Genomic DNA, 123,996 nt, shown 5'->3' on the forward strand with positions numbered 1-123,996 from the left:
ATGAAATAAGAAAAAAAGAAAAAATTGTGCCATCATATGTTATACATTTATTAATTCATTTCTTCAATTTTGATTGATCACTTTGTATGTGCTTTGAAATGATGGACACCATGGAGGCCCCAAAATCAGTAAGACATGGGGTATTCCATCAAGAATGTGACAATCCAGTGGAAGAGAAGAATATGAAAGCAACTAACATAATGAAAATAGAAGTGAAGCAGCCATATTAAGCATGTTTTGGGGGAAGTATGCAATATTTAAACTCTTTTCCTGAATTCACCACTGCAGTTGATAAAACTGGCATTAGAATTAGAGTTTCCTGATCCTCCATATTCTGGCCATAATATCACATTCCACCCTAAGCCATCATTCCATGTTTCCTAATAACATCTTGAAAAACAAAATCTCACTTATCTAAAAGTTTCTTTCTTAAAAAAAAGAAAACAAGGACTGTGAAAGAAGGAGGAATTGATTTGTTTATTCATTTGCTGGTCATTGTCAGGCCAAGAGGTAGATGTTGGGATAATATTGAAACAAATGATTGATGGGGTCTTGTCCTCATAGATATTAAAAAAATTAATCTCCCATGAAAACATCAAATGCTAACTGTGATGAAAACACTTCCGAGGGGGATACAGGGTACCCAGAGAGAATATAATGGGAGCATTGGTCCTTGTTGGGAAAAGCATGGCAGGGGCTGCGCTGGGGAGTGGAAAGGAGGTGAGGGTGGAGCCTAGCAAAGGCAAGGTGGTGTAAGAGAAGATGGGAGAGGTAAGCGGGCGCCAGACGACAGAGGCTCTTATAGACCACATTACAACTTTGGCTTATTTTAAGATCAATAGGAGGCAAGTGAAGTGGTTTGATTTCAAATAGATCCATCTGGCTGCCAAGCAAAGAGTGAAATACAAGGGTGAGGAAAGAGTAGGAAGCGGGGAGACCAGTTTGGTGGCCACAGCAGGGATGCAGCTTGGATGAGGGTGTGTTGTGGGTAGAAGGAGACTGACAGGAGAAGTCTTCAGGAGGACTTAACAGTGGTTTGGGGCTGGGACGGGAGGGAAGAGATAGCACGTTGGTTGATGATATTATTCAGTGAGATGGGAAGAAGACAAACCAGACTTGGGGATGAGAGTAACATGAAATGGGTCTTTCTTGAGTGTGGTTTTGAACATGCTGATCTTATGAAGCGTTGGAAGCACCCAATAGATGTCATCTAGATTCACTTAGAAGCAGGAACTGGGTGGGAGAGAGAGGTGAGCTACCTGTGGGTTGGTTCAAACTGAAGCCAAAGGCCGGAATGAGACCACCTGGTGGGTGGGGGGGGGGCGGGAGTGAGCGTGAGAACCACCAGGGCTGAGTGACCAGGTAGGGCAGCAGGAGCCCGCATAGGCGGGGGCTAAACTGGCTAAAGAAGGAGGAAAAGCAGGAGATGGTGGAGACTTGCAGGCCAATCAGGAAAGCATTTCTTCCTTTCTTTCTTTCTTTCTTTCTTTCTTTCTTTCTTTCTTTCTTTCTTCCTTCCTTTCTTTCTTTCTTTTTCTTTTTTTAAAGATTTTATTTATTTATTTGACAGACAGAGATCACAAGTAGGCAGAGAGGCAGGCAGAGAGAGAGGAAGGCAAGCAGGCTCCCCGCTGAGCAGAGAGCCCGACGCGGGGCTCAATCCCAGGACCCCGGGATCACAACCCAATCCGAAGGCAGAGGCCCAACCCACTGAGCCACCCAGGCGCCCCAGGAGAGCATTTCTTTTCTTTACTTTTTAATTAATATATAACATATTATTTGTTTCAGGGGTACAGGTCTGTGAATCATCAGTCTTACACAATTCACAGCACTCACCAGAGCACATACCCTCCTCAATATCCATCATCCTGCCACCCCATCCCTTCCACCCCCCTCCACTCCAGCAACCCTCAGTTTGTTTCCTGAGACCTAAGGAGAGCATTTCAAGGAGGGTTTGACAATGTCAAAAGCTGATGAGACCTGAAATCTGCCAATGGAATCCAGGGCCATGGTGATGAGTCAAGCTCAAAATGTTTTGATGGGATGACAAGGGTAAAAACCGGACTGAAGGGAATTGAGGAGTGAATGGAGGTAAGGAAATGGAGGCAGAGTATAGACAACCCCTTTGGAAAAGTTTGTGAAGGGGAGGAGAGAACTAAGACAAAAGTTAGAGAAAGATGTAGGAATGAGGGTTTTTTTTCTCTTTATGATAGATTCATTAATACAGCAAGTAGAAAATCCATAAGTTGACTTAAGTACAGAAATTTGGAACATAATAAGGTGGCATCTCAAATCAGCGGGGCTAAGACTTTACTAAATGGTGCTGGGAAGCCTAAATAGCCATTTGGTAATTCTAAAATTGGATCCATACCTTACATTATATACAAGGGTAAATTCCAAATGGATTGGATATAAATATAAAAGATGAACATATATATAATTCTAGAAGAAAACATGCATAAATTCCTTGATATCTTGAGGGTGGGGCAAGGTTTTGGCTTTGGTGGCTTTTTTTGAAATCTCTACACCCAACGCGGGTGTAGAGCTCAAACCCACAACCCTGAGATCAAGAATCCCATGCTCTTCTACTGAGCCAGCCAGGTGCCCCTTTTATGTATGTATGTATGTATGTATGTATGTATTTATGTAGTTATTAAGGAAAAGTATTTTTAACTCACAATCCAGATGCAATAAAAGAGAAGACTGATAAATGTTAATATTTAGAAATTTTGCATGCCAAAAAAACATAATAAGGAAGCAACCAAAAAACATCAGAAACAAAGTTAAAACACAAACGACAACCTTGGAGGAAATATTTGCAGCATGCATTGTATATATTATGTGTGTCACAGGTAAAGGAATGGTTATATATAGATATAAAGAACCAGTAGAGAGGGAGCAACTGGCTAGAGAAGGGAGGGGGAGGGAAGCTGAGGGAGGAGGAGAGGGAGAGAAGGGAAGGAGCGGAGAAGATCCCTAGTGTGAGTATTGTGGGAACAGGCCAGGACAGAGGATAAGGGCATGGAAAGACAAAAAGGGGCCATCAGCAACTTCTGTGTTAAATGGACAGAAAGAGGGTCTGGACGGGGCTGGATGTTTGATAACATTAAGAAGCAAGTTAGCAGCTGAGAGGGAAAGGAAAGTAATTTAAAATAATCTTGGTGGCGGGAAGGAAACTATACTGACCAGAGAAATGTCCAGAAAGACCAAAGCCTGCTTAAGAAGTGCAGCTGGGGGGCGCCTGGGTGGCTCAGTGGGTTAAAGCCTCTGCCTCTGGCTCAGGCCCTGATCGCAGGGTCCTGGGATCGAGCCCCGCATCGGGCTCTCTGCTCAGCGGGAAGCCTGCTTCTACCTCTCTCTCTGCCTGCCTCTCTGCCTACTTGTGATCTCTATCTGTCAAATGAATAAATAAAATCTTTAAAAAAAAAAAGAAGAAGTGCGGCTGGTGCAGGTGAACTTACAAAGGAGCCCTTGTGCCCCAAAAGGGACTTTTCCCTGGCAGTGCCTGGGAGACTCTTAGACCATTTTCTTCATGGGAAAAAGAGTTCTTCCTAATTCGACTCTGTCATCCTGGGAACTTCTTTCCTACAGATCCAGGAGCAGGGAGGAAGTGAAGACATGGTCAGCAAGAAGCTGTTGACTTTATATGAAAAATATCATGAACCACCTCATTCAGTTTGTCAGGTAACACAGGCGAGCAATGTCAGACATGGAGAGAGGCAGAGAAATTTCCGAGTGTCCTGAGAGAACCATGAGGGACAGCTGCTAGGAAAGCACTGCTGGGTAAGTTTATCTTAATCACCTTCGTTCAGAGCTTGCTCTCCCGGTATTTTGGTTGAGTGAATTCACCCTTGCTCAGAACTCAAAGTCCTAACGCTTCCTAATGGGGTTAATCTTTGCGATGGTTCTCTGAAAGGGTTGGTACAGGAGGCGTGTCTGTCTCTGGACTGTAGGGGCAGCAGACGTGTCAACATTTGCAATTTGCTAGTTCCTTCTTCCTTGCCTGCTACTTTCCCCTCCCCCCAGTTCCATTCAGTCTTCAGATTAAATATACAATAATAGCTTTCTGTTCTGAAAACCTCTTCGCAGCCCGGGGTTGGTGGGAATGACCGCCAAGTTTAGGCTTGCTGGTGCTCAGGGGATGGTTGGTTCTAGGCTAAGAGAAAGAACATGAAGGGAGTAAGTTCCTTTTGCAGAGGGGGCAAGGCTTTTCTGTCTAGGACCTGAAGAGCCTTAATTAGAGCAGAATATGGACTCATATTCTGCTGAGAAGGGATGCATTCTCCATGGAAAGGATTAGAAAATCTGTGATGACACTATCATTTAAAAGCAAAACCAAAAAAAGCCAATCTTCTGGGGTTCAGGGATCCAACTTGGAACGATACGTCTGCATCTAGGCCCTGCCAGAGTCCAGCTCCGTGTCTATGGGGCCTCAAAGCAGAAGAGAGAAATAACGCCTGTGAGTCACCAAGTCTGGCTGTTTGTTGGAAAAACTGCTGTTGCCAGGTAGGGAGGGAGATGGCTTTCCAGGAAACCCAGCCAAAGTTTGAGGTGCAGCTGGAAAATAGATGACCAGGCTGGCCTTGTTCATGTGACATACTGACGTAGGAAAGACGAGAGCTCTTGGGGTCCTAGAGCTGGTTCAAAGCTGGGAATAGTAACTCTGATTCCTTTTAGAATAATCAAATTCTTTGCAGTTTATTTATTTTAACATCTCTTTGTGTCCTTCTCCTGGGCAGGCCCTTCCCACCTCCTGACTTGAGGACCGATGGACCTTCTAGACATTACTTCCAATGACCCAACTTTGAACTAACTGCCCAAGTGGAAAACGATGTAAAGTTATTTTCGTTCCGAAGGAGGATGCTAACAATTCAAAGGAATGAATTTCTAATGGTGGAACTGCAAGTCCCTAGGGTGACCAAAGATGTTTTGGGACAGGATGTTCTACCCTGTTCTGTTCAAATGATTGACTAGGTAGCCTCCTACTTTGCCCTCTTGAGAGGCTGGCTCTGCTCTTTGGAACTTCAGAAACATCCGACTTGTTGTCTTTCTCAAAGGTGAGTGGATTTCAGTCCACTCCAAGGATATACTGATAGTGAGCATTTATAACTTGATATTTTCAGTAAAAACAGTAGGTAAGTGCTTTTCTCATCACTTGGATAGCCAAAGGAGAGTATGTTTCACACATTGCCTTCAGGTGCTGAGGGGTGGATTTTATTACCTTCTCTTTATAGAACAAGAAGAACCCCAGAAGTTGAAACTGCTGACTCTAGGAGTGTCACCAGACATAAAGTGAGCTCTCTGCCTCTCTCACGAGTCTGTCTGGCTATCCACAACAAAGGAGGTAGCCAATTTAAGATAATAAGCCCAAAGAAGGGGGAATGTCTTCACATTTTTATTTTCTACATCAATCAGTTTGCAGCATCTGAGCTTTGTTAATTACACATTCTCCTTGTTTATGCTGATTTGCTAGTGATTTTTCCCTCTCTTGGCCTTTAAACAAGACAGTTTAGCAACAAGGCGCCCTGACGTGGGATTTTCTATAGCACAGACCAGGGATATTTCTTTCTTTCTTTTTTTTTAGTTAAGATTTTATTTATTTGACAGAGAGAGATCACAAGTGGGCAGAGAAGCAAAGCAGAGAGCCCGATGTGGGACTTGATCCCAGGACACCGAGATCATGACCTGAGCCGAAGACAGAGGCTCAACCCACTGAGCCACCCAGGCACCCCGACCAGAGATATTTCTAAAGAACGCAAAGGATTTAGGTCACAGATATCCAGCATAAGGCTGTGTCTGCTCTATTTTAATACTGCTTTTAAAAAATAATTTATGAGTTCAATGGGCTCCAGTTCATTTTTTTAAATTAAACTTTAAGTCATTTTCGAAATTATAAATTATTTTTCAGTTATTTTCCAAAGCTAGGAATAGGAACTGATTCCTTTAAGGATAATCCTATTCTTTGCAGTTTATATATTTGAATAATATTTCATCTTAGCCAGCCGTTTACGAGTTCTGGCACAGGTTACCTGCATTCTCTGTGTCTCTGTTTCCTCATCTGTGAAACAGACACAAAAATAGTACGTGACGACATCCATGTCATTAATGCCCTTAGACAATCTAGAACGCTCTATCAGACTTAGCTATCATTAGCATATTATAGCTGTTTTGAATTACCAAAGTAATATGCACGTTCATGCAAGCCCTTAGAAATTTGCTGGCCCCTTCTAACAACTGATCACAGACATCCTCCCTGAGCAGGTCCCCTGGAGCCCTCTCTTTACAGAAGATGGGCATTAGCTCCTTGTCTGATTTGTCTGTGGCTCCAGTATTGTTTAGGGTAGCTTTTCACAGTTCTGTACGGTCAAATCCTTGCTCTTTTCCTTACACCTCCTGGGTTATGTATAAGGCATAGGAAGTCCATCTCAGGGGCCAGCACTTAGAAATACACTTCCCGGGGCTGACAACAAAGACTTGCACAATACAAGAGAACTTTCCGAACATACATTAAACTTTATGATTCATTAGTGTGAGTGTATTTTACTTTTTACTGGAGAAGTTCAAAGACTAAAATGCTTTTAGGTGTCGAGGGGATCGCTCCCTTCAGATAAAGACAAGAAACGCAGGACTGAAGACACCCCACAATCTGCACAGGCCTCTTCAGGGCACCCACAGGCTTTTTATAGGTCATGATATGGAATGAGTGGGGAGTAGAAGTTAATAATTCAGTGTTCGATGAAGTTGAACCTGCAGTTTAACCAGCATGAAGTGTAAGAAGGTAGCTCATTTCAGAAACTCATTGTCAAAGATCATGACAGCAAAATCATGGGGAGACTCAAAGTTATCAGCAAAGCCAGCTGAAGCCGGTAGTTCTTGGCATGTTCCATCAAGTCCTCTCTGCATACTTTCTGACATGTGGGCATTGAGACTATCTTTGAGAACGTCACTCAAAAGCATTTGCCAAAAAGACAAGTGGATAATTAAAAAGAAAAAATTTGAGTGAGTGTTGTATCTTTGACAGTGAGGTGTTTCTTTTTAAAAAATTTTATTTATTTTTATTAACATATAATATATTATTTGTTTCAAGGGTACGGGTCTGTGATTCATCGGTCTTATACAATTCACAGTGCTCACCACAGCACATACACTCCCCAGTGTCCATCACCCAGCCACTCCATCCCTCTGCCCTCACCCCCCAACAACCCTCAGTTTGTTTCCGGACATTAAGAGTCTTTTATGGCTTGTCTCCCTCTCTGGTTTCATCTTGTTTCATTTTTTTCCTCTCTTCCCCTATGATCCTCTGCCTTGTTTCTCAAATCCCACATGTCAGTGAAACCATATGATAGTTGTCTTTCTCTGATTAACTTATTTTGCTTAGCATAATACCCTCTAGTTCCATCCACGTCATTGCAAAAGGCAAGATTTCCTTTCTTTGGATGGCTGCATAGTATTCCATTCTGTATATGTGTGTGTGTATATATATATATATATATATACACAGCATTTTCTTTATCCATTCATCTGTTGATGGACATCTAGGTTCTTTCCATAGTTCTGCTATTGTGGACATTGCTGCTATAAACATTGGGGTGCACGTGCCCCTTCGGATCACTACATTCATACCTTTGGGGTAATTACCCAATAGTACAATTGTTAGGTCATAGTGTAGCTCTGTTTTCAACTTTTTTTTTTTTTATGGTATTATAGCTATGCTTTTTATTTTTTTCCTATTTTTTAAAATTTTTTATTTTTTATAAACATATATTTTTATCCCCAGGGGTACAGGTCTGTGAATTGCCAGGTTTACACACTTCACAGCACTCACCATAGCACATACCCTCCCCAATGTCCATAACCCCACCCCCCTTCTCTCAACCCCCCTCCCCCCAGCAACCCTCAGTTTGTTTTGTGAGATTAAGAGTCTCTTATGGTTTGTCTCCCTCCCAATCCCATCTTGTTTCATTGATTCTTCTCCTACCCACTTAAGCCCCCACGTTTTCAACTTTTTGAGGAACCTCCATACTGTGTCCCAGAGGACAATGAGGTATTTCTATAAACATCTGACTACTCATGCTTTTTCCTACTCTTCTTTTTTCCCAGTAAATGCATACTATGTCTATACAAAGTGAGCACAAGTGGCTGAAAAATAGATAATTAAATAATCTTTTATTTTTGACTTAAAGACTGACAAATAAAGGCATCAATTAAGAAAAGAAAGCCTATTCTGAGGTCTTGTAGATTTTATATTCAACAAACATCATTTATTTAATGCCCACTATGTCAAAATAATTTTGTTAAGAGTTGTGAGATTTTTGAAGATAAAAAAGATGGTCTCTACTCACAATCTAGTTATGTTCTTTAATATTTTCTAGACCTTTCAGGGAATAGCTTAGAAGAACACCAAGCAATTGGAGCAGAATACTTTATATTTTATGGTAAGGACAATTCTCTGTGTGGTCTATCATGTTAATCAATCACTATACTCTTCAGATATATTATTTTTAAAGGCATTGGGTAGCTGTCAGCTACCAGGATGGCCTTGCCTCTGGCACAGTCTTTAAACCCTTGTGTAGTCCTCTCCTGAAATGAATCAAGCCCTAAATGATCCAAACAATACGATGGAGGGGATAGCATGTGACATGGCAGGCTAGATCTTTAAAGGTATGGAGGCTAGCATCATGGTCTCATGGATTGCTTACTCTAGGGGAAGGACTGGAATTCAGGCTAATGGGAAAAACCTGGCAGGCAGATTGTTTTGTATGCCTATGAGCTAAGATTTTAATAATTAATAATTCTTGGAGGTGGGCAGAACATAAACACATAAAAATCTTCACCACTGTATTGTAGCTGATGATTTCTAAGCTTTGCAGTAACTACTAAGACCTCAGACATCGCATCCCAATAAATGTGTAAGAATCAAATTATTTGGGAGCACCTGGGTGGCTCAGTTGACTGAGTGTCTATGTCTTCATTTCAGCTCAGGTCGTGATCTCTAGGTTGTGGGATCAAGCCCCACATCAGACTCTGCCCTCAGTGGGGAGTCTGCTTGAGGATTCTCTCTCTTCCTCTGTCCTCCTCCCTCCCACCATGGCTCTCTCTCTCTCAAATAAATAAATAAATCTTTTAAGAAATGAAACAAACTATTTCTGCAGTATTCATAGCGTCATCAGTTTTTAAATGTACAGCCTCTACAAGCTGCATTTGTTTTCTGCTGACAATTCTCTCATCATTCCTGGCAGTCTTCAAATCATTAACTTGGGAGGAAAGTGAATTTAGAATTTCTGGCCATCAGTCTGTCAACGACTCCATCAAGCAGTTTTTTTTGTTTTGTTTTTTAAGTAGTCCTTGAAGGTAATTATGGTTCCCATTGTATAGATAAGAAAATTATGGCTCACAGAGTGTAAAGGACCACAACCACATAACTGGTTAATGAGAGAGCTAAGAGTGAAGCCCAGCCTCCCAACTCCAAGCGAAGGGCTCTTGTTTCTTCACCTCTGAATGTAGACAGTCCAGAGTCCCTCTGGATTATAGACCAGATGTGCCTGTCCCTATCATGAAATGGCACGTCATTTGTTAAGCCCTCACTGGTGTGGTGTGCCAGGAAATGGATGTTTTGCCCTTGCGTCATGGAATGTTCATCAGACAATATCTATAAAGTCTTACCGTTGCGCTAGTACTGACCTTAGAAACTAAGGTCCGAGCTTATGTTCATTATTATAAATATACCCTGTATCCATTGGCAAATAAAACCCACACCTTCATTTCATGGATCTTCCAGTCTAGTCTGGAAGATTATAGTCTGTGGGATTTTTTTTTTCCCTTGGTTATCTACTTATTGTTTAATTATGGTTTTATAATATTATATGAATGAAAAACAGTAAGATGTTTTGACACTCATCAGATACTCAACCCTTGAACTTTTGTAAGGTTTGTTTTTCTTTTTTTCTTTCTTTCTCCCCCCCCCTTAAGGTTTTCTTTCTTTTTTCTTAAAGCTACAGCCCCAGATGGCTGAGTAATTGGATCAAGGTTCAGAATGACAAAGACAGATAATGTAACTGCAAACAACATCAACCTCCTTTGAAAGAGCTATTTTGGTCTTTCACCCAAAGTGACTTCTTTCTGCTGAAAGAGATTTTGGCAGCAGCTAGCTCAGCTGATGGCAGAAAAATCAACCATGAAATATAAAGGTTTTATAAGATTGTGACATGACCCCATTTTCACAGCCGTTATATAATCAATGGCAAAACAGCAGGGGAACAGAAGTAATTTATACCTTACTTTTGGAATGCAATAAAATCTCTACTTTGCTGTCTCTAGATTTACAGTCCCTATTTTGTTTTGATGATGACTTCAATTAGTTTTCATCTCTTATGCACTAACCAACTGAAAGTGGTAAGAAAAGATGGTCAGAGGCATGCTATGTGGCAAAGAAAAGTCACTCGAAGCTTCAGAAATTTGCTCCAGGAAGTCCACCAGGAAGATAAAACCTCTCAGGGAAAGGCCACAGGAGAGTAGATAAGAATTAGTTTATAAGCAAACAAACTTGTTTTTCAAAGAAAGAGTGACAGTGGCAAAAGTTTTCAGTGTTTATCTCACTGATTAACAGGTCAGGAAGAAGTTACTTTTTAAAAAAATTTTATTTATATATTTATATATTAATATATATTTATTTATATATTTATTTGAGAGAGAGAATGCGTGTGAGCTTAAGCAGGAAGGAGGCAGAGGGAGAGGGAGAGAGAATCTCAAGCAGACCTCGCTCCATCCCCTTCCCCCAACTCCCGGAGCACAGAGGCCTATACCCGGCTTGATCCCATGTCCCTGAGATCATGACCTGAGCCAAAACCAAGAGCCAGCTGCTTAGCAGACTGAACCACACAGGGGCCTCAAGAAGTTATGTTTTTGAGACATTTTGGATGGATTGAGTTGGATGATAGTGGGGAATGGGGGACACCTGGGAAGCGACTTATCCATTATGCATATAAAATTGCTAGTCAGTCAGAAAAGCACACAACTCCTGATCTCAGGGTTGTGAATACAAGTCCCCACATTGAGGTTAGATTGCTTAATTAAATACAACTTTTTATAAAAATTTTTTTAAATTTGAAAATGCTTTCTGAGCACTTACACTTACTGGGTACTTACTTATGTCACTGGGCTGGGATCTGGACTACAAGTAAGTATGAGATAGACATGGTCCTTGTCCTCAAAGTCATTCCAGTTAGTGGGAAAAACCGAAAGGGCAAAGGAATTTATTAAATGGAGGAACACGGGGATTCCTGGAAGGGACTATGAACTCACATTTGGAAAGTCAGAGGTTTTCTGGAAGAATTCCTTAAAGCTGAGATCTGAAGTATGAGAAAGACCAAAGAAGAATGTCCCTAAGGAAGGGAATTGTGTAAGTAAAAAGCTCAGAGGCAAAAGAGAGCAAGTATGGCATATTTAAGGAAATGAAAATAATGTAGAGGTGGAAGGTTGGGGGACAGTGATAAGAGATAAGGCCTAGGGGTCCTCTAAGTCTACTTAAGAAATTTGAGATTTAGCCTGAGAGTCAAGGAGGGGTGTACTCAATCTTCATTAAAAAAAAAAAAAAAAAACAAGGGGTGCCTGGGTGGCATCCTGGTTGGTTGGTTGACCAACTGCCTTCAGCTCAGGTCATGATCCTCGAGTCCCAGGATGGAGCCCCACACCATACCAGGCTCCTGGCTCAGTGGAGGGTCTGCTTCTCCCTCTGACCTTCCCCCTCTGATGTTGCTCTCTCTCATTTTCTCTCTCTCTAATATAAATAAAACCTTAAAAACAAAACAAAACAAAAGAACAACTGGCTGCCAGAGAGTTGGAAAACTGTTGTCATTGGGGTGGCAGATAATGGTGAGCTGTATTCAGAAAGTTGCTGTCAGGATGGAGAGAATGAAGAGATAGTCAATAGATCTTTAAGAGAAAGAATCAGCAGGGGAGGATTTGATTATGGATGGATACAGGACAAGCTGACAAAGGAGGAGAAAAAGTTTCTGACTGAAGAGTCCAACTTAACTGAGACAGGAGACACTGGGATAGGAGTAGGTTGATTGAAAGGTGGGGGAACGTTGAGTTAAAGTGGCTGGAGGATGCGTTGATTTGACCCCCAGGAGACTAGGCTTAGTGGTTTGGGAATAAATAGCATTAATGGGAGAAGAGAAGATTCAAGACTGTATCTTGAGAAAGACCCAAAATGAAGAGAAAGAAGAGCTTGTAAAAGAGATTTAGATGGATTTTTTTGAGAGGGAAGAGAAAAACCAGAAGGAGGTAGTATCAAGGAAACCCAGAGACAAGAGTTTTCCAGAGGGATTGATCAAGTGTTCAATGCCATTGAAAACCAGGCAGAAATATCAGACTCCAATTGAGGGACATTCTACAAAATAATTGACATTTTAAAATGTCAACACCAAGATATAAAAAGAAAGATTGAGAAATGGAGTTTAAAGGAGACCAAAAAATCCATGAAAACTGAGAATGCAATGCATGATCTGAGATTTCCTTTTGCTATATTTTTTATCATTTTTAATGGTTATATAATAATCCATATAATTAAGCTCATTCCATTATATTTGAGTTAGTCATTTTATGAAACAAACAGGAAAGTAATTTAGTATTATTCCAGACTTTCTCTGGTCACAATCTATGTTACTTTATTTTTTAAAAAAATTTTTCAAAATTTATTTGACAGAGGGAGAGAGAGAGAGAGAGAGAGCACACAAGCAGGAGGAGCAATAGAGGGAGAGAGAGAGAGCAGACTCCCTGCTGAGCAGGGAGCCCAATTCAGGGCTGGATTCCAGGACCCTGGGATCACAGCGTCAGCTGAAGGCAGACAGTTAAACATCTGAGCCACCCATGCGCCCCTCTATGTTACTTTAGAAGGATGTTTTTGTGAGATTCATTACACCAAAAAAGTGAAAAGTTAATTTATACACTTTGATTACCAATGCTGGAAGAGAAAATGAAATTTACAGCTGTTGTGTTAGGTTTGTCTGAATATGTTTTTACTTCTGATTTTATCTTTACATTTGCCTTAAAATTTGGCCTATGGTTGACCAAACCTCAGGCAGCATTATTTAAAATATTCATCTCAAGTGAAGTACTCCCTAATTTATGGGCTTCTATCCTAAGACAGGCAGCTGTAGGAGGATGTGAATGTAAAGGACTGGTTCAAGAAGGTGGTGAAATGGAACAATAACCTCAGTCTCCTTTCTGTGGTTCTGCAATTCTGGCAGTTGAGTAGGGCTAAGCTGCATGCAACATACTAAAATATTTTCATTGTCTTTGATTAGTTTCTCTCTACACTTTATGTTGTTGGGTTTTTTTTAAGATTTTATTTATTTATTTGACAGAGTGAGATCATAAGTAGGCAGAGAGGCAGGCAGAGAGAGAGGGTAAGCAGGCTCCCCGCCAAGCAGGGGCTGAATCTCAGGACCCCGAGATCATGACCTGAGCCAAAGGCAGAGGCTTAACCTACTGGGCCACCTAGGCGCTCCGACACTTTGTTTTTTTAAAACGTAAACATTTAAATTTTTCCAAATTTAAATTTAAATTTTTTTTTCTTGTTCCCTTTCGTGTCCACCAAAAGCATTTATCTGTAAGCTTTTAGAAATTGCCCAGACTGTCAAATGCGCAAAACTTCCCCGGCTGGGCGAGTGCCCTCAGTCAACATGGCTGCGGTACGTTCCATCGCCCTTGCTTGCCCTCAGCAAACGTGGCTACAGCGACTTCCTTTCAAACCGGCTTTTCCCACAACAAATATGGCGCCTCCGCTTCCGGATTTCGGTGCGCTGTTCTTGCGGGATGGTGAGTGTAATGGGGACTTTGCAATTTTTCTCAATCCGTTGTCTCCGTGGACTGTGGCCTGGAATTGGGAGTAGGCAGGGGGTCTGGGCAACGCATCAGATCGTTCTCTCATAATTGGGAAGTTACGGAGGCTTCTGCTGGCACGCTTCCAATTTCCCGGTCCCCCTCCTTCTCCCCACCAACACACGGCCTCTGTAGCCACATCTTTGGGGAAATCCCCCAAATTTTGCAGGCAGTGTGACAGGATGCCCTTCCGTACCTCTTCTTCTTTTTAAAAAACCAGCTTTTTATTTTTATATAATTGTTTATTTAGGAAAACATCTTTTTAAAGATATAATTCACATTCCATAAAATTCACCAGTTTAAAATATCAGATTCCGTGGCTTTTCATATATTCCAGGATTGTACAGCCATCACCACAATCTAATTCTAGAACATTTTTATCACCCTAAAGAAATACCCCTTACCCATTAGCGGTCTCCATTCACCATGACCTTTCAGTCTTAGTACTAGTCTACTGTCTGTAGATTTGTCAGTTTGGAATTTGATATAAATAGAATCGTTCAACGTGTGATTAAAAGATAAATTGAGGCATGTTTAAAATTCTAAGTTAATTTGTGCAAGAAGCGATTGGAATTGGGCAGTATCCAATCCAGCAGGTAGAAAGGGCGTTCTCAGGAGCTGAACAAAATGAAAGACTTAGAGGCAGAAGCCAGCAGGAAGAAGGAAGTAATATTAGGCCAAAAAAAGCAGGTTATTGCAAGGTTACATCTCTGTAGGGAATGGCAAGGACCTTTCTGGCAGATTACCTAACTAGGTGGCTCCTGATTGGTTGTGGAGTTTAGCACAAGTGACACCATTTTGGATCGGTAGTCTTGTTTTTTAACACTAGCTCCTCATCACTAAGTATAGTATTGTCAAAGTGTGTCCTTGCGGCATGTGTTAGAACTTAATTTTTTTTCTATAAAGCTGAAAAATACTCCATGTGTGCCTAGAACACATTTTATTCATTCATCAGCTGATGGACATTTGGATTGTTTCCACTTACGGTTTATTATGGATAAAGCTGCTGTGAACATCGGTGTAAAGTTTATGTGAACATGTATTTTTATTTCTGAGTGGAAATGTCAGGTTAGAGTGTAACCCTGTTTAATCTTTTGAAGCACTACTGAACTGTTTTCCAAAGAGCCAGTGACTTTGTATGTGGATATCCAGTTGTCTCAGTGTTGAAAAGACTGTCCTTTCCTTTTCCTGTGAAATTGTTTTTGGTACTCTGTGGAAAATCAATGGACCATAACTGTCAGGTTTTACTTCTGGACTCAGAGTTCGATTTCATTGATCTATATGTCCATTCTTATGCCAGTACTACACAGTCTTGATTATTGTGGCTTTTTAGTAAGTTTTGAAACAAAAAAGTATGAATCCAACAACTTTGTTCTTTTTCAAGATTGTTTTAGCTCTTCTGGGTCCCTTGCATTTCTGCATGAATTTTTAAATACTTTTGTCAGTGTCTGCAAAAAAAAAAAAAAAAAAAAAAAAAAAAAGAGTCAACTGAGATGCAGCTAAGAAGAATTAGATTGATCTGTAGATCGATTTGAGCCATATTGCTATCTTAAAAGATTTTCTTCTAATCTGTGGAAAGACATCTGTTCGTTTAGATTTTTAATTTCTTTCAACTTTTTAAAAAAGGTGGGACTTGAATTTATAAGCCCCAGATCAAGTGTCAAATGCTCCACCCGCTGAACCAGGCAGACATCCCTTTTTCAACATTTTTTTGTTTTGTTTTGTTTTCACTGTACATGCCTTGCACATTTTTATTAATTATATTCCTAAGTATTTTATTGTGGTTGATGCTATTGTAAATGGAATTATGTTCTTAATTTTAGAATTGTTTATTGCTAGTGTAAAATCATTTGCGTGTACTTTTATTATATTGATCTTGTATCCAGCAATCTTGTTTAACTTCTTTAATGGTTCTACTAATTTTTAAAGAGGATTCCTTGGGATTTTCGGTCCGCAAGATCACATCTTCTGCTAATAGAAGTAATTTTACTTCTCTCTTTTATGAACATCTTTATTTCCTTCTCTTGCCTCATTGTGCTAGCAATAACCTACAATGTAAAGTTGAATAGAAGTGATCAGAGCAGGCATAATTACCTTGTTCCTATATCAGTTCCCTAGAGTGAAAACATTTAGTCTTTTACCACAAAGTTTGATGCTAGCTGTGCATTGTTTGAAAAAAATTTATCAGATTGAAGAAGTTCCTTACTATTTCTAGTTTTTTTAGTATTTTGATCATGAAAGAGTATTTGACTTTATCAAATGCTCTCTGTGTCTGTGTGTGTTGTGGTTTTTGTCCTTTATTCTAACTAGTGTATTACATTGATTTTCAGGTGTTAAAACAACTTTGAATTCCTAGAATAAGTTCCACTTGTCATGGAGTATAATCCTTTTTATATTTTGCTGGGTTTGGTTTGCTTCTTTTCTGCCAAGGATTTTTGTTTCTCTATTCATAATATTGGTCTGTAGTTTTGGGTGATACTTTGTCTTGTTTTGGTGTCAGGCTAATACTGGACTTAGAGTAAATTGGAATGTGTTCTCTCCTCTTCCAATTTTTAGAAGAGTTATCTATGTGAAAGAAGTGTTAAGTGTAGTGGGAGGAAGTGGGGCCTATTGGAGAACCTGAAGGAAAGCCATTATGCTTGAAGCCTGGAAGGCAGTGGAGGCTGGAGGATTTGGCTAGATAGAAATTTTAGGTGGTGATTAATGTCTCAAAGGAGGAAAGAAGAGAGAGCCTTGGGCTAAACACAGAGGAAGTCCAGTTGGGGATGGAAGGTGAGCCACAGAGCAGGCAGGAAGGAACAAAGGCAAAGAGGTAGGAGGGCAGTCAGGAGAATGGCTCCCTGAACAGTGAACAAAGGATAGCAGAGTTTCTAGAAGTCATATGCTGGAGGGGAGGGCAGGTGTCAAAGATTTCCTTTTCACTTTCCTTTCTTTCTTGACAACTTTTAACGTTGATATGATTTTTTAAAAAATAGTGTGTATATTTATTTTATTTAAATTCAATTAATATATAGTATATTATTAGTTTCAGAGGTAGAGTTCAGTGATTCATCAGTCTCATATAATAACCAGTGTTCATTACATCACATGCCCTCCTTAATGTTCATCACCCAGTTACCCTATTCCCCACTCCCTTCCCCTCTAGCAACCCTCAGTTTGTTTCCTATGATTAAGAGTCCTATGATTAATATTACGGTTTGTCTCCCTCACTGATTTCTTCTTGTTTTATTTTTCCTTCCCCTCCCCTATGATCCTGTTCATTTCTTAAGTTCCACATTTGAATGAGATCATATGATAATTGTCTCTCTCTGATTGACTTATTTCACAGAGCATCCTACCCTCTAGTTCCATCCGTGTCATTGCAAATGGTAAGATTTCATTCCTTTTGATGATTTAGTAGTATTCCAGTGTGTGTGCGTGCGCATAATACATACATACATACACACACACACATACACCACATTTTCTTTATCCATTTATCTGTTGATGGACATCTGGACTCTTCCCATAGTTTGGCTGTTGTGGACATTGCTTCTGTGAACATTGGGATACAGGTGTCCCTTTGGATCACTACACTTGTATCTTTGGGGTAAATACCCAGTAGTGCAATTGCTAGGTTGTAGGGTAGCTCTATTTTCAACCTTTTGAGGAACTTCCATACTGTTTTCCAGAGTGGCTGTACCAGCTTGCATTCCCATCATGATGTTGATATGATTTTATACCTTCAAAAACTTGCAAGACTAGTACAAAGAACTCCCAAAGAACCTTTTCCTGATTCACCTATTGTCTACATTTGCCCCATCCATTTAATTTATCATTCTCTATCATACACACACACACACACACACACACACACACACACACACAGAACTATTTGAGAGTATTTTGCTCACATTAGTTCCCCCTGCCAATGAATATTTGGGTGGCATTTCCAAAGAACAAGGACATTGTCTTAAATACTGGGTTTTGTTGAAAACGGGAGTGATTTGGGCATGTTGAAATATCCAAGGGAGGGTCCAGTGGAAGAGAAGTGAGAGAGGGAGTTGTGATCACTGAAGGCTTGTTGAAGGGTCCAGAGAGTGGGATTTAAGGTACAGGTGGAGGTGTCGGACTGCCACGGGAGGGATGGCTCTCTGTTGTGAAGAAAGGTGAAGCAGTAGGCAGATGTGGGATCTTTGTTCTGTTTGATAGGGGAGTGGAAGAAGTTCCTCTCTGCTGGATTCTGTTTCCTTTGTCAATGAGGAAGTGAGCAGATCTACTGAAAAGAGCAGGGAGGTGTGTGAGAGGTGGGAAAGGTCTGAGTTGAAGAGGGTTGGAGAAAACATGAGACTCAAGGAGAGGGGAAAAGGGAGTTATGGGATGAGGATCTCGAGATTCATGTGGCCAGACAGCCCATTTCAGGCTGATGCTCATTCATTTTGGGTGAGCCTGCTTGTCCTAGCACTGGAAAGTGGGTAGATAAGTTGAGTGGGTAGACAGGCTGGAGTTTTGCCAAAGGAATGTGATTAAAGGATAGAATGGTTAGGGGAAGGGAAGTTTAGGGTACTAAGAAGATAATGGACCATAGAAGATACTGGACAAGGATGAAAGAAGCAAGATGGCTACTGAATGGGAAATAGAAGGGTAAATGGATGGGAGGTAGGCTGGGAAGATAGGAGCCTGTAAATTGTTTTTTAATTTTTACAGTTTCACTTATTGGAGCTAGACATTATTGAACAGGCATTCTTTATGAGGTATTTTATGTGCATCCATTTCATGTAACTATGACAACCACATGAGGTAATGAGCTTAGTCATCAAGTCATTTTTTAAAATTTAATTTAAATTTTTTACAGATTTTATTCATTTATTTGACAGAAAGAGACACAGTGAGAGAGGGAACACAAGCAGAGGGAGTGGGAGAGGGAGAAGCAGGCTTCCTGTCAAGCAGAGAGCCTGATGTGGGGCTCAGTCCCAGGACCCCGGAATCATGACCTGAGCCGAAGGCGGAGGCTTAACAAATGAGTCACCCAGGCACCCCAAGTAATTTTTTTTTTAAAAGATTCTTTCTTTTTTTCTCTTTCTTTCTTTCTTTCTTTCTTTCTTGAGACTGCACATGGGTATGTGTAAGTGAAGGGAATGGAGGAGAAAGAGAGAGAGAATCTTAAGCAGGCTCCACAGCCAGCACAGAGCCCAACACGGAGCTTGATCTCACGACCCTGAGATCATGACCTGAGCTGAAGTCAAGAATCAGATGTTTAACCGAATGAGCCACGCAGGCACCCCAGGCCATTGTTAGAGATGAAGGTGAGATGACCTGCTCAAGGTGACACAGCTAAAAAGTGACAGCGGGGGTTCAAACGTGAGTCTGTCACTCCAGACACCCTGTGCATTTCTGCACCTTTCTGCAGAGCTTCCCGGCTGTGTTCCCTGCTTCGCTTTGACCCTCCTCCGACTCATGCTTCACTTCGCTAACAGCGTGAGCATGTGGAAATGCAAATTGATTGTATCATACCCTAACTCAGAAGCTTTCATTACATTTAAATGGAAATATTTATACAAAGATGAACCCACGGATGAATAGAGAGTTGGGTAGATGGACAGTTCTGTGATAAGGAAAATCACAGCAGAATGTTGACTGTGAACTCTGAACAGCTTTAGTGATATTCGTTGGATAATTCCACTTCACGTTTGAAAATTCTCATGTAAAATGTTGGGAGGGAAGAGCCCTGATTGAAATAAGAAATGAAATTAAACAGCTTTTTGTATGGGAACCCTGGCTGACTTGGACTCATAGGTCTGAAGAATGCATAATCATGGAAGATGGCCGTCTTTGCTTGGCAAGCTGGTTTTGATGTACAGAGACTTCTTGTGTCTTTGCCTCTCCGGTATTGGGAAAGTATGCTCACATTGTGTAACTAAAGTGCTTTTAAGAGAGGAAAATAACCTCTTCTGGAGAAGGAAGTGGAGCCACCTATTAAAATTTTAAGACAAAGATAATCATTGTGGGGCTCCTGGGTGGCTCAGTCGGTTGAGTGTCTGCCTTCCTCTCAGGTCATGATCCCAGGGCTTGGGATGCCAAGCCCTGCATTGGGTTCCCTGCTCAGTGGGGAGCCTGCTTCTCCCTCTGCCCCTCCCCCTGCTTGTGCTTTCTCTCTCTCAAATAGATAAATAAGATATTTTTTAAAAAAGATAATCATTGCATTCTACTTGTGATTGCAGGCAACAGAGAGGGTCTTATCTGTCCCTCATACTTGCTTCATTCTGTGCAAACTCAGAGTTCCAGATGTTTCACAGTCACAAGTTCTGACTTTGTAAGAAACAGGATTCTGTCTTTCAGTAGGCTTGCTTTTTTCTTTTTTCTGTTTTCATTCGAATGCCCAGTTTGGAACATATTTGACATTTAATACAGGTGATTCTAAAAGAAAGGATAGGTGTCCCATCAATGTGCTGTTTGTTTTCAGGAAGGATTCCTTTTGTTTGTATCAGTAATGGCACTCTTGCTTGATGGGCAATTTCAAGGCTCCTCTTCAGGCAGGCAGGTTATACTGCTGTCCTTCACTGACCTGTTTTTTTCCCTTCCAGGAGCTTCCAGAACAGTGTTTGGTAACATGAGGGGCGAAGGAGGAGACACAGATGCCTGTGGCAGAGGTGTTTGCTGAAAACTTCAGGCGTGGTTGACTAATATAACGTGTGAAAAGACACAGTGTTCTTGCTTCTTTGGGAACCTTGATCCCTCTGCTTCTTTCAGAAGCAATCAGCTGCTATCTTGGCTTGCTCTCTGCCTGAGCGAATGTCCACAACAACATGTGACTGGGTGTCCTCAAACAAGAAGAATCTTGCCAGGCCTCTCTGCTGATTTGTTTTTATACACCTCTGTCTTTGCCTGATCAGGTGGTACTTTGAGCTGTGCAGAGACGCGGGAGGCTGGGGGGTCTTGGAGCTGGGTTCATCCTGGCTTGATATTTTCTGGATGAATTTCTTGGGCAAGTTAACTCTACTTCTCTCTGTGTCTGACTCTTAACTCTAAATAAGGGCAGTACAGAATTACCTGCTTCGTAGGGCTGTTCTAGATAAAGCTCTTAGCACAAGACTGGGTATCCAATACACATTGGATAAATGTTACCTACTCTTACTAGTGTACTTATTCTGAAATTGCTTGTTTCATTCAAACATATGTCTTTGAGACATTTCCTTTTTTTTTTTTTTTTTTTTTAAGATTATTTATTTATTTATTTGACAGAGGGAGAAGCAGGGAGAATGGGAAAGGGAGAAGCAGGCTTTCTGCTGAGCAAGGAGCCCGACACAGGGCTGGATCCCAGGCTGGGACCATGACCTGAGCTGAGGCCAGATGCTTAACTGACTGAGCCACCCAGGCAACCCCTCTTTCCAGTCCCAACTGTCATTTTAAGAGCTGCACTGTATTCCATAATTTGGAATACTGTCTCTTCCCGAAGCCATTCCTCCTGTAGTCTTCTCAACTCCGTCCGTATAATCACCCTGTCATTGAAACTACCACTCCTTGTTGACTCTCAGTTTCACTTTAACCTCGTTATCCATTCAGTTATTACGTTCTGCTCTCATTTTAGTTCCTAATCTGTTATTTACTCTGTCCCCTGCTCCTGATTGCTCTGCTCTGGGTCACATGTTCCTCCTTGTTCACTGGGACCACGGCAGGTGAAGGAATTCCTCTTGCTTCTGAGATGGCCAGCCACTGGGCTGATACCCTGCAAATGCATCTCCTATCCAGCTGCCAGATCTGCACATCTGACCATGCAGGCCCTCTGCATGGCGCATGGCCACCCATGGCAGTCATGATGTGTGCTGTTGGCTATAATATGATTTATCAGTGACAACAATTTATGAGGCAGAGACTGGCAGAGGAGGACCCCTTATTTTATTTTATTTTATTTTTTAAGGTTTTTGTTTGTTTGTTTTTTAGAGATTTTGTGTATATTTGCAAGAGAGAGAGCGAGCGAGTGCAGGAGCGTTAGGGGAGGGGCAAAGGGCAGAGAGCCTGATGCAGGACTTGATCCCAGGACCCTGGGATCATGACCCAAGCTGAAGGCAGACACATAACCAAGTGACCCACCCAGATGCTCTTATTTTATTTTTTTTAGGAACACCTGATTTTTAACAAGGAATGTCCAAATGATGAGCCCAATAAGCCACCTTTGTGGTCTCTAGAGCATTGCTGGAGAGTTTGTGTTTCCATGTTGCTGTCCTTCCCAGAGCTGAAACCACAGGGCTTGTCCCTCCCCAGTTACCCATGCACAACTCTTCTTTGACTCTGACTTTAAAGTCCCAACACCCCATGCCACTGCGGTTGCCCAAGCTGGTTCTACTGGTGTTTATGCTGTCTGCCGCCATGGTCAGGCCTACTCCTTGCTTGGGGATAACCTTGTCCAGAAAGCTTAATGTCCTCTTCTGGATTCTTCTCTGTCTTGTCCTTGTGTTGACCTGGTAGGTCTCTATATTTGGACCATCCCAAGCTGTGGGCAGCTTGAAGGAAGGGTCTGTTACAGTCACCTTTGTATACCTAGGGCCTAGCATGTGAAGTAAGTGACAGAATGTATGTTTGAGTAGGCCACAGATAAAAATACAAATTATCTGTAATCTTATTGTTCAGAAATTAAACTACTGAATTAATTACCATTAAAGTTAATTTGGGATATACCCTTTCAGATGCTTTTATTAGCTATGGATCTATAAATTTCTCACTCATACACACACATGCACACAGGCCAACACCCCACACATGATACTGTATTTTATAAAATCTGGATTGAATCCTACCTTTTGTTTAGAAATCTTTTTTCAAAGTAAAACATCATGAACAGTTTCTTCCTTTTTTTTTCCCCAGAGTTTATTTATTTGAGAGAGAGAATGAGAGCGGGAGAGAGAGAATGAAGGGGGAGGGTCAGAAGGAGAAGCAGACTCCGCACTCAGCAGGGAACCTGATGCGGGAGTCGATCTGAGAACTCAGGATCGTGACCTGAGCTGAAGGCAGTTGCTTAACCAACTGAGCCACCCATTCACCCTCAGGAACAGTTTTTTGTCTCAGTAAATATTCTTGTAGTCCTTGGATTATATTGCCACATGGTGTTTCATCATTATCAGACATGCAGCTTATTCTCCATTTCAAATTATTATTATTTTTTAAAAGATGTACTTATTTATTTTAGAGAGAGAGCATGAGCGAGGGGGCAGGTGGTGAAGGAGAAAGAGTCTTCAGCAGACCACACTAAACGCAGAGCCTGACGTGGGGCTCGACCTCATGACCCTGAATCACCACCTGAGCTGAAACCCTGAGTGTTGAGCAATTACCCTACCGAGCCACCCGGGTGCCCCTCCAGCTAAAGTTATTAATGGGCTCTTTCTGGGCTGAGAGTATCTGTTTCTCCTGAGGAAGACACATCTGGGACTTTCGTCCTTCGAGCTGTGGCCGAAACGGAGGCTCCTCTTTCACAGTGACTTTTGTATTGAGTTGTTTTTTCCATGGCAGGACTATGGCGACCCAGGAAACCGCTCCAGGAAGCCAGTCAGAGGAGAGCAACGCTTTGGACTTGGCGTCCATCAACGACATAAAAGATTATGCTCTGCAGAGACCCCACCAGGAGGCAGACAGCGAGGCACTGAGCTCTGTGGAAACCCTTTCTCTTCCTTGCTCTTCTGATGTGGATTCAGGTAAGACGCAGAGCTTAAAACCAGCTAACACTGACACACACACACACACACACACACACACACACAAACACAATACTTATGGGCTTGTGTTCATTTGTTTCTCTCCCTTCCAGTAGCACCTCTGTGAGGAATGGTCCATTGTCTGGGGTAGAAAACATCTTATCTAAGCAGGACTGTGGGGAGAAACTTCAAAAGACAAAGCTCCCTGGTGTAACCAGGACACAGAGCTGTTTCCTGGAGGCCTTTTTTGTCTGAGTCCTTTTCTAATCTCTGTCCAGCTGCATTCTGAGGCTCAACAGGGAGAGGGGTGGAATTGCTTTTTGTTTGGTTCTTTTAAAACTTCAGAACGTGGTAATAGGGGCCTGTTAGAGGTGGGCCTGTGAAAGTAACAGGGGCTTTTTTATTCCTTGTATGAACTATACTCCGCATTTGGGGAACAACTTTTCTACGAGTGTCCCTGGCCAAATTGCCAAAAAGTCTGTTGTTTGAACTTAATGATGATTCCTTGACATCGTCAGTGATCGACCATCTCTGGTTGCAGAGCCCTTGTCTTCCCCATTCATTGCCTGGACCTGACCTGGGGGTCCATGGACCTGGACTCAAAGCTCTGTCACTTACTGATGCTGGGACTTGTCTGTGTACTTGACATCATCATTTAGACTCCTGTTAGACTTCTTAAATTCGCTGCATCCTAAACCAGATTGCTGATTCCTCTCGCCCTCCCCTGTTCCTTCCCGCTACTATACACACACCTGTTCTCTGAGGCTTTCTCATCTTGGAAAAGCACTTTTATCTTTCTGTTCACTTAGGCCCAAACCCAGGAAGCTTTCTCAACCTCTCTCACATCCGGTCCCTCACTGTTGGCTCCACCGAATGAATCTGGAATCTAAAGAGTTTTGCCATCTCCACAGCCACCACCCTGGTCTGAGCCACTCTTGTCTGTCTTCTGGTTTATTATTACATCTCCTAAATATCTCTTTCCATATCACCCTTGTCCTCCTACAGTTTCTTCTCAACACAGCCACCAGAAGATCCTTTTCAAACACAAATCAGATCGTGTTAGTCCTTGGTGCAAAGCTCCCATGGCTTCTCATCTGTCTCAGAGCAAAAGCCCAAGTCCTTAGCTGGTACCCCTGCCCTCTGGGTCCTGGGCCTGCCGCCTCTCTAACCTCACCTCCTACCTATCTCCTTGCCCTTCCCGGGCCGGGCCTCCACCACACTAAGGGTGCGCTCGCCCTTCGCGGAGGCCCTTACCTCCCGCATCTAAGAGCCAGCCCCCTCCATCCTGATGAGGTTCCTCTGTCCTCCCCTTTCCTGGCTTTATTCTTCTCCATAGCACAAGGGCCACTGGGCACCCCAGGGAGGACCGTTAATTTCTTTGTCTCCCCACACTGGGATATAAACTCCAGGATAGCACGCACTCAGTAAGTGCTTGTATGAGGAAGGAATGAGGAAGTGTAAGAGATATATCTGTATGGATTTGGAGCTGAACTTGATCCTAACATAAAACTCTGTTCCCCTCTCTGCTTCCCACATGTATAGCTTAAAGTGGGTTATGAGTGACTTTGGAACATTCCATGGATCAGGAGTGGGAGTCATAGGCGGCACTGAATTAGGTGAAGCCTGTCTTTAGCCCCTAGCACAATCAGTGTTGGAGGAGATTGTCAGATTGCCTCTGGCTCCCAGAAGAAAAGTCAGATTGTGTTACTGATGGAGACATAGCCAAACTGTCAGCCATCGGTGTATGCAAAGTAAGTTATCAACTCAGGTGCAGTAAATCCTGGGACACTTCTCTCAAGATGGAACCCAAGAGGCTTATAATGTGCACCTTGCACCCAGGTGAGTCACTGTGGGCCTTTCCCCTTGGGGGTCCCAGCTCTCATTTCTTTGCTCCCTGCTTTGACTTCTGCCCCATCCCTGGATGCCTGGGGCCTTCATGTCACCTGTCAACACCACCCAAAAAACAATCTGAAAACTTAGACAAAAGACAAATGACTAGCTGTAGCTTCAAGTGTTAGTTTTTTCAGGAAGGTCTTTGTTGAAAAAGACCTAGCCCAAAAGGAATGGTTTAATTTCAGGAATCAGGGACAGGTAGAAGAGAGATCTGGAGGCTCTGTCTTTCTGATGTTTCTAAAATGCAGTCCTGAGCTCTGGGGGAAGTTGCTGTCCTCACTGTTTGCTCGGCACTCACCATCTTCTGCCTCCAGTTTCTCAAAACCATCCAGGGTCTTGGGTTTTGATTTTCTATTTTTTTTTTTTAAGATTTTTATTTTATTTATTTGACACAGAGAGAGATCACAAGTAGGCAGAGAGGCAAGCAGAGAGAGGGCAGGCTCCCTGCCGAGCAGAGAGTCCTATGTGGGACTCGATCCCAGGACCCTGAGATCATGACCTGAGCTGAGGGCAGAGGCTTAACCCACTGAGCGACCCAGGCAGCCCTGAGTTTTGATTTTCTATCTGTAAGTAGGATCAATTTCCCTTCCCTTCACTGGTAGGATCCACTTCCCTTTCTTTCACTGTGTTCATGGGTAGTTGTAATTACAGGTTCCCTCCCCCAGAGCCCTCCAGAAGATTTTGCCCACCTTTTCATCTAGTTCTGACAACTCTGGGTCTGTCGTTGGCTCAGAGAGACAGCCCACCTTGACATTGGTCTCTATTGGTACTCTGATGGCTACTGTCCTATTTCAGATTCTTAACATACCTCACTCCCAAGCCAACTTACATTCCTGGTTTTCTTGTTTGCTGTTGTGTGTTGTAAGGAGATTGACCTTCCAGAGATTGGTGAATACAGTCAAAGGTTTCCGGCTGACAGTCACCACTGGACTGTACCCACCCTAGGACTCGCTCACTGTTGGCTACCCTCGTGTGGCTTGTGTTTGGCTTACTGTATGGTTGACCATCTCCAGAACTGGTAGAGTATGGTGGGTTGCTTACAGTGGAACGGGGATCTGAGGGTAACGCCAGTACCTGGCTTCCCTGGCTGCCGGGTGAAATAGGAGCCAGGAGCTGACCATTAAGATTCAGTCAAAGTAACTCAGTTGTTAAAACTTAACGGTCCAAATTCAGACACACAGTTGGCAAGGTGTTCACAATGGTGGCATCGAATAGTCCACTGGTGACCGAGCACAGCCCTGCACAGGGTAATACAGAGAGTCCCCACAACTCCTGGCAGGTGGCAGGCAGTGCGCAGACGGCTTATCCATGAGTGGCAAGGTCCCCGCTTCAAGGTTGGAGTCAGCATCACAGCTGTAAGCCCTGCAAGAAGAGCAGGCGAGGGACGAGTGGCCTCAGTTTAAAGAGACGGCAGGGGCAACTGGAAAAGCCAGCTTGAAAGGATATGGACCCAGGCTGAAGCCTCACTTTTGCCAAGGGTCCCCCATTTCACCACACAGCCACCTCTGCCTTCGGCCCGTCACTCGCCTGCTCTTCCCAGCGAAGCCTTCTGAACAACTTGCCTGTATGCCACTCTGCTTCCTCTTACAATCATTCCTCATTCCTGGGCTCATGTCCTCTATCCTCACCACTCACTAGACGAGGCCTGCCCTGGCTCGGATGCCAGTGATCTTCCCCAGGAGCTAAACCTTACGGATAAACGTTTTTAAAGATTTATTTATTTGAGAGAGAGAGCACGTGTTCGCGCACATATGTAAGTGGGCACATGTGAGTGGGGGCAGGGGCGGAGAAAGAGAATCTTAAGTGGACTCCCCGCTGAGCATGGAGCCCAACAAGGGCTCAATCCTGCGACCCTGAGATCATGACCTGAGCCAAAGTCAAGAGTCGGATGCTTATCCTAGCGAGCCACCCAGGCGCCCCCCTAATGGATACTTCTCTGCCCTTATCTTGTGTGCCCAACTGCCATGTCACCATTCATGCCCTCGGGGAGGATATGAGTAGCAAGGGACAGGAGACTTAAGAGCACTTTCTAGGAAACTAATGGGTTGATAAGCATCTGACAGCATTAGTCAGAAAAACCTGAAAGCTTTGGTCATTTCAGTCTGGGTATCCACACGCGGGTGAGGCTGGGCTGTGTCTGTCCACATAAACACAGCTCATTTGTCTTAAAGTGGTGTCTTAGGCAAGGGTTGTCTGGCCACTCCTTATAAAGTGATGGTAGAACAAACAACTTGTCACCTAAGCCAGGCGCAGCAGTACAAAATTCCCGCCCTCTGCCCTTCCTGGTGAGATCCGGCGGAAGGCCCCACTTGCCAAATAGGTCTCCCTGAAACCGGCTTTCTGTCACATTCCTCCGTTGAGGAATATCCCTTGGGGATATCATTGTACACCTCCACTTTCCTTCCAATGCCAGTCAAAGCTCCTGTGCCTCATTCTCACAACTCTGTGTGATCTCATGTCTGGGGCGTTTGTTCACAATATCCGACGACCAATTCAGCAGGGTTGCAATATCTTAAAAACTGGCAAGGCAACCAGGCAACATACAGGTGCATATGCCCGCTGAATAATACAGGCCCCTGCTGGTGGGTGTCTAACTACTCATTAACATAGACCTGCCGCTCCTGTCAGGCTGGTTTTTATGCAGAGTCAGGCCCGAATGCCTCTGCTGCGTTGTTCTGGTCCTTGACATGCACTCCTTCCATCCCAGTCAACTCCAGGCCACTCCAGAGACTGCCGAGTGGAGCCCATCAGTTATCCGCAGTACACACTTACTGATGCGCTTAGATGCGCTGTCTCTTAGATGCTTGTTCCCTTTCCCTTTTGTTACTGGGCTTGAGTAGAGCCTAGAATAGGAGAATGGAAGTGCCAAGGGAGGTGGTCAGTGGTCGTGGATAAACCCCTCAAAAGCAAAGTCACCAAGGTTTCCTGGAGTCCGTGAAGGCCTGTGTGTACTACTCTGTCATTTGAGAAACTTCTATGGAGTTCTGAGTTCGTGTTGCTGATCTCATCAGGGCCCTCTGCGACCTTTGTCCCCCAGAGCACCCCAGATGCGTTCTCATCAGGACAAAGAACTCCTCTGAAGGTTTCGCTTCCACATTGCCGTATGGAAGTAGGAAATCTTTCTTTTTGAGCCATTTCCTCAAACTTTAACTTCTAAGAGCGTCTGTTGAGAAATTGGCTGAATGTATACAGCAAATTGAACGTTAAGCACAATAAGTCTTTGATGATTAAAAGCCCTCGCTGACAGCCCTAGCTCAATGTCTAAAGTTAAATAGCGGTTTACCGTCCCTTTGTTGTTCTTTTGGAATCTGTCAACATCACAATCTTCAAAGGCCATTTTGTAACCTGTATATTTAGGCATTTTGTCCAAGGAATTTGCTATTTAGGAGTAGATAAATATAAAGGACGCTTTGGTGGCTCTGTCAGTTAAGCATCTGCCTTCAGCTCAGGTCATAATCCCAGGATGCTGGGATCAAGCCCCACATGGGGCCTCTTGCTCAGCAGGGAGCCTGTCTCTCCCTCTGTCTTCGCTCCCCCTGCTTGTGCTCTCCGCTCCTTCTCTCTGACAAATAAATAAATAAAATCTTTAAAAAAAAAAAAAAGACTAGATAACTATATCTTTTTTCCTTTCTATGAGTCATATGATACCTATTTGTAATTCTGGAAAATTTTGTTTCCGTAAGAAATTTTAAGCTCTTAAATCTAAAATCTCGAAATAGAATTTATATAATAATTATAGAATTCTGAATGCAGTGTCGTCATTTTATATAGGAGTCAGGATGTATTTTAGACATGTAAGTAACATTCAAGACATTTTCCTCATAGTGCTTTCAATGATACCCAACCTAGCAGCTAATGACCCAGTGCCCTCTATGCTGGACCCAAGATATGGGGAGGAAGGGAAAGAAGGAGATTGATGAACTAATTCTCTGAGAAATCGTAGAACAAAATCTGGTGCTCACTATCCCGTGCCCAGCTGATGAATTTTACTTGGAAAGTTTGAGTGTCTAGCGTAGCAGAATTCCCTAGGTTGAGGTCTAGAGGTTCAGCCACTCAGCCTTCATTTTCAGATCCAGAACAGGGTTTTGAACTCTTTGCTTGCTGCTGTTGGAAGGCAGCAGTTGTCCTGATTGTGTGGCCCAAGTGGCGAAGGATAAACCGTAAGTGCCCATGACGAAGGTCCACAAAGTCTGAGAATGTTCTTACAACCTCTGAGCCAGCGGTTTTCAGACTGTGCTCCCGGCAACCCGTCAGGAACTGTCAGGTCAGGGTGGAACTTGTGGGGGCCCTGGCTTCTCCACTCTTGCTCTCCATGTCAACTTACATGTGTTATTGGCTTCCGGATGAGCAGTTGTTGGAAGAAAGGATGTCAGGGCCAAAAAGGGTTTGAAAAGCCCCCAGCTCACCTGGGTGTGTCATTTTCTGCAAGAGGCAGTCGAGCCCCAGGATCATGGGGCAGATCACCCGAGGTCACAGAGCTCCTGTATTTCCTCGGTGACCTCTGTACAGATCATGTCTGACTATGACTTTTCCATCCCTTTTCTAAAGCAGAAGAATAGAGTTCTCTTAGACTGCTAAATTGTAGATAACCTTAAATAGTCATTCGAAGTACTAGTTGAAGAGGAGATTCATTTTCAAAGGCTCAAGAATGCTATTTGCCAACTACGACATCTCTCCTTGCTCCTGGCTTTTGAGTTTCAAAGACGCCTGCTATGGGAGAAGAGACTTGTTTACTTCTGTGTTACTTTGCCTGCACTTAGAGTTTTAAAAAGAAATCCCAACTGATTTGAAAGACAGTCTGTTCTGGTGGAGAGCCACACCTACAGGCATTTATCTGTGAAGTTCAGGTGCAAAAGGTCTGACCAGATAGCTCTCCCTCCTTAAGGCTTCTGCAAGCGAGCATTCACTCATGACTTATCACTCAGCTGTGTCTTCTTCTTCTTCTTCTTTTTTGTTTTTGTTTTTGTTTTTTTTTAAGGATTTTACTTTTTTATTTGAGAGAGAGAGAGCAAGAGAGCAAGAGTTGGGGGATGGGGCAGAGGGAGAGGGAGAAGCAAACTCCCTGATGAGCAGGGAGCCTGATTCGGGACTTGATCCCAGGACTCTGGGATCCTGACCTGAGCCGAAGGCAGACACTTAACAGCTGAGCTACCCAGGTGCCCTGTGTCTTCTTAAAATGAGAAAATGACTTGATTGAAATAATCAAATGTGTACACCTTCATAAGTACCACTCGCTCGTATATATTTGTAGGACAGAGGAGACTATATGCAGCTGAGAAGAGATTAATAGTTTATCACTTATTGTACACGTACATTCCAGGTGCCGTGCTATTCATGTTCCCTGCACCGTTTGTTCTGATTCTGATACCCATCCCCGAGACACAAGTGTTATCGTGATCTCCGTGTTACCCAGGAGGAAATAGGCTTATAGAGGTTACATATTGATATGCTACCCAAAGAATAGTGGAAGGCTGAGACTCAAACCTGGGTCAGGCTGACTTCAAAGGCAGAACTTTAAGGAAATGCAAACATTCAGGTATGAGTAAGTGCTAACTAGTAAGTCTGAAATATTTCTCCTCTTAAGTGTTTCTCCTTCAGTCTCTGCTTTTTCCCGCTAACCCTACTAACCCGGAATATATCTTCAGTATCAGCCCCGTCCCAGGGGTGACCAGGACTCTAGCTCATTTTGACCAGCGTCCTGTCCACTGCTCCCCGAGCTCGCCTTTCAACCTCTCTTCTTCCCATTGTCGAAGAAGCTCTGGCCACCCGCAGACTAATTGGAGAGAAGACGTTGCCTTCTCAGTTAAATTTCTCAACACTAGGTAGGATCCAGCTTCTCATGTTAAAACCAGGGAAGAGGGGCGCCTGGGTGGCTCAGTGGGTTAAGTGTCTGCCTTCGGCTCAGGTCGTGATCCCACGGTCCTGGGATCGAGCCCCACATTGGGCTCCCTGCTCAGCAGGGAGCCTGCTTCTCCCTCTCCCTCTGCTGCTCCGCCTGCTCAAGTTCACACACACTCCCTTCTCTCCCTCTCAAATAAATAAAATCTTTACAAACCATGGGAAGAAACCGAGTCTTCTCACTCCATTTGCTGGAATGAATACAACCCTTGATAACTCTTCTGTCCGGAAGAAATCTTCTCATCTGGCCTGGGAACTATTCTTAAACTTGGCTCTCTGCCCTTTGAAGTTATAAATCATGCTGTTTGCTGAGTGGCTGCCCTTTATTTACCTCCAGGCTCCCTGGAGGTTTTCGTAGAGCTGGGTTTTGCTAACGTGCTTGAAGTGACAAAAACCCAGCTTATTGGAACATACTTTTTCAGGGTAAATGCTTTATCCAGTCCTGGGTCGCCCCTGCTTGCCTTTTGGGAGTCACGTTTTGTTCTCTGCCTGTCTCATCACACAGTGCCTGCAGTTGTTGCCTTTTAAACCTAGACCCTGACGTGTGAGCAGAGAATAAGTGTATATAGTGCCTGGCACATAGCAGGTGCTCCGTAAAGGCTGGTTGAGTGAGTCAATGGAAAGCATATATACGTGGAATTTGATAAGGTATGAAAATAGATATAAAGTATTACAGTCCCTTGATCACCAGATTAGAGCCTTGTCATCAAACTTAAGTTGTGAGTAATCTTATGTGTATTCTGGGATGAGAAAGCTTCTAAGTTAAATAGTACATACTCTTAATCTAATCCCTGCAGGTTTGCTTAACTATCATTTGGAAAGTCTTCAGACTAACCCATCTTGACCCCTCAAAAGCCCTTAGCTTTTTCTCTTGATGAGAATACCACAGAGAAATGAGCATCTGTGAGGAGGTAGACTGCTCCTGAGAGCAGAAAATTATCACTCCATTTCTCTACGGTGAAGAAAGTATGTTCCAAGCAGAATTGTTTCTTACTTTATTCTTACAGTAAATATTTCTCTAATTATAGTGCGTGAGACTATGGCTTTAAGGATATCCCTAACAACTGCTTTTTATTTATTTTATTTTAATTTTTTGAAGGTTTTACATGTACTTTATTTCTTCAATCGAGCCATATTTTAATGGGTGCACAGTGCTTTTACTTGGCCTCAATTATGAGTTGGTTTTGAAACAGTTCAGTATTACACCAGCTGGGATAATTACTAATCTTGCCCTTCCTTTGGGTACCTCTGCCTACAGGGGACAGGTGCCATTCTATTCCATTCTATTCCAGTTTATGTTGCTGAGTATGTCCACCCAGCAACACACAAAGTGGCTCCCCGGGCTGATACAGCATTACCATATTTGTCATGGAAATCAGGCGTCTGTTTCTGGTGGCTCTGCTTTGTTGTAGTTTGCTGAATCCTTTGAACTTGGCGATGACTTAGAGCTGGGGTTTTTGTTTTTGTTTTTTGGCCATGGGAACACCAGGAAGCTGCAGGCAGAACACCTTGCAAGGCACCCTCTAAAGACAGCTTCTTAAAAACTTGTTTTTTTTTTTTAAGTTTATTTAAGTAATCTCAACACCCAACATGGGACTTGAACTCATGACCCCAAAATCAAGATCCACATGCTCTGCCAGGCACCCCAAGAAAACTGTCATCACATTTTATAGAATTTTGAATTTTTTCCTGCTCACAAAATAAGGCAGTTGAGGGGGAAATTTAAGTAAATTCTAAAAGCAAACAAACAAGCCAAGAGATTTAGCCCCATTTCTTCACAACATACTCAGTCAATAATGTGGGGGTTTTCTTCTATAAAGAACTCCTAGAAAATATTAGGGCATGTTGGGCACAGTATGATTAAAAAGATGGGACAGTTACCCATGGGCCAATGCCATTTTAGAAGTCAAGTTTGAGGGAGAATGGGTTAAAATACTATTCCATGATTTCAGCCAATAAAACCTAAGCAGCTGCTCTGGTTCTGGAACTGGGTGATGGTGCCTGGCAATTGAGGGCTATGGGGCAGTGTTTGAGTCTGCTGCCCTCTAGTGACTACTTTTTGCATATTCCTGAGCCTTACCAAGAACAAGAATTTAAAGGTACCCTGTGTGTTGTTAGGCCTTTATAATTCATTCTTTACGGAGTTTTTGTGCCTACTAGAAATAAAACCTCCAACTTATTAGAGAGTATTTTACTCAGTTGAAATATGAGAAGCTGACTTGTTTGCAGGCTACCAAGGTTAAGTCTAGCTACTGTACCTGCGTTATGCAATTTGAGGACCCCTTTTCATTTATCTTCCTTGATTGACAGCAGGCTAGAATACAAACATAAAAAATATCTGATTTTTCTCTGTGCCTTTGCCAAGGAAAAGTTGTGCTTTTCTACAAAGATAAGACCGAAGGGTTTAAGTTTGCCTTATTTGATGAAATTATAGTAGCATTAAAGGGTAATGAGATTTTTAAAATCTTTTGGGATTTCTAATCTCCCAAGATAGCATACCCATTACTTCCTGCTAAACAGAACTATAAACCACAGGAGAGTGGGAGGCAGCTGAAGAATACTGAGCAATGCTAAGAAGATGAATTGGTTCTGGGCCCCAGACTGAAAGGACAACACAGAAGTAGGGTGTCTTCTATCCTCCCCTGCCCAACAGAAGGTGACCAGAACTTGGTGCCTTTCAGCCTGCCACCTAGCAAAATGAAGGGGCCCAGGCAGGTTCATTTTTCCCCAGGACTGACCAGTTGATCGTCCCACATCACCAGGAAAGCCCAACACCCACTGAGAAGGAATCTGTAGAAAACCCATAAAAACCACTGGCCAAAGAAAGCGCTCTCCTCCATGGGCCAGAAACTCCACTTCTCTGCTAAGCCAGACCCAGGTGGCCAGGGGGCACAGGCAAGGGGATTCTGCTAACACAATCATTGACCTGGCCCAAGAAACCCCTTTGTTTCCATGGGCTTGAGACTCTCCCTTGCTCCCTACCCTGTTACATTCACTGGGGCAGCTGGGGGCACTGGAAAAGGGAAATTCCACTACAACAAAAAGCCCGCCTGGAAAGCCTGCTTTTAGAGGGGTCTGAGATTCACCCCCCATCGAGAGACCGACTAGCCCACCAAGTCTGGGCTAGTCCCTCAGGCAGTATGGCAGGGGCCTGTGGGAGCCTCAGCCATACCTGATAAACCAAGGAGACTAGGATAAACAGCAGAGGCTCTGAAAATTAAACTGTCATTAGAACCACAGCCCATAAAAGGAGGCCATGAGCTGTGTGCTAAACCTGAGCAGGATGGCTGTATGCTAAGTTAAAGGATTTAAATAGGACCAAGATCACTTGTCCTACCAAGAAGCAAAAGTCACAACTTGAGTGAGTCAAGTCACAGACACCGACACCGAGATGAAGCAGACATTGGAATGAAGTGCTGAGGCTTTTAAAGCAATCACCGTGGGGCACCTGGATGACTCAGTGGGTTGAAGCCTCTGCCTTCGGCTCGGGTCATGATCCCAGGGTCCTGGGATCTAGCCCCACATCGGGCTCTCTGTTCATTGGGGAGCCTGCTCCCTGCCCCCCACCGCCTCCCTCTGCCTGCTTGTGATCTCTGTCTGTCAAATAAATAAATAAAATATAAAAAAAAAAAATCAATCACCGTAAAAGCACTTCCACAGTCAGCTACAAATTCTGTTGAAACAGATGAAAGAATAGAAAAGCTCAACAAAGAAATCCAAGTTCTAAAAAAAAAAAGTGGCAATGACTGCAGTGAAATGTACGATAACCAAAAAATTGATAAATTGGACCTCATCCTAATTAAAAACTTCTGCTCTCTGAAAGCCCACATAAGATGGATGAAAAAACAAGGTACATACCCGGAGAAAGTATTTGCCGACCTGTTATCTGACAAAGGACTAGTGTCTCCAGTATGTAAGGAACTATCAAAACTCAACTGTAGAAAAGTAAACCATTCAGATAAAAAATGGTCTCAAAAGACACAGGGAGACAGGTCTCCAAAGAGGATATCCAGATAAGCATGTGAAAACGTGTCCCACATCATTAGCCACCAGGAAAATACAAATTAATAATGATACCTATAGAAATGGTGAGGATAAAAATCAACACCACCAAATGCTGGCAAAGGGCAGGGACGCTGGACCACTCTTGCATTGCTGGTGAGAACGTAAAACAGCACAGCTACTCTGGGAAAGAGTTTGTCAGTTTCTTATACAACTAAATTGGGATTTACCATATGACCCAGCAGTTGAGCCCTGGGACATTTATCACAGAGAAACGAAAACTTACGTTTGAGCAAAAACCTTTACGGGAATGTTCGTAGCAGGCTTATTTATAACAGCAAAGAACTTGGACAGCTCAGATATTCGTTATCGGGAGACGGTTAAGCAAACTGTGGTGTGTCCATACCAGGCAGTACTGCTCAGCCATTAAGGGTAGTGAACTATCCAGACACAGGACAGCACTGGTGACTCTCGCAAGGAATTCAGCTGCACGCAGGCTGGGGGGAGCGAATTTCAAGTTTACATACTGTGTTTCATTTACATAATGTTTTTAAAGGGACAAAATTTGTAGAAATTGGGAAAACAGACTAGTGGATGTCAGGGTTTGGGGTTGGGGTGGGAAGAAGGGCAGCATGTGGGATCCTTATGATGGAAACAGTCTGTATGTTGACTGTGGTTGTGGATGGGTGAACCCACACATGTGGTAAGATTGTAGAGACACACATAAATGAGTACAAGGAAGACTGGAGAAATCCAGATTTATCCTTGCCCGTATTTGAAGTACACTTGGGGAAAGTGGGTAAAAGTTCACAGGATTTGTCTGCTTTGGTCCTTAGCACTGTGTGCGAGTCTTAATGAACTCAGTAAAACTTACAATGAAAAAATCTGCTGGTCATCAAAAAGATCCTGGCCCTTTTTCTTTTCTTTATTTATTATTCTTAAGTTCATTTATTTTTTTTAGTAATCTCTGCACCCAGCATGGGGCTCAACCTCCTAACCCTGAGATCAAGAGTCACATATTCCTCCCACTGAACCAGCCAGGCATCCCAGGCCCTTTTTCTTTAAAGTACTTGTGAGATCACCTTTTCTTTGTTTTCCTTTCCTTGCTGTGTTTCTTTGAAATAATTTTATTTTTTTCTCTGAAACAACTTTAAAAATCACTGTACAAATAAATAGTTCTCTATCTTTGACTATTTTCATTGTTTCTGAGGTTTTGCTGTTATAAAAGGGTGTGTGCTCAGCATCCTTCTGATTAAGCCGTTGTATTTATCTAAATTATTTTTCAAGCTAAATTTCTATAAGAAAATTGCTCTATCACATTTTTTGACACATATTACTAGTTTGTCCTCCAGAAAAGGGATGAAAATCACTTCTCGATACTAATAGTGTAATTTCTTGAAACTGATAATAATAGGGGAAAAAGATTTCTTTTTTTTTCTAAATATTTTATTTATTTGACAGAGAGAAATCACAACTAGGCAGAGAGTCAGGCAGAGAGAGAGGAGGAAGCAGGCTCCCTGCTGAGCCAAGAGCCCCATGCGGGGCTCGATCCCAGGACCCTGGGATCATGACCTGAGCTGAGGGCAGAGGCTTTAACCCACTGAGCCACCCAGGCACCCCAAAAGATTTCTTGTGTTAAGTTGCATTTTTCTGATTACAATGTAAAGAAATACTGTGTTTTCTTGGACATTTTCTTTTCTGTGGATTGCTTTTTTTCTATTGGAATTGTAATCTTATCAATTCATATGAGTACTTAATACATCAAGAATACTAAATCTTTAGTGTTTTTTGCAATAATTTTTCCCAGTTTTGCCTTTTAATTTTTATACACTCTGATTGAAATTTATTTTCTCTAAAATGACCAAAGTAGGGCACCTGGGTGGCTCAGTTGGTTAAGCAACGGCCTTCGGCTCAGGCTATGATCCCAGAGTCCAGGGATGGAGTCCTGCATCAGGCTCCCTGCTTAGCAGGGAGTCTGCTTCTCCCTCTGACCCTCTCCCCTCTTGTGCTCTCTCTCTCTCTAAAATAAATAAGTAAAATAGAAAAATAAACACAATGACCAAAGTAATGTGTACTTAAAAAAAAAAAAGTAAAATATATAGATGAAAAGGAAGCGAAAAGAGAACATTCTCTATTCTCACCCTCCCTTTCTCCTTCCTAATGTTAACCAATAGCGTTGTGTGTTATTTTTAGGGGGATATTTATAGTGTACTTTATTTATTTATTAATATATATATTTATTATATATATATTTATAGTGTACTATAAATATCTCTATGTCCATGGCGGTAACCTGTGTATGTAAATGTATGTATTTTAGTACATTTGATTACACATAGCTTTGAACCTGTCAGAAGTTCAGGGAAAAAAAATGGAAATAAAACCAATGAATCCCTGAAGTAGTAATTAGTAAATGTTCATTGTGCACACACTAAAAAGCCAGTTTGCAAGCTGGGAGTGCTTAAACCAAAACATGGAAGGAGGCTCAAAGGTATATTGTTACAAAGCAGCTGATGTAGTGAGGGACTATTTGTTGCAGTAATTGGTTACAATGTTAGAATTTTCTTGGGGGCGCCTGGGTGGCTCAGTGGGTTAAGCCGCTGCCTTCTGCTCAGGTCATGATCTCAGGATCCTGGGATCGAGTCCTACATGGGCTCTCTGCTCAGCAGGGGGCCTGCTTCCCTTCCTCTCTATCTGCCTGCCTCTGTCTACTTGTGTTCTCTGTCTGTCAAATAAATAAATAAAATCTTTTTTTAAAAAAAAAAAAAACCAATGTTAGAATTTTCTTAAAAGTAAAGGAACTGGTGAGTGGTTACAGCCTGTCAATTTGGAGGAACAATGTTAGCTTTGCTTAGGATTTTCAGAGGCAAGAAGTGACCCAGGTCAAGTTAGCCTCTTCTATCTCGCAAGATAAACTCAATTAAGTTTTGCTTGTATGATTAACTGGTTGTGTTTGCTCAGGAAATTTTCAGGTCTGGTCTCTGTTTGTGTTTCATTTTAGCAAGCCAGAAATCTCTAGCAAAAACATATTGTTTTGCAACTCACTTTTTAAAATTCTCCATTCTATCACAACTGTCCTTTAGATGTTAGTATCTCAGCCAGTTTGAGGGATTCTGGAGTACAAATACACTATCATCTTTTTAACTTTTCCCCTATTAGTGATCACCAGTTTATCTCCCATTTGGGGCTTAAATGTGTTTTTTTGTTGTACAGAGATTTTAGATTCTTACATAGTTAATGTTATCAATCAGTGCGTCTGTTTTGGTGGAATATTAAGCAATTCATTCTAACTCCCAAGATTATATGAATAGGTATGTCCTGGCAATTTTACAGTTTGATTTTTTTTTCTTTTTTTTACTTTGAAATGTGTATCTTGGTGTAAGGTATGAGGCAGGGTGATAGCTTTATAATTTTCCCAATGGGAGCCAGCTGCCTTAATGCTATTTATGTGTTTATTTTGTTTATTTATTTTAATAAAGATTTTATTTATTTAACAGAGAGCAAATGCAGGAGCACAATCTGGGGCAGAGGGAGAAGCAGGCTCCCCATTTAGCAGGGAGCCAGGTATGTGGCTCGATCCCAGGACCCTGGGATCATGACCTGAGCCACAGGCAGACGCTTAACCAACTGAGTTACCTAGGTGCTCCTATTTATTTATTTATTTTAAAGATTTATTTATTTGAGAAAGAGTGGGGGGTGGCGCAGAGGGAGAGACTCTCAAACTGACTGCCCACCAAGCAGGGAAGCCCCTGTTTCCAATCAAGCCCAATCAAGCCCAGGCTTGATTCCAGGACCTATGAGATTGGGACCTGAGCCAAAACCAAGGCTCAACTGACTGAGCCATCCAGGTGCCTTTTAATGCTCTTAATTTAATTGTATCATTTCCCTCTGGTTTTAAGTGTCACCCTCACTTAAAAAAAAAAAAAAAAGTCACATCTATATTCTTATTTTTGGCTTTAGAGCCAGACTAGTTTCGGTTTGACCTTGATTCTGACCTTGGGCAAGTTGCTACACTTTGCTTTGTTCAATTTCCTCATCTGTAGAATGAAAATGATGACATTGCCTGCTTTCTAGGTTGTCAGGATGATTGAGTGAGGCATCAGAGCTTAGAACACTTAGTAAAAGCAAGCAGTCATTACCACGGCTGCTGTTACAGTTAATAGTGCCCCTGCAGGAGTCTCTAGACTTCTAGTTGTCTGTTGAACTCCTTTCAGGAAGAGACTAAAACTTCTCATCCTTTATGTTGCTCAGTACTGGGCAAAATTGATTTGTACTGGCGCAGAGCCTTTGCAGGGAGGGTACTCTGATAAATACTGATCCAAAGTGGAGACGTGTGGGTAGCTCAGTCATTAAGCATCTGCCTTCAGCTCAGATCATGATCGCAGGGTCTGAGACTGAGCCCTGCATCAGGCTCACTGCTAAGTGGGAAGCCTGCTTCTTCCTCTCACACTTCCCCTGCTTGTGTTCCCTCTCTCACTGTGTCTCTGTCAAATAAATAAATAAGATCTTAAAAAAAAAAAAATACTGACCCTAACTGTCCATAGAATTACCTTCTAGCATTTACTATTAGTATTTATGTTTTCTCCTAACTTTGGGTATAATTTTAGGCAAATAATCTAATCCTATTCTCATATAATCTCTTCACTGCAAATGTATATGTCAACACGTCTTCTCGTTTGCAAAGTGCTCTGATTCATATTTGAAGATGCTTCCATGCAGTCCCCACAAATCATCTTATGGTGAAGGGTCCCAATGAACTTGAGGTGGCTTTAAGCAAAGCCACATTTGTAAGAATGTATTCTATGGCATGTTTTTGTTTTGTTTTTTAGGATGTTTTTAAAAGATTATATTTATTTATTTGACAGGGGCTGGGGAGGGGAGAGCATAAGCAGGGGGAGTAGCAGGCAGAGAGAGAGGGAGAAGCAGGCTCCCTGCCGAGCTGAGAGCCTGATGTGGGGCTCGATCCCAGGACCCTCGATCCCAGGATCATGACATGAGCTGAAGGCCGACTATTAACCAACTGAGCCACCCAGGCACTCCTAAGATTTTATTTTTACATGATCTCTGCACCTAATGTGGGGCTCGAACTCATGACCCCAAGATCAAGAGTTGCATATTCCCTTAACTGAGCCAGCCAGGCCCCCCTGCATGGCATGTTTCTTAGCAGTCCACCTAACCAGTCAAATAAAACATTTTTTTTTTATTGTCCTCTTTGCATCCAGCACCATGTTCTAGGTTGAGGGTGACATCAGACCGTGGGAACACGTGATTTCTGTTTGTAAGGAGTTGGAGGTCTAGTTAGGAAAATAAGATGCGTAAATTTAAAATAGGAGGAACAAAGGCAGGCAGTGTAGGTGTCATAGCTGCACAAAACAAATAGAAGTGAACAAACTCATTTAAGGAAAAACCATCTATTCAGAAAGAGCAGATCTCTGATTTTCCCATGTCAGAATCCTCTATCAAAAGACTAGCTGTTGGGCGCCTGGGTGGCTCAGTGGGTTAAGCCGCTGCCTTCGGCTCAGGTCATGATCTCAGGGTCCTGGGATCGAGTCCCGCATTGGGCTCTCTGCTCAGCAGGGAGCCTGCTTCCTCCTCTCTCTCTGCCTGCCTCTCTGCCTACTTGTGTTCTCTGTCAAATAAATAAATAAAATCTTTAAAAAAAAAAAAAAAAAAGACTAGCTGTTGAAGCTGTTACATTCTGAGTAATGCTAGAAAAATATTGCTTACAGAATAGAAATTAGCACATTATTTTATACTTACTAATTCCCTAGAGAAGAGCAATAGTATAAGATTTAATCAGATCTTGGAGGAAACATTTTATTATCATTTATTACTAGACCTCAAAAATTTTCTTATTGTGAGTACTTTCAGAATTCCTGTAGAGTTTTATTTTTTTAACTGCCCTGTTGGCCGTAGTTACTATTAATGCTATTAACATATCATAAATGAAGTATAGAGAAATAGTCATAATAAGAAATAGGCAATTGCTCAATTATGATTTAAGGTGGTGCCAGTGGAATTCTTCCTTTTATGGTACATCTGAGAAGTGCCCTACAGTTTCCCACTGCTTTGTCTCTGCCTATAAATTCTCAGCTAATTCCCTAAATTTGAATTTTAGTTACTTTGTGAAGATAAGATGATCATTAGTCTTTGTGGCCAAGTCCATGGCTAATTGTACCTTCTACCTTCAGAAAATAAGTTAATTGGGGGTGCCTCGGTGTGCTCGGTGGCTCAGTGGGTTAAAGCCTCTGCCTTTGGCTCAGGTCACCTTCCCAGGGTCCTGGGATCAAGCCCCGCATCCCACGCTCTGCTCAGCAGGGAGCCTGCTTTCTCCTCTCTCTCTCTGCCTGCCTGCCTACTTGTGATCTCTATCTGTCAAATAAATAAATAAAATCTTAAAAAAAAAAAAAAGAAAAAGAAAATAAGTTTATTGAAACATGTTGTCTCTCAAATCTGGACCTCATGAATATGGATTATGTGGTAACTTTCTACAGCCCTAAGACAATAGCAGCCTGAGCAAAAAGAGGAATTAGCAAGATTCAGAAATTGGGAAGAACAAATTTGGAATTATCTACATAATGCTGTTAAGGAGAATTTTTTTTTTAAGGATTTTATTTATTTATTTATTTATTTAAGGAAATGGCGGGGGGGAGGAGCAGAGGGAGAGAGAGAAGCAGACTGTGCTGAGCACGGGGCCCGACTCAGCTCAATCCTACCACCCTGAGACCATGACCTGAGCCGAAATCAAGAGTTGGACTCTTAATCACCTGAGCCACCCAGGTGTCCCATAAATGAGATTTTTTTTTTTTTTTTAGGCGTTCAGGTGAATTTTATGGGGTCAGTATGAACCAATAATATCAGATAATCCTATTTTACTTATTTTATACAGTGAACACAGTTGTCTAACATTATTTCCACATTCCTATTGCTGTCTATTTAATGCTTTTTATTCATCCAGTAAGTACTAAGTAAGTGCATGCTCTGTATTGAATGCTGTGCGTGGTGTTGGCTATCCAGGTAGCTTACAGAATGGTTGAAAGGAAATGCCTTTCTTGCTGCTGGAGTGTTGCCACAACCCTTTCCACTACCTGGAGAGAATCTTCCTACTTGTGATCTGTTTCCTCTCATCTACTGAGGAGGTGCCATGGCCTCCACTCATGTGGCTGACACTCTGTAAACAGGTGCAGGGAGTCAGGACACAGGAGGTGAGCTGAAGGATACTTGGTCCCGGCCATTAGCGGGCTGTAAACCCACATATCACTTTCCAAATATTAACTCAACCTTCAACAGGCATGAGAAGTTAAAGTTGTTCACAACTAGCCAGGAAACTGAGAAGGATATTGAATGTCTTTCAGGATACTATGAACGGAATATTAAGAAACAGACATTTAAAAAGAGTGAAATCCTGCCATTTACAACGACAGAGGATGGAGCTAGAGAGAATTCTAAGCAAGGTAGTCGGTTAGAGAAGGACAAATCCCACATGATTTCACTCATGTGTGGAATTTAAGAAACAAAACAAATGAACAAAGAAAAGAGAAATGAACAGAATCTTAATTATAGAGAACAAACTGATAGTTACCAGAAGGGAAGGGACCGGGGAGGGGGGAGGGTGAAATAGGTGAAGGGGATTAAGAGTATGGGTATCACGGTGAGCACTGAGCAACAGATAGAATTGCTGAACGGTATATCATACACCTGATACTAATACAGCACTGTACATTAATGATGCTTGAATTTTATAAAGAACTGGGAAGGAGAAAACAGCTCTGGATTCTGTTTTTTGGCTCAAAGTAATAACAGGAAGCTTTCCTGCATCGAACAAAGAGTGATGTGATTTGCAAAAATTTTCAACTACCTTTTCTGATGGAAAAGGTAGTTTTTACTTTTACAAGTAAAACTGAAAAGTTTTACTTTTCAGTAGGAAAGGAGAGAGGGAAGGAGAAAGGGTAGCGGGAAAGAGGGAAAGGTAAGTGTCCTTATTTTTCAAGGCCCTTTCGAGGACTAGGGACAATGTGTGTAAAGTACCCAGCACCATGTTCACACACACTAGGTGTGCTGGTAATAGGATCTGCCACGGTTGTGGTCATGTAAAATTGTATATTCCAGGAAATAGTATTTGACGGAAGACACAACTACACTTATTTAAGAAGTCAGATCATAATGGCTTTGCTACTCATGAACATATAATGACTTGATTTCCCTGACCTCTCTGGAGTTATACCCTCCAGGCCATGTAATCCTAGACTTGGCCATGGTTCCAGACCTCTCTGCTCACTCTCTCCTGCCCTACCTCTTGAACTCCATGCATGTCCCATATGTACATTTGGACCCTTCTGGTCCTTGTCCCCAACAGTGGTTCTGTCTGAGGTTGTGTTGGGTTTATCTTTTGCAGCCTCACTCCTCCAGAACATAGTGGTTTGAAACACCAATCATTTTATTATCTCTCACAGTTTTGTGTGTTCACTTGATTCAGCTGGGTGGTGCTTATGTTCCTTCCATGTGACGTTGGCCGGGCTGCAGTCCCCCGGGAGCTTGAATGGTCTGACATGAAGTTCAAGATCTTATTCACATTCCTGACAGTTGATGCTAGACATCAGCTGGAAAGCTCAGTGAGGCAATCCGCTGGAACACCTGCCCACGTGACTTGGGCTTCTAACAGCATGGCAGCTGAGTTCTAGAGGGAGAGTTCCAAGAGTGAGCCTTCCAAGAGAAGAAAAGCAGAAACTGTCAGTCTTCTTAAAGGCTTGCCTCATTTCTGTTGTGTTCAGAATAGTCAGAATAGTGACCACTGTTGTGGTCAAAGTAGTCACAGACCAGCTCAGATTCAAGGGGGCGAAGGAATCGGCTCCACTCTTTTTCTTAAGATTTTTTTTTTTTAAGATTTTATTTTCGACTCCACTCTTGATGCAGGAATGGCGCATACATACAGGGAGAGAAGTGAATGTGGCCATCTTACTATAGGATAAATCCTACATTCCTTTAAATTTGTGTTAGCTGAGTCTAAGTGTTTTAAAAGGACACTCACAGGCTCAAGTTTCATGCACTGGAAATAATTCCGGAAAAGGTGGTGAGATATCATGGGCCTAACCACCATTGGAATCCAGTCTTGGATCCATGTGTGGGGCACTGGCACAACACTTGTGTCAGTATGTAAACATGACATTAACTTATTTTCTATGAAAGAACATTGAATCCAGTTCTGTGGGAGAGGGTTTAGGTCTGTTTGTGATTATAGTGATTCTCAGCTGAAAGCGATTTGTTCCCCAAGGGGTGTTCCCCTAGAGGTATCTTTGGTTGTCACAACGGGGGTGGGGACCGGTGTTACTGGCATCTGGTGACTAGAAGCCAGATGATAGCAGACATCCTACATAGGACAGCCATCTCTCACAAAAAAGAATTTCCTGGCCCCAAATGTCAAGAGTCCTAAGCCTGAGAAACCCTGAATTGGACCAAAGAGGCTTCCTAGACTGCCTTGTACGTTCATACGGAGTGCATTGCTTTTTATACTCTTAAGCCATCATTTGTGCCTTTCATCTTACAAAGAAAATTTTTATCTGTGTATCTCCAGATTCAAATTGTGAGATTTCTCTGTTCTCAAAGGCTACAGCCTTTTTTTCCTCTTAGTTTAATTAATTTATTTTTTGAATAATCTCTACACTCAACATAGGCCTTGAATTCGTGATCCCAAGAACGAAAGTGCTGTGCTCCTCCAACCAAGCCAGCCAGGTGCCCCACTGCAACTTCTGTTGACTTCTGTGTTTAAGTAATTTATAAACAGAGACTGGATCAAGGTAGCTGGTAATCCATACACCCCACCTTCTTTCTTTCATCTCAGACTTTAAGAAACAACAAGAAAAAGCTGGGTCTGTATCTGTCAGTGTCTGTATCTCTGTCTCTCTTTCCATCTTCATCACCGTCTCTACCTCTTTGTCTCTGTCTTCTGGAAAAGAAGGGGTGGTTACTATGGACCAGAAATATTGAACCTGTTAAAAGGCTGAATCAGTCAGAAGAGGCGAGGTTATGCTGTGGTCACAGACAGCCCCCAGACCTAAGTGACTGGAAACTATACAGTTTATTTCTCATTCATGCTGCACGTTCCTTTGGGTGGTTGGAGTGACTAGTCACCCAGAGACCTGGCAGCCTTTCTCTCAAATGTTGCCATCATCAGCGTGGAGGGAGAAAAAGAACTCTGGAGGACCTTGCAGGGCAGTTAAAGTGATGAGCCCCAAGAACCCCGTCTACTCACAGCTCGTTGCCAGATCTATTGACATGGCCCCTCCCACAAAGGAACCAGGAAGAGCATTCCCATCAGTGTCTAGAGGAGGAAAATTAGTAGAAATATTTGGCATATAGTTTTACTGACCCCCTCAAAGCCCAACTTTTGGAGTGGGAGTGGAGGATCTGGTGGAAGGAGGAGCCTTAACTCAAAGTGAGTACAAAGAAAGACTGAAGGGTTGGGGCACCTGGGTGGCTCAGTGGGTTAAAGCCTCTGCCTTCGGCTCAGGTCATGATCCCGGGGTCCGGGGATCGAGCCCCACATCGGGCTCTCTGCTCAGCAGGGAGCCTGCTTCCTTTCCTCTCTCTCTGCCTCCCTGTGATTTCTGTCTGTCAAAATAAATAAAATCTTTAAAAAAAAAAAAAAAGACTGAAGGAAGTAGTTGCTCCTGAAGATATAGGAAGGAAGAGAGGACCCCGCACAATCAACAGAGTAATTTATTAGAGCTATAATAGGAATAGCCTGGGATTTGGAGCCCATTCATATCCCAGAGACAGGAGACTCAGGAGTGCTCTATTTTAAAATTTAGAAAAATTTTTAAAAGATTTATTTAAGTGAGAGAGAGAGAGCAGGGTGGGGAGGGGCAGAGGGTAACAGACAGCCCTCAGATCTAAGTGATCTTAGAAACAGACTCGCTGCTGAGTGTGGAAGCGGACACAGGGCTTAATCCTATGTCCCTGAGATTAGGACCTGCGCCAAAGCAAGAGTCGGACATTCAACTGACTGAGCCACCCAGGCACCCCTAAAATTTAGAAATATTTTAATGTTTAAAAAAAATACCTAATGTGTGGGTGCCTGGGTGGCTCAGTGGGTTAAATCCTCTGCCTTCGGTTCAGGTCATGATCCCAGGGTCCTGGGATTGAGCACCGCTTCGGGCCCTCTTCTCAGCGGAGAGCCTGCTTCCCCCTTTCTCTTTCTGCCTGTCTCTCTGCCTACTTGCAATCTCTGCCTGTCAAATAAATAAATAAAATCTTTAAAAATATATATCTAATGTGCTATGGAAATTATATAAAGTCTGTAAAGTCCTGTGTTCAAAATCATTATGTGTACTGCAGTGCTTGGTACACAGTATAAGCTCAGCAAATCACTAATTGAATTGAATGGCAGCACTAATTTTACCATAGGGAAAAAGCAAACACTGTTGTTGTTGTTGATAATGATAATAATGATAATAATCCTAAATCATTATCAACACCCACATCAACAACACCCTGATGTCCTGTCTCACGGTTAAGGTGGGTTTTGGAAACTAGTCAGTGTCCTGATTCCTTGGGAGGTCACTTTCAGGAATTCCCCCAGCAAGCTGCCAGCTTCAACATCAAAGGCATGTCCATCACAGGGGTTTAGATCCTGGCTTCTCTTATTTTCCAGATGAGTCCTCATTTTCCCTTGCAACTTCCTGGACCCACCCACCATACCTGCTTTTCTCACCCTCTCAGTTCTCTGAGAGGCCGTCCCTGTTCATCCAGCTTTCCCGTCGACAGCCTCTGTTTGCAAGATGATTCTGGAGATAGAGGGTAGGAATGTGTTCTGGAGTCAGATCACCTGGGTCCAAATCTGCCACCCACTCACTCTATGACTTTGAGCAAGTCACTTAAACTTTCTGGGCCTCCTTTGCAAAATTTGAATACTAGTGGTACGTCCTAAGGCACTGTGGTGAGTAGTGAATGAGGTGATGCTGGGATGGCTCTTGAATGGTGCCAGGCCCTTTCTCATACCTGATCCATGGTATGGACTGTCATCATTGCTGTCAACATCACTTTCCTCCAAGCTCCCAGGACTACTCCCAGGAGGACTGCCCATCTCTCTGCCCCCCTTTTGCTGAGCCAGACGGTGGTCTTTTTTGGATTAGTGTGTTTTGTTTTGCATCAGTTCCCCAATGCTTAGTGTCTGCTTATTTCTAGCTTTTAACCCACATTGCTTCAAAAAGCATTACGTGGCTCTGTGCCCTGGTTTCCTTCTCTGTGATATAGAAATAATGCCTTTTTCTTCCCTTTTCCCAGGGGTTTCAGTTTGTTTTCTTTCTTGTTTTTCTTCTTTGGCTCTATCTTTATTTCATGCCAACCTGTCAACTTTTGTGTGTCCTTAAAGCCACCTTCAGTCCTTGATGGGAAAAGGCACGGGTATAAATAAATAAAGAAGCACATAAATAAAATAAGGAGTAGTTATGAAAGTGCCGGAAGGAGGTCAGAGCATCAGACACACACAAGACATGTTTAGCCAGAAAGTATTCTCCGTGGCGGAGATGGGAAAGTCCACTCTGTCCTTTTGTCGGTCAAACTTAGAACATTCAAGTCATTGTCGACTTGACTTCATGGGATATTTACAGAAAATAGAATATAAGGAAAATGTGGAGGAGATACATTTGCTTTGGCCCTTCGAAGTTCTGAAATAGGCAGCAGAGCTAAGAATATGCTTTTTAAGACATGTGGAAGCCAGTTCTTAAAGGGAAAAATTAGCATAGAGATGATAATAAATCTCGCACCATCAGGAAGTGTTCACTGCAAAGGTCACACAAGAAAATGATTACAAAAGGAGCATGATGTCTCCTCCAAATAATAATCATGATCCCTGACATTTATGGAGTGTTTACTTGGCCTTATCCCAGTAAGCAAAGGGAGAGAGTCTATTTTTATCCACGTTGACAGTTGAGGAAAAACTGACGAGTGGCTAGGTTATTTGACCAAGGCTGTGGTGGAACTAGTCAGCTGGTCTCCAGAGCTTGGTCAGTGATCACCACATGTCACATAGTTCCCCAGCTAACCAGGTGGTTCCTTCAAGCAATGGCCTTGTAACGCAGCACTGCTTCCTGAGGTGACTTCCAATGGTCATACAATAAAATTATCTGTCATGTGTGCTACAGGCTAGGGCCAGGGCCAAGACAGTGAAGAGGGTTACCATCCCTGGCTGTCCCTTCTCACTGTCCCCAGCCTATTCCTGCCCTCAGCACATACTCAGTAGGCCCCCAACACTGGCAACTCAAGAGGGGCTGTATTTTAATACAGTATTCTTGAAGGCATTTGTACTTTGCCTTGGTTTGATTGCAGACCCTTCTGAGGCTCTGCAAGAATTGTAAGAGTAGGTGGTAGTGGGCTAACTGTTGGGGTGCTGGAAGGCCTGTCTCCTGCCTCCTCAGTCGAAAGATCCTATGCTGGGTCAGCAAAATTAATGAGGGGGTCCCTGGGTGGTTCAGTTGGTTAAGTGATTCTTGATTTCAGCTCCGGTCATAATCTGAAGGTCCTAGGCTCAGCTCCATGTAGAGCCCTGCATTGGGTTCTGCACTCAGTGGGGAATCTGCCCGAGATTCTCTCTTGTCTCCCTTTGCCTGTCACCTCTCAAATAAATAAAGGAATCTTTAAAAAAATAAATTTAGGGGCACCTGGGTGGCTCAGTGGGTTAAAGCCTCTGCCTTTGGCTCAGGTCATGATCCCAGGGCCCTGGGATCGAGCCCCGCATCGGGCTCTCTGCTCAGCAGGGAGCCTGCTTTCTCCTCTCTCTCTCTCTGCCTGCCTCTCTGCCTACTTGTGATCTCTGTCTGTCAACTAAATAAATAAAATCTTTAAAAAAATTTTTTTTTAAATAAAAATAATGTGAAACATTAGCATAGAACAAGAAAAAAATAACTAGCTTTTACTGTTTCCTTTGTGTTTTCTATGTGACTTTAACAGTTCCTGCAGGCTAATTTTGTTTGGTCAGGGTCTGTAATCTTTCTCTATCTTAGAGCTGATCTGTGGCTGCACAAGGATATCGCAAGCACGGCTTGAGGCGGCCTGGGTGACTGTCTGTTGGGTTCCTGACTCGGGTTCAGCTCAGATCATGATCTCGGGGTCGTGGGATTGAGCTCCACATCGGAAAATAAATAAATAAAATATTAAAAAAAGAAAAGAACATGTCAGTCAGGGCCTCACATAATGTGTACCCCAGGAATTTCGGGGCAGACGTTATTGTGGTGAAGGTGTCCATCCATCAGCCATCCCTGTCACCCAGTCACGTGTCCCAGTGCCCTTGACAGTCTGTGCCTGGTTTCGAGACACAGGCTGGGACACCCAGCAGGAATTTGTGTGAAGAAGCAGGATTTTATTCAGTTTTGCATGAGGTGTTTCCTGTTGACTTTTGGAAAATGAGGTGTTCAGAGGCAGGGGGAGAACAACAAACAGCCTAAGAGATTGTACATACTCAAAGACTCCTTGGCAGTTTGTTTGCAAGGGAAGAGGGCTGTGTGCTGGGGGCAGGGATAAAGCCTGGGCAGGGTATCTGAGTGAAGTCCGGGTGGCAGGACCCAGGTGAGGCTCCGTCAGCTGAAAGACAACATCTTAACAGCATGAACCCCGAATGCCCTTTTTCCCTCTAAGGAGATAGCATTGTCCCATCGTAGCAAGCTGCACCTTAATGCCTGCATTTTGGTCTAAGGGTCATGAAGCTGCAGTGATAGGATGCTGTTTCCCCCTCTTTACTCTTCTTTCTCAATCAGTGTCCCAAACCCCCTTTTGGGATTCTTTAAGAAATTAGGCTTTTCTTTATTTATTTTTAATAATTTTTGAATTTTTCAATAAACATATAATGTATTATTAGGCCCAGGGGTACAGGTCTGTGAATCGCCAGGTTTACACACTTCACAGCACTCACCATAGCACATACCCTCCCCAATGTCCATAACCCCACCCCCCCTCCCAACTCCCCTCCCCCCAGCAACCCTCAGTTTGTTTTGTGAGATTAAGAGTCTCTTATGGTTTGTCTCCCTCCCGACCCCATCTTGTTTCATTTATTCTTTCCCTATCCCCCCAGCCCCCGACGTTGCATCTCCACTTCCTCATATCAGAGAGATCATATGATAGTTGTCCTTCTTCGATTGACTTATTTTGCTAAACATGATACCCTCTAGTTCCATCCACGTCGTCACAAATGGCAAGATTTCCTTTCTTTTGATGGCTGCATGTATTCCATTGTATATATACCACATCTTCTTTATCTATTCATCTGCTGATGGACATCTAGATTCTTTCCATAGTTCTGCTATTGTGGACATTACTGCTATACACATTGGGGTGCTCGTGCCCCTTCGGATCACTAAGTTTGTAACTTTAAGATAAACAGAAATTAGGCTTTTCTATAGCAGTACATTGTATCACTTTCTTTTTTATGTAGTATCTTTTTTTTTTTTTTTTAAGATTCTATTTATTTACTTGACAGAGAGAAAGAGACAGAGCACAAGCAGGGGGAGGGTCAGAGGAAGAGGGAGAAGCAGACACCCTGTGGAGCAGGAAACCTGACCTGGGGCTGGATCCCAGGACTCCAGGATCATGACCTGAGCTGAAGCCAGACGCTTAACCCACTAAGCCACCCAGGCACCCCTATGTAATGTCTTTTTAAAAATTGAGATATGTGGGACGCCTGGGTGGTTCAGTGGGTTAAAGCCTCTGCCTTCAGCTCAGGTCATGATCCCAGGGTCCTGGGATCGAGCCCTACATCGGGCTCTCTGCTCGGCAGGGAGCCTGCTTCCCTTCTTCTCTCTCTGCCTGCCTCTCTGCCTACCAGTGATCTCCCTGTCAAATAAATAAATAAATAAATAATATTTTTTTAAAAATTGAGATATGATTGACATATAATGCTTTATTAGTCTCAGATATACAATGTCATAATTCAGTATATGTGTATATTACAAAATGATCACCACAAGAAGTCTAATTAACAGCCATTCAGTTCCTTAAAAAAGAGTAAAAGGTAGATTATTTGGGATAAACAACAGAACAGGAATGTAAGTACTGGAAGTCTCTGCTAAATCTGTGAGCGGACCGAGGTGGGCCTAACCTGGTAGGACTCATGGCCGGGCCTAGTGACCTCTGTTTCTCTATCTGTTCCAATTTGGAGAAAATGCAGCCTTTAGGGTTTAAAGGGCTTTAATACTTTTGTCCTTAGGTGTGTTAAAGATCTTCCCTGACCCTCAGTTTTTTCATCTGTTTTATGGGGATAAGAATACCTACCCAATGGAACTGGGCACACAAAGGTATCACAGATGAGAGTCCCACCCCACACGTTAAACTCTTCAGGCATCAGGCTCAATGGTCCATAATGAACGCACTTACAGATTGTATCTTCTTCCTCCCCATTGAACATGAGAACACTTGCCTGTCTCTTTATCTTCCATTCCTATGTCCCATCCCTTGTGATGGTTAAGAAGTGCTGATCATTCCTATATTAGTATCAGGAAGCAGAGTCTCTGGGATAAACGCCAGTGTCCGTTTCCACTTTTCCCAGTCGGGCATGCAGTTTTGAAAAGCAGCTTCCCAAATGCTGAAGGAATTAGGTTTAGGATGAAAAGAAACCAAAAATCCTGACAGAAGGGGCACAGAGGCCAGTGACATTGTCCCAGGGACTGCTGAGGTTCCTGGCATCTGCTTCCGGCCACGGGCAGGGTGAGTGAGCATCTCCACACCACAGCAGAAATATGGGAGAGTCGGTTTTCCTAGCCATCTGGCCTGCCCCTGACCTGCTGCTCAGGCAAGACCCCAGCATTCCTTATTACACCCCATGTTTGTGACTTGGTGCGTCCAGGGGCTGTGAACTGAGGGACCTGGGGTGGGGGAGGGTGTGGAGTGGTGACGGTGATGGTTGCCACACATTATTTCTTTCTATTGCAAGACTTGCTTTTGTTGTCTGAGAGTAAGTGAGCAGTCTTGGAACCATAACCTGTCATCTTCTGCCTTGAGTTCTCATTTTGTTCATGGGCACATTGGCTGAGGAATCAGTGGGCTGGCAGCTGTGTGCCAGGGCCGTGCCCCCTGCTTCCAGCTAGAGCCCACAGAGCCGTGCCTCTCGTCAGCCAGCCTTTGCCTTCTGTCTGTCTCCTCTGTGGGGCTGAGGGCAGCTCCTGGCCACATTTGAATCACGCTTGTAATTCAAACTGGCACAGTGATATCATTGGTTTAAAAAAAGATTAAAATCCCAAAATATAACAGAAACTCCTAACTTCCGAAAATATTTCTGAAAATAATATCATCCATATATATATATATATGTGTGTGTATATATATATATATATATATATATATATATATATATAAACACTGCATTATTCAAAGCCGTTTCATAAGTTAGAGTCCTATTTCTGTGGAATGTTCCCAATTTGGCAAATCAAATGCCCTAGAAGTATTTTAACATTGCTGGAAAAGAGGCACCCCTTTGACTTCCTTTTTGAGGATACAGCCTTTCTTTGTCAGGCTTCAGAACTCATGCTCCCTGGGGGCCATTAGGGAATAAAGAGAATAAATCCAAGGCATATCTTTCTTCTTGTTGAATACTTGCTGCTACTGGTCTTTGGAGGGAGGTCCCCACTTTGGTATACGTATGATAGTTATGATACTTGTGATGAAGGCAATAGTCATCCTTTTATTTATTTTTTTTTTAAGATTTTATGTATTTATTTGACAGAGAGAGCGAACACAAGCAGGGGAAGCGGGAGAGGGAGAAGCAGGCTTCTTGCTGAACAAGGAGCCTGACATGGGGCTAGATCCCAGGCCCCTGGGATCATGACCTGAGCCGAAGGCAGATGCTTAACCAACTGAGCCACCCAGGCACCCAATAGTCATCCTTTTAAAAGAAAACGTCAGAAAATAAATAGTACAGAAGGCACAAAATGAAATGGGCAAGTCCAGTGTCTCCTCAGTGCTTCTCCCTAGAGGTAATTGTAAATACCTTTTGTGTATCTTTCCAGAAATGTTCTATACAATTATAACATAAATATCTGTATAGCCATACATACATGTACATATATACATATATATTACAGACATAGCATACATATCTATTCTTCAGAAATACAAATGCAGAGCTCATTTTTTAGTGGCTACGTAGTATTCTGTTGTGTGGTTGGACCATAATTTATTTCACGTGATGTCTTTGATGGATGTTGAGGCTGTTCCCACTATTTTACTCTCACAAATAATCTTGTAGTAGATTTTCTCATATCTGTCTTACCCAGTACCTTCAGTGAATGCCTGTTCTCATTAGTCAAATCATATCTTAAGAACTATGTTGCTGCATTTTAAATACAAGCTTCCTGTGCTGTCTGTAAGTAGAGCATTCCTATGAAAGCTTTCATAAAATGGCATAAAATGAAGAAGCAATACCGTTAATTTATATGGAAAAATTTTTGAGCATTCCCAGACTCCAAAAATAATCTCTTTTAAGCTTTTCTGACACCTTAGGACACACCTTGTTAGCAGATGCACAGAATAAATTGAGATTAAAAAAAAAAAAAGCAAAAACATAGAGGCTCACAGACACAGTTCAAAGATATGGCTGCTGAGTGGAGGTCCCAGGAAGGAGTGTGGCGTGGCCGCTCTCACTTCTCAGGTTTGAGCTGCCTCTGTAAGGGTTTGCTACCTAACAGTCAATGCTATTTTAGTATTTTAATGGACTGAGCCCCCCAGGTTCCCCTAGCAGAACACATTTATAATGAAGCCTTCAATAGTCACAGAAGTTCTTAAAACCATATAAGAAACACATTTACTGATAGTCGAAGTGTTATAGAAGCCAGTTTAGTGAAGTTAATCTTATTATTTGCTAAGAATTATTTCATTATAAAATATTTGTTTTAGAACACCAAATTAATGCACCATGGGAATTGAGGGGGTGTCATTTTTTAACGAGTTACCATAGCGGCCAATAGAGAGCTGTGGCACGTGTATCATGAGAACGTACTTCCAGAGGTGGAACTAAAACAGAATAATTTCTCCTACAGGAGGTGAGAAATGTTGGGGGTGGATTTTTCTTTCTAAAACCGTGTTCCTAAAGGATCACCATGACAGCTTTTTAAAAAAATCATTAAAGAACCAGACGCATGCCTAATAGAAGGGGTCTGAGTGTTCGCGTCTGCACAAGAACAGACGACCCGTTTCTGTGGACTTAATGAATACTAATCCAGGGGAACGAATGCGAGCTATTTAGAGTTCATCTTCGTGGCATGAACAGACACGGCTCTCCTTAAGCAGATCCTTAGATTTAAATTAATTTGCTTGGAATTTGCAGTTAAATCCCTCTTTCTTTTTATAGACACCTTACGTGCCGATTAGCAGCGGTCAGGTAGGAAAAGCTGTTTGTCTTGCATGAGGTGGGTCCCTAGTTTCACACCTCAGCCTGCTCCTGGGTGGAGTGCCATTCTTCTACCAAGAGTGACTCAATGTGGGAGCACCTGGATGGCTCAGTGGGTTAAAGCCTCTGCCTTTGGCTCAGGTCATGATCCCAGGGTCCTGGCATTGAGCCCTGCATCGAGCTCTCTGCTCAGCAGGGAGCCTGCTTCCTCCTCTCTCTCTGCCTGTCTCTCGCCTACTTGTGATCTCTGTCAAATAAAGAAATAAAATCTTGAAGAAAAAAGAGTGACTCAGTGAGGCTGGCCCTCCGCATCTCCAGCTGCAGCCCCGGACCGGTTTTCTTGTAACTACCACAGTCTCCTGACAACTGCATCCATCCTACCTTTTTGTGTAGACAACTCAAGTATTTACTCTGCGCGGGTGTTTCTCAAACAGGGGTAACCTTATCCCCCTCACCCTGGGGACATTTGTCGATGTTGGGATACAGCTTCGATTCCCTTTCTCTTCCTCCTTCTCCCTCTCCAATACTCTCCCCTTCACCCTCCTCTCCTGCTTCTTTCTTGAGGACAACGTAGATGGGCCCCACTTCGTATTTTGCCAAGGGAAGACCTAAAAAACAGCCTATACCGCGAACTTTACAGATCTACCCTTATTCCGTAAAAGAAAGGCTATTTTAATACGCAAAATGGAAGGCGGACCTAATCCCGAAGTAAAGAGCAACCTTCTGTGGTTGCTTGTTTTCTCCGTTGGCCATGGACTGGTGAGAACTTCATCATGGCCTACCATGAGTCTAGAGTGCCTGGGACACTTTGATGGACATAGGGCATAAAGCACTCCTTCCACGGCCCTGGGGCTAAGGAAGCAACAGGAAACTAGTAGTAGGGTGATTAGTAACTACTGCTTAGAGATTATCCTGCCTGAAACTTCAGATTATCCTGCCTGAAACTTCAGAGCCCTTCCTTCCATTTCTAAAAAGTCTGGTATCATTGAGCAAGGGAATGGGTGGCCTCTCAACAGCAAGGCTATTCTTCTCTGTGGATTACATTTCCTTTGGTGGAGAGATTTTTGTAAAGTTTGTGGATGATATTTTTAGTAGATTATAAGCTTCCAGCTCAATGACATTGCCTGTCTCTCTGCCTTTCAGAGTAAATCGTTAACGTTGTTGGGAGAAAAGGTTGCCCTGTGCATCACTCTCACGGGGCATCACACCTCAACAACATACTGGGTTCTTTCCAGTTTTCTCCATACTCTGTTGGGTGGTTTACCTGAACTCCTGATGCCTGGATTCTTTAACATGTAGTGGATGTTGTTTTTCATCCATTCAAGAAATGATTATTGAGCATCTACTACATGCCAAACCCTGTGCTTGATACTGGGGAGACACAGTGGATGAAATAGGTGAAGATCTTGCCTTCAAGCTTTTATTCCAGTGACTGCAGTCATGGCTGAGGGGATACAGAGACAACAAAACAAAAAATTAAATAATATATCAGCTGGTGCTATGGGAAAAGGGAATGCAGTACAAGATATGGGGGTGTGATTTAAACACCACGGCCAGGAAAAGCCTCTCAGAGGTGACATGTGCATAGAATCTGGAAAAATTTTAGTATTAATGGAGTAAATGAATAGATTTTTCTTTTGCTTGTAAAATTAATCATGTGATAAAGAGCTTCTGTACTTTTCTAGGGGTGGGAGAAAATGCAAATATTATAAAAGAGCAGTGGAAGAAGGAATCATATATCTAAAGCACTATTTCCTCAAATGGTAAAGGCAAAGAGAAACAAAAAGAAATGAGTTAAGTGGTTATTTTGGACTTTATATCAAGAAATGAGCCAGCTTTTCTCAAAACACCTATTACTGCCTCTCTTTCATGGTATCCTGACTATTGATCCAGAAAGCATCTTTAAAGGTGTTAAATATTTATAAACACTGGAAAAAGTAAATCTCATCTGTGAAATTGTATGGGACCCAAAAATCTTGATGAATAGTACTGGGCACTCAATGGTTTATTTAGGAATATCTGTATATTTTGTGTTAAATGTTCCTAAATTTAAAATGCTTCTGAGCTCAGCCCTATGGAATGAATTCCTTAACATTAAAAAAAGATTAATGAGGGTGCCTGGGTGGCTCAGTGGGTTAAGCCTCTGCCTTCGGCTCAGGTCATGATCCCAGAGTCCTGGGATCGAGCCCCGCATCGGGCTCTCTGCTCAAAGGGAGCCTGCTTCCTCGTCTCTCTCTGCCTGCCTCTCTGCTGACTTGTGCTGTCTGTCTGTCAAATAAATAAATAAAATCTTTAAAAAAAAAAAAAAAAAAGATTAATGAGTTGTCTTCTTGTAACTAAATGTTTAACTTTTGAGGCTGAAATTGATAACATCTTTTTAAATACAGTCTGTGCTTCCCAGATTCCTTTTCTTAATGGCGCACGCCACCAGAGGACTAGAAACAGACATCAAGAACTAGCTCCTAGGGGGAAGCCTAAGTGGCTCAGTTGGTTAAGCCTTCTGCCTGGGTCATGATCTCAGGGTCCTGGGATCAAGGCCCACGATGGATCTCTGCTCCGCAGGAAGCCTGCTTCTCCCTTTTCCTCTCCCCCTGCTTGTGCTCTTTCTCTCTCTCTCTGTCTGACAAATAAATAAAATCTTAAAAAAAAAGAAAAGAAAAGAAAAGAAAAAGAACTAGCTCTAATGAGTTGTGTGATGACAGATGGGAGGTACACTTGTAAGCATAGCATAGGGTGGCGAGTTCTGGAATCACTACGTTGTACACCTGAAACTCATGTAACGTTGTATATCAACTATAATTCAAAAAAAAAAAAAAAAAAAAAGAATTAGCTCTAACATTCTTTTTCACCACTCACGCTCCTTGGGGTTTTCTGTGATTCTGGAATCCATTCGTTTCTGAGAGCAAGTGGGCCTGGTGGGGCATCGGGCTGCCTTCTCTGCCGGCATATGAACTTGACAGTGGTGTGACTATACCAAGTGAGCCTCTTCTTGGTGCTCAGCCTTAACTGCACATTGGTATCCCCTGGAGAGGCTTTAATGCTATTGATACCTGGGTTCCACCTCTAGAAGCTCTGATTTAATGGGTAAGGAGAGGATCAGAATTTCTTCAAAGCTCCTTAGGTGGTCCTGATATGCAGCCAAGCTTTAAGAACCACTGCCTTAGGGCAGTGCTTTTCAAAAGAAAATGTAGGTATCAGTCACGGAGGGGTCTGGTGAAAGTGCAGATTCTCACTTCGTAGAGTATGATGTGGAGAGACCAGTGATATCTCCGTAACACAGAGGTTAGTGGAGGTTGGTGGAGGTTGGCAGACTAAGGCCTATGGACCAAATCTGACTCAAGGCCTGATTCTGTACAGTTTTCTGGCCCTTTACAGAAAAAGTTTGCCAGTGCCCGCTCTGGGAGGACCCTTTGTAAAGCTTCCTGTAACCACTGAAAATCCCTTCTTAGTATTATCCCACTTGATGGTATCCATGTCTTCCTGTACTTCCTGTACTTAGAAATTTGTTTTTATGTAAAAATAATGGTGTCACTCGTAGATAGATTACTTGTTGGAGGACTTGTTAGGGAGATTTTAGGGCAGCTAGTTGAGGTTCCTACCAAGGTGTGACCTTTTTGGGTCTCTCCTGAATACCCCAGCTGTTCAACAAGGACTCTCCATTCCCGCTGTCAGGACCTACGTGTCTCCCAACCCTGTGTGACTTCTGAGACGTGCCCAGCTCCCAGCTCTCCTGGCTTTGCCTGGCTTTATGGACTTTCACCTTAAATGTGCACAGATTAGTACTCGGTGAAAGATTCAAAAGAATGAACTCTGTGCTGATTTCTGGAGTTTTCTCTCTATGCAACTCCTCCCTCCTCTGCAGGACTTGGCTTCGTAAATTTCAGGCACCTCAAATTCCAATCTCTGTGCCCTGCTTGGCTTCTCCCTCCTTGCCCTGTGATCTAGAGGGTGCCTCCAGGCAGAAGTGGGGGCAGTCGTAGGCCCATCTTACTTGTTTCCCCCCTCTCTCCTAAACTTCCTCTGTTCAGTATCTGGAAGCTGTTGTTTTGTCCCGCTTTCTAGTTGTTCACAGCAGAAGGGCAGGTCTGGCACCAGTTACTCTGTTCTCTTTACTTAGATTTTTTTTCTCCTAATATTTTTCTGTCGTAAGTGAAGTCAGGGGTCCTGTCACCATTTTATAGGTTAGATGACACAGAGTTGTCAAGAGGGAGTAAGAGGCTTGAAATCACCTACTGAGATGCTAGGACAGCAGGATCCCGGGTCGCGTGACCTGACCCTGCTTCGCCAAACTAGATCCCAGCTGCAGACCCAAGCACAGCAGCCGATCTTATGGGTGGAGACAAAAACAGTGGAAAAAAGAGAAGAGTAGAAAGGGTAAAACAGGACGGTGATAGAAGACGGGGGGAGGGGAGAGCTCTTTAGCTGTGTATCAAAAGAGACACAGGGGACCCCCAAATTGCATCAGATATCACTCCCCGTCACTCGTGTTGGTGTAGAGATAATAGCCACCACGACTCCGTCCACCATTACCACCATGCTCAGAGCTTTCCATGAATACTGTCTCATTTAATCTTCGTTTTCTACCTCGAGAAGCACTATTATCCCTCTTTTGCAGAGTAGGAAGTATGGGCTCAGGAAGGCAAACTTATCTGCCCAGAGACACAGCTGATACTCTAGTGATGTCGAGATCCGAACCCAGATCTGCAGACTCCAAAGTTTGTGCTCTTCCTCAGAGTTCCCCTTTCCCTGACTCGTCGTCAACTTACCCGATCTTTTTCCCCCTTCCGCCCGATCCCACTCCTTTAAGAGTACATTTATTTCATCCGGCTTTATTTAAACTAATACATACTGATTGGAGGAGATACTGAACATACAGACTATTAGAAGGAAACAAAACCCCTTCCACTCTTACCCTTCTACATTATTTCCAGTCCCAGACTTGGCTTATGAACTGTAGTGCTCACCTGTGTAACTGCTTTGTCCTCAGCAGAATAAGTACTCAATGAAGGCTTATCACTTTTCTGGTGCCATAGGAACAACTACATAGAACATTTAAAACATCACATAACTTGCTAAGAAAGTCATACCTTTGTTTCTGTACAAAGAAAACTGGATTCCAGTGGATTCACCAGGAGGGCTTAATAATCTTTTTTAAGTGCTTCAGGTGTGTATCTGTTGTGTTAAATTTCATGGTCCTCACAGCTCTTGGCTCTGTGCTATACCCATAGCCACTTACAGATACCCTTTGATTGATTGGTTGGTTGATTGATTGATAGGCCTTCAGAGATGGAAAGAAAATTCAAATATTCAGTGAGTACCTGCTGTGTGCCAGGCACAGAGCTAGCTCCTAGGAATAAAGTGTGAGCTAGATACCATCTCTTTAATCTTGAAATTTACCTTCTAGCGATAGAAAATCCAAGAAATCAGCCTCTGAAATGTTCAGATTAGAAGACATTCTCCCACAGTGAGTGGTATTTTTACTAGGCAAGCTTGGACTTGTTTGTCATGGGTAGGCTTAAAAAAGAGGAGTGTGAAAGACCAGACTAAGTTCATAAAATCAAGAAGGGAAAATGTCACTTGAGTCTGACATTCAGTGATCGCTTAGCCAGCTGCCATACTGTCTCGCAGGGGAAGGGTTTTATTTATGTCTCTTTTGGTCTCGTCTTCTTTTCATCTCCAGGTTTGATGGATAAGCTTTTGCTGGAGCCTTTGATTTACAGTGTTCTAGAGGAAGAGACCGGGGATGAAAAAGGCAGCCAGGCGTACCTAAGAGCCCGCGTGTTGTCCTAGATCCAGAGTGGGCTGAGAGCCACATGGAGGTTTTCAGCAGGTGCTCAGGGAGGGCTTGCTGGGAAGGCAGCTCCCCCAAAGCCTCGTAAAATAAAGAGCTTTCCAGTCCTTCTCTGAAATATACAATTTGCTTGGATATTGGATATTATGGCAGCAATTTGTAGTCCTTTGAAAAATCTTTTACTATTTGAGTTCAATCGACTGAGAAAATTTTTAAAAATTTGGATCCATCAGTTATATGTATCAAATAAGGGGCATTAAAAATTGTGCAAAAGTCTGTGACCAGGACACCTGGGTGGCTCAGTCAGTTAAGCGTCTGCCTTTGGCTCAGGTCATGATCCCAGGGGCCTAGGATTGAGCCCTGCATCGGGCTCCTTGTTCAGTGGGGAGCCAATTTCTCCCTCTGCCTGCCGCTCCCCTGCTTGTGTCCCCGCCCCGACTAATAAATAAAGAAAGAAAGAAAATCTTTAAAAAAAAAAAAAGAAAGAAAGAGGGGTGCCTGGGTGGCTCAGTAGGTTGGGCCTCTGCCTTTAGCTTGGGTCATGATCCCGGGGTCCTGGGATCGAGCCCCACGTCGGCTCTCTGCTCAGCGGGGAGCCTGCTCCCCCCACCCAACTCTCTCCCTGCCTCTCTACCTACTTGTGATCTCTGTCTGTAAAGTAAATAAATCTTTAAAAAAAAAAAAAAAAAAGAAACAAAGTCTGTAACTGCCATTTTTTAACCTCTAAAACATAGTTTAGTGAAACTAGAGTTATATTATAACAGACTGGCTATTGAGGGGTAGGAAGATTAGTTATCTAATGGGAGTAGTAACAAATTACCCCAAAACTCAGTGGCTTAAAACAGCAAACATTTATTATCTCATGGTTTCTGGGGACAGAGGTCTGGGGGTGGCTCAGCTGGAGGGTTCTAGTTCACTGTCTCTCATGAGGCTGCAGTCAAGCTAAAGCCTCGCCTGGGGCCAGAGAATCTCCTTCCCAGAAGTTTCACTTGTGTGACTCTCAGCTGGAGTTTTTAGTTCTCCACATGGGCCTCTCCACAGGTTGTGCTGCTGAGCGTCCTGTGCTGCTGAGCGTCCCCAGCACATGGCGGTTGACTTCTGCCCAAGTCAGGAGAGAGAGAGTTGGAGGGGGAGGGGGTTCAAAGCAGAAGCCACAGTGCTTTTCATAACCTAATCTTCGAAGTGACAGACATCACTTCTGCCTGTTCTCCAACCCTGCTACAGCCTGGAAGGAGACTACACAGGAGCGTGAACATCAGAGAAGGGGATCCCTGGGGGCCATCATGGAGGCTGGTTACCACATGGGCTATTGGCCAGGCAAAATTTCCTTTAAAAGCCTATGATGTAGGCCCAGGTGCATTGATATTTACAGCTTCCATTGTTTAGCTTCTTGAGAGATATAAAAGTGAAAACCCAGAGCTGTGGTGCTGTGTGTGTGTGTGTGTGTGTGTGTCCCTAAGTCTCAGCAATGAGGCCAGTTGTGTAACTCCTTGTCATATTATAGGGCCAGAGAGCTGACATCTGAGAGGCAGGGTGTGGCTGCCAAGACTTTTGAGTTTGGATGAATAAATCTCAACCCGAATAAGACCAGTGATCCAGTACAAAGGAAAAGCCCCGTCTGTTTTGTTAACCAAAGGGCACACTGACCAGGCTTAAGTTATGGGAAATCTAAAAAGAGAACCTTTTTTCAGTGGCACATCCTGGGAACACCTGCTCTAAGCCATGGTCTGCGCTCCTTCTGGTTCTCATTTTCCAACAGGGGACACAAAGGGATCCAGGGGCATCTCGCTCATGGAGCCCCTCCCTTTTTGTTCCCCATAGCAGACCTGGCGTCTGGTCTTGACTAAGTCACATGCTTGGTCTGGACGTTAAATTCCTTAACAGTAACAAAGCAGTTGGACTAGAAGGAAAGGTGATGAGTACAGTGCCTCCTGGCTAAGTCGTGCTGAAGCTGGCATTGTTCCAGCTTTTGTGCCATTTAAGAATGACCTTCGCATTCAGATGTGAAAGCTACTGGCTCCCAAATGGCATTTTATTCCAGCCCTCCAATGAGCCAGTCCTGTGGCATGCAACTGGAGGGACCTGACAATAGCAGTTTCTCCAGGAACAAGTAGTGGAGGGAATTATCAGAGGCTCCCAGACATACTGAGCAATGCGCAGGCAATCTGCCTGTTTTGCATCAATGCAAAGGATAGTAGATTTTCATTGTAAATATAGAAAAGCTTAAAGAAGCAAGCTTAGGAAGAGGAACCTCTGGAAGGAAAAGGGTGGAAAGAAGCTGGGATGGTGCTCAAATATATCTCATGACTTACTGTCTTATAACTTCCCATTAGGTGACTCTGCTTGGCGAGCACATAGAGGCTTGCTCTAGTCACTTTTGTATGTTTCCTGCCTATGTGAATATTTTGTATATTTTTTGATACAATTTTTAAAATTTAAATTCAGTTAATTAACATATAATGTATTATTGGCCTCAGAGGTACAGGTCTGCGATTCATCAGTCTTAAATAAACCCATTGCACACTGCATCACGTGTCCTCCCCAGTGTCCATCACCCAGTTACCCCATCCCCCGACCCGTATCCCCTCCAGCAACCCTCAGTTTGTTTCCTAAGATTAAGAGTCTCTTATGGCTTATCTTGCTCTCTGATTTCATCTTGTTTCATTTTTTTCCTCTCTTCCTCTATGACCTTCTGCCTTGTTTCTTAAATAACGCATATCAGGGAGATCATATGATAATTGTCTTTCTCTGATTGATTTTTTTCACTTAGCATAATACCCTCTAGTTCCATCCACATCGTTGCATGTGGCAGGATTTCATTTTTTGATGGCTGCACAATCCATTGTATATATATATATACCACATCTTCTCTATCCATTCATCTGTCGGTGGACATCAGGGCTCTTTCCAGAGTTTGGCTATTGTGGACTATTTCATATATTTTTAAAAAGCAGCACTGAGAAGAACACAGTCTCCTTTTTTTTTTTAAATTTTTTAAAAAGATTTTATTTATTTATTTGAGAGAGAGAATGGGAAAGAGAGAGCATGAGAAGAGAGAGGGTCAGAGGGAGAAGCAGACTCCCTGCCAAGCAGGGAGCCTGATGCAGGACTCGATCCCGGGGCTCCAGGATCATGACCTGGGGCTCCAGGATCATGACCTGAGGCGCTCCAGGATCATGACCCAGGCGCCCCACAGTCTCCTTTTTAAAACCTGGAGGTAATCATTAATCATTGTTCCCATTTTTGCGATTTATGTGTAGCGTTTTATTGTTAATCAAAGAAAGATCACACTCTGTATAATTGTGCATGCTGCCTTTACCCCCTCTATAGAATAGGGCTCTAGAAGCAGAATTGCTGCATCCAAGGGCATGCACATCTCCAAATTTGTTAGATAACTACTGAAAACATTTCCACAGGCTGTGCCAAAAGTGACCAAAAGTGCCTGTTTTCCTACATCCTGGGCAACACGGGTGAAAAACAACAACTCATTTGCATTTTGCTTGCTTATTAATAAGGTTGAGCATCACACTATAGAATTTTATTAAACATCTTTATTTATTCTTCTGTCTGTAAATGGCCTGTCCATATCATTGGACCTCTTTTTACTGAGTTATTTGCTTTTCTAAAGAATGACACTCTCAGGGCACCTGGTTGGCTCAGTGGGTTAAAGCCTCGGCCTTCAGCTCAGGTCATGATCCTAGGGTCCTGGGATCGAGCCCCACATCAGGCTCTCTGCTCAGTGGGGAGCCTGCTTCCTTTTCTCTCTCTGCCTGCCTCTCTGCCTACTTGTGATCTCTGTCAAATAAGTAAGTAAAATCTTAAAAAAAAAAAAGAATGACACCCTCTATCGCTTCTTGCCTTTTGGCTAAGATCAAGTAAGAATGACACCCTTTATCCAGATTCTCCCATAGTAAACATTTTGCCACATTTGCTTCATCATTCTGTGTATATTATTATTTTCTCTTAGTTGTTTGAGAGTAAGTATAGACGTGATGTTCCATTACCCATAAATGCTTGAGTGCAGTGTGTATTTCCTAAAAAACAGGGCTGCTTTCTTACATAAGTACAGTGCAATTATCAAAACCAGGAAAATGAACATTTATACAGAACTATTATCTAAGCCACAGAACCAATTCCATTTTTGCCAACTGTCTCAGTTTTCTGTAAACATTATACTGTGAACCTTTTAAAAATATCATTTAACAGGCCCCTGGGTGGCTCAGTCGTTAAGTGTCTGCCTTCAGCTCAGGTCATGATTGTTGGGTCCTGGGATGGACTCCAGCATCTCATTGGCCTCTTTGCTCAGTGGGGAGCCTGCTTCTTCCTCTGCCCCCTCCCTGTTCATGTTTTCTCTCCCCCATCTCTCTCTATCTGTCTCCGACCAATAAATAAAGTCTAAAAAAAAAAGAAGAATAAGAAGAGCTGGGCTTGGTACTTTTTTTTTTAACAGCTTTATTGAAGAATAATTGACAAATAAAACTGTATGTATTTAAAGTGTACAACATGATTTGATTATATATGGTGAAATAATTACCATGATCAAAAGAATTAACATCCATCACCTTGCATAGTTAACTGCCGGTGTGTGTATGCATGGTGAGAAGGCTTAAGGTCGAAAAGTACCTTAGGTTTATGGTGCTTACACAGCTGTAACGCCAAGACAATAAACAACAAAACTAATAAATTAACAACATTAATTTAATGTTATGCATTATTTTGTTTTGCTGAAACTAAGTGGCAACTCACAACATAAATTGGACCCTGCAGTGACAATATGTAAATAAATAATTTTTGAAAAAAGAGACAGGGAGAAGGGAAGAAAAAGACGTAGCTCAGCAGTTCTTGGGCTGGGAGCTGGGCTTCCCATTGAGCTTTGGAGCCCCCACTGGTCCAGCCTGAGGCTGCTTGTTGCAGGGTCTAGAGGAAACGGGTTGTTTCTACCTTTTCTAAGGATCACCCTCTGAGCCGCAAACCTTGCTTTTGCTTCTTATTTTACTGGGAAACTCAAACAACAGAAAAAGGACTTTCTCACTGTCCTGCCACCTGCCCTTGTCCCCAGTGACCCCCATCTGTTAGAGTGGCCATGTTATCTCTGCTCCTATTTAAAGCTGGTCCCTCCTAAGGTATGTTGTCCCTGCCTCCTCTCTCCCGGTCACGGACACGGACTTCACACCTCCACTTATCTCCTCTCTCCAGCGTTACTGATTTTCCCCTCTTGACTGGCTTATTCTTAGCCACCTAAAACATGCTGTAATATCCCTCATCTTAAAGAAAGAGCAGTCCTCTCCTGACCCCATCTTGCTCTCTGGCTCCTGCCCCACGTCTCTGGCTGTGAAAGATGTGTCTAATTTGTTTCTACTCAACTCTCCATTCTTCCCTTCCCAGTTGCTCTCCAGTCCACCCCAGCCAGGCCTGTGCCTCTCCTTCCAGTCACTGCTGCCTCCCCCTCCCCACATACACTCCACCACTGGGCTTCTGGATTAGTCCTGTGGCCACACTCGGCCTCTGAGAAGGCTGGCAAATGCAGCCTAGCTGTGTGCTCAGAAGTCAGATTAGGGGGACAGGTAGAGCAAGGTGAAGGGGAAAGGGGAGTTATTTCCAAGGACTCCTTGCAATAGAATGGAGCAGGATGTGAACAGACACTCTCCTTCTTGTGAAGCTTAACTGAAGAATTTAAAAAACCCCGGGTGGCTGGCTACAGCACAGACCCCACCCACAGGAGCAGGGCTGAGCTCTGGTTAGCGAGAAACATGCCAGAAGAGACCTCCCAATCTTGATCTTAGAAGGTGAGGCTTGCTTTTTGTTTTTCATGTAAGAATTGGATTAATTGTGATATCCATAAATGTTGCTAATTCTATATTTCTGTCTAGAAGGTAATTTTCTGTATCTTTTTTTTTTTTTAATAAACAGCTTGAATTCTGTCACTTGAAAGGGCTACAAATATCCATTTGTTTGCCAAGCAGAACACACAGCTATTTTGCTTTACAACTTGCGCCAAAGATAGCGGTGCACCTGGTTCTTTGATTGTCATGAAGCTTACATGTTTAAGGGGAAAATGTGTCCAGGAGCAATTTTCTGATGAAGTCTCCAGTACTCTGCAATGTGGATTGAAGCTTGTGTCCTTCCAATTTTATTTGAAGATCCTAAAATTTAGATTGTATTTTCCAAACCCTAGCGTTCAGATCGCATTTTTCAAACCGGTGAATGAGGGTCAATTCCTGTGGCCTGTATCTCGATCTTCACCGTCACCAGAGGAGTTAGCTTCCTTTCCAGAACCACTGGGTGGCTTAGCGTAGTGTGAAAGGGGAATAAGTCTCCCTTGTGGGGTCTTTAAGGATGGTGCCAACACAGCCCCAGAGATTACGGAGAGGCATAGGAAATGAAAGGATCTGTTACACTCACTGGGCCTGGAGGAGGGAGGCCCACTTAGAAAGAGCATCCAGGGATGCTTGGACTGAACCAAGCAGGTGGTGAGCTGAGAGTGCACCCCACGGGCAAGGGCCTTTTTGGCGGTCAGGGTGGGGTAGTCAACCAAAGTTGGGAGGAGATTTTTCTGGTGAGTTTGAGTGTCACTCAGTCACAGTGTGACAGTCAGGGGAGAGCAAGAGGAACCACAGCGGGGACCAGCCTTATCACATGGGTGATGCATCTGGCTGCCTGGACAGATGCTCACAGACTGTGTGTGGGGATGTTGAGGCATCAGAAAAATGGGATGTTTCAAAAACTGGCAATACACTTAGCTAAGCTATGTCTCTTCCAAAGTACTTCATCAGACCTCTCCTCTGCTCTACCCAAAAGAGAGGGTGCTCTTTTGTTTTAAAGAAACAAAAGAGCAGGGGCACCTAGATGGCTCAGCGGTTAAGCATCTGCCTTCAGCTCAGGTCATGATCCCAGGGTCCTGGGATTGAGCCCCGAGTCAGGCTCTCTGTCTCTGCCTGCTGCTCCCCGCTGCTTGTGCTCTCTCTCTCTGTGTCAAATAAATAAATAAAATCTTCAAAAAATAAAAATGAAAATAAACAAGTGAGCAGTCTGAACCTAAAGGATAAATATTTTCAATAGTGTTAGCTTTTCTTGGCTTCCGTTATATGAATGTATGGAACTGATGAACGAGCGTCATCTGCCTGCTACCTCCCCTCTTCCCGCTACCTCCCCTGTTCCCCCCAACCACTTGCACAGAAAAGCTGAGGGTCTGCGTAATCATGGCAACCTGCCCTGGATATTGAGTGAACGACTAGAGAAATGAACCGTTTTGTGCAGCCCTGTCTTTACTGTGCGCAGGACCCAGCAAGAGGATGTTCAGCAAGAACAGAATAAGGCGGAGGCCGGTCAGTACAGTCGTAGCTATTACTGAACCCCACCGCGTGGCCGCAGGCCCCCAGCTGACGTTTGTATCAGCTCGTTATTGGATTCCTCATTACAGCCTCGGCTGGGCTGGCAGGCTTGGACAGCCCACGGTGCAAATGAAAAATAGATGAGTCTGACTCAGGGAGCATTTCCTTTCCTCCCTTTCTCCTGAAGGAAAGGAGAAGCGATTGCCGTGGAAACTATTTCTGATATTAATAGGAACAGCACGGCCGGGGTCTGCTGGCCAAAGGCAGGCAGCCTGAGTTAAGATGGTGAGATACCATTTAGAGCAAGTAACGGGAGGGACGTGCTGTTGTTCCCCGTCCCTGGTGCTCCTTGTTTTCCCAAACACTGTTGTTCTCAGTCTTATCTACCGCAAGAGACCTTACACAAACATCACTGATTGATATTTCCCTTATGGTGTCAGCTTTCATCTCAAGAACGGGTTATTACGCACCCGCCAACATGGGAAACATTGGTTTGCACTTTCTAGACCACAAGGGGTTGTGATTTAAGCACCGTTGGAGGGAGCCCTGGGCTTTTCTTGATCGTCGGTGGGTGTGAACTTGGCAGCAGGTTATTTTTTTGTGCTGTCCAAGGTTCTCTTTTTTTGGTCTGTGATCAAGCCGTTCATGATTTTCAGATGGCAACAAGATGTATTTAAACTCTCTGTGATCGAAGATCCTACAGGAAGAATTATTTAACCTTATCTATTCTCTGTAACCATAACCCTCCTTTTCCCATATTGAAATAACTATTCATATATATATATATTTTTTGGTAACGTGAGGTTTATTAGGATCATAGTTGTGGTCTGTAGCACAAGTGACTTTAATTTATTTGGATATGGTCTTTTTGTTTCCTTCAGGATTTCTGCCATTCAGATACCTGTACAGGATTCTGCGTTGTCACTGAGGCAGGGTTTGTAGAAGGTAGCAAGACTTTCCTCAAGTAACTTTACTTCAGCGATCTACACAGATGGCTAGCCCAAGAATGTCATCACCAGGGGCGCCTGGGTGGCTCAGTGGATTAAAGCCTCTGCCTTTGGCTCGGGTCATGGTCCCAGGGTCCTGGGATTGAGCCCCGCATCGGGCTCTCTGATCTGCAGGGAGCCTGCTTCCCCCTCTCTCTCTGCCTGTCTCTCTGCCTACTTGTGATCTCTGTCTGTCAAAAAAATAAATAAAATCTTAAAAAAAAAAAAAAGAATGTCATCACCAATGCCTTGCCTCCTGTAAGAGCTTGGATTCTCTTTGCCCAAGCCAGAGTGGCCATTCTAGCACAGAGGTTGAGAACGAGACTCTGGTACTAGACCTCCCTAGGTCTGAATCCAAGCTTTACCACTTGCTAGCCTGGGACCTTGAGCAACTTCCTGAGCCTGTCTGTGCCTCTGCTTCCTGATCTGTCAATGGGATACTTCATGAGGAAGCTAGTGGGTTATGCTCAAGCTTGTGGGATAGTGTCTGGCGTACAGTAGGTTCCATATAAGTGCCGTAGTCTGGCTGGTCTGTCATCCCGCCTCTCCCACACCCCCTCTTCACCGTCACCTTGACCTTCCCTCCATTGCCCAGCACCCTCCCTTCCCACAGGCATCTTCCTGTCTGCATCTGCCTTTCAGGCCTTCACCAGCACCCCCTCCCTGAAGTCCTTGCTGCATGACTACCTCAGTTCACATCCTCATGGGGTACAGATGACACTGTCCAACTAGCTAGTTTGAGGAAAGCTTAATAAAGCGATTATGTACAAAGGTGTGAGCAGGTGAGGAAAGCACAAGGGGAAGCAGAGTACCCAGGCCTAGGAATCCTGAGAGACCACCTCACAGGAGCTGTGTTGAGAGGACTGTGTCCCACAGGAGCCGGAGCTGGGTGGAGCCAAGCAGCCAGCTCATGGCAACCACCCAAGAAGAGAGCCAAATAAGAGCTCTGACCTTAGCTTTCTCCCTCTTTTCATCTCCTGCTGAGCCCCCCCCCCAACAACACACACACACACACACACACACACACACACATCTTGCCCCTGCCCCTGGTTCCCAATTCCAAGGCAGAGAGCAAGGGCATCCTTCCATAAGTCCATGGGGTCAGCCTCCCAGGGTAGAGCAGAGTGGAGCCAGGTGGAGGGTAGGGGCAAAATATCTGCACCGTGCCTCAAGGACCCCTGGTCTGCAGTGCCCACATAGCTTGGATTATAACCAAGCTCCATGCTCAGTGGGGAGTCTGCTTGACAATTCTCTTCCTCTGCCCCTCCTCCCATCTGTGCGGTCTCTCTCTCTCTGCCTCTCAAATAAATAAATCATTAAAAAAAATTAATGGCAGGGGCGCCTGGGTGGCTCAATGGGTTAAAGCCTCTGCCTTCGGCTCAGGTCGTGATCTCAGGGTCCTGGGATCGAGCCCCGCATCGGGCTCTTTGCTCAGCGGGGAGTCTGCTTCCTCCCTCTCTGCCTGTGATCTCTCTCTGTCAAATAAAAAAATAAAATATTAAAAAAAATAATGGCATGGAAATGACTAGTGGAAAGATAATAAATACCACTCCCCAGGCTGAAGAGGACATTGTTAAGAATCATGGATTTAGCGTATTTAACAATGGTGAACTCTAGCATATGCCATACATAAGCAAGCCACTTTCTGCCCCGCTGTCCCCACATCCAGATTTAGTTGCTGTCATATTCTCTGGGGGCACCCTAGATGTCGCTTTTTAGAATTTATCTATGTAGTCATTTATTCCTTGTTTCACCTGCTCTTCTAGATCTTTAACTCCATGAAGACAGGGACAGAATTCTGTGTTGTTCATCACAGAATCTCCAAACCTTAGAACAGAATACAGAACCCAATAGATCCTTCACATCTATTTGTTGAATGAATAAGTATGCTGGTCACAGTAGCCTGTGATCTGTCACAACCTCAGGAGTCCAGCAGAATAGGGATTCTAGGTGCCATGGAGGGGCCCAGAAAGTTCCTTTCCATGCACTTCAGGTCATTCCTTACTGCTGCAAGGGGTCATTTCCTTCCGACCCTCCCTTCCCCCCATTACAGCAGCCACCCTCTCTGCTTGGAGCAGAGATGGGAGCAGGTCTTGTATGGGAGCAGGTCTTGTACCAAGAACAAATTCCCTCTTCTTTCAGTCTTCAAAGAGAATATAATATTGGGGGAATTATCTTCTGAAATGATTCTGTTTCTCATTTCTCCCAGTTGTGTTTATTTGTAGTTTATTAACCTGATGGTACCCAGCAAAATATATTGGATTGTTATTTGGACCAGTTCAGACCTATTCAGCAATCTTGAAAGTGTGTCATGGGGGCATCATCAGATCTTATAATTGAAAATTGGCATCATTTTATGTTATTCCCTACTGTGATAGTCCAACCAGATTTTATTATGAATGAATGACTTCAGGGAGTTCTTTTTAAAGGTCACAAATGATGTTTAATATCCTCAAAAAAGATTACTTTTTAGAAAGGGGAAGTAGCAACACCGGCTGGAAGCCTTAATTTATTTAAGCCCTATCACTGCTCAGTAATCTTTTTATCTGACGTTTTCCTGATGTTTAATATTCTGGAAAAAAAAAATAAAGTTCTGGGGAGGAAATTAAACTTGAGGGTTGAGATAACAGGGCTCTTATAAAGTTCACATACTGGAGGTGTTAGAAAAAGATCCTGGGGGCGCTTGGGTGGCTCAGGGGGTTGAAGCCTCTGCCTTTGGCTCGGGTCATGATCCCAGGAACCTGGGTTCCTGGGATCATGATCGAGCCCCGAGTCAGGCTCCCTACTCGGCGGGAAGCCTGCTTCCCCCTCTCTTTCTCTGCCTGCCTCTCTGCCTACTTGTGATCTCTGTCTGTCAAATAAATAAATAAAATCTTAAAAAAAAAAGAAAGAAAGAAAGAAAGAAAGAAAGAAAGAAAGAAAGAAAGAAAGAAAACAAGAAAAAGATCCTGATCCTCCCCCCCCAAAAAAAGCAAAAAAGCAAAAAGCGATTTGCTTAGAGGGGCTTCGTAGGATTATCTAAAGTAAAAGCCTGAAGAATTGGGTGGATGTACTTCACAAACTTGGAGAATATTAGCTCTGGGGCCATATTGTAAGAGGTTTTTACTGAGGCATCTGTTGTAAACTAATTGCCTCTTTTCTGCCTGATAACCGAGGTTTAAGTTTGGGGGTTTTACGATAGAAGCAATTAAAAGCTCAACACTGTTATATTTTTCATTAATTTACCAGTGAACGGTTGGGTTTATATGAATAATTGATTCATTTTGAAGATAATTATAATGCTAAGTTGTGTTTTACTAGGCAGCTTGTCCCTTGTAATATAATTTGCCTTTAACTACAATATAATTTCTTCTGCACTTCTGGTTATCAGATTTTTCTTTAGGAAAACAAAACAAGCATAAGCAGTATCTACAAAGATATATTTTTAAGGTAGATGAAAACAGAATGGTTTGGGAGCTCTCCCAGTCTTGGATGACAGAAGGTCAGATTCAGATCAAGTCTTGGTAATAGGATATCCTAGTTAGAGCCAGGAACAGGCAAAAGCACAGATGGGCCCTTAATTCTCAGATAAACCACTACATCTATTTGTAGTATCTCCAAAAGCCGAACATTTGTATCCCCTGCAACCCAGAATTTCTGCTCCCAGATACATACCCAGCAGAAATACATTCTTACGTTTATGGAAAGACAGACATGGGAATAGTCATAGCAGCACCAATTATAATAGCCATAACGAGAAACTACGCACATGCCCATCATCTGTAGAATGGATAAGTAAGTTCCTACAGTGGAAAATGAACAGACTGCTACTCTGTATAACAACAGTGTGGAGCCTACTTTAAAAAAAAGTTACAAATATATCAATTTGCACATTGGGCATAGCTATAATTTTTTTCAAGATTTTATTTATTTGAGAGAGAGAGCATGAGTCAGTGGGGAGGGTCAGAGGACAGGGGAGAAGCGACTCCCTGCTGAGCTCACTGTGAATGCAGGGCTTGATCCCAGGACCCCAGGATCACCTTCTGAGCCAAAAGCAGACGTTTAACCAACTGAGCCACCCAGGCGCCCCTGGGCATTGCTATAATTTTTTAGCTGATTCATTACAAAGCCAGTGACACTTCAACAAAGGTTAAGGGTACACAAGTACTGTACTGCTTTGTCTTGAGGCAGAACCACGTTATCTACCAGAGGAAACCACTGGGACACTTCAGCCTAGCTGTGATTTTTTTTTTTTTTTTTTTTTTTTTTGGTGGAGAACCATGGGAGGTTCTCCCCTACCTTTCGCGCCCAGCCCTAGTTTCCCAGTTCAGTGAAATCTTTATGGGACCTCTGACCTCCTCTATTCTCTTATGAGCTCCGATTACAGCCATCATCAGAAGAACCAGGTTACGGTTAAGAGTTCTCTAGGTGGTTTATGTCTTCTGATTCCTTCTTGACTGAGTTTGTCCAGGCTGACAGCTCCAGCTTCCATTTCTCCATCCAGGGTCGGGCATCTGTGGACGTTTGATAAATATTTGACAAATGACTGTTGCTCTTGAAGATGCAGGGACATGAGCAGAGGCTCTGCCCGAGGCAGGGCAAGCATTTGCTTTTAAGTGGCCATGGTTGTATTGCTTCAAATTGTCTCAATTTGATTTCTCCCATCCCTTTGATCTCTCTCTCTTTAAAATTTTCTTGTTTACGTGTTTGTTGTCAAAGACTGGGAATTATGAAAAGGCACGCAGAAGTAAAGGAGAAACACCCATAAGCCTTCCATTCAGAGGAAAAAACTCTTTTACTGTTTTGCTATATTCTTTGTTTGTTTTTGCTATAATGCCATTGCTTTCATGATCCCTGCTCTCACCTCCCTTTCTTTCATTTCTTTTATTTTTTTTTTAATTTTATTTATTTATTTGACAGACAGAGATCACCAGTAGGCAGAGAGGCAGGCAGAGAGAGAGAGTCAAGCAGACTCTCCACTAAGCAGAGTGCCTGATGCAGGACTTGATCCCAGGACCTTGAGATCATGACCTGAGCCAAAGGCAGAGACTTAACCCACTGAGCCACCGGGCGCCGTTCTTTGATTTCTGAAGAGTAATGGAAATGAGTCAAGCAAAGAAACTCCTCGCATTTTTAAAATTTATTTTATCTTATTTTTAACCACTCCACATTTTTAAAGGGTTCTCAGGCTAGAAACCATGCACTCTAGTTCCTGCCTCCGTTTTCCTGACTCTCCATATGCTAAGGTGTGGCTTAGCTTAAGAACTGAGCTTTTGTGCCTTGCTACAGAATAGCACAGCATAAGGTGTAACTCAGGCTTCTCTGAGCCCCGGCTTCGAGTTCTTAGATTAGCTTTTTGGGTGCATATATCATACTCCGAATCACGGAGAAGAACTTAAGAGTTCTTCCAGGATAGAACTAGACTGTTTCCTGATGTTATAGCCCTCAGCCTCATCCTGAAAGCAGGATGAGAGCTTTTAAACGTCTTTGACTTCATCATCTTCCAGACTCTGGAAATGCATGAATCCTAATTCTTTGCCTGAGAATCAGAACAGAAGAGTTGCCTCTCTAGGTAGAGATTTCTGGGCTTTTGTCCTAGGCTGCCCTGTTCTTTCAGTTTCTGGAACCACGGGGTGATCCCCTTCCCTCCACCAGTGCTGTGTCGCTGATGCACCTGTCTTCCTCTTCATGACCCCAAGCTCCCCATCCGTCACCTGGAGCACCCATGGGCACATGCCATGCCGTGTCTACACACTTGTTTTTCCTCCCAAAAGACACTCCTGTGCTTGTCTCTTTGACTTTCTTCCATTTTTCTCCTCTAGACTCCTCAAGCGTTGTCCCTCCTTTCTCTTTAGACTCCTGAAGTATTTAAATGATACTCGTTTAAATAAGATTAGTCATTGGTAAGAAGGACAATCCTCCCATAACACCAACAGACTATTTCTCTTGACCTTTAAAATACCTTAATGGGCACATTGTTAGGTTTGTTCAGCTCTGCTCAGGTTGGGCCCCATGTGACAGTTGCATTATCTCTAAGCCTGTAAATGATTGTCCTGGACAGAAGCCATCTACAGGGAGACCCCTGCTGCATGGTGTGTGTACACAACAAACAGAGACAGAGAGAATAGTTTTAGAAAATCTAGTTACCAAAATAATTATAGAAAAGAGAAAAGAAATCTGTAGTGTTTGGATTCGCACCTTTATCATTTCCTTCTTGACTAACTCTTGGCCTATGTTCAGTTACCTGAAGTGGCCCTGTAATCTTCATGTAAGATGCACCTGCTGTCCTTGGCAGTGAGGAGACAAGACTTCACGTGTCTTTACATTAGATACCCTTCCACTTGGTGATCCTTGAAATGCAGATACATGCTGAGGGCAAATTTGTAGACATAATTTTATGTTATTATGCTCAGTGTTTGGGAAAGCAAATGGGCTCTCAGGAGAAGTCTCAGATAGCTGCCCACCAGGAGGGAGGTGTAGGTATGGTGGAGACTTTCTCTCTCTGGGTGAGTGGCTCTCCTTTCCTGGGAGTACTTTTCTTCAAACATGACTTTCCAAAGTTAGAAAGAAAAATTTTTTTTGACAGAGACAGTAACAGCATATAACTTTAATGCAGAGGAAGAACTGGGGATGTGATCATCTCTGTTGTGATACAGAAAAAAACTTACTACAAACTTATCCAGCTGGGTTGCATTCTGATTGGACTCATTCTTTGAGTAAAATAGCTTTCTTAGGTTTTCTGTTGGTTGGTTTGCTTGTTCTTTGGCTTTCTTGTTTTTAAATTAAAAGTAATCTAGGGGTGCCTGGGTGGCTCAGTGGGTTAAGCCTCTGCCTTCGGCTCAGGTCATGATCTCAGGGTCCTGGGATCGAGCCCCGCATTGGGCTCTCTGCTCAGCGGAGGGCCTGCTTCCTCCTCTCTCTCTGCCTGCCTCTCTGCCTACTTGTGATCTCTGTCTGTCAAATGAACAAACAAAATCTTTTTTTAAAAAAAGTAATCTATAGTTATTATGAAAAAAATCTGAGTAGAGATGGCTGAGAAGAGTAACAATAATGAGAACTACAGTTAGCATTTACGGAGGACTCAGTCGTGCTTCCCCGTTCTGCTTCATTTCATCGTCCTCCAGTTCTGTGGGTGAGGTTCGGTTATAAGCTCATTAATGGGAGCGCCTGGGTGGCTCAGTCAGTTAAGCGCCTGCCTTCAGCTCAGGCCATGATCCAGGGATCCTGGGATCCAGTCCCCCCATTGGGCTTCATGCTCAGCGGGGAGCCTGCTTCTCCCTTTGCCTGCTGTTCTCCCTGATTGCTCTCTCTCTTTCTGGAAAATAAATAAATAAAGTCCTTAAAAAGAAAAAAAAAAGCTGGTTAATGTTTTTAACCCTGCCATCTTGAACTTGTTGGAAAACCAAGTCCCCTTTCTCGTGGAACACCTGCTCTGCCTGTTAGGACGAAGGTGGTGTTCTGCGGACACCTTTCAGGAAAAGAGAGGTTCAGCAGTCTCACTAATGAGGGCCAGGGCTGGGACCAGATGCAGCTGCCTCCCTTTACAGCTCCCTCTATCACCACTGGCTTTCAGAATCTTCTGCTAGTTGTGTCGTTGGTGATTTGGGATCTTCCTTCCATGTTAAAACCGAGAGCATTATATTAATTCATTTTTCTGACGTGCTAAAACCAGTTTCCTCAGCCCTGGTGTCCCACTAGAGACAGGACAAGGACCCTAGCTCTAGGAGGTCACAATCAGATAAGAAACCAGACACACACAAGCTTTCAGTAGTAGGAGGGAAGAGACACTAAAGAGACCATATACAGAGCACTGCGGGTTCTAGGAAACAGGCCAGCCAGCTGCACCTGGGGAACTGGGGAGGCTCCACAGATGAGGGGCTCAGGCACCGGGCCCCCAGGAGCAGTGGAGTCCCAGGTGCCCCAGGCCAGTAAGGGGGTAGTTAAGACCATATTTGGCCGCATGCAAGTGGCAGGGCTTTGAGCAGGGTGCCCAGTGAGGAGCAGATGGTGTTTAAAGTCAGCTCTGAGTCACTCTTTGAAATTACAGAAATTCAAGGAGAAGGATTTGGAAGGCCTCCAGCCAGCTCTGTGACCTTCTAGTCCCTCAGTAATCATTTGGTGTCTAGCTCAGAAATGGGAGTTCTCTGCAAAAGTGGGTCGTCCAGGAAAAGTGGCCAAATGATTTCAAGAGAAGGAAAGAGTTCTTGTGCCTTAGCCTGTGAACCACTGGGGTAACTCACTCTCCTGAAGGACGTATTACCAGCGAGTTGCCCTGCTGGGCGGCTTTGACCCAGGCCCCATTGCTGTGGGTTCTCAACTCTTGCCCCATCTCCACAAATGACTGGATAAAGGTTACATAAAACTCCCAACTCAGGGCTGGAAGATACTTGTCTTCTCCATGTGAACGCGTTTGAGATGGAAACTATATTTTCCGTCGAATGATTTTCTTGTTGCCTTGGCAACCGGTTGGGTTTTTTTTTTTTCCCCTAAGCTTTTGATTTTTCTCAACAACACGAGCTGCTTCCTTTGATTTAGCTCCGATGTGTGTACAGATTTCTATCTTATTCAGGGAGTCTCTAGTGTAAGTGTTTATGAGGTATGGATTTTTTATTTTGCACCATCCTCACAAGGTTGAACAGTGTTAAATACTTTCACATAATTGTTAGACTGCCTGATTAAACCAAAGGCAAGTCAAAGTGATTTTTGTTTGTTTGTTTTTATAAGGTATCACTAAATATTTTAATGTTATGCTTTTTAACATCTCTGACAAGGTCTAGGTGGAAAATTTTTTTTAAATATTTTTATTTATTTATTTATTCAAAGTAAACTCTGTGCCCAATGTGGGACTTGAACTCACGACCCCGAGGTCAAGAATCACATGCCCTTACTTATATGGGAAATTATTTTCATACATGATAAATGTACATCATTCTTTTCTGTCTCCTCCTTCTCACTGGGCTCGTGGCTGGTTCTTAGCTTTGTTAACCTGTTCCCATCTCAGGGACTCAGCATGCACCATGTCCTCTGTCTGGACTGTACCACTCAGATATTTGCATTGCTTCCTCCCTCCTTCATGGCATTTAAGGCTCTGGTTAAGTGCCACCTCCTCCAAGAGGGCTTTCTGGACCTTCCTGTCTAAAAGAGCATCTTCATCCATCACTCTGGCCAGTTTGGAGATTAAAGGATCCATCCTTGGAAAACCTGAATGAATTATCAATCAGTCCCCCTGTATGAAGCCCACCAGTCTATAAGCTGTACCCATGGCAAGGGCTTCAAAATCGCTTTTTTTTAAAAAAATATTTTATTTATTTGACAGACAGAGATCACAAGTAGGCGGGGGGGGGGGGGGAAGCAGGGTCCCCGCTGAGCAGAGAGCCTGATGCGGGGCTCAATCCCAGGACCCTGAGACCATGACCTGAGCTGAAGGCAGAAGCTTAACCCACTGAGCCACTCAGGCGCCCCCAAAATTGCTTTTTAATGCCACACCCTTAAATGATGAACACTCAGCCCAGAAGCCCTCCAGATAGTTGCAGGAAACCTCCGTCTCAACACAGAGAGTCCAAGACTAGTAAGAAATAAAGGAATAAAGCTCTCCTTCTGTGCACATGTCTGGTAGTGTTTGATGTGCATTTGATTAATAGGAGATTTAGTCCAACATGTGGCCCATGTTCTTGGCTGGCAGGCCCATTTGTTTAACCAAATCCATTTTCACTTGCACACAGAGTAATTAACTCAGACTCACTTTGTCGGAAGTCATGCTGAAGACATTTATCATTTCCTTCTACACCATGGAGACTATTGGGCTGTGGCTTGGAGTTGTTGAGGCTGTATGCTCATCAAAAATGGAGTAGATGCCTGTGATACTAAATTGACTTTTTAATTACTATAGATTTAATGACATCCCTCTGCCATGCACTTAATCTTCAGCAAATATTTACTCTTCCCAAACTGGCAGATTTGCAGTTTATAATTTGTCATGTCAAATGAAGCATTTCTCTTTCCCCTGCCCCTAGAAGGATCGCTTTTCAAAATTACAGTTTTTTAAGAATAGCTGACATAGTCCCCTTTCTGAAGAACTTTCAACATTTCCATCCTGTGATTTGGAACTGACTCTTCTCACTCCTGTCAACCTTAGTCTGTATTTATTGATCTATCTATTTTAGATACATTAATGTTTTTATTCTGTTATCTAGGTCATTTGCATAGAGAGAGATGGGTGGGTGGGGGAGTGGATGGATGGTTGGATGGATGGGTGGGTGGGTGGGTGGATGGAGATAGATGGACAGACCAAACTGTATTAAAGATGTGTGGAGATATAGTTTCAGATAACAGAGGATACATCACAAGCTTTAGTCACATGGTTTCCAGTTGATAAGAGCTATGTAATAGCTTTCTGAGCAGAAGCTAAATAACCATCATTCTATTACATCCAACATAGTTTCCCAGAATTTTTGAGGAAAATGGAATTAGTTAGATATTCCATTAGAAAGTCCTAAAATAACTTCAGGATACTTGTAAATATTCTTTTAATTTGTACCATGGAACTAGTGTGAGGAGCTGGAGTTGGAGGTAGTTGTTGAAGGCTGGGTGTGGATATCTTTGGTCACTGGTGATAGGACATTTTCAACAACCCTCCCTGGCAATACTTGAGAACACCTTCCAACCCAAAATTTAAATGGTCAAGTAAATTAATATATTTCTGAATTATGAAGATGAGAAACTGAGATTTAAAATTCTAGAGGTGATGTCAGGATTAATGAGTATAGCTGATATGAACATGGAAGTTTGTACATCAAGACCTGGAGACCTCACACCTATGAGCTTGCCTGTGCCCTGTACTATTATTCTCTTATTTGCCTTCATAGTGTTTAAGGCCATGCTTCCTGAGTTTCAGTCCTGACCTTGCCACTTACTAGCTGTGTGTCTTCGACCAAGTTTCATAATCTGTGCCTCAAGTTAATTATCTGTGAGTCTATCAGTGAGCTCACTCTATGCCTAGTCCAACCTCCTCTTCTTAGAGAGAATGGAAGTTCCCATTTTTGGAATCTTTCATAGCTAGAGTTCTGGATGTGAATTAGATCTGCTAATCAAATGCATTCCCATAACCATTCAGATTCAGACCTAGGTTATGTGGGAAGAGAGTTGGGCATGGGACATTCATTTTTAGCTGGGGTGGATAATGTCTGAGGCAGCATGGTCTGGAACCAGCAACTGATGGCTTTCAGATTCAACAGGAGCTTCCTGATTGGGAAGTTTCCAGATTGTAGCAGAAGCTGTGTTAACTTGGAGCAGCATCTGTGGCAGCAGCTTCCTAATTGTTTAGGTTTCAAATAATGAAGAGCCTGAGCCCCTTTGGCTGATTTGGGGAGTAATCCCTCAAAGTTCAGCCTAGAGTCTTTTGAGAGCCTAGGGCTCTCCCAACAGCAGGGTGTACTGTGGTATACTTCTAACCATCTCTCTTTCTTCTTCGAGTAGCCAAAGTCATTTATGTCGGCCTTACCTAAATATCAAGAGCAGTCCACTTAGCTTGTAGATTTGTTGATAGAGTTAATGAGGTAAAGCATTTACAGTGCTTAGAACATCTGGCATGCTTTTTCTTTTTTAAAATATGCTTCGGGCTCTTTCTGACCCTAGTCAATTATACACCTACAACCATGAGTAACACATATTTATTAGTTTGTTGGTTCATTCACTTATTCATTTGTTCATTCATACATTCATTCATATATTCATTGAAACAGATATTTGCTGAATGTTTAGAATGTTTATTCTAATCAAGAGATGTTCCTGCTGTCCTAGGGTAATGGCTACAACCTAAGTGAACATTAGAACCATCTGGGAAGGTTTTTTTAAAACCTTAATGTCTGGGCGCCTGGGTGGCTCAAATGGTTAAGCACCTGCTTTCGATTCAGATCATGATCCCAGGATCCTGGGTTTGTGTCCCGCATCGGGGGGCCTGCTTCTCCCTTTGCCTTTTTCTCTCTCTCTCATGAATAAATAACTAAAATTTAAAAAAAAAAAAAACCTTAATTTTTATGCAACATCTAGGACTTACTGAAGACAGGGAGTGTGTGTGTGTAGATATTTTCTTTCTCTCTCTCTCTCTTTCTTTCTTTTTTTCTGAGAGAGTGTGGCCTGCACACCTGGGGAATGGGGGAGGGGCAGAGAGAGGGAAAGAATTCCCAGGAGACTCCACGCTGGGCGCAGAGCGCAACAGGGGAGCAATTCCATGATCCCGAAATCAAGAGTTGAACACCCAACCAACTGGGCCACCCAGGCACCCCTGTAGATATTTTCTTAATTGAGATACTATTTTCATACAATGTGTTACGGCTTGGTGGATTTTTACATATGTATACACCCAGTTAACCACTATCCAGATCGAGATACAGAGAAACAAAAAATGTGCATGAAAGATTTACCGTGTGCATGGGTTTTGGGAGTGCTTTTCTTAGAAGCTAAAGTTTCAAATGCATTTGAGATTTTGCTACTCAGAACTCAAAAAAAAAAAAAAATGTAGTCCTCTGGAATAACCAGTATAATCAGGTTACTTTTTCTTTTTTTCTTTTTCATACTCCCCTACAAATTTATGTCCCCTTCTAGATTTATGGAAGAAAATGATTTCATTTACATGTGAAATGAAATTAAGGAGGACCTTAGGTAACAGAAAATTGCAAAATAGCTATAAAGCACTAAATGTTACCAGTAGTAACTTTGTGAGTCAAAACCTCTGTCTCTGTTTATCCTATGATTGGCATAGTTTATTGACTATGAGAAACTAAGCTATAGAGCTGCTTTTGTGTGGTCTCTTCAAAGAGAGTGAATATCATGAGTGAAAAATTAATTATTTTCCCTTTTTTCAAAATAGTGTTTGGAACCAATGACTGCATAATTAGTATTGCTAGGCTGAGGCCACCAGAGCAACAGGCATTAGCTGAGTTAGGAAGATAAACTTGGTAATTATTTGAAAAGCAAATGGAAATAGTTGATTGCAGAGAGAGAAAATGTCATCTGCAAAACAAAACATTGAGAGCATCTACATTTTTTATAAAACCAATGAGAACAACTTTGATGTTGAATTATTTTGCATAATTGGCTCATTACAGAATGAAACTTTCAACACAAAATGTACAGTGGACACTTTTAAGTTGGTCACATGTGAGTTGGAATCAAAGTGTAACACTGGGACCCTGTTTCAAGGAGAACTGCTCCATATTAGGGAATTAAACAGATTCACATCACCAAAGGAATAGAAAACATGAAAATTCTCTGTGGCTCATTTCTCTGCCTTCAGGCAAACTCTCCATAAATTAACCTAGGTATTGTTCATTTTGGGTGTTCTTAAAGAATGAACTTTGGACTGGGGCGGAAGGGGGTGGGGGGGGCAATCTGGCTATGACAATTATTTTTGTGTTGATCTGACCAGGGAAGAGAATTATCTCCTCACCATTTCCTGAGTGGTCCTAGGCTGGCAGTTATGTCTGTTACAACTTGAAGGTATTATTCCACAGCCTTCTTTTCTTTCTTTCTTTTTTTTTTTTTTTTTTAAAGATTTTATTTATTGATTTGACAGAAAGCAAGCACACAAGCAGGGGAAACAGCAGGGAGAAGGAGAAGCAGGCTCCCCACTGAGCAAGGAGCCTGATTCAGGACTCAATCCCAGGACCCTAAGATCATGATATGAACTGAAGGCAGACACTTAACCAGCTGAGCCACCCAGGCTCCCCTACTCCCCCACCTTCTTGCTTCTATTGTTACTGTCCAGACATCAACCGTCAACTGAATTGTCATTCGTTTATGGGGAATCTGTCTTTTTTTACTGGGTGGTTGAGGAATTTTTATTTTTCCTTTTGACAATCTACAGTTTCATCTCATGCTTAGCAACTGGGGTTCTTTTTATTTATCCTGCTTGCAGAACATGGTGATTGCTAAATGTGAGGATTCATGCTTTCCTCAGTTCTAGGAAATTTCTAGCCGTTAACTCATTGTGCATTCATTGCCTTTTCCCCATTCCCTCTCTTGTGTCTTTCTGAAATTCCAATTAGATGCACGTGGGACCATTTCACTTTGACTTACATATCTCTTCATTTTTTTGTTTTGGTTTCTCCATCTCTTTGTCTGTGCTAAATTCTGAATAGTATCTTCAAATCTGATTTCTATTTTCTAATTCTCTTTCCAGTGGTGTTTAACCCATCTACAGTGGTATAAATACCTAGTATCATAATTTTCCATTTTTCTAAGTTATTTTTGTTTCTTTTTCTGATTCACTGATTTAGTTTTTGAAGTCTCTTGTTCCTAACTCAGACTTCTTTATTTCTTATTTCTTTAACATATGAAACATACTTGTTTTATATTCTGTGACCATTGACTAGTATCTAAAGTTTCTGTGAGATTTATTCTGGGACTGGCTCCATTGCCTCATTTCAGTGTGCCTTTTGTGACTATTGTTTTTTTGTGAGCTCCTGTTCACTGGAATTTTATGTACAGGGTTTCTTTTGACATTTGAGTGAAGGTACATTCCTCTAAAGAGAATTTGCCTTCGCTTTCTCTAAACAAATAAGGACACATTACTCTGGAACCAGCCTGAAATAAATTCCTGGCTGGGGGTTTTCAGACCATAAAAATAGTCTTAATTCAGGCCACAAACACAGGTAAGGTCAGGCTCATAGTTGAATCTCCCCAGGAATGCTTCCTTTTTTTTTTCTCTCTCTACCCAGGGCCAAAGCCAAGACAAACAAGTTTTCTTACTAGGACCCTTGACAAGGCATTTTTTTTCTCTAGTTCATCTTGAGGGTGTAACTTCAGGGCTCTCAGCTTTATACAGTGACCTTCTTTCAATCCCCCCATCTTGCCCAATGCTAGACTCTATGTCCTGAAGCCTGAGTGCCAGTAAAGTTGATTTGCCAAATTCTGACACCAGCTCAGGTTCATTTACCTCTTGGAATATCCATTGTGATTTTGCTTTTGGTCTCTGAGGATTCCTCTTCCTTTATTCCTACTCAGTTGTGCATTTTAGAAGATTTAAAAAAAATTTTTTTACCCAGAATTTTTAGATGTTTGTCAACAAGGATTTTCATAATATCTTGCCCATCACATTTTTTGTTGTTGTTGAAAATATATAACTATCTCTGCCATCCTACTAGAGGTGTCCTTATAAAGCTGGAAATTCAATTCCATATTTGCCCCCACTACCAGCCCTTAATAATTCATGTTGGAAACATTTTCAATACAAATACTTCCTAAACACCTCATGTCTCATATTTTCTGCCTCTTCATCAGCCCCAGCTTTTATTTCTTTGCCATCTCTAAGGTCTTTCTCTGCATAGGTTGTATTATATTTGTTGTTTTTATTATTTAATTAATTATTTAATTAAAAAAATTTTTAAAGGTTTTATTTATTTATTTGACAGAGAGAGATTACAAGTAAGCAGAGAGGCAGGCAGAAAGAGAGGAAGAAGCAGGCTCTCTGCTAAGCAGAGAGCCTGATGTGGGCCTCTATCCCAGGACCCTGAGATCATTACCCAAGCCGAAGGCAGAGGCTTAACCCACTGAGCTACCCAAGTGCCCTTATTATTTATTTTTTAAAAAGGATTTTATTTATTTATTTGACAGAGAGAAGCACAAACAGGGGAGGCAGAGGGAGAGGGAGAAGCAGGCTTCTCTCTGAGCAGGGAGCCAGATGCGGGACTCCATCCCAGGACACTGGGATCATGACCTGAGCGGAAGGCAGATGCCCATATTTGTTGTTTTTAAATGTTTATGGCTTTCCCCCAGTTTCTGAGCTCTCTATATTTTCTGATGTTTGCTCCAGAAAAGAAGGCTCATAGCTTTGCCCTTCTTCAGAGTCAGCTACAAGTGGGGGAGGGCAAGGAGAGAGGGAAGTATTCACTCCCTTGGCACTCTTCTTAGTGTATTTCTCAGTCTTTATCTTGCCTTTTAAAATCTAACTCAGCACTACAGCTCTGACTCTGTCAGCAGTCATTCTGTGAACATAGATCTTTTCTGCCTAATTTCCCAGTCTCTTTGTTTGTTTGTTTGTTTGTTTGATGCAGTCTGTTTCTCCTTCTGCGGGGTATTTACTAACCTCAGCTTTTCCCTGAAGCTCTGCCCTTGATTCATAGGTTCCATCAAACAGGAAACCACCACCGCCATTAGGTCCTACAGGTTGAGTCATTTCAATCCCACCCACAGGCTAGTGGATGTGTCAGGGGACAGCTGGAGGGCCCCACCAGCCTGGGCTTCTGTGTTTGACACTCCCACACACCGAGGGACCTGCTGTTTCCACCCACGCTGGGATCATGTTTGCTTTGCAGAGCTTGCACTTGGGACCTCTCCGGAGTCAGTCCTAACCGTGAGATGGGTGATGTTTACCATGGTTTGCCCCGTCAGCTCTGATGCCAGGATGGGGCAGCAGCTGTTGGTCAAGGCGATGTCGGGTACGACGCGGGCTTACCTGGACTTTCCCTGTGATACGTGTCTATCCCTGCATGTAGATACACGAGAGCATTTACACTTCACTCTTAAAATCCTCAGGTGTAAATGACAAATGCCTTCATATTTATATGTAACATCACTGCTGCTGGGGCTGCTCTATGATAATAATGACAAAGTAGCTATTATTTATTAAGTGTGAACTGTGTGCTAGGCTTTATGCTAATAAAGCATTTAATTCTTACAACTATCCACGAGGTATGGATCATTATTATTACCATCCTCATTTTACGGAGGAGGATGTGAAGATTCAGAGATGTCAAGTGACTCGCCCCAGGTCACATAGCCCAGAAGCAGACACGTAGGCGCTCAAACCTGAGCCTTCTAAACCCCAGTCCATGCTCGCAATGCTCGCAAGCAAGTCCTCTATCAGGACAGAAATATTCAGATTTCTGATCTGTGATTATGAGCTGTTTTACAGAAGCTAGAACTTAAACCCACATTAGTTCTGCCCTATAAAGTACACTTCTGAAAGCATATAGTACCACACTGCCTGCCATTGCACAGAACTGGTTTTAGAATTCCTTTGTGAGAACCGCTTTCAGAACTAGTGTGTGGAATGTAAGAAAAGCAATCTCTTTTTGGAGATGAACTTTGCTTTTTACCTCATTTCATGTTTCCCTGCTTGATTACCGACATTATTGATCAACTTTTACTCCTAATGCCTTTTGACAATTTCCAAAAAGGTAATTCTGTCCTCCAAGGGTGGAGATTTGCCACCAATGAGGATGTCCAGGAGAAGCTTCCAGGAGGGGAAGCACTTCCTGAGAGGTTCCAGCATGTTCTCAGTGATGTCAGCATTTTGAATACAAGAGCTGGGCCTCCTGGGGTGGGTGGTTACTTTGAAGGGGGAGAGCTCAGCTATATCTTTGCCTTCTGGCACGTTCCTTACAATTCAACCTGTTACTTCACAGATGGACCTAAGGTCGGATCTGATGTGGAGTCAAGGCTATTTACACAAATATGCATCTAACGAAAACCCTGCTGTGTGTAGGAAAGCATCCGACTTTCCTTGCCTGTCAGTCTCAGCAAGTCTGCTGATGTCAACACGGGAACTGGCTTTGTTTTGATAAGGGCTCTGTTCTGTTCCTCTTTATCTCTGAAAATTAGGAAATATTGACTTGTGGATTTGGACAGATGGTGAGTAGGCCCCTGTTCCTCTTAAAGAAAAAAGAATCCGTTTTCTGCTTCCCCAGCAAAGGGAGATGAGCGTTCTGCTAAATATGTCTCCAGCAACACCTCAAGCATCATTTTTAAAGTCTTATTTTTTTTTCTTACAGTGAAGGTTAAGGTTAAAGTTTCAAGCCTCATCTTAATTAGCTGCTCACATTGAACTTAATTATGCTGAAGTAAACAATCGTATTCAAAATAGCAACGTTGCCATAGCAACCTAGACCAGAATCGTTTGATTTTCTTTTCTGCCCCTGATTGTGCCTTACTATCTAGGCCATGATATGAAATAAATCTGCTGAAATATCCCATGTAAAACGAGATTTTAAAAGGCATTTAGCAGGGGGAAAACATTTTTAAATGATTGCTTTAAGTGTTGCAGGGAAGCTCCTGATTCCCAATTGCTCCTGAAGGAGATTCTGTCTCAGGTTCTCTGGTCTGAGAGCCTCCCCTCTTGTCCCCTGTTGGGGTTCTGAATGCAGAACCGACCAAGAGCTATGCCCCAAAACCTGGACTGGCTCAGGGGATCCAAGTTCTTGTTCCAGCTCCAGCTCCAGCCCTCAGACTCTGGTCCTGAAAGTGCAAGAGCTGAACCAGCAAATCCCCCATGGCTTTTCTAGCTGCAAAGGGGTCAGGTTCTGATCCTTTAATTTGGTTACTGCTTAACAACCTGCAAAAGGAAGCTGTTTTAAATCAAGCCTCAGCTAAACCTTAATCTCCTTCTAAAGAAGAGAATGGTATTAAGCATTTTTAGGATCCAGGCCTGTGATTCCTCGGCTTTTACCAAAATCATCTAGGGAGAACACCCCTGCCTGGCTCGTCACAGCCAAAGTAGTCCTAATTATGGCAAATGTGAGCCACATGAAGAGTATTTTAAGGAAGAAAATTAATAAGCAGGTTAGCCTTGTCCGTGGTCTCATCACAGCCTCTCATGAAGTGATTCTGGAGACTTGGTCTTTGTCTCAATTTTCTTGTCTGCAAAATGAGACTCGGTGAGCCGGCTATTGGCCCGGCCCCTGGGTCCGCCTTGGCGTGTGACTTTTTCACTGAATGGAGTAGAGACACAGTATCACATTTTGGAGGTGATAAACTGATACTGCGAAGGTTGTCTTACTTGAGAAGATTTGCCATTAAAAGGAAAACAAACTCCGATCGAGGTCTTTTATCCAGCCTCAGCCTGGGATAATCTAGTCATGACCTCAGGTGCAGAAAAGTCAAAGACCGTGTTTTCTCTGTACTTCATCTTGTATGCCATTAAAAAGAAGACAGAAGAAAAGACAAAGTCCAATAGAGAAAGGGTAAAGAAGATGAATTTTTCACAGTATAGGAAGCACAAGTCGCCGCCAGGTGACTGGAGACAGGTCTGGAGAGTAGCTCGGCCACTTTGAGTGAGGAGGGAAATGTGACCCCAAGTAAGGAGACATATTGGATACACCCAACAGTGTCAGAGAGTTCGGCAAAGCTGTGGAGAAACAGGGTAACCCAGATCCTGCTGGTGGGAGTGCCCCAGCCACTTTGGAAAGTGATTTGGCAGGTTCTAGTGAAACTGAAAACGCACATTCCTTTCGACTCAGCAGTTCCACGACTAGATATAATTCTAGAGCAAGTACACCAGGAAGTAGGTATGGGGGGAGGGCTCACTGAAGCCTCATTTGTGACAAGGATAAGTTAGACACAGCCCACATGGCCATCCCAAGAGAATGAAATGGACGAAAAATAGTGAGGTATGTTCTTATAATACTCTAAAGCAGACTCATATGTCAACAATGGCAGGAAGGAAAAAATCATAAAGTGGAGTGAGAAAAAGCAAAACTTCGTATATGGAAAATAAAATGAAAATGACCATCACCCAAAGCAACATGGTGTTGCTTAGGGATACATAACATATGTCAGGTATAAAAATGGGCTGGAAAGGGCGCCTGGCGAGCTCCGTGGGGAGAGTGCGTGACTTTTGATATTGGGGTCGTGACTTCGAGGCCCACATTGGGTATAGAGATTATTCAAAAATAAACTCTTTAAGAACAAAGACATAAATAAATGGCCTGGAATGAATGAATTTCTGTGTAGAAGTGGTCAACTTTAATTAAAATATTTACTTCTTTTTTTGTTGTTTTGTTTTTATTTTAATGCCAGTGTAGTGAACATACAGTGTTATATTAGTTTTAGGTGAACAATAGAGTGATTCAACACATCTGGTTCTCATTACAACAAGCACACTGCTTAATCCCCATCACCTGTTTCACTCATCCCTAAAATGTTTACTTCTTTTTTTTTTTTTAAAGATTTATTTATTTATTTGTCAGGGAGAGAGACAGACAGCAGGCAGAAGGAAAAGCAGACTCCCCACTGAGCAGGGAGCTGGATGCAGGACTCAGTCCCACGACCCGGAGATCATGACCCGAGCCAAAGGCAGACAGACTGTTAACTGACTGAGCCACCCAGAATCCCCAGTGTTTACTTCTTAATAAGAAAAAAAGACTTGAAGCAAATATGACAATATGGTAACTGTCCGTTTAGAGTGGTGTGAACTTGGATATTCTATTTCTTTGTATTCAGAACATTTTAGTTTCCTAAGAAAATATAAAATGCCCAGGTACGAGTAAGATAGCTTACCAATCAGACGGCAGAGATCAGTCAGCCTTATTAATTGCCACGGGCACTTAATTTTAGGGCTCTTCACCGATCGCACATATTTTTGGTTTTTTCCAGCGTTCATTTTCATTCTCAGCAGTTGCCTTGTAGAGGACCCTAGCTTCTGCCCGGTGCATCTGTTCACCATTAGGAGGAAAGGTGACAGCATATGCCACCTCCCCTCTGGGTGATTCATCAGGATTAGCTCTCGGATGTAAACAAGTACTCAGACTGCAGTTTCAAACGCAGGGGACCAAGTACTCAGACTGCAGTTTCAAACGCAGGGGACCAGACCACCCGTCCTTTGAAGTGTGGATTTGGATTAAATAGCTTGATATCTGTGTCCTGCCCCCACCCCTTTATGAGTCTGTGGGGCTTGTCCTTTAAAGGAACAGTTGCAAATCCCAAATTGTACAAGCCGCAGATGGTAGGGTTGCTATGGGGCAAAAGGAAGCGTAAGCTTACTGATTTTTTTTGGTCATTAATTTTAGGCTATGAAAGAGACAGAAAGTAAGGTATCTTAGAACTCCAGTGCTGGTGTTAACTGCACCGTGGTGGAAAGTCATACGAGACCAGAAAGCAGAATCACAGTGACTTACTGATGGGATATAGTGAATTGAGTCCCTTTGCTTTCAGGGCAGAAACCAAACAGTTCTTGGACAGTAAGGGGGTAGGAGAAAGGACTGCTGTGAAAAGAAAGGGAGGGGAAGGAGAATTGTCCTGGAGGACAGCAGAGCAGAAAGTTTAGGAAAAAAATAAAAGTGTGTGGACATGTTATTATTTAACCCACAGACTGGGATTATCTCTGGCATCAAAACTCAGCCCTTGGGACATAGGGATGTATGGCAGGAACTTCTATGTGATGGCTGTATCATTATATATATATATATATATATATATATATATAAAACGAATCGTGGGATCCAGGGCCCTTTTGGGAGTGAAAGAGTGTGCTATTAATCATTAATTGAGACAACAGCCATAAACCTGGGTTGTCCTGGGCAAACTTCCCAGTCACCTTAGGGAGCACTGGTAGCCCTAGTAATCATGCACCTTTACATCTTTATTTGAAAATGAAACTCATCAAGTAAAATAAAACATCAATAAGTTTTCAATGTGTCTATCTCAGGCCAGCACTGCTTTAGGCCCTGGGGGTTGGGGGGCGGGGACAGCTGGCATCCAGACAAACAAATGCCATAAGCAGGAGAAGATAGACAATAAACAAACAAATCATGCCTTAGTAGATGCTGCTATGTTTACTTAGAAATGTAAGGCAGAGAAGGGACACAAGGACAGTCAGGGCCTAGATGAGTGAGGGAAATGCAATTTTAAGTTGTGTGCTCAGCAGTTGCTGAGCAGGACTGAAGGATCAGAAGACTGAATGATACTTTCTTCCTCCCACAGCAGGAGAATTTTCATCCTCATTCTTTGTTTAAATATTTTATTTGTTTGTCAGAGAGAGAGTGCGCACAAGCAGGGGGAGTGGCAGGCAGAGGGAGAAGCAAGCTCCCCTCTGAGCAGGGAGCCTGATAAGGGACACGATCGCAGGACCCTGGGATCATGACCTGAACCCAAGGCAGACTCTTAACCAACTGAGCCACCCAGGTGCCCCCATCTTTATTCTTTCCCAGAATTAGGCTTGGCCATATGAATTAATATTAGCCAGTGATATGTGCACTGACATGCCGGGGCTTTCCCAGTCACTGCCTGCTCCCCTGGGTTCTTTACCTTCTGCCGCAGGCACTAAGCAATGTTGAGGTGGTGGCTGGCCCACTGGCCTGGGTTCCAGGGTAAAGGACAAGCCCACACAGATCTACTGGTATGACACAGAGCTATAAGTAGTGAGAAACAATCCTTTATTATTTTAAGCCCCTGAGATTTGGCCCATGCTTGTTACGTAGCTGATCCTGACCGATACAGGAGCCCTCACGGAGAAGCTAACGTCTGAACCGAGACCTGAGGAGGAGAGGGAACCAACCAGTCGTGCAGATAAAGTGGAGAAAGCATGTTCCACGCAGAGGAACAGCAGGTGCCGAGGTTCTGAAGAGGGGGCTTGCAAGGGTCAGAAGAGAAGCCAGTTCCCGAGGCCATGATGCAGAGGTGTTGCCGCAGTCCGACTTCTGTGCAGCCTGTGGGGCTGGAGGTAGAGGACTGAATCTTGTTCATCCCGTGAGCCTGTTCACTCCTTTTTTCTTCCGCAGGGTATGGAGTGGAGTGGCAGAAGTAAGAGGAACATTAAGAGGGTAGGAAGGAAAAAAAGGTCTGGGCAGGGAGATGCAGCCTACAGAGCAGGGCTCCATAGGCAAGAGCCCTTACTGTTTGAAGAAGGATGCTGTCACCCACAGAGCGAGCCTGCGGGCCTCGGAAGTCTGCTGTCATAAAGGAGAGGAGACTGTGCTAATCTGTGACCATTAATGACTAGGACATGCCGCCTCCCCCACTCACTTTGTTCTTCCTACACACATGACTTTCTCAGAGCCACACAGAACCCGAGGAGCCTCCAACAGACAGACCAAGGCAGCGGGGCCACACGTGGGCGTGCACCGCGCACCGCCCTGAGGAAGGGGGCAGCGTTTCCTTTGAGGCAATGTAAAAGGAGACTGTATGAGCCACAATGCCTTATTTCCTTAAATCCTGATCGTTCTCTTCTTTTATTAAATCTTTGATTTCTTTTGGCTCAGTGCAGCCTTGAAACCCCAGATCCTCCCAGTTAGCAATCGTGAGTAAAAGAAAGTCTGAACAAATAAGGCAGAGTGGGCGGGCATTGAGGCTGGGGAGACAGAATGCTAAATATCAAATCCATTTAGGAAAAACTTGTTAAAGTTGAAAGCTAAAATGTTTCACAGAGATAAAATCCTGCTGCGCGGTTATCAACCACAGACGTAGCCATGGAAGATTCTCTACAAGAAACCCCCATTAAACATACGGGTTTCTAAAGGCTAATGGCGTCTCACAGAATGCAACCGTTAATCTCAAATCCTCCGTGCTCATTGATTGCCTGGGATTACTGAACAAACTACCATCCATAAGTCCTAAAGATATAAAAAGACTTCTAGGTTTGTAAGAATCCCAAACATCTGTATGTCAGCTGTTTTCTCTCCGGTCGAAAGGTAATTTAACCAACAGGTGCTCTGGTAGATAGGTGACCTTGAAACAATGCATGCAAAACATGGTCATACCCAGCGCCATCCTCCTGCCTTTCCTCTTGTCGATTCCTAAAGAAATTCTATTCGTGATGGAAGCAAATTGCGATCAAAAGGGAAATTCTACTCGATTTAGATAATGCCACAATCATTGGGACCTGGGCCCTTGCTGAGAAAAATAAAATGTTCTCAAGGTCTGAGAGGGGAGGAATGCATGGTACAAATGGGTGCCAGAAAAAGGTGCCTTGGGAGCCCAAAACAAAGCAATATATTACAGTGCAGCAGGATTCAGCATTCACTTCCTGCTCTTCCCAGAAATCATCCTTTGAGCCACTGTTCCTCTCAAGGGGTAAGAGGCATTATGGGCATTTTGGGGAGGATGACTCTTCGTTGTATGGGATCGTCCTGTGCCTTCTAGGCCATTTACCTCCTTGACCCCACTCACCCAATACAAGTAGCACTTTCCAATCACTGACACAAAAACATCCCCAGACTCTCCCTAGAGTAGACATTACTGTCTGAAGTTGAGAGCCCTACAAGTCTGGGATATGTTAATGTAAAAATAAGGTACAGTTTGAACTTGGCTGTGAGGATGCAGGAACCGACTGAGTTATCCAAGATCACCATGCTGTCCGTCCGCATGTAGGTGCATCAGGAAAAGAAAAGCGATTGACTCTATTTGCTGGCAAAGAAATCCCAGATGTCAGAAAGCCCGCAACAGCCACATGATTAGAGAGATAGCTTTGTTCTTGGTGGTAAAGCAAGTTTTAAAAGGAAATCAAAGATGGTAATGAGCTGGGGACAGTGTTCAAAAGAACTGATGTAGTAAATAACTCAACCCATGTTGTCATTTTCTTCTGGAAAAGGGAAGGAGGGTTTCTTTGAAGATGAGTTGCTTTCTGCTTGATGTTTACATGAAAAACCGAGGAGACAAGCCCGTGTTTTAGGCTCATTGGGTTCAAATCAAAGTTATTGACCAGTTCCTTAGCAAGTTCTGTTGTGCTATTAGGAGAGCTCTGTGTCAATGGCTGCCTCGGGTGACAGTTTTAGGAACCCCCCAGCTTTCTCGAGGTCACTGCCGAGGACCTTCTTTCTCCCTTCCACTCTTCCCATTGACACTTCTCAGCCCCTGTCTTCCTGTCCCTTCCCTTTTCTTCCCTTCCCTTATGTCCCCAGGACCAGATCATCTTTGGGGAAGAAGGTGGGAAAGGACAGCTCACCCTGCCATCATGGGACCCCTGGCCCGGCCCCTTCTCCCCTTGGCTCTGTAAGAGCCACTACCATTTGTTAGACAAGGACTGTTGGCCAAGCCCTGGACGAAGGCTCTTTTTTCATTTTTCTTAATATTAAAGTAGGCCGCCAAAGGAAGTCTTAATGATTATTCCTCCAGAGGTTTGTTTTCATGATTTTTCTTGCGAGAATCCCAAACGCACAGAAAACTTGCAAGTACAACACAAAGAACTTTTTTTCCCCCCACGAACTGTTTAAGAGTAAGTTGCCAGCATGATGCCCACCACCCTGATTTTCCTATGAACGAGGAGATAACCATAACCGAGTGAAACTTGCAAAATCGGGAAGTTTAACCGGGTTCATTCTTACCATCTAATCCTCAGCCCCCATTCAGGCGATCCCAGAAATGTTCTCTATAGCAAAGAGATCCAGGTGAAAATCATGTGTTGTGTTAAACTGTCATGTCTCTTTGGTGCCCTTCAGTGTGGAACAGCCTTGCTCACTCTTCTCTTGGGTCTCATGACCTTGGCACATCTGAAGAGTACAGGCCAGTCATTTTACAGAATGTCCCTCAATGGGTTTTGTCTGCCACTTCCCCAAAATTGGGTTTAGGTGATGCAGCGTTGCTGTGACTATCAGAGAAGTGGCTGGGGTCTTCATGTTGTGTCTGGTCAAGTGGCAACAGGATTTCTGTTGGTCCCATCACTTAGGTCACTTGATTGAGGTGATATGTGCCAGGTTTCTCCACGATGAAGTTATTCTTTTTCCATTTGTAACTGATAAGTATTTTAGGGGGAAGTACTCTGAGACTGCGAATACCCTGTTCCTCAGCAAACTTTCAATTACTTTATGAATTCATGGTTTTCTGTTTTAGTGAATGGTCTATCATTCGTTATTCTCATTATTGATTTTGATGCTCAAGTTGTTCCAGATGCGGCCAGCTGACCGCTTTCGAGCTGACCTCTGCTCTCCCCTTGACAAGCCCCCATCGGTATTTGAGCATTCTAGAACAAAGTACCCATCATGTACTTTCCTATAACCACCTTGGAATCAGCCATTCTTCAAGGTGGCTAAGTGCATTGTTGTTGGGCTACCTGTACGGTGGGCCCGTGAATGTCTGTCCATGTGTGGGCCTACATGTGTCTCCTACCATGTGTGTCCATATCCTTGGATGCTTTGGATTATCTACTTCTCTGTTCCTTGTCCAACCACAGAAGTTCTTGAAGAGAGACCATTTACTGACACTATTGTAGATGAGAAAGCAAAAGCTCAGCTCAGCAAGGTAGTATGCTGTCTAGCTGGTAACAAGACTAGAGGCAAAAAACCCCAAATCCCTTCTCCTTTAGTAAAACCACCGGCTGTAGCACACAACTTTTCATCATTAGCAAGTACAAATATTTTTATGATAGCTACTGATTGAGTTGGTGGGGGTGAGGGGGGTGGTTGTGGAATTAAAGGTAGTAATTTATTAAAGCTTATATCAGAGCAGAAAAGGAAAATATAATATTTTGATTTAAAGTATAAAATGTTAAAGAATAAAATGTATAAGAAATTCTGCAAATTATTTGTGTGGAATGTTTTCTAGAACATATTGAGAGGAAAGTCCTTTGTTTCAGAAGAGCTCAGAGATTCCTGTGTTAAGAATTAGGGTTCCTGGGGCACTTGGGTGGCTCAGTGGGTTAAGTCTCTGCCTTCGTCTCAGGTCGTGGTCTCAGGGTCCTGGGATCAAGCCCCACGTTGGGCTCTCTGCTCGGTGGAGAGCCTGCTTCCCCCTCTCTCTCTGCCTGCCTCTCTGCCTACTTGTGCTCTCTCTCTCAAATAAATAAATAAAAGCTTTAAAAAAAAAAAAAAAAGAATTATGGCTCCCAGAGAAGTACAGAAAGTGAGATCAGGGACTAGGGTTTGACTCCAATTCTGGCTTCATATTGTCTATTCTTAAGTCACTTAATTTGTGACTCTTTTACAAATCACAAAGGTGGTGATTTTAATTGAGAGATAAAGAGTCTATAGGATTACTGTAGGGAATAGAGAAAGACAATTTCTGAACTGTGTAAATACCCAGCACTGTCTACATTAGGGGTCTTTACTGCATTTGTGTCCTGGATCCCGCTGGCATCTGGTTTAAGATTTTATTTAAATTCCAGTTAGTTAACATATATTGTATTACTAGTTTCAGGGGTAGAATCTAGTGATTCATCACTTGCCTTGAACACCTAGTGCTCATTCCATCACATATCTGTCACCCACTTAATGCCCATCACCCAATTACTGCATCTCCCCCCACCTCCCCTCCAACAACCCTCTGTTTGGTCCCTATAGTTAAGAGTCTTTAATATATGCTTTGTAAATTAATGCTTAAATAATAAGATCTAATATCAGGACTAATAACTGCAGTAATTTCAAAGCACCGTATCTTAGTTTCCTTGGATCGCCATAACAAAATACCATAGACTGCGTGGCCTAAACAACAGAAGTTTATTTTCTCAGAGTTCTAGAGACCAGAAGTCTGAGATCACAGTGCTGGTATGGCTGGGTTCCAGGAAGGGCTTCCGGGCCTCAAGAAGGCCACCTTTTCCTTGTGGGCTCTCCAGGCCCTCCCCCAGTTCCTGCACATGGACAGAGAGAGAGAAAGAGCGAGATCTCTTCCTCTTTTTATAAAGCCACCACTGCTATCAGATTTGGCTTCTACCCTTACAACTTCATTTAACCCTAATAACCTCCTAAAAGCCCCATCTCCAAATATAGTCACATTAGGCAGCAGGGCTTAACATATGAATTTTGGAGAACCACAGTTCAGGCCATAGCATAGTGACAGGCATAAATGATATTTAAAAACGTCTTCTGCAGACTATAGGTGATATGAAAATAGCTGTGAGCTGTTGATAACAAAGTCATAGGTACTGCTGCTAATAGGTTTGTTGCCTACATTATGGGAGGACATGCTTAATTTCTGGGAGAGGTTAGTGAAAATGAAGATGTGATTTTGATCCCCATCTAAATTCACACCTACCCTGAACTTCTATGCAAAGACCATAGATGAAGAACTCCTGGAACATACAAATCAGATGTTCTTGTTCTGAGCAAACAAGTGGCATAATCCCTGGATAGTGGGAATCAATTCTGAAATCAGCTAATTGTGCCCATTATCAGTCACCCAAGAGAGTAGTAGGTGTGGTGAATTGAAGAAACATTGTCTGTTTTTGGCTCTTTAAAATATGTGTTCGAGTATTGGAATGTGTTTTGTCTTGCAGACACCAGTAACCTAAGTACCGAACAAAATGATTCCTGGACCTCTGAGAACTTCTGGCTTGACCCTTGTGTGAAGGGTCAGATGGAAACCACGGCAGAGGACGATTGGCTTCGGAAATCCCTGGATAGGTTCTATGAAATGTTTGGCCATCCCCAGCCAGCCGCTAGAAATCCACTCTCTGCATCAGTCTGCCGGTGCCTGACTCAGAAAATCAATGAACTGAAGGGCCAGGAGAACCAAAAGTATGCCCTTCGCAGTTTCCAGATGGCCCGGGTCATCTTCAACCGGGAAGGCTGTGCGGTCTTACGGAGGCATTCCAAGGACGCCCACTTCTACCCACAGGAAGAAGGAAGTGTGTCTCTGGATGATGAAAAGCCAACCCCGGGACTTTCAAAAGACGTCATTCGTTTCCTCTTGAAGCAGAACGTGATGAACGCTCTCTAAGATGCCCCCAGTGGTAAGGGCACGCATCGTGCAGGATGGCCCCATGGCCTGTGCTGTCAGTGCCTCCCCCATTGCCCCTGCGGCCTATCTGGCCAATCCTGTGCCTCCAGCCCCCCCCCCCCGCCCCCCATGAGTTGATGATACCAGAGCCACTTCAGCCCGCATGGAGAGCCAGCAGTGTTTGTGGGTTGGAGAGCCTCTCTGTTCACACCACCTCTCACCCCACCCTACCACTCCCTTTGACTTAAGGCCCAGACTGTCTGGCTGGGGAGCCCAAAAGCATAGCTTCCTTGCCCCAAGGAAGGAAGGACATGATCTGCCGCATAACATACTCTCCAGAGCTCCCTTCTGGATCAAACCAAGACTTGGGCTTCCCGGGAAATCACGCCTTGCTCAGCCTCTTCTGTCTCCCTGTCCTCCTTCTCCTGTTCACCTACTGGTGTTTCCTGGGAGCCTTAATAAAGCTCTTGCACCTGAATCCTTGACTCGGAGTCTACTTCTGGGAGAACCCAACCCGAGAGACGGGGTTTTTTTTATTAGATGTGGGTTTTTTTGAAGGCTTTAAATCTCTACACGGAATTAAGTACAAGAATCAGACCAAGCTGTAAAACAGAGGCCATGTGATTGAGATTGTATTTCCCAAAATAATATAAAGATTTAAATGCAGTTTAAGATGGATCACATGTTAATCATAATGTTGTCTCTCCAAAGCCAGAGTTCCTGGTTTTATAATACGAACAGGGTGTGGAAGGAGCATTTGGACCCTCTAAAATAAGAGCTAATACCTGCAAATTGAAAAAAAAAAAAAAAAGTGTGGGGGGGGGCGCTCCTGTGTGGCTCAGTGGGTTGAAGCCTCTGCCTTCGGCTCAGGTCATGATCTCAGGGTCCTGGGATCGAGTCCCGCATCGGGCTTTCTGCTCAGCGGGGAGCCTGCTTCCCCGCCTCTCTCTGCCTGCCTCTCTGCCTACATGTGATCTCTGTCAAATAAATAAACAAAATCTTTAAAGAAAAAAGAAAAGAAAGGCTCTTTGTCTTTACCAGATTGCCAATGTGGAAGGTGGGAAGAAAACAAATGGGCACCACGTACTGAAGTCTGTGGAAGCTCCATCAGGCCGTGCCGTGCTGCTGAGATGTGGCCTTGGCCGTTGGTGGAGGAAGAGGAAAAGGGATCCTTTGCCCAAGTGGATTCCTCCCTGTCATTGTGGCCTTGTGCCTGCCCACTCTCAGCACCCTCTGTCACCCTCAGAACAGTTGGCCCCTCACCCCTGCCCTGTCCTTGCTGCGCCAGGGAGAGGCTTTAAATAGCTAGTGCTGGCTTGTGCTGGCAGATGCTCTGCTCCGTGGCCGTGTCCTGAACCCCCCGTTCGAGACTTGGGGGGTAGAATGACATCACCTGGCACCAGGCTCTCTGAAGCTGCCATTGGAGGCCTCATGCCAATCCCTGCCTTGACAGCCCTTCCCAAACATGACATTGACGGAAGGAGGTCTGTCGTTCGTGTGGGGGAGAACAAGAGAAGCTGGCAACCCTGTGCAGTTAAGATTCTGAGAAACCTGAAGTGAAATTTGGTTGGCCGAAGATTCCAGAAACTTGCCAGAAAGTGGATTTTGCAAATAGATCGGCTTTCAAGTGTCCATGAAGAGTGAGGGAGCCCTCTCAGGCAGGTCTCTTGGTGACGTTCGGATGGGGAGAGGAGACTTTTAAAGGTCAGGAGTTACATACTGAGGCTTCCAGTTCTGAGATGATCAGAGGTAAGAAACAGCGTTTCACAGAGAAGTGCAGAAACACCACTGGAGGGAGACCCAAATGGGAGAAAATAGGAAAGGAGTAGGTCTTTGAGAGATAATTGAGGGAACAAGACAAGCAATCATGTGAATCTCTCCCACCCAGGCTTCTATTCAACTAACCCCCAGATAATCAGGAAACCAGCGAGACTTAACCATTGAACCTGTGCAGGTTGAATTTTAAAGTCGGTAACTTTATTGCTTTTTAGTGTGGGACCCATTAATGGAGGCCTCCAAAGAATGCTGTGGGTTTTAGTATTATTCAGCCACTGGAAAAAATATTGGAAATTAGTTTCCATGCCCACTAACAGGAGACTGGATTATTTTCTACTGTTCTTAAAGGACAGAAAATGGAAGCTACTTCTGTTTGGCAGAGAGATTTTAGTATCAGTGATTTTATAACCTTTTTTATTCTGGGTGCTAAGGGCAGCTCAGCAGGAGGCAGGCTCTGAAACCAGGGAATTTAGAAATGTAAAAGCCAGGATCGCCTTAGGGTTAAAAAAAAAAAAAAAAAAGATGAAGAAGAAAAAAAAGCATGCAGTGTGTTTGCTTGTATCTGAGTAAGTGCTTGTGACAGGTCAGTACAAGATATTTGATTCCCTGCAATCTCGCTCTCTAATTTGATCTTCATGAGGTTCAAATGGCATTTTCCATTTATCTCTGTTTACCTTTAATAAAGACCAAGAGATAAGGATATTAAGACTCTAGCCTTTGGCATTATCATCTGTTTCTGCCCTACAGATCACTTCACCAAGATCCTACCATCCCGTGAACGTTCTGACTGGCCTGTGATATCCTCTATGGCTCTTTCCAGCAGTCTCCAAGAGGGTAGATTTGCTTGCAGGAACATCAGAACTCTGAAGAGCAATTGTTACGTTTTATGTTTGTATGGCGACTACTCACTTCATTAGTCACTGCTTTGCAAGACCTGTGTGAGTACATGCCGGATCTTAGTACCAGTCATTAGCACAAAACAATACGGAGATACTTTGAAAACTTTACTGAATTCTGCTAATCACACAGAGAAGAGTTTCTAAGTGAACCTCCTGATGATTTTCACAACCCAAACCCACCTGTGCACCCAGAATCCGGCTCAAGTGACAGAGATCACTAGTCAACCCAGGTGACTCCCTTCTGAGTGAGGCTTTTCATCTGGAAAACAGATGAGAATAGTTTGCTCAGACCCTTTGTTTCTCAAACTGCCGGTAGTATACTGTAGGCACTACGTGAACAAACAATGTTTATTTTCATTGTTTTCTATTCGGTTTAATATGTTAGAAAATATATAACTATTGCATCTAATCTGTGCTTTTGCAGATAGCACAAAGGATAAGCCTAATATAAATATGGAGACAAACCATAAGAGACTCCTAATCTCGCAGAACAAACTGAGGGTTGCTGGGGGGAGGGAGGTCGGGAGAGGGTGGTGGGGTTATGGGCATTGGGGGTGTGTGTGTGCTGTGGTGAGTGCTGTGAAGTGTGTAAACCTGGCGATTCACACACCTGTATCCCTGGGGCTAATAATACATTATATGTTTATTAAAAATTTTTTAAAAATTAAAAATAAAATAAATATTTACAATTTGGAAGTGAATTGAATTAGGGACATCTGGGTGGCTCGGTCAGTTAAGCATCTGACTCTTGATTTTGGCTCAGGTCTTGATCTCAGGGCTGTGAGATTGAGCCCTGCGTCAGGCTCTGCTCTCAGCAGAGACTGCTTGAGATTCTCCCTCCCCCTCTCCCTGGCCCCTCACACCTTCTCACTCTAAATAAATAAATAAATCTTTTTTTTTTTTAAAGTGAATTGAATTAGCGATAAAGTTAATAACTGTGTAGACAATATATAGATATGTCAAAAATAAGACACGGTAGCCATATGTCCTTATAGTATCCCACCCTCTCTCTCCTGGAACACTGCAAGAAACTTCTATCAGGTCAAGCCACATCTTCCTTTGCTGCTCTTTACCCTGCAACCCTGTCACAAATCCCTTTAAAAGCAAAACGTACATAAATAGCTAGCAAACTAAAGAGAGGGGACTAGCCTTGTCTAATATGAAAACGTTTTTAATTCTACAGTAACTCAAGGAGCAACAAAAGCAGACAAATCAAAGAAAAAAAAGAGTTCGGCTCACAGATATAAATGCATATGTAATTAAGAATTTGATGAAGGTAGCCTTTCAAATTCGTAAGAAGGTGGAATTTTTAGCGGATGGTTTAATTGGTTCCCCTGCTGGGGGGAGGAGAGTAAAAAAAGGTTAAATTCCTCACCCCACTCCTTTTTTTTTTTTTAAAGATTTTATTTATTTATTTGACAGACAGAGATCACAAGTAGGCAGAGAGGCAGGCAGAGAGAGAGAGAGAGAGAGGAGGAAGAGGGCTCTCTGCTCAGCAGAGAGGGACTCGATCCCAGGACCCTGAGATCATGACCTGAGCAGAAGGCAGAGGCTTAATCCACTGAGCCACCCAGGTGCCCCCTTCACCCCACTCTTGATATCAAAATGAATTTTAGATGGATTAAAAATAAAAAGTAAAAAAGATAAAATCATAAAACTGCTAGAATAAAAAATGGATGATGTAGGGGCACCTGGGTGGCTCAATGGGTTAAAGCCGCTGCCTTCGGCTCAGGTCATGATCCCAGGGTCCTGGGATGGAGCCCCGTATCGGGCTCTCTGCTCATCGGGGAGCCTGCTTCCTCCTCCTCTCCTGCCTCTCTGCCTGCTTGTGATCCCTGTCAAATAAATAAATAAAAATCTTTTAAAAATGGACAATGTAGATACATTCATGTGCGCTAGTAGCTCCAGCAGGCCTGGGGTCTCCCAAGCCTCCATGCGATGGCAGATGGTGATCTAGGGCATCCCCCTACATCTGCCCAGTGATATCATGTAAGCATCACATGCAGGGATCCAGTGGGAGCTTAAGCAAAGCTAGAACAAAGTAGACCAAAGCAGCATTGCAAAGGCTCAGAAAACTGTCACTGAAACTACAGCCTACAAAAGTAAATCTTAAAAAAAAAAAAAATCCAAAGCCCAAACAGGGTGGCTACCCACTAAAATAGAAGATGTATATAAGATTTAGAGTCTCCTAACATAATTTGCAAAATGTCCAGTATACAGTAAGAAAAAAAATCACTTGTCATACCAAGAACCAAGAAAATCACAATGTGAGTGAGAAAAGATAGTCAGCTGACACCAGTAGTGAGATGAATCAGATGTTGGAACTATTTGGCAGAGATTTTTAAAGCAGTTAGCATAAAATGGTTTCAGCAAGTAATTATGAAATCCCTTGAAACATAAGAAGAAATATAAAACCTCATCTAAGAAATAGAAGTTACAAAAAAGGACTAAGTGGAAATTATAGAACTGAAAAGCACAGCCACCAAAATTTAAAAAAGGAAAAAAAAAAAAGAAACCTCGTTGGATGGGTTCATTGGTAGAGTGGAGAGGACAAAAGATGGAATCGTTGAATTGAGAACAGTTCTATCAAATTTACTCAGTCTGAAAGACAAGAGGAAAGGTACTGGGCACAGTGGCACAGTAACAAAAGATACTGACGCTGATATCATCAGATTCCCAGAAGGAGACGAGAAAGATTGTGGGGCTAAACAAATATTCAAAGAAATAGTGGCTGAAAACTTCCATTTGGTGAAAGACAAAACCTACAGATTCAAGAGATAGTGTGAACCTGAACTAGGATAAAAATAAAGAAATCCTCATCAAAACCCAGCAAAATTAAACTTCTGGAAACTAAAGAAAAAAAATCTTAAGAGCAACCAGAGAGAAATGATGAACGTCTTAGTTATAGGTAAAACCAATTGGAATGATGGGAGATTTCTCATTAGAAATCATGGAGAAAGTAGCACAACATTTTCCAAAGGTTGGGAAAAAACAACAACCACCACCTTGCAACCATGTCTTCCCCAAGCTCCACCTGCAGTTCCAATTGCCCAAGGCACATTCTACTCAGATGTGTCCTTGTCACCTTAAACAAAATGTATAAAAAGTCAAGGATAATCTCCTCTTTCCTGCAGGCTAATGCTTCTCCCATTTGATATATGTCATCCATCAATGGCATTAACATTTGCTAAGTCACTCAGGCTTGAAAAATTTGGGTTCACATTCTGGGGCATGAGATGCTTTTAAACATTCCACTATAGCACGCAGTGGTTGTTAAGAGCTGAGACCTGGGAGTCCCCTGCCTCGGTATGAATCTTGACTCTATCATTTATTAGCCTGTGTCCTTGGGCCTGTTACTTGAGAATACCGTGCCTCAGTTTCTCCGTCTATAAAACAGAAATACCCAATCATACCTAGTTCAGAGTACTCGAATGAGTTCTGATTTATGGTGTTTAGAATAGCACCTGGGAGTAGTGTTCGGTTTTTTTGGAGTATTTTAAGCAGGGAGAGGTTGCTCAAAAATTGAATTTCTTATATCTGCTTCTTCTTTCTCTTCCTACTGCCATTATCTGCTTCAAGCTTTTATCTCCTTGAGGCCCTTCTTCAGGTTCCTGCTTGCAATTATTCCCATACACTGTTGCTACCAGTGGGGTCTTTCTAAATCTAGTCAGTACTGAATCCCATTCTATCTCCCCCTTCACCCCCCAGAAACTTCCCAAGCTCCTTAACACCAGCAGGCGGAAGCACTAACCTAGCGCCATGCTATTCTAACCTAAGTGTTTTTCCCTCTTCTCGGTCCTCAGACCTTATGCCCAAGCTCCACAGCCTCCAAACATCCCATGCCTTCTCTAGCCCCCATGAGTCTACCCAACCTCTCATTTATGCTCTAATCTTACATCGTAGGACCTTCTTATAGCTATTAAAGTGTATATATCTTCTTTTCCCAAAGAGATGGAGACTTCCTAAAGGCTAGGGACAGCCAGGCTAGGGACAGACCAGTCCTGGGTAAATACCCATTAGGACATGAGCTCATTCTCGTGTCCCATCTTCTTCCCATCCCATCTCGAGTCCCGTCTCATCCCCCAGAAGAGGGGGTCCCATCTTCCGTTCAGCCTCCTGGTAGAGCCAGCTTGACAACTCTTTCTCATTCCTGCAAATGAGACCATGTAATTTTAAAGCAGGAGTAAGGGGTGGGGGAAAGGAGGAGGTGGCTTTGTCCCTTCTGGAAAACATCATGGCAGACTGGAGGCGGCCGAGGCAACAGTGCTGCCATTAACAAGCAGGACGTCCAGTGAGGCTCATCTAATTCCTCCAGGCCTCATTTCCATCTGCAGAATGAGGACATTAGCAAAGCTCCAAGTTTCCCTCAGGCTCAAACATTCTGTGACAAATCCCCACGAGGGTGGATTCGGGAAACTGATTTTCAAATTGATTGAGCGGTGTGGCGTTACTGCATGGAGAATTAAACTACTGTTCAGAGCAATTCATTTCCTGAGTTTAGCCTATCAGCCAGTGTTTATTAAGCACCATTTACTCTGCGGTCCCCTGTGCTGAGTCCTATGGAGACACAGAGGGTATCTCCCAGGAAACTTGGCCTCAAGGAATTTATTATATAATCAGAATTTATTACATAATAAAAGCTCACCAAGCTCATGATGCAGCAAATTACTTTGCTTGTTTACCCACGACTTCTGTAAAATAAAGTCTTACCTGAACCATGACATAATCCCTATGTGAACAATGCATTATCCTGCGTGTCATTTCTACAGTAGTTTATGTGAAACACACACCTATCACACATACACTCTATGTGTCGATATAAATCTGTGAAATGTATTGAAAATGTATTTATTTAAAATATCTCCCTTGACAGACTAGATTTCTTTTTAACTTTTTGGTAAACCAAATGATGGAGATTTTCAGGCTTTCACAAACGTGGAGAGCTCCATGCTACGTGCCCATCACCTAGCTTCAACAGCCGTCAGTTTTCTGCAGCTCTTTTTCATTAATCTGTCCCACCCCCAAGCCTTTCTGTGTGTGTGCTAAATCGCTGCTTCTTCAGCCATCAATAGTGAAGGGCCTTTTTGTCTGGTGTCCGTCCCGTCCTGGCCCCCTCCAGCACACAGCTCGTGCTCAGAGCACATGCAGTTCACCGTCCAAGTTCAACAGCACTCAGACCAGGCTCTTCCCTGGCCAGTGAGCCACTAACCCCTGCTTGGGTGCTATGACAACGCCAAGTGTCATAACGGTTTCTAAACACTTACTGTTAAGGCACTTATCACACGCCAACAGCACGCAATTTGCATTGATCCATAGGCCATATTCTGAGGAGTACGATGCTAGAGTATTTTATTTTATGATTTTTTTAAAAAGATTTGATTGATTTATTTGTCAGAGAGAGAGAGTGCACAAGCCCAAGTAGGGGGAGCAGCAGGCAGAGGGAGAAGCAGGCTCCCTGATGAGCAAGGAGTCCGATGCAGGACTCGTTCCCAATACCCTGGGATCATGACCAGAGCCAAAGACAGACCCTTAACTGTCTGGGCCACGCAGGTGTCCCAGTGCTAGAGTATTTTAAAGCAAATCTGAGGCATTCTTTTATTTCCCCTGTGAACAGAGCATCTATCAGTAATGGAAAAGGACTGGACAGAACAAAACAAAACAAAACAAAACAAAAGCACCATCTGAAAGGGCCATTTGAATAACTGACGATAATCATCCATAATTCCTTAATGTTATCTGATACTCAGTCCATGTTCAGTTTTACCCAATTGTCTGAAAAAATGTCTTCTTACGGTTGTTTTATTTGAATCAGGATTTAAGCAAGGGTCTACCATTGCATTTGTAGCTCTCAAACCTCTTTCAATCTGCACTAGCTGCTCTCCTATAAAAACTGGAACTATTCTACAAATAAATTCCTATGTCATTAAACTGCAAAAGTTTTCCTGACATACCATGTTTCCAATGGGGTTTTCCTGCATCTGTTATTGTGTGACCACGGAAGTGTTTCAAAGCAAGCAACATTTACTCTCCCCCTAAAAATCTATGGTCTATGCATGTAATGACCACATTTCCCACTCTCTGCACTTGTTTTCATGGCTACAAGATTATTTAGATTACTGCATACATAAAAGTGCCAGTCAGTCTTGCAATCTGATCTCTGACTTTCTTTGTCTCCAATGGGACCTCTCATATAGCAGACATTTAGGGACACCATTAAATGAACCATGGATATTCCTGGCCTTGAGATGTCCAAAGCAGTGTTTACCAGGTACATTCACCCTTTCAGGGGACCTATGCACACATAGAGTGGCTTGAGATACTCTTTGATTATTTGATTTGGACCAGATCTATCTGTGGGATTCACACAGTGACATCTTTTCCCAGACACTCTTCCCCTATCACTAAGGAGGGAGAAACTCATGTATCTTTGGGTCTTCACTGGCAAACACTTCATGTAGAATCATAGAGTTTGAAGAGTAAGGGTAATTTAGCAATTATTCAGTCAAGCCCTCTGCAGAGAAGGAGATAAAGACCCCTTTGTCTAGTTATCTAGATGCCTACCCTGACCCGAACAAGAGCCCACATCTCCGACCTCCAGGGTGACTCTGTATACTAGGGGATGTCACTTTCTGTGCCAGTAAGAGCTCTGCATTGTACTCAACAGAAGTGGACTTCAGCTGACTTTAGTAGAAGGCAAATGGGTAGCAAACAGAACTGATCCAGAAATCTGGATAGTCAGGTTTTGAAAACAGGCAGGATCTGAAGGAGGCTGGGCTGCAGGAATGCAGCTGAGGTCATGCTGCAGGGATGGTCTGGTTGGAATGTTCCTGACTCTGGCCTTGCTGCACTCTGGCTGTTGAATACCACTGCAGCTATGGCCAGGAGCCTAGGTGCCACTGCTGCACTAGATTCTAAATTGTTCCCGAGTCTAAATTAAGTCCTGCATGGGAACATCTGATTTGCTGAGACTAAATCATGTGACTGTCCTCTAGTAGCTGGGGGTCAGGGAAAGGGCCATCTGATTTGGCTTCTGTAGTCGGGGATGAATCCTGCTTCTCACCATTTCCCACATCATAGAGAAAAGGGAATTAGGATGCTCAGCATTCCTCATAACAGTAAATGACCTGCCCATCTCCCCACTTGAACTTCTGTTAGTGTATAGACATGGACAACAGTAATTATTTTATTTCAACAAAATATGGAGGTATTGCCCAACCTGCAAATTGGATTACATCAACAGAATAACACTCTTTTTTGGTAAAGATTTATTTATTGGGGGGGGGGTGCAAAATGCAAGAAGGGGGAAGGACAGAGGGAGAGGGAGAGAGAAAATCCCCAACCAGACTCCTCACTGAGTATGGGGCCCCATCCAGGGTTCAGTCCCAGGACCCTGTGATCATGACCTGAGATCATGACCTGAGCTGAAATCAAGGGTTCACCGCTTAACCAACTAAGCCACCCAGGCTCAGCACCCCTTTAAGCACCGAGTTTGCAAAGCCTTCAACCTCATTGAAGAGGTAACAGTTTCTTTTGTGTCTTGGTGTTTCAGTGATTGTCTTCTGGCCTAATCTCTAGGGGAAAACCGAAGATCGATCTGTCCCCTTGACTTTCACTCAGATGCTCAGTGTAAGCACAGTGGCTTCCAGGGCCATTAAAACCTCTTCTCCAAGGGTTCCATTAGTGATGGGACTTGTACTTGAAAGTGTTCCATGCTGCTACGTATCAGGCTGGGGCAGAGATGAACGGGGACGTGGGAGATTTGCTGCCATGGCCAGGATTGTGCCACTGTTCCTTCAGTGTATTTCTGATGGCTCTCAGATTGCATCCTGGGAGGTGGTGGTGCGTGGTTAAGTAATATGAAGCCAGAGCTGACACTGTGACAGCTGTTCCCAAAGGCAGAGAATTTCTTTGTTACTAGGAAAAGATGCCCTTGAGTTTTCTGGGCTGAGGTAAGAGAGTTTGGCTGGCTCTGTCTTCTCTGCTTTCTGATGGCCTTCACGGATTACAGGATGGAAAATAAGGAGCCAGAGGGACCTTCAGAGCTTTTGTTTGCTGCCTGTGTGGTTTAGTTTAGATTCCCTCAGAAACAGACTCTGGGGCACAAATTCAAGTGCAAATAGCTTACTTGAGTGAGAAAGTGGGGAGCTGAGATAGGAGAAAAAGGGGCCAATAGGAGGTGTGTCATCAAGCAAGTTGCTGCTGTGGACAACCAGAACTCAATCCCACTGCACAACTTGGGGCAACAGGGCAGAACATAAGCCTCAGAGTTATCCTGCATGAGGAGCGAGAGGTGAGGGCATGTGAGCACCAGCTCCCATCACTCTTTTGTCAAAGGCTGCACCTGGGAAGGCACTGATGCTCCAACATGTCTGGCTTGCTGTGTGCATGGGCAGAGCAGACCCCGGCTACCACACAGAGCCCCCAGGTAAAGAGGCAGATGCTGGCTGTTCAAAGTCATGTTGGTATCCGTGCAACGTCAAAGCCCAAGGAGATACAGGCTGGACATCTACAGCCTGTAGATGCTACTCTGTGTTCTCCCATCCTCCAGACTCGAGGACAAACTTTCTGTTCCCCACCCTCAAAGCCCAGGGAAAACCTTCCCAGAATCAAGTAGAAGGTACACTTCCTTCTAATTGGTGCAGATGGTTTATTTCACTATTCACTATTCAGTAGCTCTCCACCCATGTCACAGAGTCCCATATCTAGCCCTCTTTAGCCCAACCTGGTAACATGTTGGCAGCTCAGACTGACCACAGCCCTGTAACAGTTCCATAGACTTGACAGACAGACACTCCTTCCACTCAGTAAATATCTTACTGGGTATTTGGAAATGCGATAGTCCACAGCCAATGGACTTTCAGCGGGTTCTTGTCAGCTTTGATGTTTTGGAGAGATTTCCAAATTTGGTTAAGCATAATGAGTTTGGGGGATGTAGAGAACTGTGATTCTGAAGAGTCTCATGTTGGTCGTTTCTAGGGGAAGAAGTCAGATTCCTCAGGACTCTGAATAGCATTTGCTTAAACTGTGGGTCAGCCAGCTGCGAGCTGACCACTTGGCAATGTCTGCGAGAAAGGCTAGGACCTCTGTGAAAGCAGAACCATTGACGCAGTTGCTGTCTGATGTATGAGCATACTACCAAAGTTCACCGAAGGGGCGCCTGGGTAGCTCAGTCGGTTTAGCATCCACCTCTTGGTTTCAGCTCATGTCATGATCTCAGGGTCATGGGATCGAGTCCAGTGTGGAGCCCCGCATCACGGTCAGCCTGGGGGTCTGCTTGAGAGATTTTCTCCCTCTCCCTCTGCTCCTACCCTTGCTCATGCTCTTTCTCTCTTTCCCTCTCAAATAAATAAATACATATATCTTAAAATAAAAAAAGGTTTACTGAATGAGTTGAGAGACCATCTGAGACTTGTCAGGTGATCTTATACTAACGAAGCTATCTATTTCTTGAAGTCTAATGTCTTTCTGGTTTTCATCATTTTTTGTCTTTTTTCAATGTTAGTATCAGTCTTTCGTTGAGAATGAGAGACCTCAGAATCAGATGACTCTATTGAAAAGGACCTTAATAGATCACAGGACAGTTTCTCTGCTTCAGGCAACACCATACTTAAAAAAACATTCCTGACAGGATGCTGCTTACCCAAGGTCTGGAAACTCTCCCAAAGAAGTGGGAGAAATGCCACAGCCTGCCTGTTCTCAGTGTCTCTCCTTAATAAACTCTGGGTTTGTCCTGGCTTGAATTTCAGTTTCAAATTTTTAACTAATGTCTTGATGATCTCCTAAGTCCTACAAAGGTTTATTCTGAAAAGCATCCTGGATGATCTATGACCACCCTAGGCAAGGTGATAATATGTAATTACAGGAAGTCAAAAGTAGTATCTGGGGGAATTTAGTTGTCTAGGGAATCAGTGAAAAACACATGTAGGACTTGCTTTGAAATGCATCAACAAATAAGACAGAGTGATGGATGGACAGATGGATAGACATGAGTTGTATAAGTATATAGTATAGTATAGCCTAGTAATGTATAATAAATTATATATATATAGTAAAGTAAATGTTAATGGTAAACTCTAAGTGGTGGGTATATAGATCTTATTTGTAGATTTTTATCAATTCTTCTGTATGTTTGAAAATTTTCATAATAAAATGTTGGAAAAATATATGCAGGATATGTTTTGTGTATTTAAATGTCTACCCACATACTTTTATTTATAACTTGGAGTTTTAAATAACCACAAACTTTCCTGAAGACAATCTGTTTACTTAATTGAAAATATACTTGAATATAAGAGATAACTTTATTGGCTCTTAACAGGTAGAACTAATTAAACAATCAATAGATCATTCATAAGTACCTCCAAATTGCTCTGGGAGGTATCCGTATATATAGATATGATCCTCATCTTCAAAAAACTTAAGTTCACATTGGGAAAATTCTTTTTATATTGATCTATCCAGATATCTATCTCATATACCTGAAGTCTGGTTTTACCTAATCTCTCATCTGCATCACCAACACCAGCATTTTTCTGCCCAGATCATACAACTTACATTTATACCATCAACATTAACCATGTCATGTATGTCATCTACATCCATGTTCAAAGTGAGAGCATTTACATCTCCTCTTACATCATCTCGTCCGCCTCTCTTTACATATACTTTTCTAACATCAATGTATCTATATTACCTACAGCTACACTTTCTTGTTCATCAACTCCATTGTCTACATCTATGCTCACATCCTCATCAACGTCTACCTGACATTACATCCACATTGTCTAAAGCAGTGGTTCTCAACCATGACAACTTCATACCCACGAGACATCTGGCAACCTCCAGAAATGTTTCTGATTGTCACAACTGCCAGCAGGAAAAGCGCGCCCCTGGAATCTAGTGAGTAGAGCCCAGAGATGCTACTATCCTACAATACACAGGACAGCTCCGAAAATAAAGAATAATTCAGCCCAAAATGTCAATAGTGCTGACATTTGAGAAACTCTAATCTGTCATCCACATCAACTACATCCACGTTTACGGCTATGCCAGTCTCATCTACATCTCTGTTGGCAGCTACTCTATATTTATATCTGTATCGCTACATCTGCACTTACTTCAGTGTCACGGACAGCTCCATCACAACATTTACAATATCTACATCAACATCGCCTACTTCACCACAGATAACATCTACATCTCTATGATGTACGTCTTTTATTTCTGCATCTACTTGTATACCTAATTAGCAGCTCAGAGCCTTGTTGTTATATCAGAATGAGAATTTTAATTCTCCCCTCCTCTGGCCACATACAAAAATGTGAGTGGAACAGAGGTCAACCATTGTCGATCACACTCCTTAAAGTATAAGAGGCAAAGAGTTCTTTGCTGGCTTTGTCCCGGTCTCCAAGGGCAATTTTGGTTCCTGCTAATGGAAGCCAAAGAGGCTCCCATTTCGAGTTGGACTGAAATGAGAAGTGAAGCATGGGCCTGTTGGATTTCATTCATGCCCTCTCTTTGCTTGCCAGTCTCCCAGAACCAGAGGGAATCTATACAGACAGCATTGTCTCTCATAGGGTGATAGAGAATAATTTCTTCTCAAAAGAGCAATCATTACTGAGACTGTGCCATGGTTTGATCACATCTGGTTCCACCTGAACTGGTCTGACAGAAGGGAAGCCACAGATCCCTCTATTTGGCCAAGTGCTATGCGCCACGGAGTAGTTAAAAGACCTCGGATTCTGGATGAAAACAGCACCTCAGCTATGACATTCATGTAAGCCTCCTTAGCCGTATAAGCTGATTTGTCAGTCAAGACAAAAATGAAATGATGTTTCCAGGGGAAATTGAGAATGTGGCAGATAAGACAAACAATAGCAAATCCCTGTGTCTTCCATACCCTGTGACCTTTACCAAATAGCTTTGCTTCCCTGAAGAAGCCTGTGCCTCCTGGAGACCAGTAGTTTTCCTCCAGGAATAAGATTGGCCCTAGGCAAAATTTCAAAACAGTCTCTCACCACCCATTTAAATCCTCATTCATGGTACTGTTTCTAAAGTCTCAAAAACATATTAAGCTTTGGGACTTGGAAGTAAAAAAAAAAAATCAGAAAATCTTTACTTATTATTGTGGATTTCTTTTTTTCAAAGATTTATTTATTTATTTACTTATTTTAGAGAAAGAAAGAGAGCGTGTGTGCAGCTGCACAAATGGGGGAGGGGCAGAGGGAGAGGGACAGAGAATCCTGAGCATGGAGCCTGACTGGGAGCAGGATGGGGGTCTCCATCCCAGGACCCTGAGGTCATGACCTGAGCCAAAACCAAGAGCTGGACATTTATCCGACTGAGCCAGCCAGGTGCCCCTATGGATTTCTTTAAAAATATTTTTTTAAAGTTAAGTTCTATGCCCAACATGAGGCTTGAACTCATGAACTTGAGATCAAGAGTCACACCTTCTACTGGCTAAGCCAGGCAGATACTCCTATTTCTTAAAACATTTTTAATAGATGAGAAATATGCAGCTTATGTATACAAGAAAATTGTAGACTGTAGCAAATATCTGAACATAAAAGTATATAGGTATTCATATTTATTTTGTTTGCAAGAGTGTCTCTCCCTAGGATGCCTGGGTGGCTCAGTCGGTTAAGCTGCTGCCTTCAGCTCTGGTCATGAGCTGGGGGTCCTGGGATCGAGTCCCGCATCGGACTCCTTGCTGGGCAGGAAGCTTGCTTCTCCCTCTGCCTCTGTCTGCCACTCTGCCTGCTTGTGCGCGCTCTCACTCTTTTTCTCTCTGATAAATAAATAAAATCTTTAAAAAAAAAAAAAAAAAAGAACGTCTCTCCCTTAGCAGCAGATAGGACCAGGAATACATACTTACAATATGGTAACAGCTAGAGGCACGAAGGCAAATCATACTGGCATATCCCCGCGACACGCTTGAGAAATGTCTACTTTAACCTTCACCTCCAGGGCTAGCGCTTCTTGTTCCTTCAGTGGATCCCCTCAACAGATCCCTTCAGACCAGTGGTATCTCTCTGCTCATGGTTCAGCTTTGATTCTCACTGGAGAATTGTAATACCTTCTCCTGTTTTCCCGATTTCTCAATTTGTCTCAGAATTTGGTATCTGCAAAGTATATAAATTATCTAAGAGACACTGGGAAGCAATTCCCTCATGGAGACACTCCTTAGCAGCTCCTCATCTGGAACCACCTCGCATACTCTCTGCCCAAAGCCCCTTGCTACTCGGTCCCACTAAAACTGCCCTTTCAAGCTTCAAAGATACACACTCCCCGCCAGCAAGACTCCGGTTCTCTCTGCATTGACTTTAGGCTTCAGGAGGGAAGCAATGTGATTGAGTAGAAGAACTATGACGACTCCCGTGGGGAGTAGAAGCATAATCAAGACAATGAAAGCATGTTTGCAAGTGTGGAAAAGAGTCCAAGGCATTCCTTCCCTGGGTCATAGAAGCAAATGCTTCCAAGGGCCACATAACTGATAAACTGTGGGAACTCGGCTAAATGTTAAGACCGCAAAAGTGGTGGAGATTAGTGTGGCCAGACAGGAGAGTGCAAGCCTCAATTAAAAGCATTCAAATTCATGTATTTAAAACTACCAACCAAACCAGCCTCTGAAGGCCAGGCTCTACCAGGTTGGGATCTCTGCATTGAACGCTGCCTGCGGTTTAGACGATCTAGATGGCTTGGGGTAGGTGCACCCTGCATATGCAGTCACACCTTAAAAGAACATTGAGGAAAGTGTTTTCCCAAAGGCTAGAATACAGTCAGTGAAGTACAGACATAGGCTTTTGCTAGGTATGGGCCCAAAAGAAACCAATTCCAATTGCTAGGCCAACTTCAGACCCCAACAGTTAAATCAACAGTTAAAATCACAGATTAAAAGATGCTAACTAATCACAGTTCAGAAGAAATAATAATAATTTTTAAAAACCAGTAGGCAAGGGGCCCTTGGGTGGCTTAAGTCAGTTAAGAGTCTGACTCTTGATTTCGGCTCAGATCGTGATCTCAGGGTTGTGAGACTGAGCCCCACATCCAACTCTGTGCTGAGAGTGGGGCCTGTTTAAGATTCTCTCTTTCCCTCTGTCCTCCCCAACCCCCTCCACATGTGCTCTGTCTCTCTTTCTAAAAAATAAAAACCAAGTAGGCAAAATGACAGTATTTCTAATGTTAGACTTTTATAAATGGAGTAATCATATGAGAAAGAAAATTCTATCTCATGTGAAGGCTGTGCTTTTGTAAGCAAGGTAACATATATACGACTCATCTTATTATCCACCATTCAATTATTGCACTTATGTCAGGAATGCTTCCTTTTATTAGATAATTGGTTGATTATCATTATCAATAAGCAAATTCAAACACAATCCTAAAATTATATAACTCAGAACAGTTTCACATGAATCTACTGGAATTAGGGGAAAGGGGACTCATTGGCAGTATAACCATAATTGTTCAATGTGATCTTCCCTTATAGCCCTGGTGGATTTATTTTTATTTTCACTTTTTTTTTTTTGGATTATTTTTATTTTTAAGTGAAATCTTGTCTAAAGTATACAAATAGGTAGAATGGTATGTGACTCCTGCTTGCTATTCTAACAGCCAGATCTTTATTCTTTCAACTTCAGACCAGGATGCCAAATAAAAGACTAGATTTGGGGGAAAAAAAGAAATTCCAACCAACATAAATGTCAGTTGCTTAGATCTCTTCTGACTGTGATGATGGTTTCCTTCCATATAAATGTCTCAGTTCTCATAGCATTTTTCATGCCTGTAAGTATTTAAAATTTTATTTTTTAATGACATCTGAATCTTTCTATTAGATTGAAGTGATCTTTGCAGGGCAAAAAAGTGTTGAACTCTACTTGTATCCTAAATATCTCCTTGCCCTGCTTCCTTAATGTAACTATTAAGGATTTTAATATCACTACTGTCTCTTTCACTTGAAATATTGAGATGGTTCTTTTTTTTTTTTTTCTTAAGATTTTATTTATTTATTTGTCAGAGAGAGAGAAAGTGAGCACAAGCAGGGGGAGGGGCAGGCAGGGGGAGAAGCAGGCTCCCTGCTGAGCAAGGAGCCCGGTATGGGACTTGATGCCAGGATCCTGGGATCATAGCCTAAGCCCAAAGTAGACGCTTAACTGACTGAGCCACCCAGGCGTCCTGAGACACTGGGATGGTTCTTGCCCAGCCGGAAGAGAGCATGAGAGAGAGAGTGTCACAGGGGAAGGAAGGTGAGTGTTAAAAGCCAGACAAGCTTGTTTTTTAAGTCATTAATAGCTGTGTGTCCTTGAGCAAGTCACTTAACTTCTCTGAACTTTGGTGTTCTTCGCTTCAAAATGAGGATGATGAACCAAAAGATAAGTGATTTGGAGAACAATAAAGCCTGAGGAAGGATAGGGAATGCCTGAAACAGAGGGAGAAGGACAGAAATGATACTGACCACACAGTCAGCACATCACAGGAATGAAGGAGACCCTCAATAAACAAATGACAACAGTTCTTATTTTTCCTTTCCTTCAGTCATCTGATACATATCCCCCCTCATTTTCTTTGTTTATGAAGTTCTGCATTAGTTTCCCAATATGGTAGCCTGGTTCCTAATATGGTGACAAATTGCCATAACCTGGATGGCCTAAAACAGGAGACATCCATTGTCTCTCAGTTCTGGAACTAGAAGTCCAAAATCAAGAGGTCAGTAGGGCCATACTCCCTCCGAATCCTACAGGGAAGACTCTTTCTTTGCTTCTTGCTACTTTCTGGTGGTTGACAGCAATCCTTGACATTCCTTGGCTTCTCTTTGCACCACTTCAATTTCTGAGTCTCTTGTCCCAGGTCTCCTCTGTCTCTGTATCCAAATCTCCTTCCTCTAATAAAGAAACCAGTCACTGGATTTAGGGCCCATCTTAATCTAGCATGACCTCGCTTAATTAATGGCATCTGCAAAAACCCTATTTCCAAAATAAGATTACATTCTGAGGTTCCACATGAAAATGAATTGGTGGGGGGACATTATTTCACCCAGTACATTCACTGTGGCGCATCCAAATCTCACCCACTAGGAAGACCTAGCTCTTTACCATCACTGAAGTGTATTGTCCTTGACTGCGACAGCTACTCTGACCATCCAGTCATGTGAACCACGGGATCGTATCTGTTCTGTAGCTGGTGGTATGTTCATGAGTCTTTAGCAACCAGTTCTTTGGGGAGGGAAAGACCTGATTATAAAGAGAGGGAGAGAGAGAATATGAATATATATATATATATATATATATATATATATATAAATAAAATATATACAATATATACATATGGTTTCTGTGTGTAATATTCCCATGATGGCTGAGTTCAAGCTGCCAATGTGATGTCAGCCAACTCTCTTGAAATTCCTGAAAATTTAACAGTCAACTCTCATGAACTAGTACAAGCCAGCTCCAGCATGAGTGGCACACTGCCTTGTAACTGCTATTTTGTCTTTAATGTTATTCATCATCCTAGGAAATAATAAGCTTCTCTGGCATATGTTTACTTAAAAGCCAGCTCAAAAAGCAGCTCCAGTGGAAGCCTTGGGACATCCCTGCCAACCTTTGTACTGGTCCTATTTTATATTTCCTCTAAGGAAGCACTCAGTATCTGGATTATAATTATTTATTTGTACCTCTGAACTCCTGATAGGCTTGTTGAGGGCAGTTATGATATGTCCTAACTGTCCTTGAGTCCCAACAACTCACATAATGCCAGACCCAGCAGAGACTTCATTGTCAAACTGAAGAAAGGGGTCAGAGCCTCTCTCTTGGTTTGTCTTTCTTGGTGCCATGTTCACAGCAAACATTCAATATATCCTTCCTAGAATCAAACAATGTTGTAGTTTTAATACCTCCAATAGCAGACCACCTACCTTCCTGTTGGTTAAACATCTTCCCCAACAATGGTTCCCACATCTGGTTATGCATCACTCATTCATTCAACAATATGCTGTGAGCAGTCACAATGTCCTGACACTGTTGCAGGCCCTAGGAACAGAGTACAGAATGAAACAGGCAGAGAAGCCCTGCCCTCATGGAGTTTGCTCTCTAGTAGAAGAGGTAGGCAGCATACAAATAAGGAAAAATGTGTATGTTGTTTTACTAGTGGTGATAAGTGCTTTGGAGAGCAATAAAGCAGGAGGAAGGGTAGGGAATGCCTGCAACAGGGGAGAGAGAAGGTTTGGGAAGCCCTCACTGAAAAGGTGGCATTGAAACAAAGTTCTCAAGGAGGGAGGGAACATACGGATCTCTGGCTCTGCATGAGGACACAGTAAATGCAAAAGAAACTGAGGCAGAAGGATGCTTGGCATGTTTTGGGAACAGCACAGGAACTTGCATGGCTGGAGCACTGTGCACAGGGGAGCATGGCACAAGAAGTGAGAGAGGTAAAAGGGCTGGTGGTCAGTGTAATGATTCTGGTTTTGTGTATGAGTTGGGAGACATTGGAGCATTTTGAACCGAGCAGTGGCATGAGTTGAATAGACATTTTAGTGTGCTCATCTGGCTGCAGTATGGAGGATGGACTCTCAAGAGACAAGGGTAAGACCAGTGAGGAGGCTGTTCATTTACCTAGCTGAGGGAAGATGGTGACTTGTGGCAGTGGTGGTAGGAGTTAGAGATGGAAATTAGCAGTTAGATTTTGGATATATTTTTGAGTCTTCAGGATTTGCCAAACGACCAACTATTGGATGTGAGAGAACAGAGGAGTGAAGGGTGACTCGAAGGTTTGTGGCTGAGTATGGAGACATCCTTGACTGGTATGAGGTTCCAAACTCTGACCACACATTATACAACCTTGGGCTAGAGTAGAGGGGGCTCAGGACGGTCAAAGATGAATCAGAAATAAGACCAGTCACAAGAAGTCAGATTGGAGATTGGGACCAACCAGTAAGAAATGTGGCCTGACGCTGAACTCTCTGTATCTCTCTTAACAGAAGCTAAGGGAGATCCAAAGCCTCAGCAAAGCTCAGTCCATGGACACAGAATAAAGCATGTGAGTGATGCTCAAAGTTGAACACAGGGTAAAGCATGTGAGTTGTAGACAGAGGAGGACAACAGTGGCAGTCAAAAGATATTTCAAGATCAACACCTTCTCACCCCCACTAGAGGTTGGGCCAGATGCTGTCAGGGTACAGAGATTTAAAAAAAAAAAAAGACCTGCACTCCCTTTCCAGGAGTCCTGGAAGGTCTTCCAAACCAGCACCCACTCTGTAATGTTCACATAAATGTCCACTTCAGCAGCAGCCCCCAATCCCAAGAAGGTTATCATGGGACTTACTGTTTTTATGTACACCAGGAGCATAGTTGGCCACTGAGTGGGCTCTGGCTCACAGATAATGTATGAGCTGAGGGACCCTAAGAAGATTAGTAACTGAAGTGGGTTTCTGGGGAATCTCTGCACTGTGCTGAAATTCCACTCATGGACTCCCTCTCCTCAGATACCTTCAGGGACAAGTTGTTCTGAAATCGTTCCAGGAGTAAAATTGGTTTGGAGTCTCCCAGCATTCATTACCACTTTATAATAGCGTATTTTGTACAAATTACACTCTTCACTTTTATATCTGGTATGCTGGGATGTTAATCACCCTGGAAACACGGGCAGATGATGGAAACTAGGCCATCTAGATGCTTACTCTAGAGTGGAATGACAAGAAGGCAGAGCATGGGGTATTACCTCCCGAAGTTCTTTTGGATTCTCTCTTTCATCTGGAGGGACAAGGAGAAATGGAAAAGGACATGGGAAGGAAGGGACTGGGGGCCATTGACTGACTTGGCACTTTGATGCCTGTCCTGAGGCTTGTGTTATTATCTCCTATGTGCCCTTTTCTCCCAAATTAAGAAGTAGCAGCATCCAAGAAACCACCGTGAGGACTGACTTAGAGAGCAGAGAGTAGGAATGTATGTGTATGATACTCTGCCTCTTATATACTCTTCCTGGGTTTTTTCTCCCTCCACATCCTCACTGTCAAAACAGTGTCCTGGGTAGTATAATAAAATGGTGAATTATTATGCAAACAAGCCATTGCTCTAGATTTTGAAGATTATTGTCTATCCATTTCATAGAGTCCTTGGATGAATTCAGGAACTGAGGGATTCAGATTCACTTTTCAGTGACTAAACCATCTCCTTTGAGAAAATTCCTGTGCTGCTCTGATGTATCTTCACCATTTCCTTGGGCTATGTAGATTCAGTGAGGTCTTCTGGATGCCCTTTTGCTTCCTCTTCCATCTGTGGGCTGGAAACTGCCCCATGTTCCAGGAGGTTCAGGAGGTTCCAATGAACCCCAAGCCTTCTGCCTTTAGTCTGCAGGATCTAGGGAACCACTTTTCCCCATCGGTCATATTCCAGCAAAGGTACTTTCTTCCTAAGTTAGCTATGAAGCCTGCCTCCACTATACTTCTAGGGGGAAAGGACCAAATCCAGTAAGTGTCCCAATGTTTATTTTCCTACCTGATAGGGTCACATGCCTTCTGAAAGACAAAAAGATTTGAGTTGAGAGTGGCTCATTCATTGGTTACTTCTAGTATCAGGGAGTACCATGTTTATACAGCAGTATATTATTTGGTGCTCTTACCTCAGCCTTGTGAGTGAGTACAAAAGAGAGAAAAGGCAGCTAGGGGAGAGTGAGAAAGAGAGGGAGAGCAAGCCTTCAGTAATACTTACGAGAAGTGGCCCACCATACATATATATCTTTGTTACCCAGAACAAAAATATGGGCAATTACATCTTGGGAGGTTTGGGACTGCATATATTTACTTAATAGGAATGGCTCCTCAAGGACCATTATGAATGATTGGGAAATAAAATATTCATAGGTGTAAAACTGAAATTAGCCTACATGGAGTTTTCCCAGAGTTTACATCCACAGAATACATTTTTGTAGAAAAGAGGCCTGCCTGGGAGTTGATGTGCTCTAATATTCCCCATAAATAATTAAAAATTCACCATCAGCAGAAGAAAGCCTTCTCCTAGAGCAAAGAGGGTTTTATTCAGTCTGCCAGACCGCTCAGAATCACAGAGGCAGAACCAACTTACATTTCATGACTCCTGAGGATGAGCTGCAGAGAGAAGGGCCAGGGGAATTCAGCAGGCAGCACAAGAGGGAGACCTTAGAACACCCTGCACAGGACTGGACCAGTGACAGCCATGCTGGCCTGAAGCTGGTGTGACTTCAAGGTTATGACCACCATGTCTGGCTTGGTGCTGAAAATTCCACAAATTGAAATACATGTTTTGGAATGAGACCAAATTTCACAAATCCCTATGAAGAGTACCACAGAGAAGGCTTTTCAATGGGAAGAGGACAAAGAGGCTGTGGGCATCAAGGCGTCGGGGGCAGAGGGGAGCTGCCACTAAGATGGGAACAACCCAACAGAACAGGGTGTGGGTCTCGGCATCTCTGCTACCACTGCCTGACACAAGTGCTGGAGGGAGGGCCAATATAACCCAAGTGCTTCTCCAGGGGCCCCCCTTAATACCCTTAGGGGTGACCCACAGATTCCCTCTTGCTTCTGGGCTTGGAGGAACTCTGAAATTCATCCAATATTTCCCATTAGTTCTGTCTTAGGGGCTGTGAATCTTCTCCTTCACTCGGAACCCATCTGCTTTTATTTTGGGGAGATTCCTCATGATCTCTGGTCCAGTTGGAGCATTCCCTCTTATACCACAGCACTCATATAGGTAAGCAACGTGGAAGCATTTTTCAATCTTATGCTACACATATAACATTTTGAACAAGCTGAACTTGGAAGGTACACTCAGGAAACAGCTTCAATCTTCTCTCACAACTGCCTTCAGGCATGCTCTGTCAAATCTCCTTTCCTGATCCTTGAACACTATCAGGCAGGAACAACAGCTTTTCATTAACTCCAGACCTTTACAACGGTCCAGACTTCTATTTTTCACCCACTTCAAAGCTCCTCCAGCACCCAGCTGCTGCCTGACTCAGAACCAATCATGGAAAAGAAGAAAAGCCTGGCTCATTCTTTTGTTCTCCTTGTTTCTTTCTTTCCTATCATAACCACCCCCTCTCCCAACCCCCTCCACCCAGCTCCTTCTGGTTTGGAACAAGGCAGAAGATCAAAGAAGACGGAGATGGGATCAGAGTTCGCCAGTGTTCTCTGTAGTTCTCCAGGGGACCTCCAGATGCTGGCTTGCCCTTTCACAAGAGATCTTTCTCGATTCTTCAGAGTCTTCCATGGTAACCTCCTGACTCCACCAATCCCTGACAGGCGTGACGCTCCCTGTCTGATCTTTTTTTTTTTTTTAGATTTATTTTATTTATTTATTTGAAAGACAGAGATCACAAGTTGCGAGAGGCAGGCAGAGAGAGAGGAGAAAGCAGGCTTCCCGCAGAGCAGAGAGCCTGATGCGGGGCTTGATCCCAGGACCTTGGGATCATGACCTGAGCCGAAAGCAGCGGCTTAATCCACTGAGCCACCCAGGCGCCCTCTCCCTGTCTGATCTTTCACAGCACCTCTCAGCTACCATCATGAGTACATCCCTGGGTCCCCTTGCTCCATCAAGCAGGAGCCTTTGTGGGTGACTCAAGACCAGTAACATTTCATGCAGTCCACCTGGCCCAGGGAAGCTCTCTAGATACACAGATGCTCCAGCCACTGTCCTTCTCCCTAATTTGCAAGCTGCTGCAACTGACTTGCCACTGTCTCCATCTTCATTTAACTCCTGAACTGTCGACTAAAATTGCCCTTTGGTCTCTTTCCTTTTCTCCTCCTAGCTTTATAGGAAGTCTTTGTTATCTGCAGCTTAGCAAGCTTCCAGCCAGGAAATGAGATGTCAGTCTCCCTTCCTGCAAACAACCCCACTTTTTGTGAATTGCTTTCAAGGGGCCTCTCACTTGGCAGAGGTAGGAAGCAGCATCATGAAACAGTACAGGGCTCCCTATCAACTAGATTCTTTCTCCAATCAGTCCCCTTTGCATTTCTTAGTTCTGACAGCCACTGTGCCTGGGTTAGTGAGTCTCATAGAGAGGGGCCTGACTCCTCTCTTTGGAACATGTGGGCACTTAAAACCCATGTTCTCTAGTTGTGAGGCTCCAGCCAAAAGTCAGACACAATAAGAAAAATTCTATTTAACAGCCAGTAATAGGTTTGTGAATATATGTGTCATCATTCAATTTCCTCCAGGAGCCGACCCTGAGACAAAAATCTGACTGGAAATAATTTATTCTGGAGATAATGCTAAGAAGCAGAGACAAGGGGTGGAGAAGCAAAACAGGAAGGAAAGGCAGGTCCAAGGAGCTTGGTATCAGGAATGTTCCATTGTGGGTCACTAAAGCTTAGTCCAACTGGAAACCTCTCAGAGCTTCTGTGGAACACACACCTCAGAGGGATCTGGGAATCTGGGGGAAGTCTCAGCACTCCGTAGAGGTACCTTTGCAGGGCAGCAGTTTCCATGGTATTGCCATTTTCCTGACATGCCATGTTTTCTCACCCTCCTCTGCAGCCCTGGAGTCTACCCCACGCCGCTCCCACCTTTCCTCCCTGGCTGGCTGATGAACTCTGCTAGAGTAGATGGGGTATATTTCCTTTCACCGTTAATGTTGGGATTGACTGTGTAATTTGTTGTAGGCAAATATGCATGAACCACCGTGCCTGATATGTAGTGAGCATTTATAGATGCAAATGAAATTGATGAGTTTTGAGAGAAAAGCTAAATTCAGTACCTGTATTGCTAGGTGGTTTTGACCTATATGCCCTTCTTTTGTTTGTTTGCTCTCCGGTTCCTTGCTCTATTCTGTATCATTGGAGGGGCTGTTCCTTGCAAACCATATTGCTCTGGCTTCCCTGCTGGTCATATCCAGGTATGTTAGTCAATAAGAGGCACAGGCACTGAAAGAAAAGAGAAGCCAAGAGAGGTCTCCCCCTTTCTCTCTTTGGGAAGTAGAGGATGCATTGGTAGAAGTGGCTGCTTCTCTTCTGTGTTTCCGGCTCTTACCAGACAACTCTCCCTCCACGGTCCCAAATTCTGCCTTTCCAGCCTGTGGAATTTCCCACTCTTACCAAGTGGCTCATGTTTCTAGGCTCCAGTGAGGATACAACATTTCTTTATCCTTCCATTCCCTAGAGGTGAAGCAGCTGCCTGCATTTACTAATCTCTGCATTTCCTCTTGTTCCCCTATTTGCTCTTTCAGCTTTTCTAATCCCTGTGTATTATTTCCTTTATTAAATTCCTTATAGTGGTTTCACTTTCCTGGCTGGACGCTCATAGATAATCTATTTCAGGAGCCATGTACAAAACCATGCTTTTTTCTAGACCCTGGTTCCTAAAGGAGACCTGTTTTCCTTCTTAAAAAAATTTTTTTTTTTTGAGAACATTCCTGACAAATGCTCTTCCCCATGGCTTCTCTTCTTTTCCTATGGTAATAGTATTTTATACTACTTGAAAAGAGATTATATCCAAAACATTATCAGCAATCAAAAAGCTAAGTCTTACCAATATTGTAAAGATGTCAGCTGCCCACAAATTGATCCATAGATTTGATGCAATTCTTCTCAAAATCCTAACAGATTTGTCACATGGAAATTGGCAACAAATTCTAAAATTTGTATGAAAATGCAAAGGTCAAGCATAACCAAAGCCTTCCAGAAGAAAAACAGGGTAGGAAGACTTTTTTTTTAAACCAGATATCAAGACTTACTAAAAATCTGTGGGCTGTGGTGAAGGGCACTTGGGTGGCTCAGTGGGTTAAGCCTCTGCCTTTGGCTCAGGTCATGATCTCATGGTCCTGGGATCAAGCCCTGAATCATCATCGGGCTCTCTGCTCAGCAGGGAGCCTCCTTTCCCCCTTTCTCTCTGCCTGTCTTTCTGCCTACTTGTGATTTCTCTCTTTGTCAAATAAATAAACAAATAAATCTTAAAAAAAAAAAAAAAGAAAAAGCTGTGTTGATAGAGAAAGTGTGGTGCTGCTCCAAGGATAAATAAATAGACGAATGAGACAGATCAGTATTATGGAAGAATCTAGAAACATACCTATGTGCATATGAACTCTAGGGTTTTGTTGTTGTTGTTGTTTTCAGTGACACTATGCAGTAGGTGAGAAAGGATGATCACTTCAATAAAAAGTTCTCAGGACTATTAAGTAGCAATGTGGTAAAAAGTGCAACT

General features: G+C 43.2%; 1 protein-coding gene across 2 annotated transcripts; it reads left to right on the forward strand.

The window, feature by feature from the left end:
• Positions 1 to 4,721: 4,721 nt before the first annotated feature.
• Positions 4,722 to 97,635, forward strand: SHLD1 (shieldin complex subunit 1). 2 transcript variants are annotated; one of them, XM_032351364.1, is made up of 5 exons: positions 4,722 to 5,057; positions 8,373 to 8,435; positions 13,604 to 13,821; positions 23,368 to 23,549; positions 96,715 to 97,635. In XM_032351364.1, the coding sequence occupies exons 4-5, from the start codon at positions 23,372 to 23,374 to the stop codon at positions 97,155 to 97,157; spliced, it is 621 nt and encodes a 206-aa protein (XP_032207255.1). In that variant the 5' UTR covers positions 4,722 to 5,057; positions 8,373 to 8,435; positions 13,604 to 13,821; positions 23,368 to 23,371; the 3' UTR covers positions 97,158 to 97,635. The 2 variants fall into 2 exon arrangements, with proteins under 2 accessions (XP_032207255.1, XP_032207256.1); XM_032351365.1 differs by lacking the exons at positions 4,722 to 5,057; positions 8,373 to 8,435; positions 13,604 to 13,821 and adding an exon at positions 22,807 to 22,925.
• The last annotated feature ends 26,361 nt before the right edge of the window (positions 97,636 to 123,996 follow it).

Source organism: Mustela erminea, chromosome 7 (assembly GCF_009829155.1).
Source record: "Mustela erminea isolate mMusErm1 chromosome 7, mMusErm1.Pri, whole genome shotgun sequence".
NCBI lineage: Eukaryota > Metazoa > Chordata > Mammalia > Carnivora > Mustelidae > Mustela > Mustela erminea.

Excerpts from the sequence above, each read along its gene's own strand:
- SHLD1 (XM_032351364.1), top strand. The coding sequence starts at position 23,372 with ATGGCGACCCAGGAAACCGCTCCAGGAAGCCAGTCAGAGGAGAGCAAC. Across the intron at positions 23,550-96,714 it reads CTCTTCTGATGTGGATTCAG|ACACCAGTAACCTAAGTACC; the intron begins GTAAGACGCAGA and ends TTTGTCTTGCAG.